The sequence below is a fragment of the Ceratotherium simum genome, chromosome 13, assembly GCF_057802395.1.
Source record: "Ceratotherium simum simum isolate JZ-2026a chromosome 13, ASM5780239v1, whole genome shotgun sequence".
NCBI classification, from domain to species: domain Eukaryota; kingdom Metazoa; phylum Chordata; class Mammalia; order Perissodactyla; family Rhinocerotidae; genus Ceratotherium; species Ceratotherium simum.
Genome location: NC_141912.1, coordinates 13,445,785 through 13,589,963, shown reverse-complemented (window position 1 = coordinate 13,589,963; position 144,179 = coordinate 13,445,785). Strand labels below are relative to the sequence as shown.

Below are 144,179 nucleotides of genomic sequence, written 5' to 3'. Positions count from 1 at the left end.
GGGCGTCTCCCTGGTCCACGTGCCCTGTGAGCTGCTGGCCACCTCATCGCCCACCACCCTTCCTCGTGCCTTCCCTCCAGCCTCTTTACATCTTGTCCTTTTCTGCTCAGGGTTCTGCACTTTCTCTTGCCTTCTCCCATCTTGTCTCTCACACCCACTCTTTCATTCATGCTAATTGATCAGATATCGTCCTAGGTGCTGGAGTTACAGCAGGAACAAACAAAGCCCACAGCCTTATGTCCTTGACACTCCAGCCAGAGAGACAGACAGGAAACAGATACGCATATAATACATGTACTACCAGGTAGAGAATGTGCTGTGAAGAGAAGTAACATGGAAATAGGATAAGACAGATGGGAAAAGAGATCTGAGATAGGGCAGCAGTTCTTAATCAGGGGAGATTTTGCCTCCCGTGGGACATTTCACAATGTCTGGAAATACTTTTTATTGTTACAACTGTGAGAGACCCACTGGCATCTGGTGGGTAGAGGCCAGGGATGCTGCTCAACATCCTACAATTCACAGGACAGCCCCCACAACAAAGAATGATGCGGCCCAAAATGTCACTAGTGCTGAATTTGAGAAACCCTGAGATGGGGCATAGTCCAACAAGGAGGCAAAAGCCACACAGTGTCTTGAGCAGGGAAAGTTAAACATAAAGAATTATTAACAGGGGATCAATAGGGAGGGGGATTGGCTAGTGATTACAGAGAATTCTAAAGAGCAACACCTGTAAGCTGAGCTAGACCACCCAAGGAAGAGCCCACCCCCAGAGCTGAGATCTGGACTTCCTTGGAGAGGCCAGGGCTGTGGCTCACTGCCTGGTAGGGAAGTCACTGCCTGACCTGCTGGAAATCTGCCCCCTGGGGTGCCAGAGGAAGCTGCTGGTGGCTGGGCCCGGCTGCAGAGGGAGCTGGAGGAGCCGAGGGCTGCAGGAGCCCGACGCTGGAGGACGCCATGCCACTGCTGCACGAGTCAACCAGTGGAGAAAGCGTGCTCAGCAGGAGCCCAGCGCTGCAAACAGCCCACAGGATGTGAGGCCCACAGGTGGGTATGCAGAGGGAGTTCAGGAGACAGGACTGCAGCGCTGGCTGGCTGGCTGGCTGGCTGGCTGGCAGGGCAGCGCACAGCCCGGAGTGGGCCGTGTCTGCCTGGGAGTGTGGGGCACAGCGAGATGGTTGCCAGGCCAGGGCCTGGGCCAGGGCTGCGAGCTCACCAAGGATCTGCATGTTCTGCCCCTGCACTGCTGAACACAGTGCGCAGCGGGAGCAAGAAAAAGTAAAACCACATCAGCACCAGAACCAGGAAAAGAAGCCCTCCGGCGCCCTCTACTGGTGAGAGCTGGTGTCATTATTGCAGAGTAGGTACTCAAGGGTGAATTGGGAGTTGAGAGGCAATAAATTGGTAACTGTCACATGGTGGACTTCCGGACACTGGGCGTTGTTAAAAAAAAAGTTAGGGGGTGGGGAGAGGGAATGTGGTCTCTGACTTCAAAAAACTTAAAAATATCTACCCAAAAGAACACTCGTAACACATCTTTCTAGGCTTAGAAGGAAGGAAAATAACCCCACTTTTGTGCCCATTCCATCCACCTCAGTTTCTCATAGCCTCAAAATCGTAGAGATGGGAAAGACCTTAAAGATCGAGTCTAACTCACCCATTTTATAGATGAGGAAAAAGAGGCCCAGAGAGCCTGAGTGAGAGCAGACTCTGTAGGATTCTCTGGCCTGGGGTCTGCCTATTTCTGTTGGGCATAGCGGTGAGAAGAGCTCAAAGGCAGAGGGCTACACTGAGTGGAGAGCTTCCAGAAGGGGGAGAGTTGGAGATAAAGGGGACTGATCAGTTCACCTTCAAGGGCTCAGGGAGATTGACTATGGTAGACTAACCGATAATTTCTTATTTATGTACTTGCTTATTTCTTTTTTCTTTTCCTCTGCCACTAAAATATATGTTTTATGAGCGCAAGCTCTGTGTGTATCTGGTTCATCTCCACAGCCATAGTCCCTAAAACCTTTCCAGGCTCTGAGCAGGAGCTCAGTAAACGCTGGAGACCTCACCACCTCCACAGGCCAGATGCTCCCTCAGTAGCTCAGAGGTCGTGATGAAAACACAACCTCTGCCTCTTAACCTCGGTGCCTCTTATTCAGGTAGAAATCCCCACTACAGGTAAAACACAAATAAAGTTAAACCCAGCAGCTATTTATTTTTATTGTTGCCTTTCTCGGTAACAATATATTTTAAAGGCTATAAAAATCAACAGTAAACAAGGGCTTTCATTTACATCACTGGATTCTTTCCAATGTAGTATCAAACTCTTTTTAAATCATGAACATTCTATTGTTAATCGCCTTGTTAGTCGGGCCTTTTGTCTCATCCCAGAGGGTTGGGCTGAACCTGGTAGAATCAATACCGGAGGGGACAGCACTGGGTTGGGGAGGTCTTGGGACCAAATATACCCAGAATGATGTACCCACAGGTGACCTAAAGGCACAGCCAGGGCAGAGTCAAAGTTGTTATCAAGAGAATCCAAGTTCACAGCCCGAGACCACACAGCACTTCACATCAAATCCAAAAGAAGAAGAAAGGATAGAAATCGGAGAATGAGCAGCAATGTCTTGATTGAGAGAATCCAAATAAGATATCATGATTGAGAACAGGAGAAGGGTTCAGCACAAATTTGTAAAAGTGGAAAAGCAATCTCTCTATTTGGTGCCTGTGCCAAATGTAGGCAGAACGGGAGTTTAAAGGAGCTAACAGACCGGGCCCTGCAGGTCACTGCACCGGCCCTGCGGTGAATGGAACGTGGAAGACATACATTTGATAGAGGATTAAGTCTTATAGGCTCATGTAGGCTTTTTCTCGGAAGGTTTGTCATCACTTGCTTTTAATCCTACAAAGAGCTTTAATGTGGGGTGAGAAGCTGTGTAAACATTCAATGAATGGTGTGTCTTTGCCACTTTTAAATAATTAGACTAAAGCAAAAGCCTTTGACTAGTGTCCTAAATAATTCAGAAAGAAACAAATAACCAGCTGCAGAGAAGGAAGCACATACTGAGCCTAAAGAGGATTGTCCAGTTTTGTTCACTCATTCTTTCATTCAGCAAGCCCTGGTATCTCTCTCAACACCTGTCTTCACTAGATAATTCTATTGCTCTTCTCTATGCTGCTTGTGCAGATACAATCCTTTCTCTCTCCATAGCCAAGAGAACAAGGTTCAACTGCCGGGGTCTGCAGAGGCAGCTGGGCCTTCAGGAATTCCCTCCTCACTTGCTCTTGGCAGCCAGTTTGGGCGAGCGTCCCCAATGCCTTATCAATGCAGCTCAGCAGTCAGGATAAAGTGACTTCACCAGTCCTGGAGAAGAATCGCTAATCAGGATGGTCCCAGAGCATGTCTTCAGATGCTTAATAATAATGCTTCTGTTGGCGGTGCCCTCCCCGATTTTGATGCAGAGAAAGATGATGAAATTAAGGCTCCCATCCTGGTGACAGAATTACTGCCCATGACCCCAGCTATACTCAAGTAATTGGTTTTTACCCAACCCGTTTCAAAGAGGACACATGACAAGTCTCTCAAAGGTCAGTGGAAACAGGCACAATCTGTTTTAAAATCTCAGTAAAGAAAAAAAAACCCACAGAGTAAGAGAACATACAAGATTAATGATCTCCCTACACTGCAGGGAGACATCAACACCAGCTGGGGGACAGATCTGTCAGAGGCAATGAACGCCATGGGCAAAGACTGCTGATAAGTTCATTCAGTGCAGAATTTGAAATATGACTTGTAGATGCACACAGCATACATAGGAGTACCATTCTTTGCAGAGTATAAATACCCCAGAATACTCCTGGTCCAGCTATAGAATGCAAGTTGGGGCGGGGCAGGGGAGTCTTATTTTATCCTGTGCTCTTGTTGCCATACAATTCATAGGGTATAAAGTAGAAAAATTACAAATATTAGTTTTTTTAAAGTAGTAATGAAGGAAATGTGTTTGTAATATGTATTTTCACAATAAAACCATCTCAAAAAGTCAACTTCTTATTTACGAGGACACTTGTTTCCTCAAATATTTTAGAGGTATAAATATACCAAGTATAGGGTCCGGCCCGGTGGCACAAGTGGTTAAGTGTGCGCGTTCCGCTTCGGCGGCCCGGGGTTCACAGGTTCGGATCCCGGGTGCGCACCGACGCACCCCTTGGTAAGCCATGCTGTGGCGGCATCCCATATAAAGTGGAGGAAGATGGCCAAGTATGTTAGCTCAGGGCCACTCTTCCTCAGCGAAAAAAAAAAGGGGGGGGTAGGATTGGCATCAGATGTTAGCTCAGGGCTAGTCCTCTTCACAAAATAAATAAATAAATATACCAAGTATATACGATTTCCATGTAATGCCTAATATACTCATCATATTAAAACTGAAGCTGGTGAGGGATTCCAGTTTAAATTTTGTTGATATTTTGGACGGCACATGTTCCCAGCTTCACCATTGTATGAGGCAGAAGTTTCTATAATGACAGCATGATTACCTGGAAGGAGGAAATAAACTCCAACTATGTTCACATGGTTTAATTCGTATGATGTCAGACTAACGTAACTGATTTTAAAATATTTTTACCAGACATTTCACTAAATTAATTTTAGAATTTAAATCCACAAATAATCTAATAAAACTAGGGTTTGAATTGTAAGTCATCTAAATGTAGACAGAGTTTAACTTCCTTCCCCGAGCCTTTTACCAAAGCACGTCGTACTCGGCCCAATGAATGGCCCCAGCTTTCCCCTGCCCCTGTGCATCCTCAGGATGGCGTCCTCATGACCACAGGCAGTCAAGCAGCAGAGGGGTCATTGCCTAAAAAGAAAGTGAAAGAAAGCAAGAGGACAAAGATTCCCCACATAAAAATAGGGCAGCAGAGGGCCGGTCGGGGTCCTAGAATCTTTGAATATGAGAATGAGATCATCACTTGGAGCTTCCGTGCAGAGCAGCAAAATCACCCGACTGGCTGATGGACTGGAACCAATTGTGGCTAATTCCTCTCCCAAGCTCTCCTGGAAGACGTTGGATTTAAAAACAAAAACAAAACAAACTGTGGATAGGGAGCCTCCAAACCTTGAGTTAGCTCCAGTCCCCACTAAATTTCATGCAGCACAGAGACCATGAATCCAGATGAGTAAAGAGGCTTTTCCAGTAACAATAAGCAAACCTTAAATCTCAAGTTTACGATTTTAGCCTGAAAAGGTTTTAAAAATGGCAAAAAGAGGGAATGATTTTATACAGAAGAAATAAGATGTACCACAGCTCATTTATAGATAGAAGGGGCAGCTAAAAACAGGTAGCCGGGTGTTTTTAACTGGAAATTTTTATCAGAAAATAAGAAAAAGAGGAACTCTCCAGAATACCTGTAGTTTCTAGATTTTTGGGAGAAAGTAAAACAGGTTAGAGAAGTTTCAGATAATATTTTCTTATTGTAAAATATGAGTTGTAGGGGTGTGTGTGTGTGTGTGTGCACGTGCATGCACACACAGAGAGAGAGAGAGATGCTTCCCAGCGGTCACTCCCCTCCCCTATACCACCAAGCCCACTTCAATTTCTCTTAGATGACTATAAACTAGAAAAAAAACAAATTTTTATAATTTATTTTTGCGTTTGAATAATTTTATTTATTTTTTATTTATTTTTTTTTGTGAGGAAGATCAGCCCTGAGCTAACATCCATGCTAATCCTCCTCTTTTTTTTTGCTGAGGAAGACCAGCTCTGAGCTAACATCTATTGCCAATCCTCCTCCTTTTTTTTCCCCAAAGCCCCAGTAGATAGTTGTATGCCATAGTTGCACATCCCTCTAGTTGCTGTATGTGGGACGCGGCCTCAGCATGGCCGGAGAAGCGGTGCGTCGGTGCGAGCCCAGGATCCAAACCCGGGTGGCCAGTAGCGGAGCGTGCGCACTTAACCGCTAAGCCACGGGGCCGGCCCTGTGTTTGAATAATTTTAAAAGAATCTTACCCTCTCTGATGTTTTTTTCTGATGATTTCAGGAGCCCTTCATAGAGATTTTGTTCTCCATGCTCCATTCTGCTAAGAACACATCATGAAACCCTTAGAGTGGGGATGAAATTAACTTCCCTCCCTTAGAGAAGAGAAAAGTAATCAAATGTTGAAACTTCGGTATTTTGTTTATATACATGATGGTTTGATTTCTCCAGAGCTCACTTTCATCTCAAGTCATCCTAACCTTTGAGCGCCCACCGCCTGCACGCTGGCCCTTCAGCTGGAAAGGAAAGACATGCTGAGCTGTCTCCTTGGTGATGATGATGGATGGGTGAGGTATAACAAAAAGCCACTCCCACAAAAGAGAAGCACTGCGATGGGGGAGGGGCTTGCGGGCATAGCTCCATGAAGTGTTATCACCATGCTCTCAGTTTTAACAATCAATCCTGTCCAGAAGTGTGAAGATTTTTTTTACTTCACTTTTCTTGTGTGTGGTCTAGTACATATAACTTTCTCCAAAGCATGTACCTGTCATCAAGTACATGCTTCAAGAATTAGCTTTATAACAATCCAACTAAAAAATGGGCAAAAGATCTGAGCAGACATTTCTCCAAAAAAGATATACAGATGGCCAACAGGCACGTGAAAACATGTTCAACATCACTAACTATCAGGGAAATGCAAATCAAAACTACAATGAGATATCACCTCACCCCCATCAGAATGGCAATAATTAACAAGACAGGAAACAACAAGTGTTGGAGAGGATGTGGAGAGAAGGGAACTCTCATACACTGCTGGTGGGAGTGCAAACTAGTACAGCCACTATGGAAAACAGTATGGAGATTCCTCAAAAAATTAAGAATAGAACTACCATACAATCCAGCTAGTCCACTGCTGGGTATTTATCCAAAGAACATGAAAACACGAACGCATAAAGATACATGCACCCCTATGTTCACTGCAGCATTATTCACAATAGCCAAGAGTTGGAAGCAACCTAGTTGCCCATCAAGGGATGAATGGATAAAGATGTAGTATATATATACAATGGAATACTACTCAGCCATAAGAAACGATGAAATCCGGCCATCTGTGACAACCTGGATGGACCTTGAGGGTATTACGCTAAGCGAAATAAATCAGAGGGAGAAGTCAAATACGGTATGACATCACTCATAAGTAGAAGATAAACACAACAAACAACCACATAGATACAGAAATTGGATTGGTGGTTACCAGAGGGGAAGGGGGTAGGGAGGAGGGCAAAAGAGATGATTAGGCACATGTGTGTGGTGATGGATTATAATTAGTCTTTGGGTGGTGAACATGATGTAATCTATACAGAAATTGAAATATAATGATGTACACCTGAAATTTATATAACGTTATAAACCAATGTTACCTCAATAAAAAAATTAAAAAAAAAGAATGAGCTTTAGAAACTAAACAAACTATATATATATTATATATGCAATATTATATACAAATATATATACAACATTAATATATTGTATAACATTATATATATCAAGTGCATGCTTCAAGAATTAGCTTTAGAAACAAACTATATATATTATATATAATATATTGTATATACAATATTGTATGTGTATTATATGTATATAATATTGTATATATAATATATATTATATATTATATATATATAAATTAGAATATATGTATTCTATTTTCAAAGTATTACAAGGAGAGAATGATGTGCTTTGCCATAGAAAGCTGTGCTGATGTGCGGTCTGTCTTCTCATGACAAGATGAGGCCCCAGTAAGCGTCAATGTAGAAAATCAGCAGAAGAGAGGTTTTAATGATCCTAGAAGGAAACCTTGATCTGACGCTGTATTCATGCATTAGTCAGAATAAAGAACGCTGCAAAAACAACCCCGAATCTCAGTGGCTTGATACAGGATAGGTTTATTCCTTGCTCAAGTCACATCCAAAGCAGGTTAGTGGCTTTCTTCTAAGAGGTGACTCAGGAATCTAAGTTCTTTCCATCTTGTGTAGCCACCATCTTAAACATGTGGCCTTCAAAGCTGTCACAGATGGAGGAGAGAGAACATGGACTGTTCCACACGGGGTTTCATGCCAGTTCTAGAAGCACCTTACATCTCTTCTAGCCACATTCCATTGGCCAAAACCCACTCATATGGCCCAGACTAATTACAAGGGAAGCTGGGAGGTGCATTCTCCCAGAGTGCCAGGAAGAGAAAACAAGATCAATATGTAGCCAATCTCCACCATAGGTGATGTTTTCTTCAGTCTATTAAGTCATTAAACTTTGAGTGTGCTAACTAAGCAAAGGTAAGAAAGAAAAAAGCTGAACAAGAACTTTTGTTAGTCTGATACAATAATTTGGGGATGTGGCGGTCCAGGACCATCCTTGGCAGAGTGGGGAATTCCAGTAGAAAACAAATCACTATGTACCCCACACACACCTGTGCCCCTTGTGTGTTCCCCACCCTAGGGAACGGCACCACCATCCACCCAATTGCCCAAGCCAGACTCTCTCTCTCTCCCACCTTCTGCTTCCAGAGTCCCCACCCTGCTGATTCCATCTCCCGGCTCTTTCTTGAGTTCATCCCACTTTCTTTATCCCAGTCATTGCCTTAGTCCAGGCTTATCATTGCTCCTGGACTTCCGCAACAGCCTCCTACCTGGTCTCCCCACCTGCAGTTAGTCTCACCCCATCCCATCTATGCTACATGCTGCAATCAGAGTACTCTTTCCGAAACATAAAGCTGATCGTGTCAGTCCCCTGCTTAAAATTTTGTAATCATTCCCATTGCCTTCAGAACAAAATTCAGAATCCTTGATGTGACCAATAAGGCCTCACATACTTGGTGTCTTGTTTGGTCCTCTAGCCTCACCCCTCGCCATTGCCCCTTCTCTCTAAGACCCCACTCACATGATACACTCCAGCCAAACATTACCGCTCATGGTTCCACTCAAGGAACCACTCGAGGTACCACTCGAGGAACCCAAGTTCCATCTTCTCCCAAGATGGGCTCATCTCCTCCATCTGCCTCCAACTCGTGCCTCCTCATGTTACTTCCCACTTGCCTCTGATAGGGTGAATATAATGCTCCTCTGTGGTGAAGAAGAAAGGAATTATTTGAACATGGTGCTGCCATTCACTGGGAAGTGAGAATCTGACCAGACTTAACATCATAGCCCTAGGTCATTGTTTGGCAAGGGCTGGGGTCAAAGTATTGCTATTAGGAGGAATGTGCCTTGTCTCATATAGACTAGACTGGGGGGTTCTGTCAGAGTAGCACTCCATAGAGCAACCCCCTAAGTTTTCTTTTATACACCTGGGGAGAACAGCTGGCCCTGGCACAACTGAGACCTCACAGGTCCCCTCCCCTTCCTCCTTTTCATGGATCCAACTCCATCTCAGCCTTCTCTCCTAGAAGTCTTCAGGAGCCAGGAAAAATGGAGACACCACTGACATCCAGCTGAAGTCTGGCACAGCAGAGTTTGCAAGTCTCAAGAAAGTCTTGACACTGGAACTCAGTTATCCCATGGGGAAGCTTGTCATGTCCTGAAAGGGAAGGCATGGGCACCAGGCACTGAGGGCGTAACAGGGGCTGTAGAACAACAATAAGGAGGACGGGAGGGATGAGAGGCTGAAGAAACGAGAACACTCCGAGGGCATAATCAGTGAATCCTCTGCTGACGGCCCAAGGAGGGGACTAAGAGCTGGCCAGTGCACCCACTCTCAACAAAGGGAGCAGCACCATCTATGCGGGATTTCCTAAGAGGGGCCCTCAACCAAGTCTGTGACCTCAAGCTATCATCACCTGCAGGCTATGCAAGTGGGGAGAGAACAATCAGGGAGAAGAGTGGAGGGGAGGATTCCTGGTGTCTGGGGGGCTGTGTGTTCCCTCCCCCTGGCAGGAAAGGGAGAAGGTCTCTCTCCCTTCCCAAAGCTAGGTGAGGGGACTTCAATGGAACTCCTTAAAGAATTTGATGTGACACTGGACTCTGAGGATGTAGATAGAGACTGGCGCCTGACCCCTGCCCGTAGCATTCTGAAAACAAAAAGTCTGACCAGAGGCACCCTTGATGTGACAGCAAGGAGAGAAAGCAGCCTGCTCCCACCGCAGCCTGCTTTCCTAGAGCTTGGAGGAGTGAGCGATATTTCCCATGGACTAGAGTGGACCCTGCAGAAGGTCATGAGGCTTGAGCTGTCTTGAAAGGGACCCTCCCAACAGGTCTGCCTGCAGCAGGAAGTGACTGCAAAAGAAGAGGCTGTGAAGGGTGAACCTTCAGACACAGAAGCCAAGAAGGAAAACCAAAACGACCAGTCCAAAGGGGCACCACCCACACCACTGCACCAGTGAGCCATGAGGTGGGCAGATGACCCCCAAAGGTGGGGGGAGCGGTCCCCAGATGGACATTTTCAAAGAACTCGTAAAAATCAGACCTAGCATTTGGGCATCTGGTTCTCTCAGAGGCATGCAAGGATGATGGCTCCTACGCCCCGTCTCTCCTCTCTTCCTCTACCTCCCCTGGAGGCTGAACCAGTCTAGGGAGTGGGAGATGAGTGTAAGGACGAAGATAAGGAAATCCTGAAGAAGCAGACCCCAATGCTGTTCTCCCCACTGCGGGCTTCCAAGTGAGAAGCTTTAAATTGGAAACACTAAAGCTTCAATATCAGACTCGACTAGACTTTTTAAACCTAAAAGTGAGGCTGCTCATTAAGATCTAAAACTGACCAGGAAAGCTGTGGGATCAGACAGATATGTCAGAAAGTTGGAGAAGGAAAGGTGTGGATGTGAAGGAGGAATCATCAAGTTCTTCCTGCTTAGGCTGCACCAAGCCTAGCTCATTCAATGAACTGGTGACATCAGCTACACTGGGGTAGTATTCCTAATCGTGTACACCTTGGACCTCACATGGATAAGGGGGAGCCTTCTGATGTCTCAGATTGCCACTCACATGGGCTTCAGGTAAGCTGAAATTTTGGCCAGCAGACACTCACCAAAGCTGATCCATAACCTCTAATTCACCTTTCTCAACATTTGGCCTTCCCAAGCAAAGGGGGCCACCCTCGTCTCAACTCTCCTGAAGCCACTAGGGCTGCTTAAGCAGTATTTACGGTTCTCCTCCGAGCACATTCATCAGTTAACACGGAGCCTTGACACCCCACACTGTCTCCAGGAGAGGGAAGGAAAGCCAGAGCCAGGCGGCCAACGGAATTCTGCACTGACATCTGGAGGACTGGTTCAGCCTGCCCAGTGAGGGTTGTTGATTCCAGGCGCAGACCCAAGAACTAGAAAATGTCAGGCTTTGCTCAGCAAGCCCCTTCTGTGAGTGAGAGGAACGGATGAGTCTGGAGGGAATACAAATGGGAAAACTGCTTAAAACAGCTGAGTGAACCCACCAGCCTTTCCCTGACCCTTTAGATGAGCAAAAAGAGAGTAGCAGAGGAGAAATCCCATCCAGTGACCTCTCTCCCAAGAAGGGGTGACATTACTTTTCTGTGCAGGTGAATTTTTCACAACCTAAATTTCAAGAACTGGTGGAGCTACACCTCAGTATTTCTCCCTACTTACAGTTTTCTTTCTGCATTTTTTTTGGCAGAATTGTGTGTGTCTGTGTTGGTGTATGCGTGCATGAGTTTCCTAGGGCTGCTGTAACAAAGTACCACAAACTTGGTGGCTTACAACAACAGAAATTTATTCTCTCGCAGTTCTAGAGGCTAGAAGTCCCATATCAAGGTGTCAGCAGCACCGTTCTCTCTCAGAAGGCTCTAGGGAAGAATCCTTCCTCACCTCTTCCAGCTTCTGGTGGCTCCAAGCGTTCCTTGGCTGTGGCTGCATCACTCCAATCTCTGTCTCTGTCTTCACATGGCCTTCTCTCCTCTGTGTCCATATCTTCTCTTCTGTGTCTTATAAGGTCACTTGTCATTGGATTTAGGGGCCATCTAGATAATCCAGGATGATCTTATCTTGAGATCCTTAACCTAACAACCTCTGAAAAGACTCTTTTTCCAAACAAGTTCACATTCACAGATTCCTCGTTGATGTGTCTTTTGGTGGCGGGAGGAGGGAGAATATCATTCAACGAAGGCAAAAAGACAGGAACAAAATGATAAACTATTTAGGGTCCAGGAATAAGGAACTGGGGTTCGTGGGAAAGTCCTTCCATTTTGGAGATATGAGTCCAGCTCCTCCTTGTCTCCATATGGAAAGTCTCACAGGGGCCCCCACATCCCTGCCTCTCTTAGAATCTCTAGATCTGGATCCGTTGGAGGCACTAGGATCAAGAGGACATAGGGGGCGCTCTCCCCAGAGGCTGTGCACGAAGACCACACCTCTGTTGGGTGGCACACAATGGAAGCGTCGGCGTTTGTAAGGAGATGGAAAGCCTTTCTCTTTCTTGAAGTGGAAAAATCAATCTCCTATAAGGAAACCAAGGCCTATTTCTCCAGGGCCAACTCCTCAAACAGGTACCACTCTCTTGAGAATAATGAATGAAAAGGACTTTGTAAGGGAGGGAGGGGAGGCTGCTTGATCAGTTTACAGCACTTGGTCTTAGAGTATTTTAGTTCTTTGTTTACTCATTTATCTCGCTCATTACAGTAAGCAGCTAAAGAGCCGGAACTGTGACCTAATCAATTGTATATCCCCATGTGCTTAATAGGGCCTAACAGGTGGTCAGTGAAAGCTGGAGGGATGGATGGACGGATGGATGGATGGATGGAAGGAAAGAAGGAAGGAACAGTGTGGATAAAATAATGTATTCAGATATGCAATTGTTTTTTTCCTTCCTTTATGCCATTTGAAGTGAAACTCAATTCCATCAGCCTTTATGCTCTTGTTAGTGATTGTCATGAAATGTCATGTGTGGTGAGAGTATAAAAATTTCCAGGTTGTGGCCAGCCCGGGGGTACAAGCAGTTAAGTGCACACGCTCTGCTGCGGAGGCCTGGGGTTCGCCGGTTCGGATCCCAGGCGTGCACCGACGCACCGCTTGGCAAGCCATGCTGTGGCGGCATCCCATATAAAGTGGAGGAAGATGGGCACAGATGTTAGCCCAGGGCCAGTCTTCCTCGGCAAAAAGAGGAGGATTGGCAGATGTTAGCTCAGGGCCGATCTTCCTCACAAAAAAAATAAAAATAAAAATTTCCAGGTTGCATTTAGGGGCCATGTGTAGTTTACAACCCACCTGTTCTCACCACCAGCATGAGAGTGACTGAGCTGTGAGCCTGTGGATCCTGGAGGAGAAAGCACGTGGAATATTTCTTAACCTTCGATGTCTGACATCTGCCTAAGCTTCTATAGAGTGCAGAGCTCTCTCACACAATGATCGCATTTCGATTCTCACAGCTGCCCTGCGAGGAGTTCACACGAAGTGTCTCCATTTCGCACATGAAGAAACTGAGGGTAACCAAGTTCTGCAAACCATCCAGGGTTGAGCAGCCGGTGCTTCAACCCAGGTTTTCTGACTCTCAGTCCAGGACTTATTCTCTTTCACCATAAGCAGAAATACATTATTGGCTTGTGTCTTCGTGTCATAGAAAACAATGTTCTTTGTTAACGTTTAAAGTCTCGAGAGTCCATATTGCCAAAACGGACACCAGTTCCCGATCTGATGCATCAATAGTGAGAGAATAAGCTGTGTCCTGCTCCCTGGCAATAATTCTACTTAAGCTGTATTTAATAATACCCAACTGAGACCTGAAAAGTGATCAATTCAACTGAAGAATAAAAGCAAAGTGTACTCGTACTGCCAACACTGGAGAGGCCCTTTGAGGACGCCCCTCTGAGCATCAAGCTGGTGGAAGGAAAGACCCCGGGACCAGGTAGCTCGGACCAGCCTTGTGACCCCACCCAGGCCACAGTGACAAGCTCGTGTGTCCTTGGGAGGCTCACTCTGTTAAGGGTGCACGAATGGAAGAGCAAGATGAAAGGAGACTCCTGGAGGTAGTGTGGGGAGGGTGTGTGGGGCCAGGCTGCCAGGATGCACTGGGATAGAATCACAGGCGAGAAAGGGGATGAACGGGCTGCACTGTGCTTGAAGGTACACCATCATATTCAGGCAATGCCATGCCTGCGCACACGTCACCAGGGCACTGGCTTAGGGCAGAGATTTCTGTATACATAGAGGCAGAAGGCTAGAGGAAAGAAACATGGGCTAAAAGCAAATCAGGGTCAATACTCCCCACCTCCAGGCTGCCCACCCCCCACCCTGTGCCCATTGCAGGCGTTCAGGTAGCTTCCTTACTCTCTCGACTGTAAAATCCACTGGCCCCTTAGTATTTGTGAAGAGGCAGCGGGAAGAAGATGACATGGCAGAAAGAGAACAGTTTCTGAGTCACACAAGCTTAGGGAGATGCTGGCTCTGCACACCATCGGCTGTCAATTTAGTTCAGGTTGTACAACTCCTCAGAGCCCTGGTTCCCTCATCTACTTGGGGAGAGACGGGAAAACTCACCCCTGAGAAGTGCAGATCTTCTATGAGGCCTTTGAAGTACGTGAATAAGGTTGAAAGCTTCAGGTACTCATCTAAGGACTCCTTAATTCCTCCAAGGCACGGAGTGCTCACCACCCCAGGTGGTGGTTGTGCCTAACGTGGTAGCAGAGGCCCCACGGTTAAACTATTCCTCATCACGAGGAATAAAAAGAAGTAAGAAATTAAGACATGCAAGATCCAATGGTGATTATTTTCTTTGAAAAATAATATTCCTTAAATAGTGTTACAAATTAGGAATCCAATTTGTAGCAAGATTTTAAAAAATCAAACTCCTACACCCAAAGCTAGCACCTCCTTGCATTAAACTATCAAATGTGACTCAGCTTAATCTTGGCTCACTAGCTTCCATGCTTCCTTTCTTATTATCCGAAACCTTTATGTCTGTAGTTTCTGAGTAGTACCATTACTTTGAGGCTCCACAGGAGCTATGTGTTTGAAACAGAAAGAAAAGAAAGAAAGAAGGAAGGAAAGAAAGACAGAGAGAGAAAGAAAGAAAGAAAAAAGGGAGAGGAGAGGAGAAAAGAAGGAAGGAAGGATGGATGGAAGGAAGGAAAAAGAAAAGAGAAGAGAAAAGCCTCTTGATTTAGCGGGGTGGCATGTTACCTCTGCTTTCCACTTCTACCAATTAACTCCAGCACATGGTTTTTCTCGGCAGCTTTCTGCTTCCCATCACAGATGGTTTGGAAAAGTCTGACTGCTGACTTTCTGGCTCTTCTTTCCTATTTCCTCTCCCCACAGCTAATTTAAGAAAGTCTACATGATACTGGGACAACTGTCAGCCCTGCCTCATTTCCCCTGCCCTTGCCTTCTCCAGCCACCCACAGCCACATCTACCGCTGGTCCCCTCCAGCTCCCCAGCCTGATCTGACAGCAACAGGAAACAATCAGCAGCCTCAGCCTCGTGAGCCGATGTGGTGTGGAATTAAGTTACACCCTGAGATGGGGAGCCGGTGATCCTGAACTTCTAGGCTCCTGCAAGCCCCAACTGCCTCAAGTCTGAGCACTCCTTGCCCTTCCAGTTTGGATCCACTCCATGGAGCGGGGCTACTCCTTGGCCCTGCTTACGCCACCTAGAATGCCAGTCCCTCACTCACCCTAGACAGGGCAGTCCTAAAGTCTGCAGTTCATAAGCCATATCCAGGCCCCTCCCGCCTCACTCTATGGAGGGCCACTCATTTCTCAGTGCCTGTTGGGGAGTAGACAGGATCCAACAGGCCCCAAGTGGACCCATCTATGATTATAGGCCCTGCCCAGGCCAGCATATCTGCCTGGGAGGACTCCCAATCCACAGGCTTGCTTCCTTCACTTAGCTTCCAGAAATGCAATGGTTAACTCCCTAGGGCAGGCAGGGCAGAACAGAACCTTCTGCTGGATGGGAGGGAGCAGGACACAGTCTCAGCAGTTTCTGATGAAGAATGCCCACTCAGAGTCTGTGGGAATGGAAAGAAAGTATCGGCTTTCCCAACATTGCAGATAATGGGACAAAAACTCCTTACCGATGGCTGATGTGACAGGACCCTACTGCTGCCAGGAAGGGCGGGGCACCCTTAGGCTGCTGGGTACCAAAAACTAACAGCTGCAATTGGGCCAGGACTAGAACCCGCTCCTTTAATAAAGGAGTCTTTATTAAATACAGCTCTGACCCATCAATCCACCACTTAATGACTTCTGATGGTTTACTATTGCCCACAAAATACCTTGACCCAAAACTTCCTTTGCAATCGGGATCAATATTGTATTAGAGATATTCCAGAGAAACAGACCAATAGGGTGTGTGTGTGTGTCTATGTGTGTGTGCGCAAGCACATATATATAGAGAGAGAGAGAAAGAGAGAGAGATTTATTTTAAGGAATTGGCTCATGTGATTATGGAGGCTGGCAAGTTCAAAATCTGCACAGTAGGCCAGCAGGCTGGAGACCCAGAGAAGAACTGATGTTGCAGCTCAAGTCCAAAGACAGTCTACTGGCAGAACTCTCTCTTCCTCAGGGAAGGTCAGTCTTTTTTCTATTAAGACCTTCAACTGATTGGACGAGGCCTACCCACATTATGGAGGGTAATCTGCTTTACACCAAGTCCACTGATTTAAATGTTGATCTCATCTAAACAAAAACAATAAAACAAAAAACCTTCACAGAGACTTCTAGAATAATGTTTGATCAAATATCTGGGTATTGTGACCCAGCCAAGTTGACATAAAAAATTAACCATCAAGAATATGGTCTTCCAGCTTCTTTTCCCAACACCCTCCTACATGGGCCCTTCCTCTGGCCATGCGGAGATTGGTGACTGTTCTTGAACATACCAGGAACTTCAGTAGCTCTGGGCCCTTGTCCATCCCTGTGCAGCCCCAGAACCCTGTTCCTGTGTCTTAGCACATTTCATTGTAATTAGGTGTTTACTTGCCTTCTGTCCACCGGAATTTTTACATTCTCAAGATGTGTTTAGTCTCTTATTCATCCCCATAGCCCGTATCTAACACTGTAGCTGGAACTCAAAGGCCTTCAGTGGATGTTTGTGGAACAAAAATTGGTCCAGGAAGCTGAAGACTCACACCAAAGACGAGGGCTGAGGGGATTAACCATGGTCAGAGACGGCCAAGGAGATGAGACTTCAGAAAGTCGTAATGAAGCCCAGAATCACTTCTGTCTTTGGAAATCACAGAAGGCTTTATCAAGGCAATAGCATTTGCATTGTGCCCAGCAGGATAATGCGATTTCAACAGGTAGAGATAGAAGAAGGGCATTCCAGTGGAGGGAATGACTTCAGCAAAAGCACAGAAGTGGGAAGATGCAGAGAATGTTCAGGAAAGAGTGGACTGAGTTTGCCTAGAACATAGGCATAGGCTACATGAAGGTGGGGTGGGGTGCGGAAAGAGACTGGAAAGGTAGCAGGGGCCAGATTATTGCGGCTGCAAAGCCAGGCTCAGCACTCTGTATGTATTCAGAAGTGGTGGTGAACCATCAGAAGCTGTCTACACCGGGCAAGGGTTGGGGAGTGACGTAATGGTTCAGGCTGGGCTGTCACTTCTGCCTCTGCCTGAAAAGTTATTAGAGTGAGGTCGCTAATGTGACAGTCCCGAGGGGTGAGCTCACTGACGCCAGAGTAAATTAAATGCCCGGGGTGGGCGAGGGAAGCCACCTTCCCTGTCATTCATTTGTAAACCCTAGCCAGGGCCATAGATCTGACTGCTTCAGTTTCACTTAGTGGTGTCACTTAGACATGGTCAGAAAGAAGAAGTGAAGAAAAATGTTTCAAATGCTGACAGACCAAAACAATGTCTATGTTTTAGTCCTGGACGCAAATGCAAGCAAACAAAAGGATGGGTGAAATGACACCATCAGGATTGTCCCAAAAGTGGGTGGAAAGGCCAGGCTCAGAGGCTGGGGGCTGCAGTCCACACCTCAGCAGGGTCCAGGGGTCTGGGCTTTAAAGGCCCGCTCTTCCGCAGGCTCAGGATGACCACAGCCTCTCCAACAGCCCCAGGCTGCCTGCCTCTGCACTGCTCCGGTGCCTGCCCACGGTGGCCTCAGGGAGAGGCAGACCAGGCCTCACTCTGCTACCGCAGTCACAGAGAGGCGGGCAGGCGCAAACAGGTGCGGGCTACCTTGTAATCCTAATCCCTCCACTTCCCCACACTCTGTTTTTTCCCCTTAGTTCCGTCTCCAATGTGATTGTAAAGGAGCTCCCCCAAAGCACCTTTTTCAGTGTTTTCTCTTGACCCTCAGCACCCAGGGAAAAGCAAGTCCCCATCACCTGCTCAGCTGCTCCTCTATTTGCGCAGCCTCGCTCCCGACAGTCGCCGGGAATGCGTGTCCCGGGCCTTCTGTTTCCTGCCTGCACCCGCCCTGCGGGCTGAGAGCTCGGGGCCTGCAGGGCTGTGTGGGCTTCTCTTCTCGGCACCTCTCCCCCATCAGCGTGGCCCGCAGGTGCTCTCCCAGCACCTCGGGCACTGGCGGCCCAGTTTTGTGGGCTAGGAGTGCCACAAGTGTGTTGGCACTTGGCATAAAGCTCTGTGTGTAAAACACTCACCACCACCGTTTTGGGGTACATGGCAAAGTTGTGCCCCACCACGTACAACTCCAGGCAGTGAGATGCAGGGCGGGCGCTAGACTCCAGCCCTGTGTTACTACTGCTGTTTTAAAGCCTTGGCCGCAGTGCTTTGATGCAGAGCTTTACGGAGAAGAAAGAAGGGCACAGGACCAAATATCCAGAATATTTCTTCTAGTAAAGTCTTTCAGTGAGGAAAAAATAGACAAAATGATTTTTTCATTTAAAAAAAGAAAAAACCTAGGAGGAGACTAAGAAAAATGAACGGCTTATTAAGCACGGCAGTATTTTGTTTACTTCTTACAGGCTGCATTTCACAATTATGACCTTTCTTCCTTTAACAAAAACCTGGTCAAGTGATAGGATAAATCGTCTGCCTGCAGCCTCATCAAGCTTGACTGTGGCAAAACCTTCTCAAGGAAGATCACGCGGCAGCTTCTCCGAGCTCTGCTTCTTCCAGTAAAACTACAGGCAGCAGGTAATTCCAAGGGCTGCGTCACTCCCCAAAATAAAGTGTGTGGAACATTGCAAATTCCCCCCTCTCCTGCAAGAAAAACAATGAAGACTGAGTAAACAACAACAACAACACCGGACTTTGACCCCTAAGAGCTAAGATGGGAAAAGACTTTGTAAGTAGGAAGGTGCCTCCAGCTCTACAGTTCTGTACTCTGGAGCTCCTGGGACTATGAAAGGCGACAGAACAGTGAGGAGGGCCCTCGCTGGGTGACAGAACAAGATCAGACCCTTCGCTGGCTAGGTCATTCACTGCATTATCTGACTTAATCCTCACTACAGCCCTATGGGTTAAGGAGGTGCTATGATTATCTCCATTGTTTGCATAAGAAAACAGAAGTCCAGAGAGGTTAAGTAACTTGTCCAAGCCACACAGCTAGTAGAATTTGAACTCAGGCCTGTCGAAGCCCAGAACCTGAGACTTTGACCTTTTTTAACTATCTGCCCCATGGGCTGGCCTGAGTGCTGCCATAAGCTCCTCTCTATCCAAGCCCTGCCAATTGGCCATTCAGGAAGGGGGGACCGGGTGGGGCACATAGTTGAGCAGAACAGTCAGAGCCTAAGTACAGGGCAAAAAAACAGGGACAAAGATATAGGCAAACCATACCCCATTCATTCCTCCAGTGATGATCCCAACCTTAAGCCCCTCTCCTCCCAGTATTCCTGGGGATGACCCACCATCCTATGGCTCCAGCTAGCCATAGATAACTGTTTGCCCAAATATTTCCGGTCTTACAAATGTAAAATAAAAACATCAAGCCTAGAAAGATGCACCATAAGATGATCAATTTAACATACATGGCTCTTCCTTTCCCTCCCTTTTAGTCTGCGGTGGCACGTGTAGGGGAACACACAGTATATTTACTAATGGTGGTGTTTTTCTTCACCTTCTCTACTCTCCTCTGTTCAGCTACCTGAAAAGTTAACGGGGTGGGAATTGTCAGGGACAAAATAAATATGGGGGAATGTCATTTTCAAATGTCTAATCATTTTTGAAAAGCAGTTGCAAAAGCTAGTGCATAAATCTGCACCCCTTTGCCACATTGCATGGCCCATTCTGTTCCTCGGAACTCCCCTCAGAGACCTGACAACTACTGCTCTCAATTTGCTGATCTTCCAAATTGCCCCAAGTCAGAGATGTCTTCTCCCACACTGCATGAAATACTCACTGTCGATGGGTGACCAACTGGACACGTAGGATTTGTGTGTAAAATCAGGCTTAAGTAACACAAGGTTTCACACTCAGCATCTGTTTCCCTTAGTTGAGAAAGTCAGGGAATGCAGTTCCCCCATTTGTGTGATTAAATCCTAGCAAGATTTCTTTGTAATCCGGCTGCCGAGTCACTAGTTCTTGCACTGTTATTATTACTTTCCAAAAAGTTTGGAGGAAATGCTCCAAAGAAGCCAAATCTTCAATCGACCGTCTGGAGGGTTGGTTCTGTGACACCTGGCAGCCTTCTTAGAGGCCGGGCGGTGAGAACACAAATAGTGGCTGCTCGTTACTGAGAACCATGGGGTGTCAGGATGGCTCTGCTGCTGGCAGTGCTTCACCCAAAGACCCAAGTCTCAAAAATCACCTTGCCTCTGTATGCCGTTAATCCCTAATGAGAAAACTGCATTTACTTATTCCATGTGGTCTCTGGGGAACACAACAACAGAAAATCTATCACAGAATCTATCACCCAATGCACAGAATCAAAATATCCACTTTTGAACAGTCATCTCTCGTCTTGTAGTGGGTCCAGCTTTATCCTTTCCCAGGGCTGCTCCAGTCCTGCACCCCACCTCTTTCTAGTGGAAACAACTAGGATATAGCTGATGCCTTCTCTCTGCTAGAAATCAAAAAAATTAACATAGCCCCAAAGAAAGGAGAACTTTGGAGAGAATTTATATAAGAGACACACACTCAAATATTGGTCTACTCCCAAGATCTACAGAACCTATATATAAATCAGCAGTTGAATTGCTTGTGAACGCCTTTGCACAAATAAATGCTGACCAGGAACATCAGTCTGCAGTAGAAAAAGATTCTTAAGGGACAAATGATGACCTACAGACAGAAAGACAAAATTCATAGCACTGTTTTCACTAGACAATCCCCTGTGCTGCCTTGAGTGAGTTGGTGACGAAGCAAATTTAAATATCCACTTGTGGTAGACATTGACTTTTGTTTACAATGACTTCCTTTTGGGAAACTCCCTTTCCCACCCCCTGAGATTTCCCAGAGCTTGTCATTCCTGTCATCTTGCCTTCCGTGAACAGGAATGAGCACAGTCTGTGCCCTTGTTGTCTGAAGGAGGCAGCTTCCAAGATGGGCCCCAATCACCTTGCCTCCTTGGGCCCACACTCTTGCATAGCCCCAGCCCAAAGTGTACCAGAGATGGTCTTTGCGACCACTAGAATACAGCAGAAATGAGGGTATGTCACTTCCAGGATTAGGTTATAAAAGGCTGCGGCTTCTCTATTGGGTTGTCCTCCCCTCTCCTCTTCTCTTTCTCTCCTGGATCAGTCACTCTAGGTGAAGCCAGCTGCCATGTGGAAAGGACATTCAGGCAGCCTACGGAGAGGCCATATGGTGAGGTACCCAACAGCCAGCAAGAAACGGAGGCCTGCAAGCAACCACATGGGCGAGCTTGGAAGCGGATCCTCCACTCCCAGGTGAGCCTTGAGAAGACGGCAGCCTTGGCCAACAGCTTGACTGCAACCTTGTGAGAGACTTTGAGCCAGAACCACCCAACTAAGCCGCTCCAAGATTTCTGTTCCATAGAAGTTATTTGAGATAATAAATGTTTAAACCGCTAAGTTTACGGGTAACTTGCCGTGCAACAATAGATAACTAATACATTGGCCCATCAGACTATGCCAAACTCCTGAACACATCGAACACCGTGATTGGTCCAGGGGTGGAAACAATCCAAGCAGAGCCAGTCAGAATCCTTTTCAAGAACCAATATGGAGACCACTGACAGAGAGTCAGGCCATTTTCTCTGGGATCCCAACCAGAGGCCTTACTGCCTCCCTAAGGAGCATTTGGAAGTGTGGGAACACACTTAGTAGTCACAATGGATGGAAGTGCTATTGGCATTTGATGCTGGAAACCAGGGATGCAAACTATCCTACAATGCATAGGACAGTCCCACACAACAAAGAATTATCCATTCCAAATTGTCAATAGCACCCATATTGAGAAACCCTGGGCTAGAACCTTCAGTGGCTTTATTTATTTATTCATTTATTTATTTATTTATGCAATATGAAGAGAGACCTGTTATGAGAATGAAGCAAATGTAGATGACAGAAAAACCAAGATATATTAAAAGGGGAAAGATAGAGTCCTAATAATAGAATTTGAATCCCTGGATCCAGTCATGCCTCAAGCCAGAAGTAGTACCCTTTGATCTTCCAAATTACATGAGCCAACAAATTTTCTTTTATGCTTAAAAGAGGTTGAATTGGGTTATTGATGTTTGCCACCAAAAGAACCACACCTGACTGCTTCATCCTTCAGCCATCCATTCATTCAAATAATATTTATTGAGCCTTTACTCTGTATAAGTCACTGGTTTAGATGCTGGGAATATATAGTTAAAGATATCACATTCCAGAATGACAAGGAGTTAACTAACAATTACAATACAGAGTAATATGAGATATTTATACACACACACTTTTTTTTTAATGCTAAGGAAATACAAAAGAGGTACATCAGCTCAGTCTAATGGTAGGAGTAGGTAGTCAAGGAAGATCTCACTCTGATAGAAAAGGAAGCTGATAACTTATAAAGGACCACCTAGAAATGCCAGCAGAGAAGGCAGAGGAGCCCTGCTTATAAACAAGCGACTCATTGCACAGGCCAAAGCTTTTAATAATCCTAGTCCTGGCTGTGGAGGCTGAGATCACAGTGACTCAAGAATCACTTACAGGCCATTTGGGAAAGCACAGAGTAATAAGACAAAGCAGCATTGATCCAATAAACGGTCCCTTATAAAGCACCCGGGTCATTCTCCTTCTCTACTTCTTTATGATCTCTAGCATTTCATCTTAAGAAATAAATCTCTATTATGAAAGCAACTCTGTTTTTAAAAAGTGATAAAAAGAGAAAGATATTCTTTCCCAACCAGACTCAGGTCAGAGTAGACAGAATCATTTTCCTTATTCCTGACATTTTTACATCTCCTTTCCCCAGTACACAGAATGATGGCAGGGAGCTCCAGGCTAATCGGTGCCACCGCAGTCACTCTATTTCCTAATCCAGAAGGGAAATAAGTAGTGCTGCATGTTAAGGAGGCTCTCAATCTCTTGTGAGCACTCAGACTGGGTCTTGGCTATAAGTAGAGAAAGGAGCAGCCACTGAATTTTTTTCCAGAGACTTCCAAAGATTCCCCAACTAGCGCCCCAACACTGAAATTTCCAGGCCTTCAATCAATCACATTGCAATACCAACTGGGAGTCGCTAAGGACAAGGCATTATTCCAGGCACCATAGGAAACACAGGGAAAGAGATACTGTCCTTGTTTTCAAAGAACTTACAATCCTATTAGGGAGATAATCATGAAATGACAAGAATTAGATGTGACAGAGCTGGCTGAAGTACAAGAGGAGAATAGTTAGGAGGCAGTTCATGGATGTCTGCCTGGGCCTTGAGCCAGGCCTACAGAATGGGTAGAATTTGATCAAGAAGAGAGAAGGAAGAGCATTTTCCTTAAGGCCGGAAAGGTCAGAACCTAGAGGGAGACGTCTGCGCAGCCAAACTGACAGGCCAGAGGATGTGTGCTGGGGAATAGAGTCAGAGAAGCTGTGTGAGCCAGGCTGGGGGAGCAGTCCAAGGCGGGGTCCAGCTATCAGTCTATCACCTCTCAGCCTCAAATCCATGCTTCTTCTCCTGCTCTGTGATAAGGGAACTGTAAGCGTTTCTCTTCTGCAGCAAATGCAGTATCAAACTTTGTCAGCACAGAGCTCTGGATCCATGCAGGAGGTAGGGATTTCTCTTCCTAGCTCTGGTGTGCTGCTGTCTTCTCCCCGCCCTGGGCTGCATGGCTCACAGTGGCTGGCCCCAGCTGTGCACCCAGAGCTCATCACTCAGCCCCAGCCTCTGGTCACCCATGGTGACCACCTGGCCGTGGCACTCCTGATATAGACACCGAGCACACGGTTGTTGCACTGCCCTGCTGAAGAGCAGGCTCCTGACACCCCACTGTCGTCTGTGCACTCTCCTGCCAACCTCAGCCTGCCTTCATCCCAGAGGGGTGTCTCCTCCTTGCCCAGCAACCATGGAGCACCCAGAGAACTTCCCAAACCCAGCAGGCTGTGATCACACCTTCTCCAACCCTGTCTGAACCCCAGCCCAGGAGAGGGGCTCCCTTCCAAGCTTGTCCTCGCATGAGTGTTCTCCATTAGCCTTAGGGTTTTCTTTACATCTTTATAGTTATTCCCCTGTTGTAGTTAATAAATATTTATATTAAACTCCCCACATGCAACTCCCTGTGTGGTTTCTGTTTCCCGATTGGACCCTGACTGACACAGGAGGCAAGCAGAGGAGTCTAGATCATGTGGTAGGGGGCCCAGCAGGTAGGGGTGGAGAACGCGCACGCTGAAAGCAGGAGTGAGGGAGCTGGATTAGGAGAGCAACAGGTACTACTGCTGCTTCATTCCTGTTCTATCTGATCATCTCAGACAGTGGAGAGGAGAGAGAGGAGAAGCAGAGGGGAGGAGAGAAAGAAGAAGTGAGGGGAGGAGAGAAAGGAGAAGCAGAGAGAAGAGAGAGCAGAGGATGGGAGGAGAGCATAAGGAGCATAGTCTTGGAGATCTACTCCATCAGGCTTCCCAGCTATCCATCCATCCACCACAGTCTCCAGGTGAGTGGCCTGGCCCTGCAGATCCAGCCTGAGAGTCAGCACAGTGATGTGTCTGAGAATGAAGAGTCTCAGAACAGCTTGGAGAATGGATTGGAATGGGTGGTGAAGGTAGTAGAGGGAAAAATGCAGAACCTGAGTTGACTGGCTGTGGGACTGGATAGTTTAAAGGAAGAATGGACAGGAATGGTGGCACACTAGGTCTAAGAAACGAAGGATTCTAGGGAGGGGACAGGGAGGAAGCACTAGTTATTTCCAGGAAAACTCCCTTAAGAAAAGAGGGCATGAGGGAAGGAAAGATTGGCCTCTCCCATGTATGCAATGCTTGGGTGAGTCATCAGCCTCTCTCACTCAACTTCCTTGCTTATACAATAGGAATACTAACGCCTACTGTAGAGTATGGTCTTAGGAATGAAATGCAACACACTTGGTACCATGTCTGGAACTTGGAAATGCTCATTATGTTGGAAAGTAGAGAGCAAGGGATGGATGTCCCAATGGGTAAGCTTGGAACCTGGGTGAGGGGAGGGATGTGGAAGGGGCTGCCTGCAAGGACAGGGCTCCTCACACCCTGGAAAAAGAGGGAGCAGCAGGAGGGCACCAGGGGCAGAGAGAAGGGTTCCCTGAGTGAAGAGAAGACGTCAAAAGGAAGGAGGGAGCACAGCACAACTTCTCACAACTTTGCCCAAGTGTGGTGGGCTTTTTCCATTTCAAACTAATCATAGTGACACATTTATTAGATGTTTCTGTTCTTTTCAGCAGGGCAGGGTCATTTTATTGGGTCACTCAAAGTATGTGAATAAATTTTTTTCACGGCAATCTACTGCCTTACATTGGTGAGTCAGAGGTCACCTCTGCTCTGTGGCCATACCCAAAAGTCAGGAGAAAATGCATGTGTTATCTTTGTCAGGGAACTTCCTGCCTCCAATTTTTTTTTTAAACTTATGATCTTAGAAAATTCCCTGAAGGTTAATTAAAAGCTTTACTTTCCAGCCTCTGGTGTATTGTGCTAAATATGTTTGTTGGTCTGGATGTCAACAGCAACTGATATTTGTGACTAGCTTATGCAACCTCAAACAAGTGAGTAAAAGAAGATGAAAATAAACCTCAAATACTATATGCCACAGCTGAATAACTATCTCATCTTCAGTGCTTATCAAAATAATCTAATTCTATAAAAGAAGCAGTTAATTAAAAGGCTTCAGGTAAATAAATATATTCAAACAATGCAAACTTTTAAATTAAATAAAGCATTTCACTATTAACATTTGTATATTAAGATATGACCATACATTGATTGGATCAAGAGTAACTAACAAATACTACGTGACAAAAATTACTATATCTGAAAGTCTTTGATGAAATCTCCCTCCCTCTTTCCCTCTCTCTTTTTCACACACACACACACACACACTACCACCACCAACCCAGATGAGAGGCCAAGAAGACTCATTCATCACACTCCCTTATATACATTAAAAAGAAGAATCAGGGTATTGGTCACGAGTTTCAATCTCTTGAACCAGAATTCTAACCTTTATTCAGATTCTAAATCTGATAATGATGAGGACAATTTTTAAAAGGTTTCAAAACAAAAACAGAAATTTTCAGAAAGATGCACTTTAAAATGATTTTCCCTTTGAAAGATAGCCCTATTCAAACTTACTCTAAAACCAATACCCAATTGCTCAGGAAGAGGTTTATGCTAATTAGAGCTGATTCCCTTGGTTTATCAATAATTAGTTATCATTAAAAACAAATTTCATTAAGTCCTTCTCCAAAGTTCTGAACCCTCTGCTTCTATCAATTACTTAACGATTGTGCAGTGTATTAGGGACCCACTTAGAAACACCAGAAGGAATCTTAGAGTCATTTAGCACTTGCTTTCTTGGCTTCTGCCATTGAGTCCGTATGTAGGGAAAGAGAACTCAGCTTTAGTGGTATCTTTGGGGAAATCAGAGCCCGTCCATCTCCTGCAGGTAACTCTCTTAGCAGACAGCACAATCCCATTGAGTCCACCATTCCTGCCCCATCCCCACTTCAGGCCCTGCAGTCTGCTCTGTCAAATACCATCTGCTATCACCATGTCCTGGGGCTGTGTCCCTCGTTTCCATGCCAGGCTTTGCCCCATGTACTCAGCCTACCCCCTGGCCCACGTGGCAACCACAGCAGGCTGAATACATGCCCAGAAAGCATGCTTGCTTTTGAGCCAGGTAGCTGGATCGGCTAAACCCACATTAGCCATTTCCTGGTCCATGAGTGAATCCGAAGCCCCATAAAAATAAAAAGGGGGGTAATGGAAATCTTCTGGAAAACCAGAAAGAAAGAAAGACATGTGAAGGATCAACTACAAGTGGTGAGAAAGTCACAAGTAATCACAACTGAGCCTTGTCTCTCCAGATTTAGAATCCTAGAATCTCCAGATTGGATGGAACCTTGAAGGTTATTGTATTAAGTAAGGTAATTGCTAGCTGCTAAAACGAAGAAACCCAGGAATCTCAATGACTTAAAAAAATAGAAGTTCAAAACTTCAAGGGAGGTTGGGAAGAGTAGTCTAGGCGATGTCCAGGAAGAAGAGAAAACAGGTTGGTGGGCAACCAGCCAAGCTCTACCCTAGTTCCCTTGGACAATCTTTCATACTTTCCCTTAATCATCTATACAAACGTGGCACATCCGTCTTTGAACACCTCCAGTGAGGGGCACCCGATACCTAGATGGAAACCACGTGGCATCCTCAGGGCCCAATCAAATGAGCAAGTGGAAAATCTGACCACTGGGTGAGTCGTGCCTGTGGCTGGATGGCTCTCCACATCCTGTATCAGAAGAATGATACACCAACTGGGTTTAAATCTGAACTGACGCCAGTATGGTTAGAAATGCAGGCTCTACAGCCATAAGGCAACTGGAAACTTTGATAGCCAGACCAATTTGCTTCTGGAAGGGTTGGAGCAACAGCCAATAGAAATAAAGACCTAGACCATTTATTGAGTATCTAAGGCTGAGTGAATAACAGCAGGTCATTGTTAAAAATCATTGCACAATCAGTTCTTGTCTACTCATTTGTTTACAGGAACATTGGGATGTTTTGTAATGTGTAAGGCTCTAGACACAGGTAAAAAATTGTATTGTTCATTTGTATCAACAGGTATGTATTAATTCAAATTGTTTGCATAATAGGTTTATTAATGAATTCACTATTCCTTGGGAAGACTGAAGAAAAACAATGCAACACACACACCCCTAGAATGTCCTGCCTATTTATTACCACCTCTGTAGACATCGACTTCTGCTCCTCTAGTGTTTCATATGCTGTGCATCAGTCTTGATTCCTCACACAAGTGACCAGAGTTAAATGTGATCCTATTGTGACAGCTGTCACCTTATTGAGAGTCGGACTGATCTGTAGTACAGTATGTGCTAATTCCTGACAACAACTGTCATTATTGGATGCTGCAAACAGTGAAATGCTGTGAAAGAGCACGCAGAGAGATTTTAACTGTCAAAAATTGATTGTGAGTAGCGGGAAATAGAGTAAAGGGCTTTGGGGTACAGAGGGGAGAGTGTACTGGGCGGGACCCACTCTCATAAGATGCTTTTTCCATCCAAAATTAGGGGAAGCCTCTAAACCTCACCCTGGAGGGACCCATTTTCTAGAGGACATTCATAGACAGCCTTCGTTTGTCCGAGGGCAACAGCAATGCTTGTATTTGAGGGGATTCGCATCTCTGACGTCCCTGCATGTTGCAAACACGTGCACGAGCCTAAGAGAGACAGGTATGGTGAGGGCTTTGGAAATACAGCTGACGACATCTGTGCAGTGGAGGCAGCAAACTCACATGAGCACTGGGGTAGGGGAGAGGCTTACAGAAAGGATAGCAGTGGGAGCCATCTGGGGGCTGTGGCCTTTGTGGCAGGAGGGACTGGGCATGCTGCTGGTTTCGGGCTGTGTCTCCTAGAGGCAGCCAGTAGGAATGAAGATAGCTCTGACAGCAGATGCAGAAAAAGATCTGAGGCTGTTATACTCAAAATTTGCCTATGGTATCTCCTGTACTACTTAAATTCAGGTGCCACATTATAGAAAGGTAATGGTCTTAACAGTGTTTTCATTGACGTAACTCACTTCTAATGATATAGACATTTCCATTTGCAGGATGCTACTGATAGATTTTTCTCTCCTTAAAAACAGCAACAACAACAAAACTTGATTCCAACTCATACAGCTCAACAACAAAAAAACAAACAACCCAATCAAAAAATGGGCAGAGGATATGAACAGACATTTTTCCAAAGAAGATATACAGATGGCCAACAGGCGCATGAAAAGATGTTCAACATCACTAATCATTAGGCAAAAGCAAATCAAAATTACAATGAGATATCACCTTACACCTGTTAGAATGGCTACAATTACTAAGACAAAAACAACAAATGTTGGAGAGGATGTGGAGAAAAAGGAACCCTCATACACTGCTGGTGGGAATGCTAACTGGTGCAGCCTCTATGGAAAACAGTATGGAGATTTCTCAAAAAATTAAAGATAGAAATACCATATGACCCAGCTATCCCACTACTGGGTATTTACCCAAAGAACATGAAATCAATAATTCAAAGAGACTTATGCACCCCTGTGTTCACTGCAGCATTATTCACAATAGCCAAGACATGGAAGCAACTCAAGTACCCAACAACTGATGAATGGATAAAGAAGATGAGGTATAATGGAATACTACTCAGCCATAAAAAAAGACAAAATCATCCCATTTGCAACCATATGGACGGAACTTGAGGGTATTATGTTAAGTGAGATAAGCCAGCCAGAGAAAGACAAACACGGTATGATTTCAGTCATATGTGGAAGATAAACAAACACATGGACAAAGAGAACAGAAGAGTAGTCACCAGAGGGAACGGGGTTGAGGGGAGGGCATAAGGGGTAAAGGGGCACATATACATGGTGACTGACAAATAATTATGTACAACTGAAATTTCACAATGTTATAAAATATTATGACCTCGATAAAATAAAATCTAAAATAATCTTGGTTCCAGCATTCATTTCTCTAGCTGGCAATGTGGTATATTCCACGCAACCAGAAACATCTTCAGCGTGCTGTCTGAGGCTGATGGCTGCTTCAAAGAGATTGATAATGCCAGCATTTATTAAATTAATATCGAGTACAAATGTCTAAGGGGAGGCATTTTGTTTTCATCAAGCCCACAAGAACTTGTACAACAGGAAAACAGAAAAAATTCTTTGTTTCTAATGAGCTCAGAGCATTTTAAGGCATTCCGGGTAAACTAATAACAGCTTTATGAGATAGGGGAGGTAAAAATCAATGTGTCCATTTTACAAATGGTGAAAGAGAAACCCAGAAAAGACTTTCTCAAAGCCCTGTGGTACACTGTGCAGAGAAACGGGGTGGCAGGTAGCCCAGGGCCGGCCGCAGACCAGCACCTAACAGATGTTTTCTGGTGAGGACAGGAAATTCAGGCCTCTGAGCCAAGGCTGAGAAACTTGTCGACACCCTAACTTTCTTTATTGACTCTCTAGATTTTGTCTGACTTTTTCTCAGAAAAATGCTTGCAAGTGCAAGAAAGAGCTTGCTATTAAGAAACAAGAGGCATGGAGCAAACAGCCACTTAGAAAGGGGTCTTTATGATTATCTTCCAGGTAGGCAGACTGAGGTAGACATGGCCATGGCTTCCTCTGAACACTGCAGTAGTGTCAGAGCCAGACAAGAACTCAGACGTTCTGACTCCTCCCCCATTGTAGACTCAATGCTGAACCCATCTTTTAAGCCCCCCTTCAATAGAAAACAGATAGGCAAGACTCATCGCTGTTTTGGTAAAGTCTGTAATATCTGATCAAACTCTGCTAGGAAATAATCTCACTGACGTTTTGATTTCCAAAATGTCAAAACACGTAGAGGATCGTGAAGTTAAAATGAAATCCCAGGTGAGTTGGAGAAAATTGTCAGGTTTAAAAAAAGAGGATAGAAAGAAATGAAAAAAAAGCAAAAACCACTTAGTCTCTCTCACATAACAGCAGGAATCACAGGGAGCAGTGTACTGTTCTCAGCGACAAGATCAAGGCAGCCACCAGGAAGGGGCCTCCGCTGGCTTTCCAGCCACCACAAAAGCCTTCAGTGAAGAAAGTTATCAGCAACAGGCTCTGGAAAATGTTTGTAGAGGATGCGGAGAGAGGGCGAGTCCTTGAAATGATATTTGTATACTGGGAAAATTCAAATGAGGGTGTAGGACAAGATGAGAACAACTCTACTGATAGAAACTCATTCCCTCCACCCTAAGGGAGCCACGAATGCTAAGAAGCATTTATTCTTTGGAAGAAAGAAAGAAAGAGAGTGGAGTGGGGAGCGGGGGTGGGAACCGTGTGAATCCTCGTCATTCATATCTGGGAAGAGAGGAATGGAAAAGGAAGAAAAGGGAGGGGAGGGAATTCACCCTAAACTCTAAGATATGCACCCAACGCTGTACTGCAAGGATCTTCCCAAGGTAACTGCCTCACCTGTTTTACTTGTCAGGCCTGGGTCAAGTACAGAGAAAATGTGGTACAAGAATCCCAAAGAACCAATCAGGAAATCTCTCTGTATTCTAAGAAAAACAACAGACCAGCAAAATAAATTTTGACCAACTGTTATCAAGGTGTGAGTCTTAAGCTCTGTTTCTGTGGGGAGCATGACCTTCTCACTTTCAAAGGAGCACAGAAGGCAGATTTCGGTGTGGGATGGCTGATGTCAAGTTGCCGGCTGGACAAGTCCAATGGGGTGACAAATGGGCACGCCTGCCAAAGAGGAGATGAGCACAGGAGGTGCCTCTTCTAAAAACCATGCGCAGGGCAGGTGCTGACTTCCGCTCATCTGAAATTTCCAGGTCAGTTTGCAAATAGAAACGGATTTTTTCCTGTCTGAAAAAAAAATGGTATTTTTGAGTAAAATCTCAACTAAGCACAGAACTTCAGGTATAAAAGGCCCAACGCTAAGATGCAAATTACTCCTCTGCTCTGGGCTTTCATTTATCCGCTGTGGAGTCGCCGTGGGATGAGCCTCTGATCTGGGACAAAGAGCAATTCCTGTGATGTCGTGTTAAGGGAGCCTTGAATTTCCACAGAGGACTCTTTACTGGAGCGATGCAAAAGAAGACCCCAACTTTCTACAGGAAATTCTCCCTCCAATTTAGGGAAGTAGATCGTGGTCCTTATTTTTATGCTACATAAAAGGAAGCATCAGGTGGAACAGGGAGCATGGCTATGTGCCCAGGACCGTTAATGGAAACACCCGAGTCATTCTCAGCGCCATCCTGTGAAGTCACCACTAGAGAGCTCTGGGCTATTCACCCACGCTCATGTTGGAAGGAGCCTGGAGTCCTCTGTTTAGGTCATAAAATGAGAATCTTAATAATAAGATTTCCCATTTCACTGGTATTCAGAACGGTTTACCATGAAGGTAGTCACTGGGGCAAGACAGCAGGTTTTTCTGGGAAAAGTCTGGTAGACTCTTTCTTACAGCTGTCAATGGTTCCTCGTGGTTCATACCTGGGAGGCCCATCTATTTCTGTTGCTATAGAGATTTGCAGTGGGTTGAAAAAGTGCACTGACTTTTGCTTTCACTCTGGAATTTGAAATAAGAATATGTATTCTGATCCAGGCCTCAGCTATCACACATCTCTACAGAAATTAAGTAAGAGAGCAAGTCAGTCAGACGGCTAGGCTTACTCCTCAAATCTCTTTCCATTCATGTTCCCCCAGCTCATTGATTTCCAGCAACAAAATTCACAAGTTTCTTTTATCAAGAAAATTTAGAAGATAGCAGCCTACATAATTGGCCTCCACCACTAGCAGCCAATGGGATAATTTCCGGCCTTCAATCTAAACTCCCATTTTCATCGGAACCTGGGCTCCTGAGCATAACTTCACTAGGACTACAGCGTATGATACGCATTGGAAGTGTAATGGGATAAGAAAATGAGAAAAATGACCAGTCTGCACTATTTCTCATGCAAGACTCCAGAGCCTAAACCATCTTTCTTCTATAGCTATTCAACCAGTACTGAGTGAATGTCTTCAAGTGGCAGAGAACTAAGTCCAACAGGTTATATGATACACAGCACGGCCTGTGAGGAGCAGGAACTTATATTCTTGTGCCTTAACTAACAAAAGAAAGATAAAGGATAAAAGAAACACAGGATATTTGAAAGATATTTGGAAAATACTGGCAAGTATAAAGAAAAAAATCAAAATCACCGGCACTCTATGATCTGCCTATAATTATAGTGAACATCTTACCTTTAGTCACTCCACCTTTTTCTGCTTCCCCCCCCAGGTGGAAATTATATTGAAATATAAATTTATTTCCTGATTATTTTCCTTTCAATATTATAAGAAGAATATTCCTGCTATTACTAGAGAAAGTCCGTGGACAAGATTTTTCCCTAATTAGTTGCTTTTTGTCCTCCTGTGATGGAATCGTATTTTAAATGCTTTTGTTTCAAAGTTTCATCAGGTTCTGGTTAAGTAGGGATTGTCAAGTGATGTTCCAGTGTTGCTGAGTTTTGTGAGTTTGTTTTAAATTTTGAGTGTGAGATGGGTGCTAACGGACCGTTCATACAGACACTCAAGGTTCAAAGGGCAAACGGCTAACGTTGATGGGGAAGAATCCTCCCTCCAGGTCGGAAAGACAGCGCCAGAATTCCAGGCTGGCAAATGCAGAGACAGAGAGAGCAGAGGGATTATTGAGAAAATCAAGTTAACTACTGATCTAAAGCCCAGATTATACTTCTGTTAAGTATAATCAGGTCCAAAAATCTCTGTTAGATGTAAGCAAAGGCAGTAGGGGGTTAGTCCTCTGTGGAGCTAATGAAAGGCAGGAAACTAAAAGGACTTCTGAAAGGAATTCAGGGTTAAGAGAAAGACGTGTTCTCTTTCAGCCCGGACATGGGGAACGCCAGAGTTAGATAAGCAATAACTAAAAAGGGCTAAGAAATAGTGTCAATGGCTATTAATTTTAATTAGGCTTTTATATTTCTTGACTCTGAATCACAGAGTTGGAAGTTGTTATGGGTTGAATTGTGTCCACCTCAAATTCATATGTTGACATCCTAGCCCCCACTACCTCAGACTGTGACTTTACTTGGAAATAGGGGTGTTGCATATGTAATTAGTTAAGATTAGGTTATACTGGAGTGGGGTGGCCCCTAACCAATATGACCGGTGTCCTTAGGAAAAGGGGAAATTTGGACACAGAGACAGAGACACAGGGAGAATGCCATGTGAAGACTGGAGTTATGCTGCCACAAGCCAAAGAACCACCAGAAGCTGAGAGAGAGGCCTGGAACAGACCCTTCCCTACTGCCTTTAGAGGGAGTGTGGCCCTGCTGACACCTTGATCTCAGACTTCCAGCCTCCAGAACTGTAAGACGATAATTTTCTGTTGTTTAAGCCACTCAGTTTGGGGTACTTTGTTACAGCAATCCCAGGAAACCAGGACAGAAGGAATCCGAAAAGCGATTTCATCCAACTTCCTATTGAACGCAGATCTCCTTCCCAATATGGATAGATGTTCAATTCAGCCACCTTCGTGGGACACTTCCGGGGACGGGGCCACTGTTCTTGGGGCAACACATTCAGTTATTGAATAGCTCCAATTATTTCATTGTATGGGTATCATGCTTTTGTAATATAATTATTAGCGAAACTAGCTAATGTTAAGTGTTGCTTTTTATATCTATAAAGCTCTATTTAATATTCAATAACAGGGTGGGGCACAGAAAAGTACGTGTGCATCTACAGCTTAATCCATAAGCAAGGCACCCTCCTTCACTCCAAGACAGCAAAAGTCGTAGGTACTTGGATGAAAATAAACAAGCTCTGAGTTCTGGCCTCACTAACACAAACTAAAAAGCAAGAGCACACTTCACACTCTCCTCTGTGGCTTGCAGAGCCTTCTGCCCGACACAGTGCCCACCAAGAACAAATCCATGCTCACAGGCTGGCCGACTGAGTCATAAGAGGCACAATTCACAATTCCTTTCCTGCTACAAAAGGACAGGGAAGGAAACAAAGCGCTGAGTCATAGAGTAACACTGGTAATGGGAAAATCCCACTGGAGTAGCCAAGGGGATCTGAGAAACGTCTTGTTTAAGTTCCATTGCATTCTTTTTTTCCAACCAGCCATAATTCAGAATGGATTGAGAGCCAGATTGCTGCCCTCTCCCCTTCAGCCCAACTCAATAAGCGTTTGCTGTATATACACTGACCATTTGCCCCAGGGAGGAACAACTAGAGTGATGGGGCTGATTAATCCTTATGAGCCAGCTGTGAGGAGGTACCTGGGGGCTAAAGGACCATGATCAGAGATCAGTGCTTTAGGAAGAGGTGGCAAAGAGATTTCACTTCCAGAATGCGTGGTTCTGGAGACTGGTAAGAAATTCTGTCCCTACTCTGTAATGTGGCCTCCCTCCAACATCCAATGATGAGATGAAGCCATCTCATTGTAGGAGCAGATTCTGTATTTTCTCCCTCCAGGCCTATTAAGGATGTTCCAAGCCCCTTTCCACTGGGTGCACTTAGACTTCTTGTCTCACACATTCACATTCAGTTAAATTCAACAATTGTTCACTTGAGTGGCGTTAACTCCAGGCAAGCGCCAAGCTAGGCGCTGTAGAAGCTACACAAATGAGACCCAATGCCCTGAAGGAGCTCGGGGAGAGAACAAGACACTTACTCTGTCTTCACTTGCTGGCATCAGCTCATAGGCTGACATTTCTATTTCTTTTTCTTATGGGAATCAGAGAGGCCTAAGTTCGTATTCTGGCACCAGTATTTGCTTGCTGTGGAACACTAGGCAAAATCCTAGGAGGGATTTCATAAAATTTGACAAACTGATTTAGAGATTTATAGGAAAGGTAAAGGATCAGGACTAGCTATGACAATTTTAAAGGTGACAACCAAGGTTAGGGGTCTTTCACTGCAAGATTTCAGATTAATAGCTGTGTAGAGCTGTTGTGATTAAAACAATGTGGTATGATAGCAGAACTGAACAAGTACAACAATGGTGCCAAAGAGAAAGCCAGAAACAAACTCACACCAATGTGAAAACTTGGTATGTGAGAGAGGTGGCATTACAACTCAACGAGGAAAGCATGGGCTCTTCCAAAAATGACGTTGAGAGAATTGAATATTTCAATAAAAAATTAAATTCATTCACAAAATACTCCAGTTCTCTCCTCCTTCCGGACCCAGGATGGAGTTGGACTTCCCTGTCTCCTCTGAAGTTAGACATGGTCACGTGACTTGCTTTGGCCCCTGAAATGTGATCAGAAGACATGTGTGTCACCTTCCAGCACAGCCCTGAGCACAAGTGTGTGACTCTCCACGCTCCCCTCCCTGCTTCAGGGACCCTGGCTGCCCCTGTCTAGACAAGCCTCCATCAACCTGAGTCCCTGAGGGACTGTGGTGAGCAGAGACCTTGCACACCCATGGTGGACAACAGTGTAAATGAGACATAAATTTGGGGTTAAACCTCTGAGATTTGGGGTTGGTTCTTCAGTATAACCTAGCCTTTACTAACTCATACAAAAATAAACCCAAAATTAACTCCAGGTGATTAAAGACCTAGATATGGAGATTTTTAAATTTTTAGAAAAGGATACAGGCAGATATTTTTATGACCTCAGAGTACAGCAGGACTTCCTTAAAAAGTTTTTTAAAATTATAAACCATAAAGGAAAAGATCAATGTATTTGACTGCGTTCAATTTAAAGTCTTCTACTTGCCAATAAATACCATAAATTGAACAGATAAGCCACAAACTGGAAAAAATGCTTGCAGTGTGTATAACTGACGAAAGATTAGTGTAGAACATACATAAAAATACCCTAAAGATCAATAAAGAAAAGACAAACAAGCCAAACAAAAAATGGGCAAAAGATATGAAAAGACAATAAACATATGGATAAACTGCTGAAATGATTTAATAACTGGGGGGAATGCACATTAAAGCAATTTAAACCATTTCACACCGATCAGTTTGGTAAACATTTGATAATACCTAAGATTGTCAAGGACATTAAAAAAACAAACTAAACTGAAGAGCAATTTAGCCAAATCTAGTGAAGTTGAGGACATGCATAGCCTTCAACCCAATAATAATTCTTCTTCTCAGCATATTTCCCAGGAACTCCTGCACATTTGCACAAGCAGATGCATAATCAAGACCATTCTTTGCTAGGCTTGTTTTTAATGGCAAACAATTAGAAACAATTCAAATATCCAACATCAGCAGAGTAGATAAGTAATTTGTGGTACATACGATGGAATACTACACAGCCACTTGTGTCAACATGTATAAATCTCAAAAACACAACATTAAACAACAACAAAAACAATCAAGTTGCAGAAAGTCGTGTGGTATTATGTGTCATTTATACAAAGCTTGAAAACATGTACATTTTAATAGATACATACATATGTAGGATACAGTAAGAGCATGAAACTGTGCACGAGAATGATAAACACAACTGGAGAGACAGGCTAATGGGGTCAAGAACACAGGAGGTTTCTAATGAATATGTATTGTTTTAATTATTAGCAAAAACCGAAACTGATATAGCACAACTATCGATTGGATTGAGATTGGATAGAGCTGGGAGGTGGGTTCACAGATGTTCATTATGCTGTTCTCTGTACTTTTCCATTGATGGAATATTTATTTTTCTGTTTTTTTGTTTGTTTCATTTATGACTTCCCAAGGCCTCATTATGAACAAATGGCAAGATAAACTCCACATCAGTGTTTTATTCACAACCCCACATTGATGGTAATAAATTTAAAATTAATAAATCCTAATTCTGACATTTCTGTACCTCTCTCATAAGCCAGCCTCGTAAGGCAGTGGTTTTCAAAGGTGGCAACACATTGGAATCACTGGGTCCCTGGGGCCCAACCCCAGAGATTCTGATTAAATTGATCTGGGATGTGGCCTCGGTGGTAAGAGTGTTTATAGCTTACAGGTGATTTTAATGTGCAGCTAAGGTGAAGAACCACTGCTTTAGGAGAAATGGGGGTGGGGGGCTTGGGGGGTACTCAGGTTTTAGAATCTGTGGGGAACCTCAGGTCTGCCACTGTTTTGTAACCTTGGGCAACTGCACTATCGATTTCTCTATCAGTACAATGGGGATAATAACACCTATTTTGTTGGATTGCTAGAAGAATTAAGTAAGGATAATGTATATAAATTACCCAGTACTGTATCTGGTTTATAGCAGTAAAAAGTGATTTTTCTCCTTAAGATTGACAAATAAAATTCTGATATATTTTATGGAAGGGAAAATGAGTTACTGTCTTGGATGATCTTATGAGAAATGAACACCAAGCAGATTGCTCAGATCCCAGGAGTGGGCTGAGCATCTTAACACCATCCCCCACCCTGTGCCCCAGACTTCCTCTCTCTTCTCCTCCATCCTACTGACTACACTGTGAAACAGCCTATAATCCTGCTGCTCTGTCAGCCTATCTTATTTAAATGCGTGCTTGGAATTTTGGAAAGCCACAATTGCATGTTTACACCCAAAAATACAGCCCTGCAGCCAACGACTTGGTCTGTTGAATTTTCAATATTTCTTCTTAACTAGTATAATTATCTCAACGTGTCAAATAACACTATCAAAACGATGAATGGAAAATGCTTTTTTTTTTTTTTAGTTTTTTACAATAGAGAGAGAGATGCCACAGTACAAAGCCACAGTCTTTTAGACTACCTTGCTCATGAATTAGACTTCTCTTGACTTCAGAATATTGGACTCTATTTTCAAGGTCTACTGTTACTCATTCTGGATATCATGAATTACAAAAACAATTTTATATATTCATCATTTTCAAAACTACTTGTTTTCTCAAATCCTTCTTTTATGTATGTGAGAAGAAGAGAGATGAGGAGTCTCAATATCCAAGAGATAAAGGACTGTAAGTATGTAGTCTATCATGTGATTTTGCTGAGCAGACCCCATTCTGTGCCTCAAACAAATGTTTAGTCTGTATCCATTATATATGAGATGTGTGGGAGATAAAGCAATGCATAAGACATAGCCTCTATTCACAAGACACTGTAAGATATTTTTGCAGAAAAGATATATGCTTGAAAAGATAACTTAAAATACAAGACAGTAAACAATTTAGAACTAATCACATGTAGAGACAGTATCTGTGAGAATTCTGCGGAAAGAGAGACCGTGCTGCTTGGTGTGGCGAGGAGATCGCTGGGGCAGGGAATGGTCCTTGATCTGGACATTAAAGGATGCATAATCTGGCAGACCCCAGGCTTGGCTTCCAGAATCATTCTCTCCCTCCTCATTGATTCTAGATCCCTGATTTTGATTGGACAGCAAGAAATGTGTCCATTTCTGGGAAATAAATCATGTGTTAGAGCAATCCTGCTGTCTTTGCAATCAATGGATCTAGGGATGGCTTTAGGGTCCAGTTTTGCCCACTCAAGTTCTGGGACACATTTTCTTGCCTTTTGCCCCCCTCCCTTTCTTTCTGCTTGCATTCCTGTCCTAGGAAGATAGGATTCTGAAAGCTGAACCAGCCTTCTAGTGAACATTATGGGTGGCATCACCAAGACAATGAAGACAGCAGAATCAAGGATGAACAAGTCTGGGTCACTGGTGACACTGCAGAGCCATTCTGTCAACCCTGGGACTGCTCATCTCCAAACGTTCTGTTATATGAAATAACTATGCCTTTATTATTTAAAATATTTTAGTTAGCTATTTCATTACTGATACAGGTGGGTCAGGCATTCGGAGGAGGACAGTGACAGCTTTTGGCATTTTTAGGCGACGATGAACAGACAAATTTTACTGGGCTAATCTAGAGGGCTTGATAAAGGGAGTAAACACCGAGGTCCAGTGAGAAAAAGCCTGGGATTCAGAACCAGACAGACCTGAGACCCAACCCTGGCTTAGTCGTTTACTATCTATGTGACCATGGCAAGTTATTCTACTTCTCTTTGCATCTGAAGTTCACATCTGTAAAATGGAGATACTCAAATATACTTTGCAGTGTTATTGTGTTAAACACTTGTAAATAGTAGGTGCTCAGTAAATGATAACATCATTATTATTTGAAGAGAAAGCTGAAAAGTTAGGTTGAAGCCATAATATTGCAGCCTTTGACTACCAGGCTAAAGAATTCAAACTCAATTTTATTAATAATAATAAGTCCTTGAAGGTTTACATTCTGCAGCTTTTAATACTCTATATAGTACTATATATATACTCTATATATAGAGTATGTATATTTCTTTTAATTGTTAATTTTAGCCAGATTAACATACATCTTCATACCAAAAACCTCTAAGAAATTATACCAATTCTCTACAATCCCTTCCAGAAAATAGAAGCAGAGGGAATACTTCCTAACTCATTCCATGAGGCCAGCATTAACGTAATACCAAAACCAGATAAAGACATTATAAGAAAGAAAAACCACAGATCAATCTCTCTCACGAACATAGATGCAAAAACCCGCAACAAAATATTAGATCAAATAGAACAATGTATAAAAATCATACACCATGACCAAGTGGGATTTATTCCAAGTATGCAAGGTTGGTTCAACATTTGAAAAATCAATCAGTGTAATCCACCACAAAAATGGGCTAAAGAAGAAAAATCATATGATCACATCAATTTATTCAGAAAAGGCATTTGACAAAATCCAACACCCATTCATGGTAAAAAACTCTCAGCAAACTAGGAAAGAGGGGAATATCCTCAATTTGATGGAGAGCATCTACATAACTCTGCATAGCATCATACCTACTGTTGAAAAACTGAATGATTTCTCCCAGAATTGGAGAACCACAAAGACAGTCAACCCACCTTTAACAAAGGAGCAAAGGCAATTCAATGGAGAAAGGACAGGCTTCAACAAATGGTTCTGAAATAATTGGACATCCATATACAAAAAAATAAACCCATATATAGACCTTAAACTTTTTACAAAAGTTAACTTAAAATGGATCATAGATCTAAATGTAGAACACAAAATTATAAAACTTCTTGAAGAAAACAAAGGAGGAAAATCTAGGTGATCTTGGGTTTGGTGATGAATTGGTAGATATAAACCCAAAATCACAGTCCATGAAACAAAAAATTGATAAATTGGACTTTATTAAAATTAAAAACTTCTCCTATGAAAAAGACTCTGTTAAGAACATGAAAAGAAAAGCCACAGTATGAGAGAAAATATTTGCAAAACACATGTCTGATAAAAGGCATGTATCCACAATATACAAAGAATTAAACCTCAACAATAAGAAAACAACCTAATTTTAAAAAGGGCAAAAGATATGAACAGACACCTCACTAAAGGAGATATATAAATGCAAATAAGCATATGAAAAGATGTTCAACATTATTTGTCATTAGGGAACTACAAATTAAAACCACAAGATACCACTACACACCTACTATACTGGCCCAAATCCAAAAAACTGATAATACCAGTTGCTAGTGAGGATGCAAAGAAACAGGAACTCTCATTCATTGCTGGTGGGAATGCAAAACAGTACAACCACTTTGGAAGACAGTTTGGCAGTTTCTTACAAAGCCAAACACAGTCTTACCATACGATCCAGCAATCATATTCCTATAGATATTTACCCAACTGATTTGAAAACTTATGCCGACACAAAAACTTGCATGTGACTACTTATAACAACTTTATTCATAATCACCAACAACTGGAAGCAACCAAGATATCCCTCAATAGGTGAATAGATAAACAAAATGTGATATATTCATGCAATGTTATCTTATTCAGCAAGAAAAAGAAATGAGCTTTCATGACATGGATGAATCTTAAATGCATATTGCTGAGTAAAAGAAGCCAGTCTGAAAAGAGTACATACTACATGATTTAATTATATGACAAACTGGAAAAGGCAAAACTATACAGATGGTAAAAAGATCAGTGGTTACCAGGAGTTTGGCGGGGAGGGGGAGCATTGAATAGGGGAAGCAATGGGGACATGTTAGGGTGGTAAAACTACTCTGTATGATACTGTAATGGTGGATACATGACATTATGTATTTGTCAAAACTCATACAACTTTACAGCACAAAGAGTAAACCTTAATGTATACAAATCAAAAAATCATTTAGGGCATGGGGGATCCCAGGATGGAATGCAGAATGTGACTAAATAATATAATTGTATTATAAATGTCTGAAACAACCTCACTGAAGAAGGCAGGGGGAAAGATGTTGACATAAGTAACTTAGGAAATGAATGGAGTCTATAAGAATAAAAGCAAAAGGAACTGTACAAAAGCACTGTACTCTAATTGATAAAGTTGTATCCCATGGGGATATGGGTTAACAATTCTGATACTGTTATATATGTACACTGGAATTGAACAATGACATAAATGGATGGTGGAGAGTGGCTTAGAGAGGGATTTTACAGATAAGCAAAGGGAGGGGACTAGAATAATCCATGCGTAATGGATTAGAGTTGGAGACAACTGTATGAACTCAGGTTTAATTTAACATACAGATTGTTACATATAGAAATATTTATAGATTTGTGTCTATACAAAGGTTAGTATACCCACATATATTTCCTTGCTCTGTCAGCTGAGGGGGCCTAGAAGCAACAACATCCCAGTCACAACAGCATACTTAGCGCCTGTTGCTTGGTTTCTAATACCAGTCTCCAATAAAAGGAACCAGGGCTGTCTGGAGAATGGCTGGTTTTAGGACTGGGGCAAGAAATATAAAAGATGAGCCTGGAACATCTGGTAATGCCAGAAAGTAAGAAAGTGCTCAAAAACCAAACCAAAACAAAAATCCACAATGAAGAGGGTACGTCAAAGGGAAACAGGGGCCAACTGAGAGAAGTCCCAACGGCCAAAGAGGGAGCAATTTGAGCAACAAAATAAATAAAGTAGCACTGGATTATAACCCGAAGTATAAAATACATATCTATGAGTGTGTACTGAAATAAATTATTGAATAAATAAATAAATGAGGGATAAGATAAATTTCCCAAAGAGAAAAATTCCAAATCATTGATGTAGATAGTCCAACTCAAGAAGATGGAGCATAATTCCTTGCTCCTAAGTGTGGGCTGCCCATAATGGCTTCCTTCCAAAGAGAACAATACGGAAGAGCGGAAAAAGAGTAACTTTACAGCAGAGAAATCAGACAAACACTACCTCAACCAGGTGATGAAGGCCAATATCAACCGTGATAAGTCATGTTGACAGAGCGGGCCACGACACGATGTGACAAGAATGGCGCTTTACCTCTGTGGTCTTCCTCCCCAAAATCCATAACCCAGTCTAATCCTGAGAAAAACATCAGACAAAGCCTAGTTGAGGGACACAAAATACTAAAACTCTTCAACCTGTCAAAATCTCCTTAAAACTACTCGTCAGTCTCCTTAAAACTGTCAAGGTCATCAAAAACAAGGAGAGTCTGAGAAACTGCCCGAGCCAACAGGCACCTAAGGAGACGTGACAACTAAACGTGAGGGGGTACGCTGGACGGGATCCTGGAGCCGAAAAAGGACACAAGGGCAAAACTAAGGAAATCCAAATAAAGCATAGACTTCAGTTAACAATAATATACTAAAATTGGTTCATTAATTGTAACAAGCACTCCATATTAACATTAGATATTAACAAGAGGGGAAACTGGACATGGAGAATATGGGAACTCTCTCTACTATCGTCTAAATTTTTCTATAAATCTAAAGTTTTCTAAAATAAAAAGTTGACTTAAGAAATATTTACTTAGGGGCCGGCCCAGTGGCCTAGTGGTTAAGTTCGCGCGCTCCGCTTCAGAGGTCTGGGGTTCACAGGCTCAAATCCCTGGCACGGACTTACACACCGCTTCTCAAGCCATGCTGTGGCGGCGTCCCATATAAAGTAGAGGAAGATGGGCATGGATGTTTGCCCAGGGCCGATCTTCCTCAGCAAAAAGAGGAGGATTGGCAACAGATGTTAGGGTCAGGGCTACTCTTCCTCACAAAAAAAAAAAAGAAAGAAAGAAATATTCACTGAATGCTGCTTGGAAGCACGGCATTAGGCCTTCCTCCGAGTCTCCACACTAAAGCAACAGAAAGCTGGAATCTGAGAACCAGAGTTGAGGGAGCCCAGTGAGGCAGCCAGTCGTGAAGAAATGAGTTTGGGGGTTGAAGTGTATTATTTGTTATAAACATAATCAATAGAAAAATTACAAATAGCAGAACTATCAAAACTGGAGAGAAGAGTAAGTGGGAGGTATGTGAGTTACATACTTCCTTTCTCAGAGAGGGGAATCAAGAAGTACTGTGTAAAGTGGATACTTAAAAAAATTTTTTTTTCTAATAGTTAAAAAGGAATTGTAGGGAGTAGGGCTGGGTTTGGAAAAAGGAAACTTTTATTTTTCACCTGGTAGCATCCTGAATTTGACTGAGATAATGCGCTTACAGCAATTCACCCGGAGTGTGGCACACGGTAAGAACTCAGTAAATCCTAGACAGGAGCATCCTTGCCGGGTTTCCATAACTGTATGCTACAAGGAGGGGGGAACAGGGCCTCAGATTCCTGAGGGGTCTTAATTCATAAGCACAAGTGACTTCAGAAGTCCAGGAAACGGCTTTATTGCTCAACAGAGTACATCACTTCAGTTTTAGTACAGCTTAATGTACAGCACGTTATAATTCTGCAGCCCAATGTTAAGTAATAATTGGCTGATATACCAATGTCAGACACTTTTCCAGACAACAGACTCCAGCCTCACATTTACCTGCATAATTGGAAACAAATGATGCCTTACAAATGCTTAATTATTTCTGAATTTCATATTAGAACAATGTCAGCATCTTGCAAAATAGATTTTGATGAATAACGGCCATGGCAAACCTTTTAAAAGAAAAATACTGGCTTTGATGATCCGAGATTTTCAGATTATGAGGTCATTAATCATTGCAAGTGTTATGTCTCATTTCTGCTAGAGAGTTATTTTATACCCCTAGGGCCGTAGCATGTTTATTAGACTTAAGTCAAGAAAGAAAATGATTTCTGCCCAAGGCTATTCAAATTCTATTAAAAATAATTTCTAAACCAGCAACCATTTTTCCATCTCTGCGTTAAATATAGGAAAGAGTAGGCTTTAAAAAAATCAACCAGGCTGCCCTGCACATTTTTCACACCCTAATGTAGTGAGATAACAGCAATACCCATTGATCGAGAATCTTTCTTTTTGGTGAGACTACTACTAGGATGGGTGCCTCTCCTGTAATACTGAACTCCAAGTGAACCCATCCACACTTCAGGTAGATCAGTACATGGCACTGCACGTGCTTTTGGAATTTTTTTTAACCCTCATTGTGTTGTGTACATACTTCAACCACACTATAAGAAAAAGTTCTAAAATTCCCAGAACCCATGGGAGCTCCTTTGGAATCACCACACCTAATAAATACAGTGACCATACATTTTACCAAAAGCTGCCCATAAGTCTGCAGTAGGAGCAGGGCCAGAGGCAGCAAGGAGAAGGGACGTCAAAAAGAAGCAAGTTAATTCATGCAATAGAACCTTGGGAAAGCTCGAGAATTAGAGGCACCAGCTACCTCTGAAGAGGGAGGTATAGAGTGGTTGAGAGTTGGCATAGAGGAAATCAGCCTCCCAGATCCTCTTCTCTCCTCTCCTTGCCCACTGAAGACCGAGGCTTTCTTTCTAGAATGGTTGCATCAGAGAAGGCCTGTCCCCAGAGACACCAGGAGCACTTGAGGGTGGAGGTGAGGAGTCCTACTGAAAACAGAGGTATTAAAGGGCAAGCTATATATTGAAAAGGGAGTCGGACACCCTCCTCCCCTCGCTCAGCTTCCAAAGCACTGGCAGCCAGGATTTCCTCTGTGGAGAAACTCATCAACTTAAAAGAAAGACCTGGATAGAGTGAGAATTGAGCACCCGCCAATAAAACAGGAGAGCCTTCCCCAGAGGCCCATCAGTTGACAAGCCCCAGCCATGCACACAGTTTCCAAACGGCTTGTTTAGCTCCTCACTAATCTGAAAAGACAGCTAAGGATCAGATAGTTGAGGGATGGTTCTCCAAGAAAGACAGAGACCAAAATAAACAAACAAAATTAACTCGGAGGAGACAGACAATGCAGGGAGCAAAAGAACACATAAAAACTCTAGAATTAATATGCTCACTAAGGCAAGAGAAGATACTGTGCTCAGAAAACGAGAAGAGAATATCACCTAAAAAAAAGAAACATTCAGAGAACAAGAAAGCAATCTAAGAAATTAAAAATGATGGCAAATATTATAAAATTAAAGAGAAGGGTTGAAGATAAAATTGAGGAAAATTCTCAGGAATTAGATCAAAAATGAAAGAGATGAGAAATAGGAAAGAAAGGATAAGAAAATCAATCAAGAAGGTTCAAAAGCTGAGCAGCAGGAATTCCATAACCCAGAAGAGAAAAAGTGGAGCGGAGAAGATTTTGTAAAAAATAATACAAGAGCATTTCTAGAACCAAGGGAATGAATTTCCATATGGAAAGGGCCCACTTTTGTGAATACCTAGCACAATAAATGGAAAAAAGCCATATAACAGTTTTTCACCATGAAATTTCAGAACATGGACAAAAAGAAGAACTTAACAGTTCCCAAAATGGAAAAGAAAAAAAAAAAAAAAAAGGAGATCACATACAAGGGATCAGAGATTAGAATGTGATAGAACTTCTCCATGGCAAGCTGGGGGTTACAAGGCAAGAAGCAATGAGGGAGAATGATTTCTAAGCAAATCGTCAATCAAGCCTAAAGCTAGAATAAAGATATTTGCAGACATACAAGGTCTTAAAAATTTTACCTCTTACGTCTCTTTTTTTTTTCTGCAAGCTGCTAGAGAATGTGCCTCATCAAAAAAACGAACAAACCAAGAAAAAGATGGCGTGCGATTCAAGACTAGAGAATTCTCAGGATGAAAGGAAGTCTCTGGATGACAGCTGTGCAGAAAGCAACTAATCTGGATGGGATCGAGACAATGACGGGCTCCAGGAGGGTAAACTAGCAGATTATCTGTCACGTTTGACAGGAAGGAAAGGTTTTTCAGTAGTCGGAGACTCTGGGGATGATTCAGTTATAAGTACAGAGAAAGCGAAGTAAATTTTAAAATGAGGCAATTAATTCTAGGGAGAATTAAAAATTATATAAGAAAGAAAATGGTGGTGGTTACAGGGGCTGAGGGTAGGGGAAATAGGGAGTTGTTCACTGGGCATAAAGTGTCAGTTAGAAAAGATGAGTAAGTTCTGGAAATCTGCTGTACAACACGGTGCCTATAGTTAACAATTCAGTATCCTACACTTAATAATTTGTTAAGAGGGTAGATCACATACTAAGTATTCTTGCCACAAAAAAAGGAGGGGAGACAGGAGGAAACTTTTGGAGGTGATGGATATGTTTATTATCTTGAGTATGGTGATGGTTTCACAGATGTATACATATCCCCAAACTCATCAAATTATACAGATTAAGTATGTCTAGCTTTTTTTGCATATCAGTTATAGCTCAATAAAGCTGTTTTTAGAAAAAGAAAATATTCACAATACATTATAACCTCAGCTATGAACAACACTGCATAGTCATTAACAATCTAAGCACTGGATATTGATTTTACTGAAAATTGTGATATAACTATATTGGGAAGATGTAAAGAGTGGAAGTGTGTGTGTATGTGCGTGTGCGTGTGCATGTGTGTGCTGGAGGGCAGGTAGTAAGAAAACTAAAACCTCATTTTCCACAACAGAAAATACAAAATGACTAAAATTGAAAAAAGGAATTTTCATATAAGTACAGTTTTCAGAAATATGGAAGTAAAGAGGGGAAAAAAAAGATTTTAGAATAGAAAGTGGTCGCCCTTAGAGGACAGGGAGGGATGGGTCAGGGGCATCTGTTTTTCATTAAATGCTCTTGTACTATTTAGCTTTTGACACCATGAACATGTGTGACTTTGATAAAAATAGAAGTTACTTTTTAAAAAAAGTAATCAGACCCTTTGAGAAAGCAGTTTCGTTCCAGTTGTAATAGTAAAAGCCAAATGTGAGCGATTCGAGAGTATGAATGGTGCTAAGAATGTGGGGGAGGAGGGGGGAGGAGGACCAATCACTGGAGTTGAGGTCCAGGCACTGAGGGACCAGTACCTTAGAGGAGCATCTTCCTGGATGTGAGAATGGCATAGAGCATCCCTATACACGATGCAGGTACATTGCCTCAAAGATTACTGCAACTATCCAAGTAAAGGTCTAAATTAGGGTGGTGCACAGACAGACTCTCTCAATGGCCTAACTAATCAGGCTACCGTGAGTTTTCTGCTCAACTAGATCCAAACTTGAGCTTTCCTCTCCGCCCTTGTAGTATCCATTTTTGAGCAAGAATTTTGCTAAGTTAGTTTAGCAAAAATCCCCTACCCTTGCCATCTGACCACCCTTGATATTTTATCACTGTGGCCTCCCTTTAGCAAGAATTCTGTTGAGTCAGTCTAGCAAGAATCCCCCTTACCACTGATGTTTCCTCTTAGTAATTTTCCATCCCCTGACCCCCACCTCTCCTTCACTACAAATCCCTACTTGCACTTGTCTGAGTCGGAGTTGAGTCCAATCTCTCTTCCCTACTGCAAGACCCCACTGCAGTGGTCCCTACACCCATTGCGATGGTTGCCCCTCGAATAAAGTCAGCTTTATCATTTATTAACAAGTGGCATTGAGTAACTTTTTCCTTAATAGTCAGAATAATATTTTTTCTTTAACAATATAGAAAGAAAAGATATGAGAGTCTCCAGATCCTGATAATTTGTCACACATGTACTGACCTCTCAGCTCAACACTCTCTTCCTTTTCCTAACGACTACTCTCTTCCTTTTCCTAACGACTACAGCTATATGCCTGTGTATGATAAAACTCTTAGTGTTTTACATAAGTTGTCAGTACTCAAATGCTTTGTTCTTACTTCTCCAGAACAAAGAAGGATGTTGAATAATTCCGATGACGATTTCATGTCTTCATTACATATTTTTGTGGCTAGACATAACTTCTAGGAATAAAATCATCTCTGTCTAGCAGCATATTCTGTTGTCTATAATTTGATAATCCATGTAGAAAAAAAAAAGTTGACTGATATTGACTAAGTGGCAGGGAAGTGAAGGGTACGAAGCAGACATGGACTTCAAAGAGCTTCCTTAGAACTTGGTTCTAGCACTTGTCATGCAACTGATCATTTCTCGGAGTGTCGGTTTTACTGTCTGTAAAATAAGGCCATTGGACTGTGATCTCTAAAATCTTTCCAGCCCTAACATTCAATGATCAAAAGTTTAAATCTGGTATATGTTTTTCAAAATTTGGAACATTATGTTCCATTCTTTGAGAATTAACTGTGAAAGTTTCATAGGCTCAAAAAAACAATTTGTAACAAATTATTCTGCTTGAGACCTCCTTCTGCATATATTTAGATATTTCCTTGTGTGTAATGTGAAGACTGACGCTGAAGCAGGGGTTAGAGGCAAAGTTGGAATGAGTCTTTCCATAAAACTTTGACAAGAATGTAAATTGTTAAAATTGGAAACGAGAAATTACCAACATTTTACAGTCCCTGCTACAGGCAGCCTGTTCCTTTCCCCCTTTGCCATAAATGGCATTAAAGAAATCAAAGAAAACAGGAAGAAAGGAAGAGTTGACTGCGTTTTTGGGTCAGCACATAACAAAAACAGGTGTTCATTTATTGACTAATGATGTTATTTAGCATTAAAAATAATATTTCAGGGGGCCGTCCTGGCGGCCTAGTGGTTAAGTTCGTGTGCTCCACTTTGGCGACCCAGGGTTCACAGGTTCGGATCCCGGGTGCAGACCTACACACTGCTCATCAAGTCATGCTGTGGCGGCATCCCACATACAAAATAGAGGAAGACTGGCACAGACGTTAGCTCAGAGACAATCTTCCTCAAGCAAAAAGAGGAAGGTTGGCAACAGATGTTAAAAAAAAAAAAAATTTTTTTCATCATAAATGTGTTATTTTAATTCATTTAAAATTCCATGTTAAAAGGTAAGCTCTTATCTATAGATATGAAATTTAAAAGCTTAATTTATTTTAAACTATTTAGAAGGAATTTGAGACATTAAGCGAGCTCTCAGAATTATCTGACCCTAATCCATTATACATTTATTAGCCTAGAGAAAATTCATGATTGGCTCAACCAAATTGGAACTGTATTGCCAAAAATTAGGGGAGACATTAAGCTTAGAATTATACAGCATACACTCTACCTAATAATAATGATTATTAAAAATTTTTTAATATCCAAAGACTATAGAATTTACTATGTGAGCTGACAGAAGCTCTGCACACATTCTATGTGCCACTCAAAGGACTGAAAAATCTAAAAACGGGAGTGCATGTAGACAAACCTCCAGAACAGTATCAAGACTGGGAACATACGATGAACTTTATGGAAGAACCCACTGCCTGGAAGGGATTTTAAGAAGGGAGGGAATGGTCAGACAATAAACCAAAGGTTATGTTGGCCAAACAGGATCACTCTGAAGAATAAACTGAGGAGTGAACTAATTACTAGAATAACAAGAAAACACAGCTGTCTAAGTGAAGAGTTGAAGAAGATCTGACCAAGACTGAGGCAAAGGAGTATGCAGTCTTAAAGGAAATGACAAGTAGTCCAATGTGGTTTGAAAGATAACCAGAGAGCTGGTTAAGCAAGTTAAGCAAGAGAGTAATAATGTGTTTCAGGTGGGTGTTTAAGAAACCCAACAGGTATTCTAAAAGTTTGAGGCTAGAATCAAGCACATCATTTACAGGTTTAAAAAAAATGTTATTTCACGAAAGATTTGGGTTTCTTTCTTCTCTGAGATACACAGAAAGTACCTCAGGAGATAAAAGATTGTTTTCCATTTTGGTTTATTCCTTCAATAATTGGATAACTGTAATCATGCATGCCAACCTTAAGATTTACCAAACTTTAGACAGGTGTAGGCTCCTACGATTCTATCTCCTCCACAATATACCTGCTGAGATGAAACTGGACTACCCTCTCTTGAAAACCTCCAGTGAGGGGGAAGTTAGCTCTCACAGAATAACACATTCCAAATCTTTGGAAAATGAAATAATTGATTCAGGCAAAGATCATCATTGGATGCTAGGACCACCAGGTAAACATTTAGGGAAGATGATATTTTCTAGGTGCCAAAGCATCACCCCACATTTTACTTGCTAATTGCATGGGGAAATGGAGAGACCTGGAGGTCACCACCTTCACTGAGTGATCAGACAGCATTTTGACTGGTAGCGCAACCTTTCATTCATGTCTCCCGATGTGATGCAATACCAAATTCATAGCATCATCTAAGAAAACTTCTTGCCCCAAATCTGAATCCGATCATGCTTCTACACCTAACTCTCAGTACACGGGAAATACAAGGGATAGAAGGAAATACAAGGGATAGAAGTTAAACACCATCACTGGAGACAGCCAGACAAACCCAGAATGTGGGGCATTGTACGAGATAACTGGTGCTTGCTTCAAAAAGTCAGTCATGGGGAAAACAAGGTGGGGTGACGGTTCCAGAATAAAAGAGAATAAAATACCTAACAACCAAATGCAATGTGTGAAGCTTGACTAGATCCTGGCCTGTGTTTTGTGCTTTAAACTATAAAAGATACTTTGGGAACAAAGAGAAAAATTTGAGTAGACTGCATATTAAATATTAGAAAAGTATCTGAATTGTCTTAGATATACTAATGATATTTTAGTAAAATTAGAGGAAGTCTCTTACTATCAGGGGAGAGAGAAAAAACAAATATAGCAAAATGTTAACTGCTGACTCTAAGAGGTAAGTGTAGCAGTGATAATTATACATTTCTCTCAACTTTTCCGTACATTTGAAAACTTTCATGAGAAAAGCTTGGAAAACATTTTTTAATAAACTAATCTGTAATCTGCTTCCGTTTGTGTTCACCTACTTATCCTAATCCTATCTCCTTTCTCTTGGCTGCCACAACCACACACTGTCCAGTTTCCGGTCTTGGGGCTCTGGCTGCTCCAACGCAGTCCCCTGGCTAGCTTCTCCACTGATCACTCAAAGTTACAGCTTCAGAGAGCCAAGCTTGGCCCTCCGCTCTCTCCTGCTCTCCATGTCTCCACTCCCTTAGCTTCAGTTGCTGTTATGCCAACAGCATTTCAATGACTCCCAAGTACGTCTTCAGGCCACACCTCTCCTCTGAAGTAAATGAACCTGAACATAGAAAGAATCTTTCTTACCTAAAGCCTTGCACTTCATGAGAAAATGAAGATCTGAAACAACCTACTAAGCCACAGCACATTCTTTTCTCTTACGAAGTTCCCACCATCTCAGTTTAAAGGGGAAATGTTAATACACTGCAAATCTAATAAACTTCTGATTAATTAAAACGCTTGTAGAGTAACTGTTCCAGGTAATTCAATGTTTTAATCAAAGCAAGTTTCAACCACTTTTAAAAATACATTAGCACATATCCCTACTTAGTATACACAATATTCAGGACGTAATTTAATTTTAGGTTTTTTTCGTCTTAAATTTAAAGCACTTGCATGTCAAAACCCTAAATATCTGTACACTGAATGTACTTAGATTTGGATTATGCCACAGATTTAAATGATATAATGAGCTGAATCTGTATTGCCTCCAGGACTCACTTGGAATTTACTCAGATTTCAACATTTAGTTATCCACATTCTTCTTTTTTTTTTAATCTCTTTTCCACAAAAGTAAATTTGTAAGGGAAGACCCAATACTAAGGCTCTTGTTTCTGACAGAGGAGTAAAAATTCATAAAGGGTTTGAGGCAAAGAGAAGTAAACATCTAACATAGGGGCAGAGATGTGGAAAACACACAAGACTCAAGTTCAAGAGCAAATGGTTCAACTTTTTCAGAGATCTTACTTTAACCAAAACCCTCATTAGTTTTGAGGAAAGCTCTAGAATAATATGTGGTGTTTCTGCAGTGTTTCAAAGAATTAAGGCAAGTATTTGTTTTTTACCAAGAAGAGGGGAAAAAGATGTTTCAAAAAAACGCAGAAACGTAGAACTGTAGCTTGCCTCCACTACACTCTCTCGAGTTCACTCGTTTCCATCTCTTCTGCACCCGGTACACACAGGGCTCTCATTTATAACTGCTCGATCAGTCTGCCTATTTATTTATTTTGTGTGTGTGTGTGTGTGTGTGGGAGGAGATCAGCCCTGTGCTAACATCTGCCAATCCTCTTTTTGCTGAGGAAGACTGGCCCTGGGCTAACATCCGTGCCCATCTTCCTCCACTTTATATGGGACGCCGCCACTGCATGGCTTGCACAAGCAATGTGTCGGTGCGCACCCGGGATCCGAACCAGCAAACCCTGGGCCGCCATAGCGGAGCCTGTGCAACTTAACCGCTTGCGCCACCGGGCTGGACCCCAGTCTGCCTCGCAATACAGGATTCTTTTGGCTTCCAGGTCTACCTGGTGATGTATCAGAAAATTTCTTCAAACTCGGGGAGTCCTTGAAGCCTAGTATCTATCTAAAACTGGCCAAATGCTCATCACCTGACAGTATGTTCACACTCTTAAGTTATGACCATCACAGGTAACTGTTTTTCTTAACTCAATTCTTTCCTCGTTTATGCAGATTTCGGAAGTGAATGAAACCGTTAACCTTGATTAACACATGGTGCCAATTCACTAATTATCATAAGCATATAACTGCTACATATCCCAAATTACTTCTACTTTGCCTAACAATGGTCATATTTCAATATCAGGTAATTTTAAAAATTTGCCCAAATCACACAAGGTTAGTGATTCCCCGACTAAAATGGATTCTATTTGGCTCAGCAGCTAGGCAAATTCTGGAAAACAATCAAACAAATTAAAACCAAAACATTTATCTGTAAAAGATAAAGACAATATTTTTGTTTCATCTTCTCTCATTTTTCCACGCTGCTTTTTTTAAAAAAAAGTATGAAAGCCTTTTAGGAGTGGAATAAGTTAGATTAGCTTTGTTGCAAAGTTCTGAAATCCTCTGCTTATGATAAAGGCATTAGCATAATCAATGTTTCTGAAAGCTCATGTTTGCAGTTATCCAACGTTAATAGAGGTCCAAAAGTAATAATTCAGTCTCAACCACGAGAGAAGTCCAGCTTCTAGTTTAGAAATAATAACAATTTAATGGACAAACAAAACATTATCACAGTGAATAAAACATTGAAGCACTGGCCTTTTTTCACTCAACAGCATGAAGAGTTTTTTGTTGTCATACATTTAAAACTCTTTAAAACCAAATTAACTTACCGGCAACTATAAAAAAGACTATCACAATAAACCCAGAGACACAAATTTAGCACTGCAGACATTATACAAATAAGCAAAATACATAGTACCCATGTCCAGAACTTTCTAGAAATCTCATATAACTCACCAATTTATCTGATGCTACATTTCAGACAAAATGAACATTTTTTAAAAACCTTATAAATATATAAATCCAAACCACAAAACATCTCCTAAACATTATATTTACTCTAAGTACAAATGGATTTTTGGAAATTACATTCACAATGCTATTTAAACTAGATTTTATGAAATCATAAATGTAGTTAGCTGTATCTTGGGGTTTAAATTCATTAGGCCACCTCCCACATATACTTTCCCGTCAGACTCACCTTGGGCATACATATTCTCAAAGTTAATAGTTATATCACTAAAATCAAACCACTATTCTAGAAAAAAGTGTCAATTTTTCCTGAATAAGGAGACTGGAACTGGTCCGCTGTAACTATATCACGCAACAAATGTTTCATCACAGACAAGTTAAAGTAGTCTTAGTAATGCCCCTTTCTAAGAGTTATAAATATTTTAACGTTAATCATTAGTAATGGGTTTTAAAGACTAAAAAGGTTTTTTTTTTTTGCCTCGTTTCTGTGAATATTCTATTCCCTCAAACCTAAAATCTGCTAAACAATGTCTTCTCATAAATATATACATTCAACTTCCCCTACATCATGAAAAGTTCCTTAACTCAAGTCACAATGCTTATGCTTTTATTTGAAATAAATTGTGTAAGAACTTGAATCCATTTTAAAATGGACTTAAAAACAACAGGGATTGCAACACGTAAAGCTGCACTCCGCCACCTTCGTTTTACCTCCTTGAAGGGTCTTTCCAAGCAGGGCATCAGCTTTGTGTGTTTCCTGCCCATCTTTTGGCCCAGCCTACTGCAACACAGTTTTGCATGTAAACCTAAACCACTACGTTTTGGTACAACTCAGTACAGTACAGCAAGATACTCAGGTTCTCAGCACTTCAAACTGTGAACTAGAACATCTCAATAATTGTTCCTGGGTTTCCACTGCCACAATTTGACCAAAATTGTTAGGATTAAGTTAAATAAGTCCATAATAGAATTTAAAATACAACGGGAAAAAATAAAATCCTCATAAACTTATAGCAACTAATTTAAATGGAACCTCATTCAGGATAAGAAATGGAGCTGATTGAACAATGTGGTTAAAAAAAAAAAAACTAAACTAAAATGTTTTAAGGAAAGACTCAAAAGATTTCCGTGAACAATAACTGCTCTGTGAGAATTTCAGAGAAGACTGAGGAGAGAGGAAAACAAATCTGGAGGAAAGTGTGTGTCTCAAAGACAAGTGGCCATATTCTGTCATGAATCTTACTTTGATGTGAATTCCTCAGTGTTTTTAATTCTCTTTAGTAATGTGGCAAAACAGGTATTTAATTGAAACCACACAAGGGAATGTGGCCGAGTTTCCTCTTGGCAAGGGAGCATGTGCAGAGGGAGCTAGCATCTCAACCACAGACAGCGACACTAACTTAAGAGCGAGAGCACCTGAAGAGGATTCAGGGGCGCTCCAACAACGAGGGGTGCACACTTTTCAAACGGATGTGTCTTGGAACAGCTCTCCTCTCGTATCCACCCTCCATCCTAGACTGTCGATGATGATAAGAGCAATCAGTTCATTCCTCACCTTCCACAAAGACCTCTACTGCAGCCTAACACACCTCACTCCTGGTCTCCATCCAGGTGGGCTGAGTGAAATCCTGCTCTTTCTCTGGGAAGACTCATGAGAAGAGCTCCATGAAGGCTTAGCTCATACATTTTTGTTTCTTTGCTAACCCCTAAGTAGAAATGAATATTTTTACTTCCAGCATATAGGAAAACCAACTGAGTCAACATTTTGATGGAAAACAGACCACAGACATATGGATGATGGCTTTGTTAATGTCAGGGACCCTAATCGTAGACAACACAAAAGAAAATAAATGATAAATTACCTAACTTCAAACATGGCAATGTACGTCAAATTTCTTAGTTTGCATATCGATTAAGAAGGTGTCATACAGTCTAGAAATTCATGACAAACACACTGGCAAAAACCATACACCATAAGAATAACAAGGCTTGAAGGGACGAGGCTGACAAAGACGACCCCAAGGGTGACTTTCTTAGATACCAGTAAGTAGATCCCTAGGGGTAAGGAGCTGAAGTACAGCAAACCTAGCAACCAGACTAAGACCCGGATGGATGTCTGAAAGAGCAGGGATGTACAGTTCCACACAGTCCAGTTGTGGGACACAGTGGTGACAGAGTCGAAACTCGCAGGCCTATAAAACTCTACCACAGGAGTGGAGCTCAGAGACGGGGAGCTCTCTCTCTGGACCTCCATGATGGTGATAACCAGGCAGTTGGAGGAGGTGTGAGAAGGACTGACGAGCGAGGCCAGCCTCTTGGGGGTCAGCAGCAGCTCGGTGGGGTTTTCTGGCAGGCACTTCTTGCCTTTGCCTCCACAAGTCAAGTTCACGAGGATGTTGTTGTCGTCGGGCAGGCTACTAACTTCGTCATCCGGCAGGCATGTCTCAAACCTGCAGAAAGGACAGACAATGACGCCTTGTGGGGAGTCCCCGAAGTCTATGATCTTGTAGAGGCATTTGGCACACACCCTGTGACAACACTCCAGCACTTTGGGCTTCCTCTGCTTCAGGTTGTAGCGATTATAACAGATCTTACACTCGAGCTCGTCGGACACCTGAGACTCTGCGGCATCTTCTGGCGGTTGACTGGCCATCTTGAATTAAGGATACAATCTTTGGCCAGGTGTGTCTCGCTGGAGAACGACTTCGATTAAGGCGTCCCTCTGAACATCACATCATCCAAATCAGGCAGAGATGCAAAAAGGCAGGAAAAGGAGTGACAGAAACCAGAAATCTTCCAGGCATTTTCAACTTCTACATATAAGTCTCTGTCTCAAACGCATATTAACAAAGGCCACACGAAGGGTCTGTAAAGGAAAAAGAGATTCTAATGTAGTGAACAGCTCCACTCAAAAGCGCTTTATGGAATTTTCTGAGCCTCAACAATTAGAAGCAGTAAACTTAAAAGGTTAAATGCCTTTCATCTTTTCACGTGTTTCTGCCCCCAGGAGAGGAAAGTGTTATCTCCATGCTTAGCTTTTTCAGCCCACAAATATGATAGTAAAGAAGGAATTAAGAATCTTAACCTTGTAAATACACTCTAGGGCACTGTGAGATTTCTCTCTGCAACTTGTAACAAATTCTGGCCTTTTTGAAAATAGAATGGGACACATATCAGAAATAGACACATTTCCATCAAATTCCATTCAATATAGACTCACTAATTCAGAGTATCATTGGTATATACCAGTGGTCTAAACATCCTCAATAGTGCTTAGGAACACACAAAAGAAGGAAACCTTCAAGATAAATGCTCAAAATGTGTTTTCACAAAGTATGTTGACAGAGATGAGAGCATATTTAAATAAAGCAGACTATTCGCATCTTCCCAGTGTAAAGAAATCTGTTATAAATGCCTTCACCATTTGACTACTCAATTTCAAACTTTTTCTTTGACTACTAGTCTTGAAAATCATAGTTGTATATATACACTCACTCAAGGAAGAATGAAGCATATGACATCTGACATAAGCGTTATAATAAACAAGTCAAGTCTAATTCACAAGAAAGATAGGTAAACACGATAACACACACAGTCATTCCTCCAAACATGAAGAGTCGTGCCTGCATGGCCATCAACTCAAAGTTCACCTACTTGCCTAGTGTATTTCATGTAAACTCTCCTTCTTCAGTGAATAGAAAGTGTAATACCATCAGCAGTCCTCAATGTTGGCCCTTAGTTGCTATTACTGGCTTTGGACAAATGGCTCAAGGTTGATTTCATGTGCATAGTCAGTTTTCAATTAATAGTACAAATGGAAGGGAGCAGTAATATAGGAAATATCCAAATAATTTTTATTTTGCTTTAATATATGTGATTTTTTTGGTCATAGATTTTGTCTTAAACTATGTTTTGCTTGGAAAAATATCAAAATGTATTTAAATTTGAGCATACCTCCAAGCGATAATACCAGAAGACTGCCATAACAGTTCTGGGAAGTAGAGAGCAACTATGCTAGAATTTAAAATTTGCTGTGGATCATACTGCCTTAACAGAGAAGAGGCAGCTAAACTCGGATAATTTTTGAAATCATGAATAATTGGTTTGTGAAAACCTATTATCTTCCTTTTTATTTATGACTTTAGCTAATTTTTTAATTGACTTCATATAATACAATTATAATGGATATCAGTGGCAAGATACTCTTGGTAGGAAAAGGAAGTCAATCAATAAATAGAATCTCTGGTGTCACCCCAAAAATATAGGCAGAATTAAAAAAAATAGAGTTTACTGTATGTGAATGCAGGTATTACAAAATTGCTACCATAAGCCAATTTCTATGTATCCCCTCTTACACACAAAAAAGGATATACAAACACAAACATCAACTCCTCCATCCCTTTTCCCTCCATGTGCCCTAAATATTTTCTTCATTCCTGATCCTGATCCTGTTCAGGTTACAAGTGCCCAAGTCATTGCAAAACGTGACTTCACCTTGCCCACAATTCTACAAAGCTGGCTTTTTATTCTCTTGTAGGATGAACTTCGCCAGGACCAAAATCAAGGAACAAGAAGGTGTTCTCTCCCTGTCACCACTCCTAGTGCTAACTTCCTTCACAGAATGGTCCCGAGCCCTGGGCAGGTCACTGGTGATCTGCTTACTGGACAGCTCCCATTCATTCAGCCCTCCTGGCAGCACACACAGACTTTGCAAAAGGCCCATCCAAACTGAACACGTTATATTCTTTTTGCAGCCCCTTCCCACTCAGCCTCAATACCCTCAAAAATCCAGGCGTACTGAAGCTGATATCAATGGCAGAATTCACAGCAGTGACTGCCTCCATCACCATCAAAAGGACTGATGTATGTGAAGTTGTGTGAAAAAGGAAAAGAAAGTATGTAAACATACACACAAAGACATGGGGAAAAAAGAGAGTAAAATATGCAGTGAGGATAAATAAGCAAAATTACATTTAAAGGCACAGAAAGCCAGAGCATACATATAGAAACACCAACAAAAGGCTTATATGTAATGAAACTAGACCCCTATCTTACACCGCTCACAAAAATTAGCCCCAAACGGATTAAAGACTTAAATGTAAGACTGGAAACAATACAACTCATAGAAGAAAACATAGAAAAAAAACTTCTTGACATGGGTCTTGGCAATGATTTTTTGGATTTGACACCTAAAGCACAAGCAACAAAATCAAAAATAAACAAGTGGGACTACATCAATCTAGCAAGCTTCTGCACAGCAAAAGGAATGATCAGCAACATGAAAAGATAACCTATGAGATGGGGAAAAATATTTGCAAATCATCTATCTGATAAGGGGTTAATGTCCAAAATATATAAAAAACTCATGTAACTCAGAGCACTCCATCCAAAAACAGCTGACTACACATTCTTCTCAAGTGCTCATGGAACACTCTCAAGGATAGACCATATGTTGGGAAACAAAGCAAGCCTCAATAAATTTAAGAAGCTTGAAATCATAACCAGCATCTTTTCAGACCATAATGCTATGAAACTGGAAATGAACCATGAAAAAAAAACTGGGAAAGTGACAAAAACGTGGAGATTAAACAACATGCTACGGAACAACCAATGGATCATTGATGAAATTAAAGGAGAAATCAAAAACTATCTGGAAACAAGCAAAAATGAAAATATGCCATATCAAACCATATGGGATGCAGCAAAAGCGGTCCTGAGAGGGAAACTCATAGCGATACAAGCCCACCTTAACAAACAAGAAAAAGCCCAAATATGCAACCTTAAATTACACCTAACAGAACTAGGAAAAGAAGAACAAAGCCCATAGTCAGCAGAAGGAGAGAAATAATAAAAATCAGAGCAGAAATAAATGAAATTGAGACCAAAAAAACAGTAGAAAGCATTAATGAAACAAAGAGTTGGTTCTTTGAGAAGATAAACAAAACCGACAAACCCTTAGCCAGGCTTACTAAGAAAAAAAGAGAAAAGGCTCAAGTAAATAAAATAAGAAATGAAAGAGGAGAAATTACAATGGATACCACGCAAATACAAAGGATTACAAGAGAATACTATGAGAAATTATATGCCAACAAATTGGACAATCTAGAAGAAATGGATAAATTCTTAGACTCATACAACCTCCCAAAACTGAACCAAGAAGAAATGGAGAATCTGAATAGACCAATCACAAGTAAAGAGATTGAAATAGTAATCAAAAACCTCCCAAAAAATAAAAGTCCAGGACCAGATGGCTTCTCCGGTGAATTTTACCAAACATTCAAGGAAGATTTAATACTCATCCTTCTCAAACTATTCCAAAAAATAGAGGAAGATGGAACACTTCCTAAATCATTCTACGAGGCCAACATCACCCTGATACCAAAGCCAGAAGAAGACAATACAATGAAAGAAAATTACAGGCCAATATCGCTGATGAACATAGACGCAAAAATCCTCAACAAAATTTTGGCAAACCGAATACAGCAATACATTAAAAAGATCATACACCATGATCAAATGGGATTTATAGCAGGGACGCAGGGATGGTTCAACATCCGCAAATCAATCAACGTGATACATCACATCAACAAAACAAAGAATAAAAACCACATGGTCATCTCAATAGATGCAGAGAAGGCATTTGACAAGATACAACATCCATTTACGATAAAAACTCTCAACAAAATGGGAATAGAAGGAAAGTACCTCAACATAATAAAGGCTATTTATGACAAACCCACAGCCAACATCATACTCAAAGGGGAAAGACTGAAAGCCATTCCTCTGAGAACAGGAACGAGGCAGGGCTGCCCACTCTCACCACTCCTATTCAACACAATACTGGAGGTTTTGGCCAGAGCAATTAGGCAAGAAAAAGGAATAAAAGGAATTCAAATAGGTAATGAAGAAGTGAAACTCTCACTATTTGCACATGACATGATTTTATATATAGAAAACCCTAAAGAATCCATTGGAAAACTATTAGAAATAATCAACAACTACAGCAAAGTTGCAGGGTACAAAATCAATCTAGAAAAATCAGTTGTGTTTCTGTATGCTAATAATGAACCAACAGAAAGAGAGCTCAAAAAGATAATACCATTTACAATTGCATCAAAAAGAATAAAATACCTAGGAATAAATCTTACCAAGGAGGTGAATGACCTATACAATGAGAACTACAAGACATTATTGAAAGAAATCGATGATGACATAAAGAAATGGAAAGATATCCCATGCACGTGGATTGGAAGAATAAACATAGTTAAAATGTCTATATTACCTAAAGCAATCTACAGATTCAATGCAATCCCAATCAGAATCCCAATGACGTTCTTCACGGAAATAGAAAAAAGAATACTAAAATTCATATGGGGCAACAAAAGACCCCGAATAGCTAAAGCAATCCTAAGAAAAAAGAACAAAGCAGGAGGCATCACAATCCCTGACTTCAAAAGATACTACAAAGCAATAGTAATCAAAACAGCATGGTACTGGTACAAAAACAGACACACAGATCAATGGAACAGAACTGAAAGCCCAGAAATAAAACCACACATATACAGACAGCTAATTTTTGACAAAGGAGCTAAGAACATACAATGGAGAAAGGAAAGTCTCTTCAATAAACGGTGTTGGGAAAACTGGACAGCCACATGCAAAAGAATGAAAGTGGACCATCTGCTGTCGCCATTCACAAAAATTAACTCAAAATGGATCAAAGATCTGAAGGTGAGACCCGAAACTATAAAACTCATAGAAGAAAATATAGGCAACACACTATTTGACATTGGTCATAAAGGAATCTTTTCAGATGACATGCCTACCAAGACTAGGGAAACTAAAGAAAAAATAAACAAGTGGGACTTTATCAGATTAAAGAGCTTCTACAAGACAAACGAAACCAGAATCAAGATGAACAGACAACCCACCAGCTGGGAGAGAATATCTGCAAAACATACATCTGACACGGAGTTGATCTCCATAATATATAAAGAACTCACACAACTGAACAACAAAAAAACAAAAAAGCCAATCAAAAAATGGGCAGAGGAAATGAACAGACACTTCTCCAAAGATGATATACAGATGGCCAACAGGCACATGAAAAGATGTTCAACATCATTAATCATCAGGGAAATGCAAATCAAAACAACACTAAGATATCACCTCACACCCGTTAGAATGGCTATAATCACCAAGACAAAAAACAACAAATGTTGGAGAGGATGTGGAGAAACAGGAACCCTCACACACAGCTGGTGGGAATGCAAACTGGTGCAGCCTCTATGGAAAATGGTATGGAGATTCCTCAAAGAATTAAAAATAGAGATGCCCTATGATCCAGCTATCCCACTACTGGGAATCTATCCAACGAACCTGAAATCAACAATTCAAAGAGGCTTATGCACCCCTATGGTTCATTGCAGCATTATTCACCATAGCCAAGAAGTGGAAGCAACCTAAGTGTCCCTCGACTGACAATTGGATCAAGAAGATGTGGTATATATATACAATGGAATACTACTCAGCCATAAAAAAAGACAAAATCATCCCATTTGCAACAACATGGATGGGCCTAGAGGGTATTATGTTAAGTGAAGTAAGCCAGAAGGAGAAAGACAAACACTGTATGATCTCACTCATATGTGGAATATAAACCAACACATGGACAGAGAAAACTGTATTGTGGTTACCAGGGGCTATGGGGGTGGGGGGTGGGCACAAGGGGTAAAGGGAGACATATATATGGTGATGGACAAACAAAAATGTACAACCCAAAATTTCACAATGTTAAAACTATTAAAACATCAAAAAAAATATGTTAAAAAAAAACTCATGTAACTCAACAGCAAAAAAACTAATAATCCAACCTAAAAATGGGCAAAGGACCTGAATAGACATTTTTCCAAAGAAGATATATGAAATGGCCAACAGGTACATGAAAAGATGCTCCAAGTCACTAATCACAGGGAAATGCAAATCAAAACTACAATGAGATATCACCTCATACCTGTCAGAATGGCCATCATCAAAAAGAAAAGAAATAACAAATGCTGGAGAGGATGTGGAGGAAAGGGAACCGTTGTGCACTGTTGGTGGGATTGTAAACTGATACAGCCACTATGGAAAACAGTATGGAGGTTGCTCAAAAAATTAACAATACAACTATCATATGGTCCTGCAATTTCACTTCTGAGTATATATCTGAAGGAAATGAAAACACTATGTTGACAAGACATCTGCACCCCCATGTTTACAGCAGCATTAATTACAATAGCAAAGACATGGAAACAACTAGCTGTCCATCGACAGATGAATGGGTAAAGAAGTTGTGCTATATCCATATACAATGGAATATTATTCAGCTACAGAACAGGAAATCTTGCCATTTGTGACAACATGGGTAGACTTTGAAGGGATTATGCTAAGTGACATAAGTCAGACAGAGAAAGACAAATACTGTATAACCTCACTTATATGTGGAATCTAAATAAAAGAAAACCAAATGAATAGAAAAAGAGATCAGATGAGATTTATGGTCACCAGAGGAGGGGGTGAGAGGAAGGGGAATAGGATGAAGGGGGTCAAAACGTACAAACTTCCAGTTATAAGATGAATAAGTACTGACGATAGAATGTAAAACATAATGACTATAGTTAACACTGCTGTATGTTATATATGAAAGTTAAGATAGTAAATCCTAAGAGTATTCACCACAACGAAAAGAACATATTTTTTCTTTTTCTTTTTTTTGCATCTATATGAGATAATGGATGTTAACCAAACTTATGGTGATCATTTCATAATATATGTAAGTCAAGTCATTACACTTGTTAGAAAAGAGACAACAGGTCCAAAATGTAGTCACTTGTGCTAAGTCCACGTCACCAAACAGAAACCTAATACCTAACCTAACTGCAGTTTCAACCTCCCCCAGGAATATAATCTTAACCAGTTTGTCTGGAATTTCCTGGTCAGCAGTAGTGAGGTAACCTGCTTGATAGAACCCTTTCAACCCCCAAAGAAGGATGAGGTAATCCACTTTTTCTTTGTCCCTGCCCCGTTCTGTCTATAAAAGCCTTTCATTCTGTGCAGCTCTTTGAAGCTCCTTTCTATCTGCTAGATAGGATGCTCCCCAATTTGATCTTTAAATTGACTCAGTTGAGTTTTGTTTTTTTAAAAGATTTGGTGGCAGTGGCAGGACAGAAGGAGACTTCTGACGGCTTTGGGGGCAATAAGAAACACAGGCATGGTACCCCATGAACCCTTTGAGTTCACTGTCTTTCTCGCCATTTCCGGAGGCCATGGGTAAGTTCCTCTTGGTTCTGAGCTCTGCTCTCTGTGTGTCAATCTCCTGATCTCTTTGGCTTTCCACTTCAGGGCTTAGCAGGTCAGCTTGAGCCGGCAGACGGTTCTATCCCGAATGTGAGTCCCTAGCCCTTGGTTCAGTCCCCAATTCCCCATTTGATTGGAAACCCCCAGCCCTTGATTCTGTCCCAAGATCCATGTGAGAACTGTTGGCGGCAGTTCACAGTTCCCTAGTTCACAGTCCCCATTTGTTGAGATCTGCTGCTTCAATCCTTTCCTGAGTCCACGGTTCCACAGTGGGAATTGGTGGTGGTACGCACAGGGCCTTCTCTCGGCCAGTCTGCAGTTAACATCTCTTGGTTACTGCTGGTATGTTAAGGCGCACGTGTTAGTTTGTCTTGTTTTGTGCAGATAAAGGCTTTTGGGGATCTTGGAAGCCAAAAAGCCACAAAAATTAGTGGGCATGGGTCAAGAATTTAAAAGCTGTTAGAGCACTCATTACCTAACCCAAAGACTCCTGTGTTAGGATGAGTTGGTCACAGAACAGGTTAGATTGGCACTAGGTCACCTGCTAACCTCAAGAAAATTTCTGTGCAATGAGGTGCACTGTAAAACACCACACAATCTCCCACCCAGTGGCACATCCCTTTTAAGTATTAGTTTGGCTCCAAGAGACCCAAAGCCTTAGCTAAACAAATAAATAATTAATTTAAAAATGGGACCCTTAAATCGCAAGGAGTTGAGCATGCCACCTTCTAGCACACTTATTTACTTTGTATCTAAGAACTATGGTCCCGGAAGCTATATATGTCCACAAAAATGGCAAAATCTTACTGTGTCCTGAGAGTCTGGCTTGGTAACTTGCAGGTTGAGAGCCCCCAAATATAGCTGGACAGAAATGTGGGTTGCACCCCATTTGCAGCTAGATATGGTTGGACAGAAAGTGTGGGTTAAATTGCATTTGCGGTTAGGGTCCTACCAAGCTGTTGCCAGCCCTCAGGGGAATCACAACCTAGAATTACAATGGCCATTGCGAGGGAGGAACGTTCCAATTAGGTGAGATCATCTCAGAAGTGCATTTAAGAGCAAGGGCTGCCAAATTAAACAAACAGAACAGGATACGTATTTTACTTGATAAGCAGAAGCTTCCAAAAGGCTTCAAAATTCCAAAATTTTGGAATAGCTTCCAAAATAGCTTCACTGAAAAATCTGTTGCAAAAGACTAATAAAAAAATTAAAGATATAAGAGATACCTAAAACAAAAGACAATTAGACTGACGTAATTCCTGCTTCTTTCCATCCTCCTTTATTTAAGTACGCATTCTTGTAATTCTTTTGTCTAAATTGCCTTTCCATTTTGAAGAGACTATTAAACAGTTACCTTTAAAATAAGACCACCTAAGGCTACAGACAATCCTCTTCAAATATCTTTCACTCCTTGGTCAAAGGCTGAACAAAGGGCCACACTTAAAGAATTTCTTAACCCCAGAGAAGATCCTCAAAAGTTTTTTTGTAAATGGATTACCTCCTGAGATTAGTGGATAGATAACAAGGCAGAAAATAAGACCGAAGGCCACTGGTCTGACTGAACTTGTGACCATAACTGATATTCAGAGCCTAACAGAAATTTTTTTTAGGCCTCCTCCCCTAAGCTAAAATAAAACTATGGACCCAGAGGAAAAGGAAAACCTTCTGAGGCCTTTGTGAAAGGATTTACTAGAACATTCCAAAGGCAAAGAGCTCTAAATCCAGAACATAGAAATCTTTTGATTTCCATCTTCATTAGAAATCTTCTCCCTGATACAAAAAAACAAAGCATCAGCAGCAAATTAAGGATATTGCAGTTGGATGGGTACATCAACCTATGATGTCATTTAGGCTGCAACTCAATTCTTTGAGGAAATGAGAGCAATTGTCCTTATTTTACACATCTCTGCAAAACTAGAAATGCAGCTCTAGAGGCAATTCAAAGTTCACCTATTCCTTTTTACCAATCCCAAAACCTCCTCTATTTGTCTTAAAAAGCTTGTAATTTGTACTCTTTCCTTGTACCTCTGAGATGTAAATGTTAAAGTACAAACTTCAGGGAGGTAATTCTTATTAGAGGAAAAATGAAAGAGGGAAAGGTCATTTGAAACTAAGACCCGAAACACAACTGAGATCCAACTTCTTTTATAACTAGTGAGTTTTGTATTATTGTACTTGCTTCATGGCAGTAATTTTAAAAATGAAAGATATAAGGTCTCTGTTTGTGTCTGTCTGTATGTTTATGCATGTCTATATATGTGTGTTGTAGATGTATGGTATCTTTCTACTTCCAGATGGTATTGCCATAATTAATTTGTAAAAGAGCTCTATTTAATTGGCTTAAACAAAATTATTGCTTACATAAATTGAATTCTCAGAAATATAACAGAAACTAACCCAAATGAATTTCAGCTTCAAGCGACCTGGGAAAATATTCTGTATTAAAACTAGTTTAAGTTTATTCGTTTAATTAAAACAGGCATGTCTTTAGAGTTATCAGCATTAAATATAACACTTTTACTTTACCTGGGCTTACTAATGGTCAAATGAGTTCATGTAATCTCTTAGAAAATTTGTCAGCAAAAAAAACAGCTTGAGATGATAGCTGACTTTGTCTAGTGTCTCATGAGGTTTTTGTGGGTAGTCTGAACATAATTGCTAAGCACAAGTAAATCAAATAGATGTCAGTAGGAAAAAGATTTTTTAGGTGAACTTTTTAAATAGTTTCCCCAAATCTTTTTGGTAACCTGAAACCTTAAAGTTTTGCTAAGTTAAATTAAATGATAAGTTAATTCATTGAATATTCAGATCATTTCCAAATAAGATAAAATAGTAAAACATTAATTACTGAACAGAGATTTATCCACTTTTGGCTTCCTTTTACAGAAGAACTAAAGATATTTGGGTCTATTAGTAAACATGTTTCGTACGACACTGAAAAAGTTACTATGAGAAAGCATATGGTTTTAGAAATTATAAAATGCATTTATAAATTTACCAAGCCACAGAATGCTAATGTAAAAGAGAGTTCACAATTGTTTATTTCTTTATTTTCACTAAACATTAGGGTTTTTAAGGGTTAAAAATTCTAACGTAATTAAAGCTACTAGAAATAAAAATACAAAAAAAATCTCTGTATGCAAGCAAAGTAGGATATGTGTTTTCAGTAAGAGAAGTTATGAGGAACGGAGATGCATTTTTTGAGGGAAAAGAAAGTAATTTAGTCCTAAAGTGAGGCTGGCTATTTCAAAATGGGAAAGAGGAGAATAAAGGACAAATTAAATAGAAAGTTGGGAAGAGAGAGAGAATTTTACCTTGTGTAATCAACTTGGCTAAAATTGAACGAATTTATTATACAGGTTATAAAATTAAGCTTTAAAATCAGTAATGTACTTATGTAAAACTAGAACTTAATTTTCTTTCATCTGCTAAAAGGACAAAGTTTTCTTGCACTATTGGTTAGCTCCTGACAAGAGACTATGAAAAGTTTTTCTTTACCTTTTAAGTAATCTGCCTAGAAAACAAACATTTTGTGTCTTGTCAAAATAATTTCCAGTGTGATCTTTATGAGGTATTTTGACTATCTAAGAAAGCTGACTCTTCTCTATTAAAAGAGTTCAGTTATTTTTTACAACTATGTAACCTTCCATATTTGCCTGTGAAGTCTCCAGTTGTCTCTATGGTTAAAGGGATAACTAGCTATTGTCTCACAGTGACTTATGATTCTGTTTGACCAAGTGTTTTAAAACCTTTTGATATTTTTGACAAAACTTCCCCAAAGTCAAATTCTAAATGAAGTCTTTTTGACTTCAAACTAACTTTGGGATTTTCCAGAGGACCTCAGGAACATCTCAAAAGATTTGTTTTCTCTCCTTATAAAACGAGAGATGTTAAACTAATTAGGCTAATTTTATATGTTAAATTACATGGGAAACGTCAAATAAGAAGTAAGACTAAGCGTTCTTTATGGTGTATTTGTACAGGTATATGTTATAAGTGTTCCAGAAATTATATGAAATTCCTGGAAATCTGATATGTCCTGGTGTAATGCTGTCAGTCATAATTCTAGTTATTATCTTAAAATGTTGCATGTTACAGAAATAACCAAATTTCCTTGTCAATTCTATTATAATAAACTCTCACCAGATCTGTAACAATGAGCATCTTTAAGTCTTCTCACAGTTATTGTTTTACTCTGATGCGTTTACAAAAGCACTCCTGCACAAGTGCTTCATCTTTAAGGAGATTTCTGAAAAGAACTGTGACAAACACAGGTTTCTGATAACTTTAAGATCATAAAACTGAACTGGGTAACAGTTTCTGAAACTAATGGAAAAACTGGCCTCAAGCAGAACAAGTAATATTTACATGAGATTGAATGAACTGAGGAGAATGATTATAATTTTTATGACTATTTGTTTGAAACATTGCTGATTCTTTAATGTTTTGTTCTTCCAGATATAAGGAAACCTTTTCCCTTAAGCTATCTATGACTTACAACAATTTGGTAAAGTATACCTTTGTAAACAAAGATAAAACACATACTTTTTCTCCCCACCCTATCCCTCCAGGATTCAGAAAATCTTGAGTATTATTTTCATGTCAATATGCATAGTTATTTACATAAATTGAATAAGAATCTGTTCTCCCTGTAACAAGACACAACTGGAAAAATATTGGCTGTATTACCAAGGCTTTGACTAAATTTTCATATTTGAAAGATGTGCATAGACTCAGATATGACCATACAGTTTTAAGGAACTAAGGTTGACTTCACGGAATCAATAAAGCCCCTGGGAAAAATCGGCCTGGTACAAGGTTCCAACAAAGCCATCTTAAAACAAGTTTATATGGCAATCACTCTTCTGGCTGCACTTATATAAATAATCAGGCCAAGTTTAATGCAAACAAATTGGTTTTACTGTGATTATCTTTGGTGAAGAATGGGAGTGATTATAGAGAGAAAAATTATGTTTGCACCTTTGTAGATATTAGATTCTGATCCTGTTAGCTATCTTGAGGTTTTGCTATGTACCTGTAAACTGGACTGAATCCTGAATTCTTTTAGTTTCCTCAAATATCTGGACTCTCCAAACTAACATTTCCAATTTCTCCCAACCTTCTAATTCAGAATTACTAATAACAAAGACTGCCTTTGAATCTCTTTGGAAGGGACTATACCAGGTCCTCCTCACTATTTACATGGCAGCCAAACTTCAGGGACTGAACCTTGGATACACATCTCACAGCTGAAGAAGGCTCCACCTGATATCCGGTCCCCTATAAATGCTGGGGACCTCCAAATCAAAGTGACTGGGAAGAGAAGTAGCCAACCTCAGGGTAAACTGCTTCATCCCAAGATATGGGATCAGGACCTTATACTTTAACTAAACACGGAAGCCTCTCTTCTTCTCTTTCTTTCCTTTACCCTGGCATTGGCCTGGAATGATAATGCCATCATCTGTATCTCCTGCACCACTGCTAAGGGGGGGTACCTTTCAGACTGCTGGATTTTGTCATTAAAAAACTTTGATCTGTCCATGATGCTAGAGACCTCCTGATTCATTTCCTTGTCCCTGGCTGACAATCCCAAACTTGGAGAACTTTGCATCCAGGCTCTATGCAAAGAAAGAGACACAAGGCAAGGGTAACCAGAATAAAACTGCCTGTGTGGTCTACAGACCATTAAAATTTTACTGGCCTCCATGGCTGTCACCTTTCCAGTCCTGAGCTACAGATGCAAACGGGAATTACCAGGAGGCATTCATGACCCAAGATTTGCTTCCTTTGGCAGGGCCCTACTTTTAGGAGTAAAGGTAAATGAGGCTATGACCAGGAATCTCTCCTTATCTCTTGAAAGTATTCTGGAATTCACTGTTAAAGCAATAGGTGCTCAACAAAAATCCTTAGACTCTCTGGCCAAAGTTGTTCTTGGTAACAGGATAGCCCTTGATTATCATTTAGCTGAGCAAGGAGGTGTCTGTGCTGTGGCCACCACCACCTGCTGCACCTGGATTAACACTTCTGGGAAAGTTGAAACTCAGTTACATAAGACCACTGAGCAAGCCACCTGGTGACTCCTTCAGCGGGCTCTTTCTTTGACTTACTAGATTTTAATTGGTTTGGGTCTTGGGGACCATAGCTCCAAAGTGTACTTCAGATACGGGAAACCATCCTGCTTATAATAATCATAGCGGTTCCCCTGGCGTGCTTTATTCTCTCAAAAGCTTTAAATGCATGATTGGAGCCACTCACCACCAAGCAAACAATCTCCCTAGGACTGGAATGTCAGAAAAGGAACAAAGAGATCAACCAACTTAAAAATTACGACTGAAGTCGTGGCCTGTGAATATCACAGAGATTAAGCAAAAAACGCCATAACCTGTGAACACGACATGGAGGATCAACGAAAACTTCGAGAACTTCAGAGCGGTAGCTGGGAGTGGTGCTAATGCCTTAAATTCTGATTACATCTCTCAGTCAAGCTGAGAGTCTGATCAGGGGGGCATTATTAAAAAAGAGACGACAGGCCCAAAATGGAGTCACTTGTGCTAAGCCCACATCACCAAACCAAGACCTAATACCTAACCTAATTGCAGTTTTAACCCCCCCAGGAATGTAATCTTAACTGGTCAATCTGGAATTTCCTGGTCAGCATCTGACAATCCACTTTTTCCTTGTCCCTGCTCCCTTCTGTCTATAAAAGCCTTTCATTCTGTGCAGCTCTTTGGAGCTCCTTTCTGTTTGCTAGGCGGATGCTGCCTGATTCGTCAGTCATTGAATAAAACCAATTTGATCTTTAAATTTACCCAGTTGAATTTTGTTTTTTAACATGCTGCACACGTTAAATTTATACAGTGTTGTCAATTATATCTCAGTAAAACAGGGAGGAAAATGAACATTTAAAAAAGGCTTATGTGTATGTGAGAATATATTACATTGTCAGCATTGGACAATCAGCTGGTCACGTTAATACTTTCTGTACCAAGCTTCCAGCCATTGGAAGAGTAGCAGCAATGTTCTATGTTGGGCCAGTCACAATTTCTAGTTTATAATTCTGTGAACACAAATTATTTGCTTAGACAATATTGAGCTATTGTCACCCGGAGAAGCCCCTAAACCATTTTCCATGTCTAATGCTTTGTTTTTACATTGTGCCTGCTTACAGGAACCAAGGCAGAACATTGCCAGATGGCCAAATTGCAGAACTGGTCCAAAGCAGAAAGGTCCAAGATGGCGATGGGGTGCCATGTGCAAAATGAAACGTGTGCAAAGGTGCCGTGTGCAAGAAGGGAAGCTCTGCACATGCCCCAAATGCCCCTGCCCAGAGTGATGACATGGAGTCCCCTCCCCCTTCACATCCCATAAGAACCCTGCTCACATTCCCTCCACGGAGAAGGTGTTTTAGAGCATGAGCTCTGCCTCCTCCATTCACTGATCAGCGAGTCAAGTTTCTGCTCTGTTATTCCAAACTAGGTCTCATTCTACTGGCACCAGCGGCTCCAGGCAAAAGAACCCACTTGCGAGTCACCGGTCCCTTAGGGCTCGGTAACACTATTATTTGAAACAATACTTTCCTTTGTCACAGAAACAAAGTTCTATCAGAACTTTGAACATGTTAAGATATAGTGTTATATGACCATAATGTTCATATTTATAAAAATTCATATGGGGGCTTCTTGGTAACACACAAATACTAAATGTTCAAATATACAATCAAAAAGATACCTACTATAATTCTAAGGCCAATTCTAGCAAACCCACTCCATCAGCTTGAAACATTTCATCAAGTCCTGCCTCTGAGAGTGGCACTTCTGGGCAGGACTCACCGAGAGCCTTGAGCCCTGGTAGCATCCCTGGAAATGCAGCCAGCACACATGCTTCTCCCTGGAATGGCACAAAACAGCACGGTGATTGTTCCTCTTGGGAAGCTGGGTACCAACTGCTGGAGTTCTTAATAAATACTTCATCTGTCTCATTATGACTCTAAGGTCCTTCAAAGAACTCAAATAATAACCTAAAATCTATAACTTGATAGGGTTATGATTAGTCGGAATTGTTACCTGGTCCTCTAGAAGATATGCATTCCAGCCCATTCCCACCCTGCCTTCATTCCATAATTATGGACAATTATGATGTTGAGTGAAAGAAACCAGACACCAAAGAGCACATCTTGTATGATTCCATTTCTAGAAAGCTCAAAAAACAGGCAAAACTAAGCTGTAGAAGGGATGCAAGTTTAGATAGTGCAACTAATAAGAAAAGCCAGGAAGTGATTAGCATAAAGGTCAGGCTAGAGATGCCTTTGAGGGGACTGAGTGGTGGGGAACGGCATAGAGCGGCTGCTGAGAGGCTGACAAGGTTCTACTTCCTGACCTGGGTGGTACTTACGAGTGTTCACTTTGAGCTACACCATCAGGTGGTACATTTTTCTGTACTGGTGTTACCTTTCACAGCAAAAAGTACCAAAAAAAATCCGTGGCTAAATAATTTAGCTATTTTGATAGGCCTATTTTCCACATCCATTTTCTGACAACGGATATTTTGGATCAGTTTACCATTTTTTCCTCTACGATCTGTAAGTTCATTAATTTTTTTCACAAAATTGAAATGTCAGTCATTCACTTATCACCAAAATATACAGGCATTACTATAAATCAATATTAAAAGAGATAGAATCTTTAAGATGAGCGAGTCTGGAGCATTCCTTGATGAGAACAACTGCTACAAGTATGTCTCACCAGGCACAGGGGAAAGAACCTGGCCTACTATAATTGCCTTAAAAATAACTACATGTAGGGGCCAGCACGGTGGCGCAGCGGTTAAGTGCACGCGCTCCACTTCGGCAGCCCAGGGGTTCACAGGTTCAGATCCGCGGTGCGCACTGACACACCGCTTGTCAAGCCATGCTGTGGCGGCATCTCATATAAAGTGGAGGAAGATGGGCATGGACGTTAGCCCAGGGCCAATCTTCCTCAGCAAAAAGAGGAAGATTGGCATCAGATGTTGGCTCAGGGCTGATCTTCCTCACCAAAAAAAAATAATAAACTACAGTAACAACATGAGGTGATGGATGTGTTAACTAATCTTACTGTGGTAATTATTTCACAATCTATACATGTGAAATACGTGTATCAATTCATCATGTTGTACACCTTAAACTTACATAATGTTATGTGTCAATTATATCTCAACAAAGCCGGGAAAAAAATAAATACACAAGGTTTCCTTTTCCTAGAAAAATATATATTCAAATATATGAAGCCGGTATTTCTTATTAAATCACTTTTGTCTTTAATCCTTTTATAAATCATCTGAGGTAAGAATATACAAATAGATAATTAACTACTAATTCTTATAAATCAACTCGAGCTACTGGACAAATGACTATTTTCACTGCCCTAAATGTATAGTACCTACTATTCTACTCAAACCCTCTTCCTCCACTACTCAATTCCTTTGATACTGAAGATGCAAACTTGGCTTGTATTTTGAAGCAAGGTCCCTCCAGTGGACACCCGTTGTTCTGTCTACCTAGGACCTTTTTTTCTCCTGTAGACCACACCGCTCCCTTCCCAACTGCCACAGCTTCTTCGGGGAGATGTTCTCCACTCACTCAAATGACGTGATTGCAGTCGGGCTGCGTGCACCAGTCGCAGTACCTCCCTTCTCTCCAAAGGTGTGGATCTGTGACCCAGGCCTGGCTAATCACAGTACTCCATTATCCCCCTGCTCACAGGGATTAGTCTGCATGGGCACGAGACTCAAAGCTCCTTCCTAGGATTTTTTTTATCTGAAGCTAGGGGAAGAGGGAACATGCCAGGGGCCAGGGGAGGGAGCACAGAACCATAAAACGATGTATCAAGGAACTGTCATGCCATCAAGAGGAAGAATAAGAGAGAATAAAGCCAAAAGTAAAAAGAGAAGTGAAAGAAAGCAGGAGGCAGACATATAGACAAAGGCAAAAGACAGATGTACACCTGATGAGAGCTGAACTGAGTTTCTGGATCTAACTATGTGTGAAGGCTTCTGTGAGCCGATAAATCCCTTTTTTGCTTATGCTAGTTTTTTGGTTGGATTTCTGCTACTTACAACACAAGGAGCCATGATAAAATTACCACGCTGTATTTGACTTTGAGAACTTATTGTTTTTAGATCTAGGTTCCTACTTATTACTACAGAAATTATAAATAATTGGATAAAACAACCCAGAGCCAATAGGAATTCTTTTAAAATTTCATTTCCACGTGTGTGCACACACATGAACGCACGCACACATATACATACAAATTTATATACACAAATATACAAATGTCATCATACATATTGTTTGTTTATTAGTGGTCTGTGTGTGTATGTGTGTTCTTTTTTATCTGGTTAATTTCTCCTCTTCACTTCCCTCTACCCATATCAGCCTAAATGCTACCCCCTTACCCCTAGTAACCCATATTAACTACCTGGTATGTTTTCTTCCATATATATTCCATGTACATATATTTATCCATGTACATATACTTGTAAAGACACACATAAGCACAATTTTTTCCATTGTTTTTTTCTAACTACTATATAATACCCAGTTTTCTGCATCTTGCTTTTCCCATTCAATACTGGAAAATCTCTCAGTTCAACTGATAAAGCCCTAAATTCCTTTTTTAATGGCTGCATAATATTTCACCATTCAAATGTATTATAATATAGCCGACCATCCCTCTCTTGGTAAGTATTCATTTATCTCCATTTTTCCCCAACACAAACATTACTGCAGAACACAACCTCGTAATATACATCCTTACATACAGGTGTTTTTATTTCTTTAAGAGATCAAAGAGTGGAATTTCTGGATCAAACAGATATTACTTCTAACATATGATGCCAGATTGCTTCCCAAAAAGACTGTAACACATACTTCAACCAGTAACAGGAGTACTCTTTTCCCCTAACAGCAACAGATGTTATTGAGCTTTTAAGTTTTGGCCAGTGTGAGGGTGATAAATCATAATCTGAGTTTGAGTGTCTTCTCATTTGTTGGCCTTCTGCATTTGCTCCTCTCTGAACTAAGTCTCCATATTTTTTGTTTACTTTTCTATTGGGTTGTTGGTTGGGTCTTTCTAGTCAATTTGGAAATGCTCTTTGTCACTGCAGGTACTCTTTCCCCTGTATTGCGAACATGTCCCCTAAATTCACTATTTATTGGCTTTGCTTAATATCCTTCGAAACACAAAATATTTCACTCTTTGTACAGTTACATGTTTATCTTTTCTCTTGTAGCTTCTGAGTCTCCAATCTTAGTAAATACTGCTCCTAATAACATGTCGTTATTTTCTTACAAAATTTGTCTTGCTTCATTCTAAACTTTTTTTCATTTTTATTGTGGTATAAAATAGGATCCTAATTTTATTTTCTTCCAGGTCAACGGCCATCTGTGTCAATCCCGTTTGTTAAATAATCCATTATTTTCTGATTAACTGAAATATAATCTCTGTCATATATTAAATTTTCATGCTTTCTGAAATCTATGTCTGATTTTCTACTGTATTCCATTGATCTAGCCATCTGCCTCAACCATAATAATTTGAATACCATGCCTTTTGAGTATAGTCTGATACCTGGTAAATTAACTCTCCCCTCAGTAGTCTTTTTTATTAATTCATTCAACTATTTATTAAGGGTCTACTACATTCCAGACACAGTTATAGGTGCTGAGGATTCAACAGGGAGCAAATCCCTTCCCTCATGGAGCTTATGTTCTAGTGGTTTGGAGGGAGGTGGCAGAGGAATTCTTCTCTTGGCTATCGCGGCACTTGACCTTCTGTTACAAACTTGCAGATCATTTTATCAAATTGAAAAACAAATTTTGGGGATTGGAATTGGAATCGCATCACATGTATACTTCAATATTAAGACAATCCAAGAACACGGCATGTCTCTCATTTGTTCAAATCTTGCTTTACGTTCTTTGATGAGACATTTTCATTTTCTCTCTGTTTCATGCCTTTCTTTTAAACTTATTCTTTAGTATTTTTTTGTTTTTTTCACTATTCTAATTTTTTTCCATTTTTCATTTCTAAGAACCTATTGCTCTTATGGGGGAAGGGGCCCTTGATTTTGTTTATTTATTTTGAATCCAGCCACTTAAAAATTCTCTTATTCATTCTAATAGGTTTTATTGAGAGTCTCCTGGATTTGCCAGCTATACGATCATATCATTAGGAAAAAGAGATAGTTTCAGCTTGTCTTTTCCAATATTTATTCAGTTATTTCATTTCCCTTGTTTTAATGAATTCACTAGAAACTCCAAGTTAACTAATAATTCCGACAAGAATGTAAGCTCCACAAGTCAAGGCCTTTTGCCTTCCTTATTCATTCCTCGTATCACAGAAAAATAGCCTGGTTCAAAATAGGTGCTGAAAAGATATTTGTTAAATGAATGAGTGCAGAGTGACAGCAAGGCTGTTTAGTTCCTAATATTAATTGTAATTCCTGTGTGTTTTGCTGTTTAGAATGATACTCACTGTTGCTTTTGGTAAATGGTCTATTATATTAGTTTCTTTCCATTCCTTCTGTTCTTAATTTATACTTTTTATTACTAAAGTTTATGCATTTTATTAAATGCTTTTTCAGCATGTATTGATGTGATCACATGGTTTTCTATCTTTAATTTGATCACGTGAGGGATTGCACTGATAGATTTCCACTCGTATTTTTGGAATAAACTCTACCTAAGTCATAGTGGGGGGTCTCAAATACACTGATGGGTTCTATCTGCTAATATTTTATTTAGAATTTTTGCATCTATATTCAACATTACATTTGTCCCTAGACTTGTTTTTGTACTGTACCGGGTTTTGTAATTAAATGTATGCTTATTTTACAAATTAATTAGGAGCTTTTCATCATCTCCTGGAATCGTTTAAATAAGGATAAAATTATTTGTTTTTTAAAGGTTACATAAAACTCAGCTGTAACTCCATATGATCCCAATGCCTTTTTAAACAATAGACCTTTAATCACTTTTCCAATCTCTTTTATGGCATAGTCTTATTCAAATTTTTCACTTCTTCTGGAGTCAAATTTGGACATTTACATTTGGCAAGGAAATAATTCAATTTTTCTGGTTTTTCTAAGTTGTTGCCGTAAGTTAAATGCGGTTATCTTTGTTATTTTCTTTGAATCATTCCTGCATCCCTGATTATGTCCTTTTTCTCATTTCTAGTAACTTTTTTACTCTTCATTAATTTCCTAATCAGAGATATAAATCTTTATATCTATTTTATTATTTCAAAGAGCTATTATATGTATTTATCCTTCCTATTATTTTTTATTTTATTACTTCAGCTTTTATTATGCTCTCTTTCTAATTTATTTTAGTTTGTCATTCCTTTTTCTCAATTCATAATAAGAGTACACTTTGTCTTCATTCTTAAATAATGAAAACATCTAAAGGCTGTAAAATTTCCACGGGCTACAGCCTTCACTCTATCCCACAGCTTCTGGAATAAATCATGCTCCTTTTATTAATTTCTAGATACCTTATAAACTGACTTTTGTTTTCTCCTTTGAATCAAAGGTTATAAAGAGTATTTTTAAATTTCCAAATAGCAAAGTTTCCTTTTTATTACCTTCTGTTAGTTATTTCTAATATTATTGCATTATAATCTGAGAACAAGATCTATAAAAATCTCTTTTCCCTTGAATTCGTTAAGGTCTTCTTTGTGGTAAAGCATATGATTGAGTTTTCTAAGTAATCCAGAAAAGAATATTCTGTATTCAAGGGATGTAAGGTTCCAGCACATCTGTTAAATATAACTTTTTTATTTATTCAATTTCTCTCTCTTAGGAGTCTGTACACGGTTAACGCAGGTTGGGACAAGTGAGAAAGGTTTATTAAAATGTCTCACCATAACTATATTTGCATTTCTAATATTTCTGCTTTACAGATTTAGTGGCTATGTTATTTAACATATACAGGTTTATTTATCTTCTTCATAAACTGTGCCTTTTTAAAATCATTATATAATGTCTTTCCATATCTTATTTATGCCTTTCACTTAAATACCACCTGTCTAAACCTAATGTTGCTAGTTCTTCTGACTCTGTATTTGCCTGGGATCTTTGTCCATCCTTTTGTTTTCAACTTCTCTCACTTTGTTTCAAGCATTTCTTACAAACACTATATAACTGGTTTTTGCTTTTTAATTCAGTCTAATAATATTAAAGTTTTAACAGGAAAATGCAGTTCATTCGCATCTAATGTAAAGACTGTTATATTTGAACTTACTCTTTCCTTCTCACTTAACTGATTTAGAAAACTTTCCTCTGCTATTTTCTCTCTTCATCTTGAGGTGTTTCTGATTAACTGTTTGATACTATTTTCTTGAGTATTTTTGTTAGAAAATGCGTGACGATACCTTTGAATTCTTACATAGGAGGTTTCTTTCACCCTGACAGGGAAACGGCACCTTACTATGTATGTGATTTTCAGGCTGCCAGCTTTTCGTCTCCATGGTCTACAGAAGTTAATCCACTATCTCTAGCTTCCTGTGTCATAGACGAGAAATCTGCTGCTAGTCTGATACGTCTTAATGGCAGGTAATTTGTTCTCTCTGCCTGGAAGCTTCTAAGATTTTGCTTTTTATTCTTAACGAGTTCAAGAACTTCTCCAATATATACAGAGATGTCTTTTTTCATAAATCTTGCTGGGAACTTGATGAGCCATTTGAATTTACAGACTCATGTCTTGATCTTTAAGCTCAGAAAATTTGTTTCTTCCAGTTATTTAACTACATATTGCCTTTCCTCCATCTGTTCCTTTTTTTCCTTCTGGCTCTCCTGTTACTTACATGTTATATTTCCTATATATATTTTCTTTTTTTTTTTTTTAAGTTTATTTATTTTTCCCCCAAAGCCCCAGTAGATAGTTGTATGTCATAGCTGCACATCCTTCTAGTTGCTGTATGTGGGACGCGGCCTCAGCATGGCCGGAGAAGCGGTGTGTCGGTGCGCGCCCGGGATCCAAACCCAGGCCGCTAGTAGCGGAGCGCACGCACTTAACCGCTAAGCCACAGGGCCGGCCCTCCTAGATCTATTTTCTCTTGTGATTTCCGTCGCTTTATATTTTTGTTCTATGCTTGTAGATTCTGCCACTTGACTGACCAGGCTACATCTCCTTCACTCATCTACTAAAATGTTTGATTCGAAAATCGTGCATTTCATCTCTAGGAAGTCCTTTGGTGCTGCATTTAAATCTCCTTATGTGCTCTTACTATTTTTTGTCCGGTCGTCATCCGTCTCCAGCTGCCGCTCTATGACATTACCACGTGTTCTATGTGTTCTCATGGACTGTCTTCTCTTTGGCTCTGGTGCATTTTTTCTGTTATATCACTGGAGTTCAGGTCTGACTGTTGGAGGACTCACGTGACTGCACTTCTGTGAGTGGTGGGAGTACAGTGGTCTCTACTCCTGTGGTCTAGCAGTATGACAGCAGGCAGGCGCCAGGGCCCTGCCAAGGCACCAGGGAGGAAGACTTTCTGCTTCGAAGTCTCCTCACACTCTCCCAGCCTCCAAAGGACTCACCCCAAGTGTTCATTTCTCCTTGGTCTCTTGTGGGACACACACACACACTCATGCATATAGAATGGGGTGAGGGCAATTTCAATTTTCCTCCCAGGAGTCCCCCAACCTCTGCAGGTCAAGCTCTTTATAGTATCCCATGCATTCTGATCCTCCCCTAGGACTCATCAGATGCCAGTCTTCAGTGCCAGCCCAGCCAAGGAAGAAAGCCCCCACCTGTTCCCCCTCACCTTCAACTTCCACAGAGCTCAGGACTCTGCTGGCTCCAGGAGTGGTTTGGGTCAGAAGAGGCAGACAGTGTAGAATTGAGAATGGCAGCACAGTGAGCCACTTTACCTTGCTATCTTGCCAGAATCCTTGTCAACTGTAATTCTTGGATTTCTTTTTTCAAACATTTATCCAGATGGGAAACACAGCAATTTGTGATAAAAGTTTAATTTGAGGAGAACATCGGCAGTCCTAATCATGTTCAGTGAATATTACATAAAAAAAGTATCAAACTGATATTCATCCCTAAGTTCATAACTATTCTTGAAATTCACTTTTTAAAAAACTCTCCCTTTTACACATTCTTCTGTTTCCCTTCTACAGCAAACTGTCTATCTTTTCTAAATAGCACCTTTCAAGTTCTACATCTTATTTCAGAAAGTTGTATTAGCACACACCAATTATATCAAAAAGCCATTAGATAAAAATTATTCATATTTTTCTATTTCAAAAACATTCATATATACTTTTAAAAACTTAGATGTTTGGGGTCTTTGCTGTTTGAATCTTAGTCTGTTTGGGGTCTTCTTCCCCAGTTTTTCAGAATATAACTCTTCTATTTCAATTTTAAATTTATTAGTAGACCATTTTATCTACATATCCTTTGCCCTTCCGTATCATGTGTAGTAGTACTGTCTGCAGATGTGGCTGTAATAACTATCCACAGCCCTGCAAGAACTTTGCAGTGTGACTTTCTGTTCATCCCATCAACAGGTAGAGGAATCTGCTTCCCCACCCCTCAAATCTAGGCTGGCCCTGGGACTCCTTTGACTAACAAAATAAAGCTGAAGTGACTTTGTGAGAGTTCTGAACCCTGACCTCAGGGTGCCCAGCAGCTTCTGCTCTTGCCCTCTTGCAACCCAGGCTCGTCTCCCTGAAGATGAGAAATCAGACAGCGAGAGAGAAGCCCAGACAAAAGCCAGCACCAACACCAGTCACGTGAGTGACACCGTCATAGACCCACTGGCCTCAGTTGAACCACCGGTGACTACAGCCAACTGAATGAACGACCCCAAGAGAGACCAGCAAGATTCATCCCTACAGAGCCCAGTAGAAAATGCTGATCCACGGAATCATGAGCAAATAAACAGCTGTTGTTTTAGGCCACCAAGTTTTAAGGTGGTTTGTTTTGTAACGATAGATAACCAACACATCCCCTTTCCAAACTAATCCAAAGCTAATCTCTGTCCAAAGAAATTATTTTCCTCATTTATCAATGGTCATCATTCCTACCTAGAAGACTTGCTTATGTGCTTTGAAGCTTTCTAACCCTGTAGTTCTTGCAATTTTTGTTCATGTTAGGAAATTCTTGGTCAAAAGACAATTTCTGTATATTCTTCTGTATATAAACTTTTATAATTTTTATTATAATAACTTCTGTTAACAGTCTCTCTAAGAAGCTCAAAAATTTTAGAAACATTGCATAACCTTCACAATAGTGAAGGGCAAGTATAATTCCCATTTAGTAGATGTGTAAAAGCCCAAAGAAGGTAAGCATTTTTTCCAAAATTACATGAAAAATCAGGACAAAGGAGGTTCAAAAAATATGCTGTCACTGTGATCCTATTTTTTGCCTGTTCAGGGCTCTATCTTGTGTATCACTCCACTGTCCATATGAATTAATTTTATACACCTCAGGGGGAGTTTAGGTTCTCTCAAGTATTTCTCATTCAGGTTTCAGTTAGCCTGCATCATGCTCAGAGTCCATCAACCATTTTAATTTGGCATTAACAGGACAGGCTACATTTTTCTCCTTATGAAACAGTAACAACTGCCAAGTTTCAACTCTCATTTCCTGGATCCTCCTCCCAGCCTGGAAAATAAACAATATTAACATTGCTCTCTACATGACAAGCAATATATTTTAAAGGGCTCGCCAACAAAAAAACTGATATAAATTAAGAAATTGTCATTCCCATTATCTCTAGTTTCTGTTGTGAGAGATGGTGGGTGCTAAAGCCTTGCTTCTATCTTTAATTTCTTTTTATGCAAAATGGAACATCACTCTTCAAACATTTTCATTTCATGATCATCAGTTTTTATGACAGCCTAAATTCTTTGACTAATAATTTTATCCCCCAAAATATACGAGAGATGCTGGCATTGTAGCAGCATTCTTCTTCGTGAATAATCAAGGCAGGACACTGGTTTTTAAGCTCAGCTATTGATAAACGACACACACTTGCCATCTCTCAAATGCCAAATCTCTCATTCACAAAACCCCATGCTCCAAATCTTAGTATTCATGGCACTTGAGTCTCAAATTAGGCTTAAACCACACATGTGGCATCTACTCTCAAGAAAGTCCAGCTTTTCCATCCGGAGATTCATTAAGTTGGCTTCCAGTTAGAGTTTGCAAGATTCATATTCCTGTTAATAATTACTAATCACCAATAATATCCTAGTCTCAGTCCCAATTATCATAGTTCTTCCTTAGGGAACATTAATAATGTTTGAAATTTTGTATAGCATGAGACTATCAGAATTGAGGTTTTTTTTCTATGTCTTTTCATTAAAAACAATCCCTCTTGCTATAATAAAAGGCTCTGACTTAGAAAACCCTAAAAGAATAGGCTCAACAGATGCCGAGCACTCATTCTTGAAGGATCAACAGCTGACTCTAAATCAATTTAACCTGCAACACCGATAACCCTTAATGGTTGCTTGGCAGCATACTGAGCACTTCTAGAAAACTTCCCTCAAAGATTAAAACTCTTTTAATCCTCCAAGACCAAGCAATTTAATTTGATGGATAATCATAATCTATTTATTAGAATACAGTCAAGTTAATGATCTAGAATTCTAGGCTATTAATTTTGGATGAGAGGCCACTATTTACACATATGAAGGAGGGATTTATGATGCATCGTTTGCAAGTGGTTTTAAACCAATGAATGTCCAGCAACAAGGGATAAAAAACAGGTACCCCTCACTCCACATTGCTGCAACCTCAGGACCCTGGATGTGCAGGCAGGCGCATGACCATCACTTGCAGGCAGTCTGAAATGGAAGCACTTAGGATCTGGAATAAGGGGATCTAGATTTGGGACCTGGCTCCGACACTGACTGGTCATATGATCTTGCACTAAGAGATAACACCTACCTCACAAGGCTGTTATGAGGATCCAATGAAATCAAATAGGTATAAATATTTTGCATAAATAAGCACTATACGAATGTGATCAGAAATTCAGAAACAACGTATCCATTGATAATTTTAAAGTACTTCAGCACTCGAAACTGAAAGTAGATATAAGAATGTGCATTGAACACGGTATCAAAAGGTACACAGGTTTTCTGTCTATAGATAGAGCACCCAGCAAGTAAAACATAATCTACCAATTTTGCAATATTGTTAATAATCTCAACTACCTGATGAGTTGAGAGGAAATTTCATTATTTTTGGTCTTGCTTATTCTATCTAAATGGGGCACTAACAGATAATGTATAAGTCTTATAAGTTTAAATCGTTTGCTTGGTGCCTTACTCTTTACTTGGAAGAGGCAAACAAAGATATAATTTAAAAAGATCACGGGTTAATAGGAATACAGGCTGCAAATTACATTATCAAAAGTGACTAAGTCCTTTCCCATGAGACAAATCTCTTTACTGTTAATTCCTTCCTCCATAATTTCCCTTGGCCAAAGTTTCATAAAACTCTCTAATCGTATCAAGAAAGAACAAAATGTCTACAGAAACTGACGTAGGTGACTGCACCGTTTCTGCAATTTCAAACTTAAGGAGAAGTGGGTTAATTATTTTGATGCTGATTTCACTAAATGAAACTAATACTACAACACAGAAACTCAAGTGTTCTCTCTTCTTCAGATAGAGAAGAGAGAACATTGTAACTGTTCTCTCTTGAGAACAGTTGTAACAGCCTTTCTTTTGGAAGACAGAGGTAATAGACTTACCAGTCAAAAAAGTATATGATTATACTCCTGAAGCCATGGCTGAAAATCACAGACTTGCAATATATTTTTATCGATATATTAGCAATTGATAGGAAAGTCATCTTGAACTGCTATAGAAACTCACTTAAAAGAGCAACAGTTTGATCTTAATCCTTGATAGACTGACGATGTAGGCCTCTTTTGATGCTATCTCTTTCATTTAGTCATTCAACAAGTGTTAATGCCTACTTCTACCAGGCTATGTGCTAGATGCTGGGGATGCAAAGACAAATAAGATGAGATTTCTGAAGGCAGAAGTTGATTATAAAGATAAATGGATCCTTTTCTGCCCTCATCTTGTTTCACATCTCAAGACCTGTCTACCCAATGACCACACCCTTCTCCCTGAAACCCTCTCATCGTTTCTATGATGTCACACTTCTTTTCCTGCCCACGCTTTCTCAATGTTCTCTGCCAGCTCCTCTTCCATCAAATCTCTAAATGTTGGAGCACCCTTGCACTTGGTCTTGAGCCATTGTTCCTTCTCTATCTGCCCTCTTTCCCTTGGATTGTCTCATCTACTCCAACACGTGCAAATACCACCTGACAACACCCCCAATTTTGTGTCTGCAACTCATACCTTTCCTCTGAATTCCAGACTGCCTACTGGACACCTCCACTTGTACTCTTACAAACATTTCAAATTTAACTTAAATCTAAGACAAGTCTTAATCGTCAACTCTAACCCCCACCCAACATAGCCTCCCCATCATAATAAATGGCACTACCATTCTCTCAGTTTTTCAGGCCAAAAACTAGGAGTCATCTTTGATTCTACACTGTATCTCACTCCTCACATCCAATCCATTGGCAAGTCAAGTCAATTCTACCTCCAAAGGATGTCTCCAATCTTCCAACTTCATCCAGTCTTTGACCTTGTCCATTACAAAACAGTCTCCTAACTGACCTTCCTGCTTCTAATCTTGCCCCACTACAAACGATTTTCTTTGCAACAGCCAAAAGTGAGCTTCTAAAATTATAAATTAGATTATATCTATTCTCTGTTCAACAGTTTTCCATTACATAGAGATTAAAATCCAAATTCCATACAGCAAGGTACCGTAGTCCCCTCTTATCCACAGGGGATATGTTCTAAGACCCCCAGTGGATGCCAGAAAACCCAGATGGTACCGAACTCGAAATATACTATGTTTTTTCCTATACATACATACAAACCTATGATAAAGTTTAATTTATAAATTAGGCATGGTAAGAGATTAACAAGAACTAATAATAAAATAGAACAATTACAACAATATAATAATAAAAGTTATGTGAAATGTGCTCTCTTTCTCTCTCAAAATATTTATTGTAGGGGCCCGCCTGGTGGCATAGTGATTAAGTTTGTGCACTCTGCTTCTGTGGCCCAGGGTTTGCAGATGTGGAACCCAGGCGGACCTACACACCACTCATCAAGCCATGCTGTGGTGGCATTCCACATACAAAAATAGAGGAAGATTGGCACAGATGTTAGCTCAGGGCCAATCTTCCTCACCAAAAAACAAAACAAAACAAAAAAGCACTGAAAATATTTTATTGTACTGTACTCACCCTTCTTCTTGTGATGATGTGAGATGATACAATGCCTACGTGATGAGATGAAGTGAGATGAACGACATACGCATTGTGATGTAACGTTAGGCTACTATTGACTATGTATCCTCAGAAGGAGGATCATCAAGCTATGATGATGTAGATGGCTGGGGATCCAACAAAGGGACGATTCACATCCCGGGCAGGATGGAGCAAAATGGCAGGAGATTTCATCATGCTACTCAGAACAGCACACAATTTAAAACTTACGAATTGTTTATTTCTGGAATTTTCCATTTAATATTTTCAGACCGCGGTTGACTGCGCCTAACTGAAACTGCAGAAAGTGAAACTGCAAATAAGGGGGGACTACTGTACTGTAGTCCCTGCCGTCCCTCCAGTCCATCTTGAACTACTGTCCACATTGCCTTCCTGTCACAGAGGCCTTTGTTAAGTTCCATGAACAGTCCGAGTCCATAAGTTCAGTCCATAAGAGTCCATGAACTCTTTCCTGCTTTAGGCTGTTTCCTCCATGTGAAATGTCCTTACTGAGCTCTTTCCTTCTAATTGATCTCAACTTCAATATAAAGTCCTCAAAGAGGTCCTCCTAATTACTTTGTGTTAGAAATCCCTTACCCTTTGTTTTCTATTACAGCACCCTGTTTACTTTCTTCAAAAAACTTACAAAAGACCAATTTAACTAATTAATTTGTTTGCTCTCAATTTCCACTACTAGAATGTAAATTCTAAGAACACAAGAGCCATTGATATGTTGTTTACTATTGTAGCACAAGCACCTATCATAAGCCAGCACAGAGTAAATACTCAACAAATACTTGTCATATACATAAATATATTGAACCGTCTCCAGATCCTCCTATCTCCCCCAATCTGTGATGGTACACCCTACCCTTCTAAGTGTGGTGGAGTCAGTACTTTGTCTTTACAAATATTCTTGAATACTATAAATTTCTAATCTAGATTTTTAAATTATAAATCCAATATCCCATAATTTCCATAAAAAAAAATCGAATCTGATCAGCTGAACTTCCCAAGAAATCTTTAACCATAAAATAAAATATGTAAAAAGATTTGTAAATCATAGCATCTAGGAAGCCCTCAATATACGCTGAACAAATGAATGAATTCCTTCTTTATCTTCATCACTGAAAATCCTCAGTTTTCATAAACATTTGTCCACATTCAGCTTCAGGCTTAGGCTCATCAAAGATACCTATTAATGAAATTCATAGAATACAATTCCTATAGGATTGTTTCTCTATAAATGTCCAGTCATCAACCTGAAGAGGTATACTTTGTCCTTAAGGCTTGTAAATTTTCTCTAAATGTTTCCTTATATACTAAGCAAAACAGTTATCACTACTCTATCTCAATACTCACAGCTTTCTCAAAATTATAAATACAGTAAAAGCTAGAAAGACGTCATCTTTATAATATTATTCTAAAATAAAAACAAAGTCACAAAAATATTTTTCCCTTTTATCTCTCCCGAAAGTGTTTTGCTCACGTCCCATAATTCTAGAGAATACCTTCTCTCTTCTCCAGTATTAATCAAAATAGCTATATCTCCTGAAATGAAGTATATTTATACTTACCAAAGTCCAACTGTGCTCTGACTCAGCAAAACGTGACCAATCCAATTAATGAAATGCTTCAATTAATAATGGGCAAAAAGAATTCTAAAGGAAAAATAAATCACTTTCTAAATTCTACTACATTTACTATATGTCTTCATCCATGCTTGGCAAGAAGAAACAGAAATATAGATTAAATTTTATCGAATTGATTGGCCTTGAATGGCTTTTCTCAATAGGCCTTTTCAGACTCAATCTTAATGAATGTGTCACTCTGTAACGCAGCTATATAATATGGCATTATCGATTGATATATACTCAGCTATGAAGATCAGGATAAAGTAAAAAGCCGCAATTTTTTTAATGAGATAAAAATGGTATTTGTATAAGAAAAGCAGCACACTGTTAGGAAAGATAGCTCTATCTTTATTACATACTATGGATAAGTGATTTTGTCATGTGACACATACTAAACATTCGCATCCTCTAAAGGCAAGCCCAGAAGAGCATTGCTTCCTTTTTTATCAGCCCAGAAAATAATGAGTGTGGGGAAGCTTTTAAACTATGAAAAAAATTCCTCCTAATTTCAGGGTTGGGAGAAAAAGAGCTCAGCAGCTGGTATCCCTGAAGATAGTCAGAATTAGTCTGGAAAACCTTCATGGAAAAAAGAAAAACTTGTAGTGGGACAAGATATATTAAATAGAGAAAGAATGTGATAGAGTAGTCTAAAGCAGAGGACAGCCAGCAGAACGGGCCAAAGCAGAGACAGGACGCAGCAGAAGATGAAAATAGACAGCTATGGGGAGACAACTTTCAGAAGGTTTAAACCCAATCTTTTCATTGATCAACTAGCAACCAGAGGCTCCATGAGTGACATGAATACATTTAAAGGGTACCTCAAGAACACGGTGGACTCTCTTCTCTTGGATTTTATTTTCCATTGTTTAAAGTCAAAGTTTAAACAACTTATACTTGACAATAAATACAGAAATAGAAGCTCAGACTTAGAGACAGAGTTCTCAAAGTCTATATGGTGTGGGAGATCAAAATTTGGCCACCCTGAAATATATCTCTTTACCTTGATTGTTTTCTCTGAGGGACATTTGACCTTCCCCACTAACTGCCTGAAGAATTTGACATGGTGGCTCCTTCCTGGAACAGATCTTCTATCATGATGGCTATAAAGATAATGTAAAATAGATGTTACAATGGGAGGGGCACCAAGCCCCTTTTATCAAAAACTCTGTCTCTCCCTGACCACATTATCTATAGATGACCCCGAAAAGAATTGTCCTCCTGCCCTCTGAAGTCCCAGGCCACTACCCACCCCCAACACGCTCCTCGCCTTTAGCTGCAATACTTAAGCAAGCAGCTTAGACAGAGGGACGAGTTGCTCATTTCTGAGTTTCTCCCATGTATACATGTTATTAAACTTGGTATTATTTTCTCCTGCTAACCTGTCTTGTTAATTATTTGGCCAGCCATAAGAACCTTAAGGAAAAGGGCAGAGGGAGATTCTCCCTCTTCCCCCGACAATGGGAATACCTGAAATCATGGAAATAAGACTGGCAAACTGTGAACTTCCCAAAGAAGTCAGAGAAACAGAAAGTGAGAAATGCTGAGGATATCTAAAACAAGAACATTGTGAATGAGTTGGGAAAAGAGACGAGAGAAAAGAAATCGAGAAGAGGATGAGAAGAAAAAAGAAAGGTCATCCCTAAAGCCAAAGAAGGAAAGGGTGACAAGGAGGTGTCAAAAGCAGTAAGTAGGTCAATGACACAAACACGTCAAGGAGACCACACGTGACCACAAACATCTCAGAGGAAGACAGACTACAATGTGTTTAGGGTGAAAATCTGGCCGTGGCAGAGAGAAAATGCAGAAGATGAATTTGGACAGCTAAAATAACAGAGAAAAGAAGCAAGGAGGAACATTAGAACAGTCAACTGACTTCAGTGAAATATGGATGATAAATCAGGAGAGCCTTTTGATAGGCACGATAATGTTAAATTTGAGCTCTTTAAATGTCTATTTTTTTCCAACTTGGCACTAATGAAAAACCAGAGTATTAAATCAAATTTCAGATTGTAGGCTAACTAAATAACATTGCATGATGAACAAATGTCAGTTTTGCTTAACAACAGTGACCTAGTCATGACAAAAACAAGTATGTTAACATAGATAAAAATTATATAAAACTTCGAGAAAGAATCTAATTTCTGAATTTGAAAAACATTAAATGTTTTTCTTACCTAACAAAAAGGAAAACCCTAGCATCGTGGATTTTACAGCTGCAGAGAGAGACCACTGATTCATTTTATAATAACAGTACAACTGAGACATTCTGCCGTGAAGCTAAGGACACCTCCGAAGTGCCACAGACACCAGCCCCAGGGCTTGTATCTACAGGGCCTAAGGCTAAGAAGCCTGAAACATCAAATATGTGAAAACATGCATAATTTCATGATGATACTTAAAAAAACAAAGTGATCACCTTTGGAAGAGGCTAGGAAACCAACTCCTTATTCCGAAAAGGGGTAATAAATAAAGGGCAAGACTCAAGCATTCATCCTGCCTTTCCTTTACCAACAGCTCCTTAGAGTAACCAAATAACCGATGAGGCAAAATTCTTCTTTATATTTCAACTAACGGACAAAGGAAGAATGATAGAATTACAATATTATTTTGCAACCCCTAATGAAATAATTGATGTAGGTCATGCATTGGCAAACACAGGCCAGTGGGCCAAATCTAGTCTGGTAAATAGTTTTATAGGAACACAGCCAGGCCCCTTCATTTACATACTGCCTAAGGCAGCTGTTGCATTACAATGACATATGGCCCGTAAAACCTAAAATATTCACTATCTAGCCCTTTAGAGAAAAAGTTTGCCAACTCCTGATCTAGATGACAATTATCAATGGTTGCTAAAACCACTAAAAAACTCACAAAGAAGGGGACCAGGTATTAAGCGCCCTTGATGTCCTGCAATAGGAAATACATACCTCACCTCTGAAGACTTCTTGCCAAAAAATGGAAAGTCTGATTGAACCTCTGGTTCTAACCACCAGTTCACAGGAAATATAGGGGACAGAAAAACAAATTAAACCACACCATAGGAACACAATTAGTAAAAATTCACACTGGGGGAAACTCTACAGGCAAAGGATCTGGTGTCTTCAACAAATAAATTGCAAGGGAGAAAAAAGGGCAAACCTATAGATAAAAAGAGGCCTAAGAGATTTATCACCTAAATGCATGTGTACTCCTTATCTGGATTCTGATTCCAACACACCAACTGGAAAAAAAGTTTACAAGACAATCAGGGAAATTTGAATACTGAACTGATACTTGATGACAGTAAGGAATTACTGTGCTGTTTTCTGGTGTGCTAATAGTGTTGTGGTGATATTTTTTAAAAAGGCAAGTCTCTTTATTGTTTTAAAGACACATCCTAACGCATTCACAGATGAAATAATACGACATCTGGCTTTGTTTAAAATAATCCACTGGAGAAGAGGCAGATAAATGAAGCAAGATTGGCCATATGTTGATCATGGTTAAGGCCAACTGATTAGTAAAAAGGGACTCATTCTACCATTTTCTCTACTTTTGAATATGTGTAAAGTTTTTCCATAATAAAAAGATAAAAATAAAAACCATTAGCAAAGCTTTCTGTCCCTACTTTCCAATATTTGTGTTCACGGATGTTTGTTTCTCCCCCTGCCCATCCAAGACGTAGCTCTGTTCATAAACCAAATATTTATTGAACACTTACTGTACCGTGGACCTTGTGCTAGGTGCTGGCGATGATCTGACCTTCAAGGCACCTACAGTCTAGAGGGGAAGCCAGGAAGCCACTCAGCTCCTACAGCACTTGGTGGCACACGCTACAAGAGCAGGATCCAAAGCATGCAAGGGAATGCAGAGAAGGGGCAGCTACACCTCCTGTGTTCCCCGTTCCCACCCTTTAATATACACATATATACACAATAGAATACCATTCAGCCATAAAAAGAAGTGCCATTTTCCACAACAGGAATGAACCTTGAGGACATTATGCTAAGCGAAATAAGCCAGTCACAGAGAGACAGATACTCCATGATTCCGCTTACACAAAGTATCTAAAGTAGTCAAATTCATAGACTCAAAGAGTGGAACAGTGGTTGTCAGGGGGGAGGGGGAAATGAGGAGTTGCTAACCAACAGGCATAAAGTTTCAGTTAAGAAGATGAATAAGTTCTAGAGATCTGCTGAACAACAGTCAGCAACAATATGGTATTGTGCACTTAAAACTTTGTTAACAGGGTAAATCTCATGTTAAGTGTTCTTACCACAATTTTTTAAAATGGGTTATTTTACTACTAAAAAAAAAAAGAGGAAAACTATCAACATAAAATTCAAGCATAAAAATAATAGAAGGAAAACAACAACATTAAAAAAAAAGCTTACTGTTTAACACCCAAAACAGCATAAACTAACAGGTTTTGACACAAGTAACAGACGCGTTATACTTCAATCTTTGAAATTTTTAAAACACAGTAGTGGTCACATTTAGTCAAAAACTTGTAAAAGGTTTGTTTATTTTTTTAGTTCTGTGTAGTGTTTTGTTGTTACTTTATTTTTGCCTAAACTGTAGTGTGGGGGTCACTCACAAGAGATCTGACAGATTCAGACAGAAGGTTCTGACACAGAGCGCCCTGCTAAATCCCGATGGGGCCACCAGGGACACTGCTGAGTCACTGTCATCTCCACCTAGGGGCAATTTCACCTTTTCAGGTTATTTTCTAAAAGAATGTAGTGGTAACTTGTGGAGGTTTGACATTTGATAGGTACATTCTGTGATAACGACATCTGAGGGTAAATCTCCACAGTGGGCCACAGTCATTCTTGGTTAGACCAGTCTCAGCTTTCTCTGATGAGCAGGCTCTGGGATCCTGAGTAAATATCTTGGGGAAAGCACTTAACCTTTCTGGGTCATGGCTCTTTCATCTGAGAAATTAGGATTCTGGACTTGGTGGCTACAGACCTTCCTGTTCCAACAGTACAGGGACCTATAACTAGGAGCAGCCTTTCCATACATATTGGGGTGTGAGCAGTAACTCAAACAACAGCTGAGAACATCTACATCCTGACAAGGCAGAGCACTAGTAACACTCTTACTTCCTCACTACTCAGAGTTCATTAAGCCTCGCTAAATTTTCTCCTAAGGACATGGCACATAGCAAGCAGCGTATCTATGTTAACTGTGATTAATGTAAATTACTTCTGAGGAAAGCAAATTGCTACACTGTTGTTAGTGTCACTGAGTGGATTCTGACTCCTGGCGCCCCTGTGTCCAGCAGAACGGAACCCTGCCCCGTCTTTTTGCGCCATCCTCTCACCTCCCCGCGCTCTATCAGACAATGCTCTGCTGCTATGCATAGGGTTTTCACGACCAGTTTTTCCAGAAGTGGGTGGCCAGGTCCTTCTTCCTAGTCTGTCTTAGTCTGGAAGCTCTGCTGAAGCCTGTCCACCATGGGTGACCCTGCTGGTATTTGAAATACCGGTGGTAGAGCTTTCAGCATCACAGCAACACGCAGCCACCGCAGTATGACAACCGACAGATGGGTGGTGTGGTTCCCTGACTGGCAAACGAACCCAGGCCTCGGCAGGGAGAGCACTGAATCTTAACCACTAGACCACCAGAGCTGGCTAAATTGCTAAATTTAACAATATTAAAATACACATTAATGATCAGAGGACGGCACTTTGAAGTAAAAAATATCTAGGTTTGAACCCAACTCCACCAACCACTAACTATATGATCTTCGTCTGGGCCTCTGCGTCTGGATTGAATATGGAGATAATTCTGACCTTACAGGGTTGTTACAAGGATTAAGTAAAAATAACAGATGTAACGTGGCCGGTTAAACAAATATTAGTTCCTTCTCTCCTAGCCAGTTCTGGATATTAAATTCTTCTAGGTATCCCTGATCTCCACTTCATTTCTGCTCTCATCCTGGATTTCCAATCACAAAATACTCTTGCTTGCTGCCTGTGTTACTGACAAAGACTCTCTCCTTGGCCAAACTTGACTCAGGCTCCTCTGAGCCCTCCGCTCAACTAGGCCTCAACGTCAGCCTATAAAAACTGTAACTTTCAGCACAAATGATTTCATCCACCTCCCACACTAAGAGACTTAAACAAACACTAGCACAGTTTCTATCAGCTCAAGGTCGTGTTCCTAGAAGGATGACCCCAGCTCCCCAAAATGCCTGCCTGAGAAAGTTCAAGGCTGCCAAAAGAATTTATACAGTGTGCTCCAGCTAAAACCTGACTATAGGCCACTCAGCTCCCTTTTCTGAGAGCATTTACTTTAAAAAGCTTGCAATTATAAATCCTTTGCCTGCCCCTTTGAGATGTAAATCTTCTACCACCCAGAAATGTCTCCTCAAGGACCTGGGAGCCACTCCTTTGAAATGCAAACATCCAGGGACATAGCTCTCCTGTCTCCCAGTCCCTGTGGGAGAGCAAGAGCCTAATTTCATGGGGCTCCAGGCTCCAATGTGCAAAACTTCTTCCTGTCCTAAAGATTGAGAAGTTGGTTCCTCCTCCAGACAAGTGTCAATGAACAAACTCAGAATGCCTAACCATGCAGACCAACTCCCCTTAAGGACCTTTAGTACCCTTCCTTTAGCACACTGCAGAATTTAAGAGGCTTCCCATCTTTTGTTTTCGGTGGCTTTGAGCTCAGTTTCCACGAAGTCTCTCTCCCCCTACAACAGTAGTACTGAATAAATCTGTCCCAGTTTTTTACCAGAGTCTGGTGCAAAATTTTTCTTTAACATTATTCACTTAGCCAACTTTTACTGAATACCTCCCACGTGCTAGGTACCATATATCCAACAACGAGCAAGATGCTGTCACCTTCCTCACAGAGCTCATAGTCTAGTGACAGGAACAGGCATATTTGCAAAATACAGCAGTCACAGGCAGTAAGATAAGTGATGGTGGCACACAGTTCTACCGGCATCTCAATATTCACATGTCCAGTAGTATAACTTATTGTAAAAAGTCCTATATCTATATCTCCCTCAAAAAAACGTGGACTGGAAGGCAGAAACAAGCTCCACGGGCCTAGTAATGAGGCTGTACATATGCAGCATTTTGTAATTTTATCAAAGGTTTTGATACACATCCTGTTATTGGACATACTTTCTTATTTGGATGAATGAAATTACATAGCACTTTGTAATTCAGAAACACTTTCACTATTCAGACATCTATAAGGTAGCCATTAGTGTCCCCTATGTGCAATCAAATATGTATAATCCTATCAAGACTTATTTTTTATCTACTAATCTACCAAATAAGAATTTCGGAAAAAGACAAGAAACAGGGAAAGGTTTTCTTTCATACGTTCCTAGAAAGTCACTGATTTCCCTTTTTTTTATTTTTCAGTGTACTATAAATCCTCATAAACTTAATACCTTGAACAACAAAAATGCACTTTAAGATGTTATAGGTTCAACTTTTGGGCTTATATTAATTCAAAATCAATGCCTATCAAAAATACACACTTGAGGGGCTGGTCCCGTGGCGTAGTGGTTAAGTTCACGCACTCTGCTTCAGCAGCCTGGGGTTCCCAGGTTCGTTTCCCGTGTGTGGACCTACATACTGCTTGTCAGGCCATGCTGTGGTTGCAACCCATAAAGAGTAGAGGAGGATGGGCACGGATGTTAGCCCAGGGCCAATCTTCCTCGGCAAGGAGAGGAGGATTGGCAATAGATGTTAGCTCAGGGCTCATCTTCCTCACAAAAAAAAAAAAAAAAAAAAAAACCACACACTTAAGAGCCGGCCCAGTGGCATGGTGGTTAAGTTCACGTGCTCTGCTTCAGCAGCCTGGGGTTCACGGGTTCGGATTCCAGGCACAGACCTATGCACCGCTCATCAAGCCATGCTGTGGCAGCATCCCACATACAAAATAGAGGAAGATTGGCACAGATGTTAGCTCAGGGTGAATCTTCCTCAAGCAAAAGGAGGAAGACTGGCAATAGATGTTAGCTCAGGGCAAATCTTCCTCACCAAAAAAAAAAAACAAAAAACAACAAAAAAATCCACATACTTAAGGTCATTATAGTTCATCATAATATTGTTTACTACAGGGGTATATAGAAAAACAGCACCTAACATATTTAGGTTAAAAATTTAGGGATAATAATTAAGAAGTTGCTCCAGCAATATATCAGGGTAACACTGGTGTATCAGGGTAGATAAATTTTATTTCTGTGGATCTAATAATTTTTTTGAAGACTTTATTTTTCTAGAACACTTTAAGATTCACAGCAAAACTGAGAGGAAGATACAGAAATTTTCCATATACTCCCCACCCCTAAACATGCATAGCCCCCTACATTATCAACATCACTCACCAGGGTGGTACATTTGTTACAACTGATGAATCTTACCAAATAATTTTTAAAGGCTATTTTTAAGATTGATTTTTACTTTCTATATTATAATGAAAAGGATTAAACTGTAAAGAAACTAGCATAAAAAATTAAGCATTCTGGGTCATTTCACTAATAAACTAAGAAAATAATTTGACATTAATGAGTTGTTACATATTTGTGTTTTCCTAATAATAAACTCAAATGAAGTTGGTTTTAATATACTACAAATTACAAATAAATATCTACACTAAAAGTCATTATCAAATTTTTATAAAGTTTCCTCATATATTTAATTGATTTTACTGTAATAAATAATAAACAACTAACTGGTTCAAAAGAAAGTATTCAAAGACCAATACTGTAATTACACTGCAGGTCAGTTTATCCTTTTATACAAAACAGTTTTATCTCTTAGCTATTGATGTATATTGAGTAGAATTTCTCTAGTTCAAATTTTGCAGGATAGTTTTTTAACCTTTTCTGTCTAGTCATTGTATCTTGAAGATTATTCCAAGAAAAGACCCTAAGCTCAAGAAAAAAAATTGCATGATCACATATTTTTTTGTCAACTTAGGTCAAATCAAGTACTGACTTTAAAAAAGGCTTTTGGAGTTCCACTTCAAGAAGACTGAAGTAGTTTGTATCAGACCAACCCTCACATGAAGAAAAGCTGGATAAAATTTACAAAAGCAAAAAACTGTTTAAGGCCTTAGACAGCAACCAAAGCAACCAGGACTTGAGAGACCAAGACCCTGGAGAGAAGGGAAGTACACTGAAGTGAACCTGACATTCTCTGCTATTTTGTTTGTCGAGGCATTTGCCAGTTTCTGTGGGCCAAGAAGAAAGCAGCAGCTCAAATTTTCAGCTCACTGCACTATGTGCAAAGCAGACAGGACCGGAAGAGCCAAGATCCCAAAGAAAAGAGAAGTGCAGAGAAACAGGACCAATACTCTACGTAACATTCCCCTTCAAGATTTCTAAGTCTCAACATGAGAAGCCAGAAAACTAAAAGGAAGGTGGCATATATGAAGTTAAAATACTAAGCAGAGCTTTTGGTAAATTTGTGGGGCTCAGGAAAAAGAAAGTGGAGTTCAGGCTCATCAAGGAGGAAGGCCCCTGTAAACACCTCAGGTCTTCACTTGGGATCTCTAAAAGGCTATGCCCTAGGAATAAAGAAAAACCAAAAGTAAAATATTCCTCAAAAAGAATGAAAGTCAGAATCAAATTTTTCAATCCTTGACTGAATCAAAATAGGCTGCCCCTACTCTGTTTTCCAGAAGAAAATTAAGTGCATGCTGAAGAAAGATAACACGATCCAGAGCTTCTACAATTTTTGCAAAAACACTGTCTGACATTCTATCAAAAATACCACACATGCTAGGGAACAAGACCAAAGGACTAAAATTCAAGGTGGGGGAGGAGGGTTAGACAAGAGAAACTGACCCACAGGTAATCCAAATACTGAAGTTATCAGACATGGACATTAGAAGAACTAGGATTAACATGTTCAAGACAACAGATGATAAGTGAAGAATTTCACTAGAGAATTGGAATCTGTTTTTTTAAAAAAAGGAAGAATCAAATAAAGATTGTAAATCTCAAAAATACAATAACTAGAACAGATTTGCTTCAGCATGATGGAGTGAGGAGGTTGGCAAATCCTCTCCCCACAAAGCAACTACAAAGCTGGTCAAAACTGGCAAAAACAATCACTTCAGCACTCGGGAAATTTCAGAATACAACAAACTGAGCAGCATTTACTCATGAAAATGACTGAACTTTGGGTGAGATTAACATAAGTACTGTAGTACTCTTGCCTGGGGCTGCTCCCATCACCCTGTGCTCCTCCTTCAGCATAGCAGTTCAACCAGAGCATAACCAACTACTAGAATTAGCAGCTTCGCTACCACTGTCAAGGAAGTTCATTTGATATGAAACGTTGTTTAAAGCGGTGATCTCAATCCCAAGCTAAAAGGGACAGACAGCAAGCAGCTCCACTAGCACAAGATAACAATTCTGTTTGGGGAAAGCCATAGTCTGGCAGACTAGCCAGATATAGTGTTCTAAAGTTAAGACAGCCAAAGGAGGCTTAAAAAACTTTCCAAATAGCCTAAGTTGACCAGAGGCTGAGCACATACATAGTAGAGACTAAAGTCTAACACACTAACACATTCATGGCCAACAGAGCCCGAATACATGCATAGAAAAGACATAAGAGCATCCAATGGAAGTAAAAACTAGGGCAGACTTGAAAACAGCCTGAACTTTGAATGGATTCCCCATCCCACCTGCAGATCCACCTGTAGAGAGTAAAAACCTTACTGGTTTGAGATATCTGAGCACAACCTCTGACTAATCTGTGGCTGAATCTTCAGCTATGCAGACACAGGAAAGATCCCTAGGAAGCCAAGCTTAGAAAATAAAAGATGACAAAAAGAACTGGGCAGACACATCAGCTGCACATTATTGAAAGACAGACTTCACAAATTTAGGCCAGTTAAGTTAATAATCACAAATGAAATAAAACAGCAACCACCATCCTAGGGAAATTAAATCACAATCCACATTGCTATGATATATTATTCAAAGTTCAGTAGTCAACAAAAAAATTTTAAGGTATGCAAAGAAACAAAAGAGTGTGACCCATACTCAGGAAAAAAAGTAGTCAAGAAAAACTGTCTCTGAATGACTCAAGATGTTAGATTTAGCAAAGATCTCATGCTGCTATTATAAATACATTTACAGAAATTTTTTAAAAAATTGAAAGAACTGGAGGAAAATGTGGGACAACAATTACTCAACAAATAGAGAATTTCAATAAAGAGATATTATTTTACAAGAACCAAACAGAAACTCAAGAGTTAAAAATTACAATAACTGAAATGAAAAATTCAACAGAAGGGCTCAATGGTACATTTGAGATGGCAGAGGAAAGAATCAGTAATATTAAGAAAGATAAAAAGATATCCAATCTGAAGAACAGAGAGAAAAAAGTTCAAAGAAAAGTAAACAGAGCCCCAGAGACCTGTGGGACAGCATCAAGTATACCAATATACATGTAATGGGAGACTCAGATGGAAAGGAGAGAGAGAAAGAGGCTGGAAAAAATATTTGAAGATATACTGGCCAAAAAAATTCCCAAATTTGATGTAAAAAATCAATCTACAAATCTAAAAGCTCAATAAACCTCAAGTAAGATAAACACAAAGATCCACACAAAGACACACAGTCAAGCTGGTGCAAGACAAAGAGAAAGAAAATCTTTAAAGCAGCAAGAGAAAAACCACTCATCACCTACAAAGGAATAATGAGATTCACAATTGTCTCAAGAGAGATAACAGAGGCCAGAAGTCAGTGGATGACATATTCAAAGTGTGGGGAAAACCGTCAACCAATTGTGCAAAACTATCCCTCAAAAATGAAAGTGAAAAAACATATTCCCAGAAAAACAAAGACTGAGAAAACTTGTTCCTAGTAGACCTGCCTTATAAGAAATACTAAAGGAAGTCCCTCAAGCTGAAAAAGAATGACATCAGACATTAACTTGAATTGACAGGAAGAAATGAAAAGTGTTCCAAATGCTAAATATGTACATAAATACAAAATAGTCTATAAATAAATAAATTTTCCTCATTTCTTCTATCTTCTTTAAAACATATAAAATTGTATAAAGCAATAATTATAACATTGTTGGTTTTGAAATATTTAGAGAGGCGATTGTTTAGTTTCTAATATATGTAGATGTAATATGTGTGACAATAAGAACCCAAAGGAAGGGGAAGGAAAAAAGGATTTAATGGAACAAAGTTTCTGTATTTTACTGGATTTAGGCTACTATTAATCTGAAGTACAGCTATAAATTAAGACACATGTTGTAATCCCTAGAGCAACTACTAAGAAAATAATAACAACAACAACAAAAGCATATCTAAAAATCAACAGACAAAACAGCCCACTAAAAACTAGTTAACACAGGGGCCAGCCCAGTGGCACAAGCGGTTAAGTGTGCATGCTCCACTGCGGCGGCCCGGGATTCGCCGGTTTGGATCCCAGCCGCACACCGACGCACCGCTTGTCGAGCCATGCTGTGGTGGCATCCCACATAAAGTAGAGGAAGATAGGCACGGATGTTAGCTCAGGGCCAGTCTGCCTCAGAAAAAAGAGGAGGATTGGCATCAGATGTTAGCTCAGGGCTGATGTTCCTCACAAAAAAAAAAAAAAAAAACACTAGTTAACACAAAAGAAGGAAGTCAAAGAGGAAGAGAGGTATGAAATAAGAGATATATAGGACACGTATAACAGAATGGCAGACATAAAACCACATCAATAATTACATTAAATGTAAATGGACTAAATATTCCACCCAAAAAGCAGAGACTGTCTGACTTGATTAAAAAAGCACAACTGAATTAGATGCTATCTACAAGAGACACACCCCAGGTTCTAACATACAAATAGACTGGAAGTCAAAGTAGAGACAGATATATCATATTAACAGTAAATGTAAGTGAGCTGAAATGGCTATATTAATATCAAATAAAACAGATTCTAATGCAAAAAATATTACTAGAGATAAAGAGGGACATTTCATGATGATAAACCTGTTATTACATCAGGAAGACATAATTATAAATGTATATGCAACTAATAATAGAACCCCAAAACTTGGACAGCAAAATATGATAGTCATGAGAGGAGAAATAGACAATTCAACAACAGTGAAAGATTTCAATAACCCACTCTCAATAATTGGTAGAACGTCTAGACCAAAAATCAGCAATAATAGCCAACACTTAAACAAAACTATCAACCAACTTGACCTAACTGATTTTAGCAGAAAACTCTACTCAGTGACTACAGAATATACATTATTTCAAGCACAGATAGGACATTATCCAGGATAAAACATACATTGGGCCACAAAATAAGTCTCAATAAATTAAAGATTAGACTCAAAAAAGCATATTCTCTGATTACAATGGAACTATATTAGAAATTCACAACAAAAAGAAATCTGGGAAAATCCCAAATATTTGGAAATTAACACATTTTTTAAAACCTTCAAGGATCAAAAAAGAAATCAAAAGAGAACTTTAAAAATATGTTGAACCTGAATGAAAATGAAGCCACAACATATCAAAACAGATGGGAGAGACTAGCAATGCTTAGATGAAATTTTATAGCTATAAATGCCCATATAAAAAAAGAAAAGTCTTAAATCAATAATCTAAGCTTCCACCTTAAGAAACTAGACAAAGATGAATAAACTAAACCCAAAGCAAGTGGAAGGAAATAATAAAGATTAGAAAGAAAATCAATGAACCAGAAAATAATAGAAAAAATCACTGAAACTAAAAGTTGGTTTTTAAAGGAAAAATCAACAAAATTGACAAACCAACTAAGTTAGTTAAATTTCCCCTAGTAAAACAGAGAACATAAATTATCAAATTACAAAATATATAAAAAGAGGACATCACTTGTGACTCTACAGAAATTAAAGGGCTTATAAAGGAATATCACAAACAACTTTATCTCCACAAATTGGACAACTCAGATGAAATGGACAAATTAAAAAGAAAGAAAAAAAAAACACCCAAACTACCAAAACAGACTCAAAAGAAGTAGAAAATCTGAATAGACCTATACAAGGAAGAAAATTGAACTGGTAAATAAAAATCTTCCCACAAAGAAAAGCCCAAGCCCAGATGGCTTCACTGGTGAACTCTATCAACAATGTAAAGAACAAATAAAGCCCATTGTTCACAAACTCTTTCAGAAAATAAAACTCATTCCATGAGGCCAGTATTGCCTTGATTCAAAAGCCAGATAAAGATATCACAAGAAAACTACAGAGCAATGCTCCTCATGCATACAGACACAAAAATCTTCTTTAAAAGTACTAGCAGGCTGAACTCAGCAATACAGGAAAAGAATTATACAGCTGGGACAAGTGAGATTTAACCCTGGAAAAGAAGGTTGGTTTAAACTTCAAAAACCAATTAATGTAATACACTATATTAGCAAATATTATAATAAAGGGGAAATTAATAAATATAATAAAGGGGGAAAAAACACATGATCATCTCAATACATGTAGAAAAATATTTAACAAAATCCAACACCCACTGATAATTTTTTTTTTTCTTGAGGAAGATTGGCCCTGCACTAACATCTGTTGCCAATCTTCCTCTTTTTCTTTTTTTCTCCCCAAAGCCCCAATACACAGTTGTGTATCATAGTTGTCGAGTCGTAGCCCTTCTATGTGGGATGCCACCTCAGCATGGCTTTGATGAGCAGTGAGCAGGTCTGCACCCAGGATCCAAACCAGCGAACCCCGGGCCACCGAAGTGGAATGCACAAACTTAACCGCTACGCCACTGGGCCTGCCCCTCCACTGATAATTTTTAAAACTCTCAAACTAAGTATAGAAAAGGTCTTCCTCAACCTAACAAAAGGGAATCTATGAAAAAAACTACAGCTAACATCATAAATGTTGAAAGACCAAATGCTTTTACCCCTAAATTCAAGAACAAAGCAAGGAATATATTTCTATGTCTCTTATTTCATACCTCTCTTCCTCCTTGACTTCCTTCTTTTATGTTAAGTTAGTTTTTAGTGGGCTGTTTTGTCTGTTGATTTTTAAATATGCTTTTGTTGTTGTTGTTATTTTCTTAGTGGTTGCTCTAGGGATTACAGTATGTGTCTTAATTTATAGTTGTACTTCAGATTAATAGTAGCCTAAATCCAGTAAAATACAGAAACTTTGTTCCACTAAATCTCTTTTTCCTTCCCCTTCCTTTGGGTTCTTATTGTCACACATATTACATCTACATATATTAGAAACTAAACAATCGCCTCTCTAAATATTTCAAAACCAACGTTATAATTATTGCTTTATACAATTTTATACATTTTAAAGAAGACAGGAAAAGAAATGAGGAAAATATGTTTATTTATAGACTATTTTGTATTTACGTACATATTTAGCATTCCATTTCTTCCTGTCAATTCAAGTTAATGTCTGATGTCATTCTTTTTCAGCTTGAGGGACTTCCTTTAGTATCTCTTCCTTTAGTATTCCTTCTGCCACTAAACAAGGCAAGGTTGTCCACTTTTATTCAACATTGTAGTGGCAGTTTTGTCTACTGCAAGAAGAAAGGAAGAAGGAAGTAAGTAAGGGAGGGAGGAAAGAAAGAAAGGTATTTACATTTGAAAGGAAGAAATCTAACTTTTTTTATTTGCAGATTAGCTGATACTATATGTAGAATATAATATGGAATCCACAAGCGATGCCTAGAACTAATAAAAGAATTTAGAAAGCTTGCGAGACACAGGAACAAACACAAGAATCCCTTGTATTCTTTCATATCAGCTATAAAAACTAGCTACTATGCTACATATTAGCAACAAACAACCTAAAAACGAAATTAACAAAACAATTCCATTCATAATAGCATCAAAAAAGAATAATCGGGAGGTGGTCAAAATGGGTGAAGGGAGTAAAAAGGTATAAACTTCCAGTAAAATAAATAAGTCATGGGGATGTAATGTACAGCATAGCAACTATGGTTAGTAATACCATATTACATATTTGAAAGTTCCTAAGAGAGATCTTAAAAGTTCTTATAACAAGAAAAAACATTCTGTAACTACATATGGTGACGGACATTAACTAGACTTATTGTGGTGATCATTTTGCAATGTACACAAATATTAAATCATGTTGTACACCTGAAAATAATATAATGTTGTATGTCAATTATACCTCAACAAAAAAAAGAATAAAATACTTAATAAGTTTAACAAAAGAAGTGCAAGACTTACACACTGAAAACCACAAAATATTACTGAAGGAAATTAAAGATCTAAATAACTAGAGATAGTCCATATTCAAAAATTGGAAATGTTATTAAAATGGTGATTCTCCCCAAACTGAGCTACAGATTTTTTTTTGTAGAAACTGGCACAGTTGTCTTAAAATTTATATGGAAATGTGCAGGACTTAGAATAACCAAAACAATTTTGTAAAAGAACAAAGTTAGAAAATTTACACTACTTGATTTCAAAATTTAATATAAGGCTACAGTGTGATACAAGGTAAGGACAGATAGATGGATAGATAGATACACAGAAAGACAGATCAAACAAACAGAATTGAAATTGAAAAATAAATTCTTACAATAAACTTATTGTCAATTGATTTTTAACAAAGATGCTAATTCACTGAGGTAATTATAGTCTTTTCAGCAAATGGCGTCATAAGTGATTAGATACCCATATGCAAATAAACAGATAAATAAATAAACAGACCTTTATCTCATGCCATATGCAAAAATTAATTCAAAATGGATCACAGACCTAAATTTAATAGTTAAAATTATAACTCATAAAAAAATATAGAAAATCACTATATCTCATGAAAATGCAAAAAATTTCAGATTAGGCAACAAGTTTTTAAGTACAGCAACAAAAGTATGCCATAGAAGACAAGATTAATAAATTGGATTTCATCAAAATTAAAATCTTTTGCATTTCAAAGAAGACACCATTAAGAAAACGACAACACAATGGAGCTGGCCTGGTGGCACAAGCGGTTAAGTGCACATGCTCCGCTTTGGCGGCCCAGGGTTCGCAGGTTCAGATCCCAGGCAAGCACCGACGCACCACTTGGTAAGCCATGCTGCGGCGGTGTCCCATATAAAGTGGAGGAAGATGGGCACAGATGTTAGCTTAGGGCCACTCCTTCTCAAGAAAAAAGGGGAGGATTGGCATTGGATGTTAGCCCAGGGCCAGTTCTCCTCACAAAAAAGAAAACAACAACACTGGCCACAGATTTGGCGAAAATATTTGCAAATCATATTTCTGATAAAGGGCCTGTCCAGAATATATAAATATATAAAATACTCTTATAAATCAATAAGAAGACAACCCAACTAAAAAAACAAACAGATCTTGTTTGAGATTTTGTTCACCAAACAAAACATACAAATCTTGTCAGAGATGGTTTATTTACCAAAAAAAACATACAAGTGGCTAGTAAGCACATAAAAAGGTGCTCAACATCATTAATTACTATGAAAACGCAAATTAAATCACAAATTAAACTCTACACACCCGCTAGAATGGCTGGAATCAATAACCGTTGATGAGGATGGGAGGAAACTCAAACCTTCATACATTGCTCTGTGGGAAGAGAAAATGTTACAGCCACTTTGGAAAATAGTTCGGTAGCTTCTTAAAAAGTTAAACATGGGGGCCTGCCCAGTGGCGCAGCGGTTAAGTGCATGCGCTCCACTGTGGCAGCCCAGGGTTCGCAGGTTCGGATCCTGGGCACGCACCAACACACCGCTTGTTAAGCTATGCTGTGGCAGTGTCCCATATAAAGTGGAGGAAGATGGGCACGGATGTTAGCCCAGGGCCAGTCTTCCTCAGCAAAAAAATAAATAAATAAATAAAAATAAAAGCAGATGAAATACTAAGAAGAGAGCATTAGTGAACTGGAAGATAGATCATTAGAAAATTTCCAAACTAAAGCAAAAAGGAAAAAAGACAACAAACATTACAGAAAAGAGTTTAAGAGTTAAATAGGACACAGTGAAAAAGTCTAACATATGTAAAATTGTACTATCAGGAGGAGAGGAGAGAGATTGGACCAGAAAAAGTAATATCTGATGAAATAATTGCCAAGAATATTCTAAAACTGATTCAAGAAGCTCTAATATCCCCAAGCAAGATAAATAGTAAGGAAAATGTGCCTCGGTATTTTATAATAAAACGCCTCAATATCCAAGACAAAGAAAAAAAATTTTAAAGCAGGGAAAAAAGGCACATCATCTTCAAAGGACCAACGATGAGACTGACAGCTGACTTCTTACACAAAAACACAATGGGCGCTCCTTACCCTCAGGTTCTGCATCCACGCATTCAACCAACTGCAGATCAAAAGACATACGATGGTTGCATCTGTACTGAACACGTACAAACTTTTTTTTCCTGTCATCAGTATTACAACTGTGTACATAGCTTTATGTTGTTTTAGGTATTATAAGTAATCGGGAGATGATTTAAAGTATACAGGAGGATGTGCATAGGTTATATGCAAATACTATGCCATTTTATATAAAGGACTTGAGCATCCTTGGATTTTGGTATTTGCGGGGGTTCTGGAACCAACAGGGAGGGAAGGCTGTAATAGAAGACAGAGGATGATGAAATTACATCTTTAAAGCACTGAAAGAAACTGACAATCTAGAATTCTACATGCAGCAAAAATACACTTCAAGAATTAAGAAAAAATAAAGTTTCAAACAAAAATACAAAGAGGACTAAAGGGAGTTCTTCCAGCAGAAGGAAAATAATCCCAGAGGGTAAACACAGACTTAAATGAAGGAATGAAGAAAAATGGTAAATACAAATAAATACTAATTGCATACAACAGCAATAATAGTATATCATGTGGTTTTATTCATAGGTGAAATTAAAATAAATCACAGAACAGTACAAAAGGCAGGGCCTTTTACAGAGTTAAAGTCTTCTCAGAATCACACATTTTGAAGGAAGTGGTAAAACACTAATTTAGAGTAAATTCGTAAGTGAAGGATGGATGTTATAATCTCTACGACAATGGCTAAAAGAATAACAAGATATATAATTAACAAGCCAACAGAGAAGAAAATTGAATGTTAAATACTTGATTAATCAAAAAAAGAAGGAGAAAAAGGAAACAAAGAACAGATGGGATCATTAGAAAACAAATAATAAAATGGTAAATTTAAACCCAAGTATGTTACCAATTATTTTCCATGTAAATGGACTATTAGATGCTCCAAAGATCATCAGGTGAGATAAGTAAGCAAAACCCAACTATATGCTGCTTATAAAAGAAACAACTCAAAAATAAGAGTCTGAAAAGTTGCAGTATAGAAAAAGATACGCCATGCAAACACCCACCAAAGGAAAGCTTGTACATACTAACATCAGACAAGGAGACTGTAGGTCAAGAAGCATTACTAGGGCTGAAGGGAGGCATTTAATAACAATAAAAGGGTCCAATGCAACAAAAAGATATAACAATTATAAATTTGCATGTATCTAATAACATATCCTCAAAATATATTTGAAAAAACTGACAGAATTAAAAAGAGACAAAAATTTATCACCAAAGTGAGAGATTTGGCTTTCAATAACTGACAGAGTTAAGCAGACAAAAAAATCTTTAGATAGAAAGTTTGATCAACACAATAAATTAGATCCAATCTACATGTATAGAATACTGCACCAATAACTACAGAATACACTGTACAGTCTATTCAAGTGTACCTGTATCATTTACCAAAAGTGACCATATTCAGGCCATAAAACAAGTCTCAAAAGTATCAAAAGACTAAAATCTTAACAGCATATTATTTGATAATAATGGGATTAAGCCAGAAATTAATAAAAAAGATCATTAGAATATCCTAAATAATTGGAAATTAAACAATAATGACTAAATAACCAATAAATCAAAGAAAAAAGTACAGTGGCCACTTTAAAATATCTTGAGCAGAAAAATAAAAATATAACAGCAAAACTTGTAGGATGCTACTAAAACCATGGCTTCAAGGAAAATGCAGAGCTTTGAATACATATATTAGAAAAGCAGGCTGAAAATCAATAATCTAAGTGTTGTTCTCACAAAGTTAGAAAAAGAACAGCTAACTAAAGCCAAAAAATATTAGGAAGGAAATAATGACAAGAACAGAAATTAATGAATTAGAAAATAAGCAAACAACAGCAAAAAACCAACAAAGTCAAAATAGGCTCATTGAAAGAATAATAAATTTGACAAAACCCAGGCAAGACTGATCAAGAACAAAAAGAAAGAAAGCACAAATTGCCAATATGAGGAATGGAGAGGGGAACACTACTCAGATTCTACAAACACTAAAAAAGTTAAGAGGATTTTATTATCAACTTTTACTTGTAAATTTGAAAATTTAGATTAAATAACCAAATTCCTTGAAAAACACAACCTACCAAACTTGATGCAAGAAGAAAGGGAAAATTTCCAAAATTTAAAACTTTCCGACAAAGAAAACTCCAGCCTCAGATGGCTTTACTGATAAATTTTCTATCAGACATTTAAGGAACAATGAATACCAATCTCTTCCAGAAAATTGGACAAAAAGGGGGAACACTTCCCAATTGAGTTTATAAGACCAGCATATCCTTGATACCAAAACAAGACAAGTTCATTACGCAAAAAGGAAAATTACAAGCTAACCTCCCCTAAACACAGACACAAAATTCTTAAACAAAATATTAGCAAACTGAATCCAAAAAACACAAAAATGATAGCACATCTGTTGATTTATGACAGGAATACAAGATTGTTTTAAAAACTTTTTTTAATGTGATTACCACATTGACAAAATAAAGGAGAAACAAGTCATATGATAATCTCCATAGATGCAGAAAAAGCATTTCATAAAATTCAACACATCTTCATGATTAAAATGCCTATCAAATTAGAAATAAGAGAATTTTCTTAATCTGATAAAAAGGTTTCAATGACACTCGGAAGTAAATGCCATACTTCCCCCCTAGAATTGGGAATGAGAATGAGACAAATACGTGATGTCATTACAACTATTCAAAATTATACCCGAGGTCTTAGCTAGTGCAATGAAGCAATAAAAAAAAATATGAATGGTATAAGAATTAGACAAGAAAAAATAAAACTCTTATCCATCACATAAAATGATTATGCACATACACAATCCAAATGATTCTACAGATAAACCATTAAGACTAAGAAGTGAATGTAGCAAAATCTTTGGAATCGAGGTCAATATACCAAAATCTATTGTATTTATATATACAGGCAACAAAAAATTAGCAGTTGAAACTTTAAAAGATGTCGTTTGCAATAACAACAAAAAGAATCAACCTAATGAAAGATGTGCAAGAATGCTACAGAGAGAACTTGAAAATATTACTTAGAGAAATTAACGACAATCTAGAGAGCTATATTGTGTTCATTGATAATATTGTGAAGATGCCAACTCTCCCAAACTGATCTACAGATTCAATGCAACCTCAATCAAAATCTCAGCTGGTTTTTTTTGTGGAAATTGATAGGGTATATTAGAATTTATACGTAAACGCTAAATACCAAGAAAAGGCCAAAAGAAATCGGAAGAAAAACAAAAGTGAAAGACTTACACAATCAGATATCAGGACTATAATAATTTAAGGCATTTTATTAGACAAATAGCCCAATAAGACAGAATACGGAGAGTCCAGAAACAGATTCAAAAACAATACGATAACTTGATTTATGAAAAAGCTGCCATTGCAGTTCAGAAGAAAGGATGATCTTTACAAAAAATAATGCTGGGTCAACAGGATATTTACACAGATAAAAATAATCTTGACCCCTCCCTCACAACATACACAAAATTCAATTCCAGGAGGGATATAGAGCTAAACGGGAAAGGTAAAACAGTAAGACTTCTTGGTAGCACAGGAGAATATCGTCATGACCTTGAGGCAAGTAAAAATTTCTTAAACAAGACACAAAAAGCACTAACCTCAAGGAAAGATTTATAAATTGGAATTCATTTAAATCAAAATTTTCTGTTCATCAAAGAAACAACATTACAAGATCAAAAAGCAAGCCACAGTGTAGGAGAAGATATCTGCGATACATATGTCTGACAAAGGACTTGTATCTGAAAAATATAAAGAACTCCACAAAAATCAGTAAGAAAAAGAGAAACAATACTTTTTTTAACGGGCAAAAAAACTTGAACCAGCATCTCACAGAAGAGGCTAACCAAAGGGCCAATAAAACATATGAAAAGTGCTCAACATCACTTATTGGCAAAGTACAAATAAAAACCACAATGAGATATCACTTTTCATCCACCACTAGACCGACAATACCAAGTGCGAGTAAGACTGAGAAACAACTGGAACTTTCACACACTCACATTGGGAGTATAAACTGGTACAGCCACTTGGGGCACCTGTTTGGCACTGTCAAGGTAAATCATACACATAACCTATGACCCATTCCAACCCTAGGTACACACTCAACAGAAATGTTGCCCACATATACATGTATAAGCACTACTTGTAATAGAGAAAACCTGGAAATAACCCAAATATCTATGAACAGTAAATGGATAAAAAATAAAAGTATACACAACAAGGAAATATCAAGATGTGGGGGAAGAAAGACCAAACTATTACTCTATCCAGCAGCATGGATGAATACGACAGGAAATGGTTAGTGACAAAAAAAGTACACATTGTATGAGCCCATGTGTATAAAGTTTTAAAACAGGCAAAACTAATCAATAGTGATAGAATTCAGATGAGTGTTCACCTTTTAGGAGCGGGTAATGACTGAAAGAAGGCAACAGACGGATTCTAGGGTGATAATATTTTATTCTTCGATGCGGGTGGTGGCTACAAAGGTGGCTTACTTTGTGAAAATGCATAGAGCTATAAACTTATGACTTGGGCACTTTTCTGTATGTGTGTTAACGTTCGATGACAAAGTTTACTTTAAAATAAAAGTAATGCTTCCTTATGTCTATACATGATGCACATAACACAAAACAGGTACAAGAATGCTGTGAAATTTGAAAAGTCTACACACACCACCCAGAGAGATTTTATAGAACTCAAATCTGGTCATTTACTCCCCTGCTGAAGTATTTTAACATCTTCCTCATCTGGCCTCTGCCTTCCTCACCAGCCCCATCTCTTACCACTCCCTCCTCCTCCTCGACCTCAGTCCAGCCCTCCCCGACTCTACCTTCTCTGCAAAAGAAGCCACGTTCTCTCTAGAATAGAGTCTAGCTTTTAGTAGGCTAAGTTCCCTGTTCCTAGCTCTTTTATCTGCTCTTACCACTCTAACCAGTCCCATACCTGTCCCCGGGCCTGGGCCATCCTTCCTTGAGCACAGATATTAATCATTCCCAAATCTTGTCTGAGTGCCTCTCCCATGTGCTTCCACAGGCATCATATGCCCCTCACGTCACAGTCCAGTGTAACGACCAGTCACTACACTGTCAGCTCCAGGAAGGTGTTCGTCTTTGGGTCATCAGTGCCCAGCCCAGAGCCTTCCACACAGTGGGTATTCAATAAGTACTTACCGATTAAATAAAGCAATCAAGTCAGCAGAATCCTTAAAGGCATTTACCTCAGAAATGTCCTTTCTACAATGCAAGATTTTTACGAGCTGTCTGAGTTTTCTTTTTTTAAGCTGACTTTCTCTGGCAGAAAAACCTATCATTTATTGACCTGTTGACCATGACCTAGAGGTTAATAATCAAACCATTTAGATTTACTGCAGACCAAAGAATAATTGCATCTCTGCCCAGATATAATTTTGAGCTCTAAAATACTTTAAGCTGCTCCTAATTATGTGTCCCACTGTTGGAGCAAAACTGTTTAAAGGTTTCAAACTCTTCCATCATTGTCTATAAAGACAAAGAAAAGGAAAACACTAAATTTGTTATGTTGCTAGTTCCATACCAAAACTGTATAAATCAACATCATGACACATTTCTGATGCCCCAACACAGTCAGTAAGGTCTATCTTAAATGAATCACAGTCTGTTGCCTTATTTGTAAAAATTAAACGTTTTAAAACATCTTTTGCACATATGCCGTGTAAGACACACTGAGTAACTTTTCTCCCCATACATTACCACGATTAAGAGATCCTGACAATCTCAGCAGTTTCAGTGACATCATATGGTTATAACTCACGCACTACCCTTTTTGATTATCAAGTGTTCTGACAGATTACCTGTGAAAATACCTTCCACTTATTAATGTGTGGCTTGTAGGGCTTCCACTGTCAGAATAAAAGGGAAGGACTTGCAATTCTACTGTGACTATTGGAATAAAGGCCTTGACATTATGACCTCAAGAATTTTTACCTGCTAGCTATAATTTCTTTGACTATGACACATACACCTATTTCTATGTGTGATATAAGGAAAACACTGAATGGATGGTTAAATCAACATATATGCACCACATCTTATTCATCATTGTTTCTCACAAGTGAGTGACTTATCTAATCACTCAAGTGCTAGGTAACTAAGTGCCCATATGGTGCCAGGCTCTGGACTACACACTGGAAACACAACTTTAAGCAAAAAAAGACACTGTCTCTGCCCTCATGGAGCTTACAGTCCATTGAGGGCAATATCAATCAAATAATCTCATAAATAAATATACAATTACACTTGTAATAAGTACACCATCTCTCACCCGGTCGACTGCAACAGGCTCCTAACAATTCTCCTTGCTACCACTCTTGCTCTCATGATCCAATCTCTACACAGACGAATATTTCTAAAATGCAACCCAAATTATTCCCATTTCCCCAACCCCCACCTCCACAAAAAGCCCTCCAATGGCTTCCCATTGCATACAGAATAAAACCCAAGTCCTCACCTTGAATTACAAAGCCTTGAACAATCTGGCAACTCTTTCCCTTTCTAACCTTATCTTATACCACTCTCCTACCTGCTCTCTGCCTCGGGGCCTTTGCACTTACTCCTTCTGTCTGAAATGCTCTGCTCCTGATCAAGGCTCCCCTTGTCACTCAGAGCTCAGCTTAAATGTTACCTTCCCTCTTAATCTAAGGTAGCCATCCACTCACTTGCCTTATTTTAATTATCTGCATTTTATTTGTGTCTGCTAGTTTTCTTGTTTATTTGGAACTTGTTTGTTTGTTTTGGGGTATCTCCTCACTGGAATGCAAGCATCACAGAAAAGGAATCTTGTCTGTTTATACTTCCAGAGCTTAGAACTCTACCTGGCTCACTGTAGCTACTCAAAAAATATTTGTTGAATAAGTAGTGGTGTCTGACCTGGTCAGGAATGCAATGGAAGATTTCTCTAAGGAAGTAACAACCGAGCTGAAATCTGAAAAATGAGCAGGAGTTACTGAGTGAAGAGAGAAGGGAAGAATAGCCACAAAGCAGGAACAGACAGTGCAAAGGCCCAGGGGCAGCAGGAAGCATTGCACAAATGAGGGATTAAAAAAAGACCCCTGAGACTGGGGCTCAGAGTATAAAAAGTATAGCTGAGAAAGACATTAGGAGGGCCGGCCCGGTGCTGCAAGCGGTTAAGTGCAAGCGCTCTGCTGCAGCGGCCCAGGATTCGCCAGTTCGGATCCTGGGGGGCACAGATGCACCGCTTGGCAAGCCATGCTGTGGTGGCGTCCCATATAAAGTGGGGGAAGATGGGCACAGATGTTAGCCCAGGGCCAGTCTTCCTCAGCAAAAAAAAAAAAGAGGAAGATCGGCAGATGTTAGCACAGGGCTAATCTTCCTCACACACACATACAAAAAAGACATTAGGAGAGATCTGTCAGCTGTCTGAAGGATACAAAGGCAAATACTACACAATGAAATTAATATGCTTGTCAGGTTTGAGCAAAAAACAAGAGCTATATGTAAAAAAAAAATCACTACAGAATTATTTCATAGTAATAAAACCAAATCAGGCATAAAAAACAAGATAAAAATGTATCCTATTAGTAATATTTTTAGAACAGGAGCTGCTACAACATATTTAATCTAAATCCCACAATTTAACCATATCTCGTCTTATTTTTCTGTCCTGATTTCAACAGACTGCTACATCTAAAAAAAACAAAAACTGCTACATGAAAAATATTTCAATTGATGAAAATTTATTTGTAGATTTAGCTTAATAAGAAACCCTGATTCTACTGAGATATTATTGACACTATAGTATGTCTGACATTTTAATATGTTATCCTATTAAATGCTTTTTTTTTAAGTAGACTCATAATGTAGTTTTTTGTGGGGTTTTTTTTTTTTTTTTTGGTGAGGAAGATTGGCCCTGAGCTAACATCCATGCCCATCTTCCTCTATTTTTTGTATGTGGGACACCACCACAGCATAGCTTGATGAGCCATGCATAGGTCCGCACCCGGGATCTGAGCCTATGAACCCTGGGCCGCCAAAGCAGAGCACACAAACTTAACCACTACACCACCAGGCTGGCCCCTCACAACATAGTTTTTAATTGACATAGGACTCTACATTTGAAGGGAGGTGTAAAGAACTTTGTAACCAAAAAATAAACACAGACCTTGAAAAAAATAAAAAGATAACATGCCAGAATTATTTTTTGTAAGCAATGGTTAAAAATGATCTTCAAGTATATGTCTTCATCTCTTAGGAGGAAAAGGCAGAAATGAGAGGTCATGTGACGAGGAAAAAGTTGCCGAATAACAGAGGGCTACCGTTTATTAGAGCTTCGCATCCGTTATAAGTGTTGTATACTTTACATGCCTCCATCCATCCATCCGTCCCTCGTCCTCACAACCACCCTCTGAGGCGATGGCATTACACTCATTCTACAGTTCACTGCCCATCAACTCCTGCTCTCTTCTTGTATGTGTGCCATTTATTCTACCTGTGTAAATATACTATGTAAATGAGAGCTTTACCAGAAAGAGTTGTTTACCCTGCTCTTTAAAATCTCCTACCATCATCATTTGTCAGTAGGAAGACCTTCCTACCTTATCCTAACAGATTTGTTCCCAACATTCCCCAAATTACTCAATCTGAGCCGTCTCTTCAGAGGTAGAGCTAAATCTACTTCCTTCCCACCTACAGACCGATATCAGTCACAAGAACACGCACTCTAATTCTGGTGCATCTTAACCCCAACGAAACTGCCATCACTTACGAGGGAGCCAAATGACAAAACACCTTTAAATCAACACCAATCAATTCCCACCACTAGAAAAGTTTATGTCCAAGACGGTTATATGATCTTTCCATACAAAAATGTAATCACTACTATTCAGGGCTATTATAACCTCCCCAAGCTAATCATGTTGTATAGCTAATAAGAAACATAATAAATAAGCTGATAATAAATAATAATACATATACTACCTCATTTAATCCTTTACCCCTCCAGACACTCACTACGATAGGTACCATTAGTAAAGTGAAGGGAACTTGCCCTAGGTCAGCAATTTACTAAGTGGCAAAGCCAGGATTTGAATCCGGATCTGACTACTGGGAAGCCCACGCTCTTCACGTCCATGCAATAGAGGCACAGTGAACCAGCAAGTCAGACCACACACCGGTGTGCAACTCTTGATCTCATTTCCATCTTTCAGCACTAAAGAGTAAGAGCTGATTTACTCTCAATCACTTTATGAGCTGATTTACTAATCTTCAGTAAGTCTGTTCACTTTCTCAGGAGACATGGACACAAGCTCAAAAAGAAAAAGTTTATAAATGACACATATGCATCGATGCAACGAACAGCAGAATTTTTTAAAAAATCATAGGCTGGGGCTGGCCTGGTGGCGTAGTGGTTAAGTTCATGCACTCCGCTTCTGCAGGAGCCCTGGGTTCGCGGGTTCAGATCCTGGGCACAGGCCTGCACACCACTTATCAAGCCACGCTGTGGCAGGCATCCCACATATAACAGTAGAGGAAGATGGGCACGGATGTTAGCCCAGGGCCAGTCTTCCTCAGCAAAAAGAGGAGGATTGGCAACAGATGTTAGCTCAGGGCTCATCTTCCTTACCAAAAAATAAATAAATAAATAAAAAATCATGGGCTGGGATTGGGAGTATATTTTGCATTTTCTACAATCCTGCCAATATTTCAATGATTAAGAAGTCATTAAAAGCTTTGCTAAAGCAAAGTTTCCAACCCTTCCTTCCCAAAAATACATTTACTTCATAGAACTATTAGACTTACTTGACTTTGCCACCTTTAGCTCTTGGCACACCATGTTTTTTAAAGCGCTTGTTATTATCATTAGTACTCAAATATCTGCAAGTAAACTGCTAATTAAAGCTTATAGACAAGTGGGTTTTAGGTGTTTTCCTTTTATTTCTTAGCCCTATAATTACATGTAAGAAATTCTATTTCGTATTAACATTAGCCAGGTTTCAAAAATTATCTTCAAATGGTTTATACCCATTTTTACTAAGCCTTGAAAAGAGAAGGGAACTATACAGTATCTTCTTTTAAGACTTCAACAAAACTGTTAAAATATAAAGGTATTATTAAAAGCCCTCCACCCATGTGAAAAAGTCTCTGCCACGGACATGCTCGCGTCTCAGTGATTACAGCTGCCTCAAGTTTTACCAAATAAGTCATTCTGACCTGTTGACCACCATAGAGGACGGCATTTTCCGCGCTCTTCTGTGGGATCATCTGAGAAGCACAGAGACAACCACTCAACAACACCAAGCAGAGTCTTGACTATGGAAATCTAAAACTCTTCTATAATATTCTGGAGTTTTCCTAAGACTGATCCCCTGTACTGGAAACAGGCATCACATAAAACTATTTTATTCATGCAAGAAATATTATGAAGCACTGACTATGTTCCAGGCATGGTTCTAGAGGCTGAGAATACAGTAGCAAAAAAAATAGAGCCCCTGTCTTTGACGATTTTACACAGAGAAGAAAGAGGAAGACAAACAGATCCACTCTCTGTGTTTGTTGACATGATGTGCCGCGTGGTAAAGTGCTATGAAAAAAAACAGGTAAGGGGGATAGAGAGCACGGGAGACAAAAAGACTACAATTTTGTACAGAGCGCGTAGGGAGGGCCACTCTGATAACGTTCAAGTACAGATCTGAAAGAAACAAGAGAGTAGGTCACACAAATATTTGGAGAAAAAACAGTCCCAGCAAAGGGGACAGGAGAGCTAAGGTCCGGAGGCCAGCGCAGGCTTGGTGTGTTCTAAGGACAGCCAGCCTGGAGCGCATGAGCCAGGGGAGAAGGGCAGAGGAGGCCAGGGGCTAGCGGGGCCAGAGCACGTAGCGCCTCGTAGGCCCCTGAACCGACCTCGCCTTTTATTCTGAGTGAGGAGGGCACCAGTGGAGGGGTTTTATTTTGTTTTCTTTTGGCACTGCAGTCTTAGGAGCAGGGAAGTGACAGGATCTGATTTAAAGTTCAAACGGATTATTCTCACTGCTACACAGGAAATAGACTGTAAGGATCAAGGGTAAAGGCTGGGAGACCAGTTAGAACGTACCTGCAATAAAACAAAAGAGAAATGGTAGCAGATTGTACTAGGGTGGTAGCGGTGGAGGTACTGAGAAATGATCATATTGGAATGCAGAGTCAACGAATTTGCTAATGGATTCGATTTAAAGCATGAAGGGAAAAAGGGGGAAGTCAAGGATGACTCCAAAGTTACGGCCCAGGCAACTAAAAGAATGAAGATGCCATTTACTAAACTGGGGAAAACTATGGGAGGAACAGGTTGGGAGGGTATTGTGCAGAAAATCAGGAGTTCATTTTTGGACATGCTGAGTTTGAGATGCCTATTTAGCCATCCAAATGGAAAAGTCGAGTGGATATATGAGTGTGGAATTAAGGGAAGAATTTTTTTTTTTTTTTTTTTTTTTTTTAAAGATTTTATTTATTTTATTTTTTCCCCCCAAAGCCCCAGTGGATAGTTGTATGTTGTAGCTGCACATCCTTCTAGCTGCTGTATGCGGGACTCGGCCTCAGGATGAACGGAGAAGTGGTGCCCTGATGCACACCCGGGATCCGAACCCGGGCCACCAGCATCGCAGCGCATGCACTTAACCACCAAGCCACAGGGCCGGCCCTAAGGGAAGAATTTTTGACTGGAGATGTGAATTTGAGATTCATCAGTGGGTAGGATGATCTTAAAGCCATGAGACAAGATGAAGTACCTAAGAAATGGGGGCAAACAAAGAAAGGAAAGAATCCCAAGACTGGACTCTAAGGCGCTGCAATGTTTGGAGAGATCTGCAGAAGCAATCAAAGGATACTGAGCAGGAAAGCCAGTGAGACAGGCAGAGAAGCAAGAAAGAAAGGTGTCCTGGAGGCCACATGCGATGCGCAGGATTACTGTTCAGCAAATATTCACTCCCCTTCCCTTCCCAGTTGTGGATGGAGCATGCTTTCCTGCCCTATTGATGTTAGGCCTGGCTATGCGAATTTCTTTGGCCAATGGGAATGTGAGTCAGCAGATGAAAGAAGAGGCCAGTGTGCTCAGTGGCTTGACTTTACTCTTGGACCCCAATAATCTGCCATGACAAGAGCATACCCTGGGTAGTCCTTTCCACATAAGTCCCAGAAATAATATACAAGGAGCAGGTCTGAACCCACTCCACAGCCTGGAGCAGGGCCACCCAACTCAGCCCATCCTGGATCAGCTGAAATGCAGCCAACCTATGAGACCCATGAACAGGAGATTAACTGTGAGCTACTGAGTTTTAGTGTAACTTGTAATGCAGCATTACTAAGCAACAGCTAATGTATACACCAAGCACAGAGAGTCTTTTAAGAAGAAGGGGTTGATTGACTATCAAATGTTACTGATAGGTTGGGTTGGGTAAGATGAAGATTGGGAACTGATCCTGGATTGGGCAAGGTCACTCTGAAGCACTTTCAGCAGAGTAGTGGGTACGAACGCCTAACTGGGACAGGTTCAAGAGCGGGAGGAGAGAAGTAGGAAAGAGCAGCACAGACAACACTTGCAGGGAGTTTTGCTATAAAGGAGGGCAGAGAGATGGTGCAAAAGCTGAAGAAAAACGCAGGGGTTAAGAAAGTATTGAGTTGTGTTTGTGTTTTTTTTTTTAAGATGAGCAATATTACAGCTTGTAGTATTACAGTATATAAACTGATGGAAATGATCCAATAGTGGGGAAAACTGATGATAAAGACCATTATCCGTGAGCAGGCAAGAGAGGAAGGTTCACAATGCACAACTGAAGGAGGTGGCTTTAGAGAGGAGCTCAGCCACTCTGGGCCCATGGGAGATAGCAGTGCACATGGGCTCAGAAGCAGGTGAGGCCCTGCTTGGTGGGGAAGTGGTGGAAGCCTGTGGAAGTTCTCTAGACACAAGGCCATCTGCAGACACTAAGGGGGCAGGGGTGCAGGTTTCAGGGGAGAAGAGAAGAGAAGAAATGGTTGTCCACAATAACAAGATAATGAGCAGACTAGGAAAAAGAAGAGTGGCCAGCCAGCATCTAAGCTCACACGGATTACATTTAAGTCTTAATATTCCTATCTAAATGGCAAACTACTTATGATGAAACACAGATGGCATGAGCTTACGCCACTGTACCTCCTTTGAAAATACTCCTACTGTTGTAAACAAACAAATAAAAAAAATTGTCTGAGAAACCACTCAGGAAAATAGACAAAAGTATGGAATATCTGGATTTAATGAAATGACATTAAAATGCCTTTCGAACCAATCAGATGTCATTAAAATTACTGTGAGCTAGAGAAAAGAAGAAGCCAACTGAGCGAAAGAAGACACCTGAAACCATAGTAGGGCACAGCCTAAAGCCGATAAAAGAATCAGGTGAGGCGTAAATCTGAACCCAGAGTCTAGGGCTGCATTATTCACTATGGGAGCCACTGGCCACACTGGCTACTAAGCATTTGAAATGTGGTTAGTGCAACTAAGGAATGGAAATTTTAATTTTAATTTTAAATTTTAAATTAATTTTAATTAATTTAAATTTAGAAACTGAAGCAATATAAAATATTTTTCCATCAAATACAACTTGACTATTTTGGCAAGACTATATTTCATTTTAACTGCTGAAAATTTAGCATCCAAATTGAGATGTTTAAGTGTAAAATACATACCAGATTTCAAAGACTTCATGCGAAAAAAAAAGAATGTCAAATATCTCATTCATAACTTTTATATTGATTATAAGTTGAAATTATGATGATATTTCAGATATATTGCGTTAAATAAAATCTATTATTAAAAATACTTTTACTTTTTGAATATGGCTATCCGAAACTTAAAATTACATATTGGACAGCGCTGGTCTAAGGTTAAAACACCAATACTATCGGAAACGCATGGTCGGGAGTCACTTATTGGTGACTATAAGGAGGGCCAAGCCTGTCCATCGACGTCACAGGAAGAATTATCTAGGACGTATGCAGCCCAGGTGCAGCATCTAAGCCTTACATCTGTGATCAGTAAGGAACCATATTTTAATGACAAATGGTCTCGCAGTAACGTGACATCAATACGGAATGGATGGTAACTAAAGCTCACCTGGAAGGGTACCTCCAGCTTACCTGAGATAATAAACTTCCTTCTAGCGGGTACATGAGTTTCCAATCTAGAGAAGGTTTAGAATTAAATGTAAAGATGATGAAGAAAATCAGACTCACATTAATACTTTTTAGAAAAGTTTAGAAATATGTTTTATATTCATTGGAACAGTTTGTGCATGATTGCTGTTTTTAAAGTTTAAAAGAATCTGACATAAACTGAGAGATTAGCCTTGTGATTCTAGTTTAAAACGCATGATAGATTTAGACATATGATTTATTTAGACTGAAAGGTTTAAGAGGATTAGACTATGTCTATAAAATATTCATTTTGTAAATGATAGAATAGTCAAAGGAACCTGAGCTGTATATGGAAAGGTTTTACTTATTTGGGTCATAAATTTGCCCAATAAGCATCTGATTTGCTTAAACAGAAAATCAAAGATATTAAATTTATAGGCAATTGAAAACATTTAAGGGTTCAAATTTTTCTTTTTGAATGATAAGAGTTTTTATTTAGCATTACTAGTTGATTTTTTTTTTTTTGGTGAGGAAGATTGGGCTTGAGCTAACATCCATTGCCAATCTTCCTCTTTTTGCTAGAGGAAGATTATCCCTGAGCTAACATTCGTGACAATCCTCCTCTATTTTGTATGTGGGATGCCACCGCAGCCTGGCTTAACGAGCAGTGTGTAGGTCCATTCCCGGGATCCGAACCCGCAAACCCTGACCAGCGAAGCAGAGCACACGAACTTAACTACTACGCCACCGGGCTGGCCCTCAAAGGGTTTAAATTTAACTAAGTTTATAAATGAGACTGATAGTTAAAGGAATTCAATCTGTTCAATTTGAATTAAAGAAAAAGTGAAGGTGATTGCTCATATTAACCAGATTTATAAGCACAGTAATAAGATAAGTTCAACTTAACGGCCTAAAGAAAACCGATTCTTCTTTTTACCTGTAAAAAGTCAAATATTAGTTGTCCTTCCTATACACAAATCTTACGTTTAATAGCTAACAATTAAGTAATTTGCAAACATTAATTCGTTTAACCCTGACAACAACCCAGTGAAGTAAGAAATATCATTCTCCCCATCTGACAGGTAATGAAATGAAGGTACAGGGAGATTAAGTGGCTGCCCCAAGGTCATACATCTAGAAGGGGCAGAGCCAGGATTCAGATCCAGGCTATCCGGCTTCAAAATTCTCTTAACTACCATGCTTTACTGACTCTCACAGTGCCCTTGAACAGGAAAAAAAGCTCACATTGACAAAATAACTAGCTGTTCAAAAATCGAGCCTTTACAGGCTGTTACGATTTTAACTAAAAGTCTCTTGTTCCTCTTTTTTCCCAGTAGCTCTCAAAAAAGGTCTGTACTAGGAATTCCAGGAAAAACCAAATGAGAACAGTTTTCAAGGCTTCTGACATCATCCTGACCCTGTACCCCGGCCTGCAGTACCCTAAGACAAGGACCTCATCCACTGTAACAAGGAACATGCTGCTCTGAGCCTCGGAGAAGTCCAGCCCGGAAAAGTCCAGCCCGGAGTATGTGACCTTTACTGAGTTACTTTTCATTTCACTTCTTTCCATCCCACATCATCTCATACGGCCCTTGTCTGCGTTAATTCTCAATCCACAGTATAAAACAAAACAAAATAAATTCAGGAGATAGAAGATAACTCCGTTTAATTTTGTTTTTAATTCTAAAAACAGATCGAGAGCAAGAGTCCTCCCCCATCCTTCTACTCCAAAACCCCACCTGGAGGCTGCAGCAACAAGCGTAAACAAGGATATATTTTCTTGGTTTTCTCCTGAGAACCAGGTCCTCCCTCTAAATTGACCAAACCTACTGTTCTGAATCTGCCCCATCAGGCCGTCCTCAACTGCCCCTCTTTCCAAAGCATACATAATTAAAAAGCATCTTCATGTGGTAGGAAGCCTTCTTTGTCTGCTGGAAATTAACAAAGCAATCATAGTAAACTTCAGACTGTGATTTATCCACACAAATCGTGTTTGTAAATTTACGAACTCTGTGTGATCTTGGATAAGCTATTTACTAGCATTTTATAGATGAGGAAATGAGTTATTGTGAAGATCAACAGACACAGCTTGTGTCACACCCTTAATAGAGTACCTGGCACCAAGTAAGTGCTCAATAAATGGTAGCTACTGGAATATTTATTGTAAGAACCTACAGAACTATGCTTCGTTACTTGCTTTTATGGACACCTGTCTCTTATTTAACCTTACTTTTCATAGCTTAAATAGAAAAGCCCCCCTGAAATTAAAATGCTTAATCACTCTTCTACAGAGACAATGAGAACATGTGTTTATAAGGGGGTGGGGGAGGGGTGACAGGAGGTAAAACACTAAAATTATTATAAAGATAAACGTAAATGATTTTCAAAGATCCATTTTTTTTGCTCTCTTTGACTAGAATAATCAAAAGCTTCTTCATAACTGCTAGTATAAAATTAAGCTGGCTAGTATTTTTTATGCTTTTTATATACAACTTTTTAAGATATGAACATCAGAAATCCAAATAAATTGGAACAGAATTATGATATTTGATTTCTAATGTTGTATTTCAAATAACTAAAAGCTCAAATTAAATTTGTAGTTCCCTAACGATACATTTTGAAACTCAGATAACTGAAGTAACACTACTAAAAAAAACTTGGGTCCGTTTCCTAAGGCCCTAAAATTGACTTTTTCAAGGTCCTCAGTACTGACTTTGGAACTAGATTAAAACATAATAATTTCATATCACATAAAAAATCTTTTAAATATTCAATTAAGTATACTTGTACCTACCTTATCTTTGGAAATGAGTAAGACATAGTTCTTGTTCTTGAAAGGTTTACAGTCTAGCACAAAAAACAGATATATATATTTTTCAACATGACATGCTAAATTGTTTAAAAAAAGAAGAAGTACACACAGAGTTCTCTTGGAAGAGAGTGAGAAAGGAGGATCACTTAGTCCTCAGGACAGGTGAGAGGTAGCTAAGGAAAGAAGAGGTGAGCCTCTTCTTTGAGATTGACGACAGCCCACATAAGGCAATGCAAAATAGACAGTCAAAAGACATATTTACATGTCTATAGCAAGCTAATACCATAGAAAATATGTATTCTTTTAATATTGAATACAAATAATAAGTGAAAGAATAACTACCATCAGAAATTATCTTTTTTGGAAATTTATCTAGTTTCTACGTACAGAAAAGAATCCTGGTACATGTCACAATATGCTATGAAGAAATGCTTCTTGTTTTATGACTTTAGGTTTTGTTTCTTTTTATTAAAATAATTAAAAAAAAAATCCAAGTGCCAGAACAATTAGTGTCATTATTTCTACACTTAACATATATCAATGGACTGAAAAGCAAAGCTTGCTGGCATTCCTTGACTAAAGAAGCCAGGATTCTGGTATGTTTTGTGTACCTTTGGGTTAATACAACAGAGAGATCATATCAGCTTCCTCCTTCTCAAATTGGGGATCATGATAGTACCTACCTCATAGGGTTCTTGTGAGGATTAAATAAGTTAATAATGGTGAAGTGCTTCGAACAGTGCCTGGCCCATAGGAAGCACTAGTAAGAGTTCAATTGATTGATAGAAAGACGATGGAACTGCAATCAAACTAAACAGGGTCGGGCCAGCCCCGTGGCTTAGCGGTTAAGTGCGCGCGCTCCGCTACTGGCGGCCCCGGTTCAGATCCCGGGCGCGCACCCACGCACCGCTTCTCCGGCCATGCTGAGGCCGTGTCCCACATACAGCAACTAGAAGGATGTGCAACTATGACATACAACTATCTACTGGGGCTTTGGGGGAAAAAAAGGAGGAGGATTGGCAATAGATGTTAGCTCAGAGCCGGTCTTCCTCAGCAAAAACGAGGAGGATTAGCACGGATATTAGCTCAGGGCTGATCTTCCTCACAAAAAATAAATAAATAAAAACTAAACAGGGTCTGAGGAAACCATCTGTAACCAAAGGAGGTGCCAGATAAGACCACACAGAAACCTTTCATTGTAGATTACAGCGCAAGAGTTTGAGTACCCATCTGTCCTTCTCTATAACTATGCCTGACACGTCGTGCAGTGATCAAATTGTGTAAAATGCCGTGTCTGCCTTGAATGACTATGGTTATAAGAGAGAGAAGACAGTTCTTAATGGGCTGACACTCAGAAACACAATTTCTCATTCAAACACATCAAATATGTTAGACAAACACATAGTTCCATTACTGTCTTGATTATCTAACTAGGTCTACCCGACAATTAGATTACATAATATACCCAAGCGGAAAACTTTTACTCTTGTGCCCTGATTTGTAATTTATAATATTCAAAGTGCCCTTACGCCACAATTCCAGGCAGTCACTTTTTAGTTAGCCAGGAGAAAAAGCAGCAGTCAAGACCAGGACCAGCATCTCTGTTGTAGCAGTGGCCAGGCTCCGGAGACCACTGAACCAGCCCTGGGACAACTGCTTCAGGAGTTGGAGCATAAGGTGTGAAAAGAGATCATTAGTGCCATCAGGGTCTTCTTTCCTTCCCTCCCCTTGACCACCAAGCCCGGCAAGCATCTCAGTACGTATGAAACTCTCTTTTGAACGCTGAAGCCTCCACCTCGTGGTCCTTGGGCTTTCACTTCTACTGATTATAAGGTCAAGAAGCAGTGATCTAATTCACGACAGGGAAATGAGCAATCAATCACCTAACAGGATCTCAAATTTTCCTATACACCAATTGTTAGTGCCATCTAGCTGATTCTGACTCTCAGTGACCCTGTGGACCGCAGAGCAGCACCCTGCCCAGTCTTTTGCGCCATCCTCTCACCTTCTGGCGCTATATCAGACAATGCTCCGCTGCTATTCACAAGGATTTTTCAAGGCCAATCTTTTCAGAAGTGGGTAGCCAGGTCCTTGTTCCTAGTTTGTCTCAGTCTAGAAGCTCCGCTGTCCACCGTGGGTGACCCTGCTGGTATTTGAAATGCCGATGGCATAGCTTTCAGCATCACAGCAACACGCAGCCGCCACAGTATGACAACCGACAGACGGTGTGTCTCCCTGACTGGAAGTGAACCCAGGCCACAGTGGTGACACCACCAAACCTTAACCACTAGACCACCAGGGCTAGCTCCAATCTACCCTACAACCTCTGTAAATGTCCAAAACCTGAAATAAAGGACTATAACAGGTGTGTGTTTTTTTTTCAATGCACACCATTATAAACTTAGTTTCTAATATTCTTGTGGTTGAATAACAAATTAACCAAATCATATTTTTTTAAAGCCTTGAGGATATAAAATTATTTACAAAGCATTAAGGAATTAACTGGTAACTATTCCCCATAAGAAAAGGAAGGCTGAAAACTAGGCCAAAGGAGAATATTTGGGCATCATACATAATAAGTTATACATAAAATAAAAGAAATTATCATAATAGTGGGAAACAAGTAATTCCTCAACCATAAGAGCTCAGATGACTTTCATCACACAATATGGAATATAAAGAAGGAAACACTTGATCAACATTTGTCGACTGATGTCCAAAACCATACTACATAACTGCTACAAATAACTGGTATGTAAGGAAATCAATCACTAACCTTGAACTATATTTATAACACTCCAATTATGTGCCAGACAGTATAAATGTATACATTTTTCCCCAAGCACTTGTGGTTTACAAAATGGCTTAAGACATCTCATCTTACTTTAATTGAGAGCACAAAAAATTAAACACATGCCCACAAAAGTTTTTCAACCTCCATCAATCACTATTAATAATCCATGTCACAAAACACCACTTCCTGTCACCACCGCCATGTGTCTCCGATGCCTTTTCTCAGCACAGCAGTAATAATCAATACCCACCACGCACAGCAGGTTAGTTAACAATACCTTATATTTATAGCATTTTGCCTCAAGGTCTCAGGGCTACATTATTCTCCCCAGCCACAAATCCTAACCTAAGTGTTTCGGTAATGAAGAAATCATTAAGAAACCATCAACCTTCACAAATGTGCTTTTATAAATGCTACAACACATTGTACTAGACGCTAAATTACCTACCAGTCCTCATGTTATCACAGTGCAACTAGAAATTGCAAAAGAACGTTGACCCAGAAACAGCCAATAAAGGCTTCAGTGGCCTTACGCCGCCCGTGCCCTGTGCAGGCTCATAGGGTTACAAACAACTGATTTTCAACAGCACAAGTACAATGTCAATCTTAAGAACATTTCTTGGCTCCTTTTATATCTTTGAACATGCTTGATAAGTTAAGTTACAGAATTCTTTAGGTAGAACAATTGCTGGGGTTACAATTATCAGACCATATTTTACAACTTATACGAAAAATTAGGACCAGTTTTTCTTCATGAAATTAAAGACTCTGAAGCCTAGAAATGTAGAAGATTCATACTCCTGTGAACTAGTGAGAGAGACAAGTAGTATTTTACACCTGAGGATGCGCTGTGCTGTTTCCTTCTTCCACCAGGTGGCTAATCTAAATTGTGGACATAAAGCACACTTTCCATTTGCATTTCCTGAGGAGATACTGTGGAGATCACAGTATTTTTTTCTTTCACTATCTGGTTATGCACATACTTCAGAACGCTAGTAACTTACACGAACATGCCAAATTACTGTTTTTCACTGCGCCGACAAAAGCTTCATTTCATGCTTCAGAGCTTGTGTAAATAAACCACTCCAACAAAGCAGAGCTTGCAATACATGACTGTTTGTTTCTGATGTTTACTGACTCTTTTCTTGGCAGAAAGCAATACAGCTTTAAAGATGCCAAACTATATTGAATCTTGTGCCCTCTGTGAGCCAGCAGCAAAGGCAAAACATGAGTCCTTATGGTACTGAATTAACATTGGTTATCTCCGTTCTTCAGAATAGAAACTAAGGGCCACAGTGTAAATGTTTAGGCTAGAACCCATAGTGAGAGTCCCGACCGGCTGAAAAGCAGGTCCAGATCCTTGCCCTTGAATGTTGGATTTGCTAACAAAGACCTGAATAAAGCCGTACTCTTGGTACCTCAGAAAGAACACAAAAATAATTATTTTTAGTACAAAATGTGAAACTACCCTATGCCTACATAATATGCCTAGGCTTTAATATTCTGATTGCCTTTCATGCTTAAATGAGAAATACTTATTTTCTCTCCTGGTTATCTTCTCAAAACAGATCTACATACTTCATTTTAATCAATGTACCATTTCATTACCATCATCAAAGAGTATTTAGCAGAGCATCTGTAAATCACTCTACAGGTAAAATTCGGTTTAAAAACAAACCCTATTGTGAAATAATCTGCAGACTGTTGCTGCAACTTAATCCTTTAGTTTCCAATATAATCTTCTAATGAAGTGACATTACTTAAAATTGCCAGCAAATATGAACAGACTTAGAAACCTAGTAATCAGCAGGCTGACAGGGATTTTGAAATCCCAAAAGAGGGAAGAGGACTATTACATAATCACTTTATGTCTAACACCTCAAGTAGCTTTAATATCCATAATTCTAATCAACTTAACTGCAATTCAAAACGATCAGTGTCATTGGTTTCTTTTCATTAGCTACCTTTTAGCAAAAGTATAATTTCTTGCATTCCATATAGTGTTCTCCAATAGACCTCTTCCAACTTATAAATTATTTTACCAAGTTAGGTATACAATTGAATCAACTGAATCATTTCCCAGTTATCAATGTGATATCTCTCCCCAATTAAAATAGATAATATTAACAAACATATTTCCTTCCGAATTGATCGGCTATATTCCTGAAAATACTGTTTTCCGTCTTTCACATTATTACACATAAGATGATATCTAAATAGCCAAAAAACAGTCTTCACAATCATACTTTTAATTCATTTTTTGTGTCTGCAACAAACTAAATATCATGAAATGATGGCAAGGCTTGGGGCTGTTTAGAAAGGGGGGAGGCACCCATAACTTGAGCAATTCCCCATCTAGTACCCGTGTGCCCTTGGCAACGGCATCGTAACCCTCTCATCACACTCATAAACACGGATGCAAAAAGCGCCCAGCTACCTGCCTCAGAGGTGCTTCCGATTGCTTCCTGACACAAAAACGCAAGGCATTTTCCAGTTCCTTAAAGGATGAACACAATACCTTCCAGAAACAACAGCAGTGGCATCGTTCACTGCCAAGTATCTTCTCATCTACAAAGTATTGGTCCTGCGATTAAACTCTGGTATTGCTACATGGGAAAACACCTTCCCAAGATAAAGGTCGTTACGTTCAAAATCCAAACAAACTTCAGAAGCACCTCAAAAGGCTTCCGTCACTGCCATATAAGACTGGGCTCACTTTTCAGAGATTATCAAAATGTCTCGGTTGTTCCCCTTACAATCCTCCCATCCGGTCCTCAAAGAGAATAAACTATGAAACATGAAAGTCCAAAGGTAAATATTTCCACATCTTTTTTTTTTTCTAAAAGCCTCGATAACACACCAAAAAAGAAAGAAAGAGAGAAGGACAGATAATATAGGCAGGCACCACCCACCGCCTCTCTGCAAAATCGCATCCCCCAAGCGCACGGCCGCTGCTCCGGGGAAGCCTGCGCCGCACCGCCCGTCGAGCGGTGCCGGGACGGCGGCCCGGGCCGTCGTGCCCCGAGGAGGCTCAGCCGCCTCGGCCGCCGCCGCTGCCCGCGAAGTTTGCCGCCCGCCGCCGCCGCCGCCCCCGGCCTCGGGGCGCTGACCGCCGGGCGCCGTCCGAGGCTGCGGGGCGGCCGGGCGGGCGGCTCCCGGGCGCGGGAGAGGCCGCGGCGGCGTCGGGACGCGCCCCTCGGAGACTCGGCTGCAGCCGGCCCCGGCGCCCGCTCCCGCGGCGGCGGCCCCACCCCGGGCGCCCCGCCCGGCCCTCCCGGCCGCGGGCGCGCTCGCCTTACCTGGCCCGCGGCGGCGGCGGCGGCCGGCGCGGGGTCGGAGCGGCTCGGGCGGCGGCGGCGGCGCTGGGAGGGGAGGGAGGCGCCCGCGGAGGAGGAGCTCGGGCGCCGAGCGAGCGGGCGGGCAGGCGGGCGGCTTTGTTTCCACTGCGCCGAGTCGCCGACCCTGCGTCACCATGGCAACCGCCGGGGGCCCGGGGCCCAGTGGGGACCCCCGGGTACCCAGGGTCCGGGACCCGCCGGCCTAACGCCACCGGCCCCCGAACCCCCGCCCCTCTCCTCAGCAGTCTGGCTGCTCCGAGGGGACGAGGACCCCCAAGAAGCCGCCACCACCACAAACACACCCCTCTCTGTCTCCCTCACCAAATCATTTGTCTCGCCCCAGCAAGCAAGGGAAGGGGAAAGAGGGGAGCAAGCCCAGGGCCAATTCTTATTTCCATCCTTGTAGGCACTCCCTTTGGTGTCCCACACTGGGCCTTCCAAAGTCCCCCACCACACCTTTCCTCTGTGGAGCTGCGCCCTTCAAATGGAAATTCACTGAAGAGAGGAGAAAGAGCAGTGCAAACTGATAAAGTGTTGAGCAACTGGTACTCGGTGCTCCTGTTGCCACTGCCGCAGCATGTGCGGAGCTGCCAAGGGACACTGTACCTCTGCTCCTCCTCCTTCTTCTACCAAGCTTCGCCTCAGCTGGGTCTCACTCCACCCAAATCGGGTGTCAGTCTTGTTGAGGTCTCCGGTAGGAGAGAGGGGGAAGCAGGCTTTAATTTTTTTACTGTAAACAGAGGATGCACTTGTAACCTCACAGGCTAAGACAACTTTCAGGCTGCATTGTGAATCGCAGCTGCTGCCACTGCTCAGCTACTGGCTGTGACTGCTAAGCATCTACCGTGAGCGTTGTCTTACTCTGTGCCAAGAACTAGCCATGCGCTGCAGGCCATGGCATTCTGGAGAAGAGAAGGGCAAAGCTAAGCTTTGCGCATGCTAGGCATCCTCTCCTAGGGAAATTCTTGAAGAGGGAGGGAAAAGTACTAGCAGACCACAGTAACGCTTCCTCTGAAGGACAGAGGTGGAGGACAGCCCCATGGGGTGAGTGAGTCATCACCCCATCCTATATTTTCTTGAAAGATCAGTTACTGAATCCAAAACCTACAGTGTCTTCGTTTAGACCCTGGGGAGTATGGCATTTGTTTTCTGGCATTTGTGAATCACCAAAGGAATGTCAATAACGTACAATAAAACCCCAGGGTAGCTGATGTTTTCTGGGTTTGCTACCTATCTGAGAAGCCATAAAGCAGAACAATGTTATTACCAGTTGAAGCCACACATATTAATTAATGAAAATATAAGATCCATTTTATGGTGGAGAATGGAAACGTCTTGTTCCTCAGAAAGGTTGGCCACTTTCCTGTAATGGGAACATTAGTACTTCCAGACAAAGTCAAGAGACAAGGTCTTTTCCACAGGCTGTTAAGCAGTTTGGCAGTATTTGTCAAAATTTAAAATGTACACACTTTCACCCGCCTATCTTAATTGTTAGAAATCTGTCGTGCTGCAAAACTCCTGCTGTATTGCAGCAGTTTTGTAATAGCAAAAGTTTGAAATAACTTCTATGTCCATCATTAGTGATGTGGCTAAAAAATTTGGCACATTCATACCATATAATACTATGCAGCCATTAAAAAGAATAAAATATATAAAATACATAGAAAGATATTGATTTCTTATTAAAGAAAAAAGAGGGGCTGCAGGAGAATATGTATAGGGTGATCCCATATCTGTACAAAAAAGTTTCTAGATAGATAGATAGAAACATAGACATAAACATATAGATCAAAGTCTGGAAGAATACACACCTAATTGTTAACAGTGGTTTCTCTGAAACCAGAGTAAGACTTGAAGGGACTATTACTTGTTACTATATACAATTCCGTATTGTTTGGTTTGATTTTTTTTTTTCCAATGAGCATGCATTAGTAATTTTTCAATGAAGGATCAAAAACAAAGATCCTTAATAAATGTTTATTGACCTATACATTACTGCCTGGTGGAGAACTGAATACAGAACAGCAAAAGGCTATTGAGTTGGCCATCCCTGCCCTCAGGTGCTGAAGGCTTGGAAAAGTCCACTATGGGTTCACACTTAGTCAATTCCTTAGTGACCTGGTTCTGCCTTATTCTGTGAGATATTCTTGTAGACATTCACTTTTCCCAAGGAGATTTAGTTTTATCTCCTATCTTGAGGAAAAATCACTGCAATTTAAACAACAGATATCTATTTGGGCAATTAGAATTGCAATTCAGGAGACACAGATTTAGGCAGAAACCCAAAATGTGCTCTGGAGAAGACAAGGAAAGCAAGAGTTTATGAAAACAAAAAGAGATAAGTCACACAGGTGGTTTTATAAGACCCGTGATTGGTGTTGGCAACAACTGTTATTCCTTGGCTTCACATGATAGGTTGCTAAGGCCATCTCCAAGGCAAAAAATTCTTATCTATGGGAGTAAGCCTTTTTCTACGGGAGTAAGCTTTTTTGTTTTCTTGAAGGAAGGTCAAGATAACAACAGTGAGGCACAATTCAAAAAGTCACATTCCATCTGGGCAGAGATGTGGATAAGCTTCACTTCCTTAAGGGTCTCCCAGCTCCATTTTAGAAGCCCTGACATATGTTACTCTATTTCGATATTGCTGCCCACCTTCCCCCCTTTTAATCAAGATCTTTCCGCAGAAACCATCATGGATCAACTGTTTGAAATATATAAGTATTGATATTTTTGTTGTTGCCAAGAAGGCTCATTTCTGGGAAGTCATGTCCCACGTAGGAGGGAAAGTGAGATGCTCGACCATCAGCAAGAGTAACGCAGTGAGCAAGAGTAATGCAGATTGACCACATCTGAGCAATAAGGAGGCGGTCAGGAGATGAGTCTTAGGCATAGTCTGTCTGGAAAAGGAATCAAGTCCTTTGTTTGTTCCAAGTTCCAAGATTGGTCGATCATCTCAAGTCATTGAGCAATCATCACTAAGGGTTTAGATGGGGAAGATATAAGATTAGAAATACAAGCATGGTCCTGTGTCTTGGGATTTACAGTCTTCATCAGATGTCGTCTGCTTCTTGTCCAAGTGGTTGTTGTTTTGGGGCAATTTTTGATAACTTTAATTTAAGATCACCAACAGGTTGAGAAGTCTGGTCAGGGGTCGTAGATCTGGGAGCCTTTTTAAAATGAGAAACATGAATCCATGAGTCAATACCTTTTAACTTTGCAGCGCAAGGATTAATCAGCAATATTTGATATGGTCCCTTCCAACAAGGCTGGAGGGAGTCCTTTTGGAGGTGTCTTTTCCAGTAAACCATATCTCTACTGGTAGGCTGTGGTGTTAGATGTCTTCATCTCCCGGAAGCATGGGGTAAAAACATTGTTCCACCAGTCTCTCGTTTGTTTGGAGGGCTTGGATTAAGCCTTTACAATAGGTCATTATGTCACCTCTGAGTAGATTAGGTTTATGGGCCCCGTAGTTCAGTCTCATTGGCCTCCCAGTAATAATTCCAAAAGGCAAAAGTTTATGTTTCCCAAAAAAGTGGATCTGAGATTTAACAGTACTAGTGGGAGAGACTTGGGCCATGGCAGATGGAAAGATTCCATAAGTTTTGCCAGTTGGGTTCTTATGATGCCATTGGTTTGTTCCCCAAGGCCAGAAGATTGAATATGATAGGCACAGTGAAAATGGGTGCATTGTTTGCCAAATGTGACAAATAAATTTACTGCATTTTGTTATGGATGTCCACAGCTCCATTCTAGCTCTTGGAAAAAATTACGAGATTGTAAGAAAACCATCATTCTAAAATTTGCCTCCTTGCCCACTAGGGAATATCATTTGAACAGGTTAAGTGGCAGCTGTTAATGCAATTGGTTAAATTGGAAATGAAGGTACTAGAGCTCAGAAATTATTGTATGGATGCTTGAATGGCCTTTCTTATTCTCACCATTTTTGAAAAATGTAAAATAATGAACTGACTTTCCCGAAAATATCTACTGGAGCTGCACTATCCAATTCAGTAGCCACTAGCCACATGTGGCTATGGAGCATTTGAAATGGGGCCAGTCCAAACTGACATGTTAAATAAGTGCAAAATACACACAGATTTCAAAGACTTGGAACAATAACCCAAAAACGTATAATATCTTATTAATAATGTTTATATTGATTACATGTTGAAATAATATTTTTAATACATTGGCTTAAATAAAATATATTATTAAAATTATTACATTTGTTTCTTTTCCCTTTAACATGGTTACTAGAAAATTTAAAATTATATATGTGACATATCAAACAGCTCTGTTTTAGAATTAGTGTCTATGGTAAAATATCATCAAGAAATCCAAAATTAGCTATTCTTCTTAACCTTTAGTTAAAACAGAATCTAATTACCTCATTAATGCTTCCCAAGTCATAGATGTGTCATAATACAGCAATTTATGTTAAATAATTTCAACTTATTAAAAAATTGTTATATACAAACATTAGTTCACTTGCTTATATTTTAGAAAGATTTTACTACAGATACTGAAGTCAGATTACCTGGGCCTAAATCCCAGCTCTACTGTTTGTCAGCTAGATGACCTAGGCAAGTAGTTTAGTACATCTGTTCCTCAGTTTCCACATCTGTCAAGGTGGTACTTATCTCCCTGAGTTGTGAGAATGACATAAATGAATGCATGAAAAACTCTAATTAGATGCCTGATTATATACAATGCTGAATAAATTTTAGCTATTATTATTATACTTTGTCAGATCTGTCACCGTCTACTAACCTTCAATTCAGGTGAGTCTGTATATATAACAAATCTTTCATCTTCCTTGAAATAGGCTGATTGGAACTGTGACTGAGCCATCAAAATTTAATTCTCTTCACTTCTGAACTGGTTATAAAATTATTATCAAAATCAAAGAGCTATTTTCATCCATTTTAAGTTTGCAAAATAAACAAAAATTTTCAATTACCAGATCAGCATTCATAATAATTTTATTTTGATAAATATTAAAATTTTCAGGTTTAACAAAATGCAACAAATATTCTCAAGTGGTTTACATTCTGTTTATTATCATCACATCTGTAATGTGTAAAGTAAATAAGATATCCCTGCCGAAGCATTTGTATAAAAATTGTCCTGTTCTGTAACTTGGAATTTATCTACCCAAATTTGTATTTTTTTCTCAATTATAAATCATAGTACTAGCTATTATTTATTACACCCTGTGTCCCAGGTCACACAGTTATTTAGTAGCAGAGTTACTAGGCTCTTAACCACTACACACTAAGAAATATCTTAAAACTATTTGAGAGCTTGATGTCAAATATGTTTGATCCCATTAAGCCATGAGTTTGGGAATAGGCAGAGAAAAAAAGCAAACTTCAATGTTCTCATTACAACATCATTAAACAACAACTCCTTCGACCCCTGCCTTTTAGCCATGTTCTGACATTGTTTAATGAGGTGATATCAACGTATTCAAAATACATGAAAAAAATACTTCTGTTGTCTATGTCATAAAATTAGTTTTCTCCACGGATCGTTTTAATTTTCTGTTGGAAAAACCCAGCTCTGGCCATTCAGAAGGCTTGAAAAAGAAAAACAAACACCCTGCTGAGTCTAGAGAAGCTGAAAATTCAGATCTCACAAATTCCTCTCCTCCCAACAGCCCCCCTGGGGCACTAGGCAAATCTGTTCTAAAAGGCAAATATTGACTATCATATCCCTGTAAGCGGAGAAAAATGCACTCCTTTATACACTGCTCCTAAGCGGTGTGGACATCCTTGCTCAAAGAAGGTATATTGGTCCCTTGGACTAAGAAAACTGTGGCCTTACAGGAGAGTTTAAATCATATTTGTTTCAAAGGCTCCAAGAGATGCACAATGAATGTTCTCAATTCCTGCATCGTAGTGAATCTCTTAGAGAAACAGAAGATTCAGCCAAATGACAAGAATTTCAACTAACTTGAAGTGAGCTCTGTGCATAATGTGTTGGTTGACAAAAGACTGCAGACTACCCTGCTGGCTTTAATAGTAAAGAAATAAGAAGACATCCAGCTTTCTTATCAATGCCAAACAGTTCTAGAATTGCTTATAGAACTGAAGGAGACTAACTTCCCTCTGCAATCCATTCCATCAAGATAAGGTGAATTTTGAAATTACCTTACTACGCAACCAGGTATTGTGAAAAATATTGTCAGTAATTGGTAGTGGCGATATATTTAACCACTGAGCTATCTGACATATCAGTATCAGTGTGAGAAAAGTTGCTGCTTATCAGAGAAATGCGTTCTCTAGGAATCCTGGAGAATATAGCCAAAAGTAGATAGGGTTGAGAAGCACTGTCTTATTCATCATTTCTTATCCCCTTGAGTTTATTGTGCAGCCCATTTAAAAATATTCACATATTATTTGTCAATGGGGAAAATGTCAGGGAAACAGAAAATTAAAGAAACAGATACATCACAGGTCTTTGCCAAGAGCTCCCTATATGGAGCTCATAATATCTCAGCCAAAAATATAATTTGATATCGATCAGATCACATTAAAGTTCATTTTTGATATGCTTTAATTGGGTTAAAATAAATATCATTTTAAATAAATTAAATTTTGGCTACATTCAAAAATGTTGAATTCAGAGAATTGGTGTAAGGACGTTGCTTCCCTTCCTTGGGTCATTAAGTAGAGGCTCATATCTCTCTTCAGAGCTCCCTGGCATCAGACCTTCTCCACACTCACAGCTTATCTCATTTCAGTGGCAAAAATGTGTCAGGATATAAACCAGTTCCAATATTACCTGTTTTAAATTCATAGTTCATTTACTTATTGATCCCTGACACAGCTGCAAATTAGCTCTTAGCAGCATGGAAATGATTTGTTTCTAGTTTCATCAACTATAAAGTGAGGGTATTGAGGCCTGCCCTTATCTCCGGTAAAGGATTTCCTAAGTTTGATTAGAGCGTTCAGTAAAGCTCATTGATCAAAGGTTCTATGAGACTAATGCTATAATACTGTTGGAGTGAGAGGCTAGAAGAAGTATCAAAGGGAAGCTGTGCTGTACACATCATTATAATAGTAAAACTATTTTAAAGGCCCCCTTTGTGACTAGATCTTTTGAACATTGTACATGAAGAATTCTACGCCATCAAAGGCAAGCCAAGGGTGTTGTGACCAGACAGGCTCTTGTGGATGAGGTACGCAACATGTCAAAGGAAAGATGCACGGCAGCGTTTCCCCTGATGCCTCACCATCACTTTGAGAGCATAGCTTGCTTTGCTAGATAGGCACAGATCACAGGAAATACCCAGACGTAGGCTTGTTAACTATAGTCAGATGCGGCAAATGAGACAGGAGTGCAGACGGGAACAAGCTCTGCTCAGTAGGGTGGGGAGGACTCTAGGCAAAGGGCATGGTAGAGTGGCCATATAAAATACATGATGTGCAATATTTGGGACATATGGATGCTAAAACATTTATCTTTTTTTGTTTATCTGAAATTCAAATTCAACTGGGTGTCCCCTATTTTTATTTGCTAAATCAGGCAGCCCTAGGCAGAAAGCACAGGTAGGATTTCAACAGGTACAGATGCAGTTCCTGGGAAGAACCTATTCTAGTGAGCAGGACAAGACCTCTAGTCAATACGATCATAGGCAATGGCTAATAATGGTAGTGCAGGTAAGTGGTTGATGAAGGAATTGGGGGCAAATGTGGGAGGTTCCAGGAGAGGAAGAGCACAGTTATTAGGAAGGGCACAAGATCAAGGCCACACTAACAAGAGCGAGCTGATGCTGAGACCCAAAACGTTGGGCTAAGAGGTGGTTCTCGATGTTTCTGTCTCCATACCATTCACAAAACCAAATCCTTCAGTCAGTAATACCTCACTTTATATTTCCCCAGAGGCATAACAAATTTCCCAACAAAGAGATAGGGTCTGAAAAACCTACCCCTAAGCTTCTAACATGCACCACCACCACAAATGAGGCTATCTTCCCAATTAGCAATTTTTTGAAGATCACTCTAGTTTGTGGAGAATGGATTTTGTGATGAGCAAGGTGGAAACAGGGAGACTCAGGAGCCCACTAGTTCAGCAGATTAGGTGAGAGACGGTTTTGAGGTGGACTGGGTGGGTGGTAGCAGTGGAGATGGAGAGAACTGAGAAGATTAAAGAGGCATTTTGGAGGAAGAATGGAGAAGTCTTAGTAAGGGGTTTCCTCCAGGACATGAGAGCGAGGAGAGTGCCAAGAATGCCTCTTAGGTTGTCGGCCTGCCATGAAGGATTCTGTGCTGAGGGAGAAGACCTGGGCCAATTAGATTCTCTCTCCTGAAGGAAGAGACTGAGCCCGGTTGGTGGCAGTGGATATAGCTGAGACGACACAATGGACGGCTAGGGCTAACTTCTGTGCTGCTCCCGGGGCAAGAGGAAGATGAGCAACTGCAGAGAGAAACAGAGACAAGAGTTCTCTGGCCCCTAAGAAGCCTAAAGGGCAGCCTCACAGGCTTTCTTTCTGTTCTTTGACACATCAAGTGCATTCCTGTCTGTTCTCTAACTTGGAATGCCCCCCCCACAGATCTAGCTCCCTTGTGTCTTTCAGCTACCCACTAAATGTCACCCACTCAGAGAGAACTTTCCCGACCACCCAATCTGAAATAGCACCCAGTTTCTTATGATCACATTACCCTCTTTTATTGTTTTCAAAATATCATCTTCTGAAATTGTCATTCATTTACATGTGTATTATCCACCAGCCCACCCTCTGGAATGCAAGCTACCAGGCCAAAGGGACTTGCCTATCCCTTTCATGCTGACTCCTCAGCCCCTAGAAGAGCACCTGGTCAATAAACACCTGGTGAAGGGGTTCTGAACAGCTGGCTTCCTGGTTCCAGGTTCTAGATCACAGGGAGCTGGCCATAGTTTGTTTTCTGCCCCTGGATGCTGTAAAATAGCCATGTCCTTATAATAACCTTTTCTTTTCCTTGATTTTGTTTGAGTGGCTTCTTTTCCTTACCAACAAAAGGGCTTTACCAGAACATACATAGAAATCTCAATCAGCAGAGGGGCTGGAAGAAGGCCAGCAGATATGACAAATATGTCAGTCTCTAATAAGGAGAAAAGCCACAGATTTTTTAAAACTAGAACAGATATATCAAGAGAACAATAATCTACTGAGTAAGATACTAGCCTACTACCTGTTGATGAACATTAGCCAATTCAAAGCTTTTATTCTTTTGTGTTGCCTCCCTGCCATGTGCAATCTCTGGGCTAGGCCAGAGATCTCGAGATGAAGAAGGAGCAGCCCAGCCATGAGGGAAGGCAGTCTGCAGAAGGCAGATAAGGGTGACAGTCAGTGGCAGCACAGGTAGTAAGCGCTCTCTAGAAGTCTGCAGGTCATGCTTCAGGCCTGAGGGCCACCAACGAGGTAATTTTCCCACTGGCTGTTGAAGCAACAAAGGAAGGCAGGTCATTTCAGGTAGAGGAAACAACAGATGCCAGGCGCTGAGGTGCTGAGCCAGCATATCAAGTTATGAGATCTTGATGGTGTGTGGCCAGAACTCAGGCGTTTATGGGCTAGTGGCAGGAAATAGTGTTGGGACGGTAGCAAGGACCAGGTGTGTATGGACCTGTGTAAGGAAAAATCATTTTCTTTAGTAAAATTAAAACCCAGGATAGTAAAATCAAGCCCTGGAAAAATACTTTCCCAGTGAACAGGACCTCACAGAGCCTAAGTCTGTTCCCTCTTGGATTTTCCTGCCCCGGGTAACTCTCAGTACTAACAGCCTCAGGGGACCCTTGTCCTTCCAGCTGAGAAGGTGGGATTTTATCCTCCAGGTGACCACACACACAGACATCCTTTCTTGAATGCTCTTGGACATTCTCTATGAGATTGCCTTTAAAAGTGCTTAGCAAATATTAAAGCTGAATGCGATTAATAATGAAGTGTTTTGGAAGTTAAGAGGCCTGCTGGTCCCAGTCCAGGTTCCCGTGGATGGATATCCAGTGTCGCCAAGACCAGCGCCAGTGTTAGCCTCATCAATGACAGCTTGCCGGAGAAAGGCAGCGAGCCAGGAATCCTCCAAAGCTGCCTGTTGTGTAGGCTGATGGAGACCGTAGATCACAAGGGGCTTCAGTTAACTCATTTAACAGGAAAGACATTCATCAGAACAGTTTGATTTTAATGAAAACAAAACCTGTAAGCTGGGAGTGTACTCTGTCCTTTCAGAAACTCGCATTATAGAGGAAAGCCTGGGTGAAATTTTTTTCTCTGCATTCTGGCCATGTGCCACATTCTATCAACTCCATCTTTATATTTGTTTCAAACCCACTCTCCTGCTCACTTTCAGTTCCATAACCCTAGTAAGGACTTTACTATATTTTATCTGAAATATCATAATAGCTTCTGAACTGGTCATGTGGTCTTCAGTGTCCCCCACCTGTAGTCATCTCACTCATTGCTGCTGGCTTGATCTTCCTAAAGCACAGCTTTGAACATGCCATGGCCTGCTCCTGAACACTCTGTAACTCCCCATTGCCTATAAGATGACAACCTTCCCCAACTCTTGCTCTCTATGATCTGGCGCTAACTTACTGTTCCCGTTGTAATGCTTACTACATTGTCTTCATACCACAGCTAAATTAAAACATAGCGTCCTTCTGTGGTGACAGGTTTATTCTGCTTGGAGTGACCTTTTCTCCAAGTCTCCCAGGTTCAAAATTACCCACCCATCAAAGCTCACTTCAGATGCCCACACTTCCATGAAGCAATCTCTCATCCTTTTGGTGGGATGGAATCTCTCCCACCTGGTACCTCCCATAGCACATGACCTTGCATCTCTCTTGTAGAACTTGCTACCTTGCATTTTGTGCTAGAGGGGTATTTGCATATGTCAGGAATAAAAACTCCTAAACCACAAAGTTTGATGTCTTCTCGCTGAATCCACATAGCCCCTAGCATGCCTTCTTTCCTCCTAGCATGGTGTCTTGTCCTCTGTTGGCATTTTGTTTGTGGAATTAATTAGTTAAGTATTTCATTCCACTTGGAACTCCCAGCCCAGGTGTCACTTCCTTCGGGGTCTTTGCTGTGGCATTTTGTTTAGCTGTCAAAGGAGAGCGCACACCAAGGGTTTGTGTTGTCTTTCTGTTTTGTATGGGAGGTGGCGTTGGGTGTTTGGGATTTTTGGGTGAAGGCAGACTGAAGAAGTGCCAATTTGTAAAATGTGGCCTGGACGTTAACTTGTCTCGTTGCTCTGAAGGCGCTTTTATTGGCACAAAAGCTCAGCTTTGGAGTTGCAATCTGAGCTTCCTTTCCTGCGTCCCTAATCACTCATGTGGGCTTCTTTTGTTGGAGGTTTTTTTCCTTTCTTGGACTTTTGCCCTGCTTAACAGCTCTGAACACCCTAGCGCTAGGGACACATTTGTTTCATCAGCTTTTACTCCAAAAGGATTTCATAGGATCGATTTGTTTAAGCAAACTTTTAATTTGGTTTGTTTTCTCTTCAGAGACTTTATTTGTAAAACTGGAACGTGTGTGCACAAAATCAGATGATTAAAGTGATTGAAATGCCAGAGAACAGAAAGATAGCTCAGCCTCGGGGGACACTGGGAGAAACTAATGGTGGGTATCCCAGATGGCTGTGTTGACTGTTTTCACGTTTGTAGCAGCAAAGTGTTAAATTATGAAAGTACCTGTGTCTTAGTCCATTCGGGCAGCCATAACAAAAATGCCATATCCTGAGTGGCTTTATTTCTCACAGTTCTGGAGGCTAAGAAGTCCAAGATGAAGGTGCTGGCAGATTCCTCTGGGTGAGGGCCCACTTTATAGTGCATAGACAGCCATCTCTTTGCCATAACCTCACACGGTGGAAGGGGAAGAGATCCCCCTGGGGTCTCTTTTATAAGAGCACTAATCCCATTCATGAAGGTTCCACCCTCATGACCCCTACACCTCCCAAAAGTCCCATCTCCTAATACCATCACATTAAGCATTAGGTTTCAACATATGAATTTTGGGGGGACACCAACATTCAGACCTTAGCAACCTGTATCAGGTAGAATGCTTTCAACTACAAGGAAGGAAATAACTAACTGAAAGTGGTCCAAAGGTGTTTATTTCACAAAACAAGATGTCTAGAGGAAGGAATTCTCAAACTATCAGCAGAGGATGGGTTCTTGCTATCTCTCTGCTCTCCTCTCCCAGTAAGTTGGCAGTAGCTCCTCTTATAATCACCAAATGGCTGGCATGGCTGCAAACTTCATGTCTTCAGACAACGACATCCAAAAAGGAAGAAATGTGATGTGACAAAGGCCTTTCTCATCATGCTACTCCCTTTAATCAGGGAGGAATGTTTTTCCCAGATCTCCTCAGCAGCTTAAGGCTTGGTGGACTGAATTGGGTCACATGCTCATCCCTGGGCCAATCATTGTTAAAGGGAAATTCTAAAGCCATGATTGGCGTAGGCCAATGACACCATTCCCTGGATCTGAGCACATTGCCAGGTGTAAAAAGAAATGGGGTTCTGAGAGTAAGAAGAAGGGGAAATGGTTTTTAGGCAGGCAGCCCTCTGTAGCTGCCAAGTGCTATATACTGCTCTCCATCTGGTTCAATACTGAGAAGGTACTTTATAAGCAGTAAATCAGTGCTGATAGGAGTGAATGAAGGACTTTCCATATAGATTAATCCAAACCTGATCGAATAATAATAATAACCTACTGTTATTGTTGTTATTATCATCCTCATCCTCCTCCTCATCAAAAAGGATACTAATGAAGGGATGAATCTAACAGACCAAGACTGTCTACCTGATTTAAGCTGTAGCTTGTTTTATTGTCCTGGATATTTTTATACACAGTGACTGCAAACATCTATCTTATGTTTATTTAAATTAAGCTGAAAGGCTATCACGATTCATTCTTTTCATATTGACTGCTAAATTAAATAGTGGCTTATGTTTAACTCTGGGCCTGGAAGCTTATCCTGACTTGTGGGAAAATTCCTCTCAATCTGTCCATTGCCATGAGCTTTCATTCAAACTGAGTCACCCAACCTTTGTCACTCCCTGCTAGCCTGACCACAGCTGTCATTTATCTTTTATCACTGCTTCACAGTTTGCTTCCTTGCATCCTTACTTCTTTTGTTGTTCTTTCTCACCTCAAATTTATTTTATTTACTTTTGCTTGGGTTGCTCTTCCCCTCGAGTCTTGCATTCACAAGTGTGCTGCCATGTTCTTTTGAACATGTTGCAACCTAACATTGCTCACAGATACATAAATTCCCCCTTGGGAAACCTTCAAGGTTACAAATCAAGTGTTAAGACTACAAATATCAGAGTGCTCTTTGAAGCTGTGCTCCATTTGAGCCATTAGAGAGACCGCGGTGGGAATAAACAGGGCAATTGAGCAATTCAAGAAGGATGACTAAGATGCCAGGAAAAAGAAAGACAGTTCAGGCTCAAAGAAAACTCAGAAGATCTTGGGCCAAACTGACTGCCAATATTGTAAAGAGACAGGAGGATCACAAAAGCTGTCAGAGGCCTCTTATAGAAGGCCAGTTCAGGTCAATAAGAGAAGGATGCATGAAATACAGCTACGAGGAGGAACAATGATGGGGAAATTGATCATATGCTAATTCAGAAGGCTTTCTTGGATGCTCTATGACTTGAAGTCACTTTAATAGAACGTCAACATTTGTTTCTGCTTTCCCATCTTTCTCCATTGCCTGCTGCTATCCAGCCACTGCCTCACTGGATTCAATAGTGAAGCAGAAGTGGAATACGGCATACCTGATAGCTTCTCATATAAAAAAGAATCACTCTAACTTCAGGCAAGATCTTTCTGCAAATTCAGTTCCCTTGAAATCTTCTGATAATACATAATGAAGAATGAAACAGGCACTATTTCATGGACATGCTGGCACATTACTTCATTTTACCTCTCATCAATTCCCAAATCCCCAACCAATTTTATTGCCTGCTCCTTCATTTTCTTCTTTTTAACACTTCTCCATCACCATCTATGCATTTTGACCTACCTCTCTTCCCAGATTCAAAAATAATAATATAAAGTTTAAGAAAAAACTGTCTTTCTGTGTATGCGATGGCTCAGACTTTGTCCTTTCTAACCCTTTCGCACTTGAGGGATATGATACAATGGAGAGTCGCAGACAGGGAGCCGTAGACCGGGCTTCTATGCCAGCTCCACCCTAAATTTGCCCTTTTTCCCCATAGATCAAACAAGGAAGGGTTTAATTAGGTGATCCCACACAAAGACTTCCTGTCTTACAGGCAGTATCGTCTATGGTGAAGAGTAGGGATTCAGAGCCCTCCTAGTTCTACCCAAGAGATTCTAACGCGGCCTCTTGCAAGCTAAGTAACCTTAGGCAAGATCCTTCATCCTCCTTGTCTACAGTTAGGTTTCCCTAACGGTAAAGCAGGGAAGATTAAAGTACCTACCTCCTGAGATTGTTGCCCAGAATAAGAGTTAACATATGCAACGTGCTTAGAACAGTCCTTGGCAAATAAGTTCTATGTAAGCAGCTGCACCAGACTATGGATTCTTTTTTTTTTCACGGCTTTATTGAGATACAATTCAGATACACACAATTCACTCATTTCAAATGTATAATTCAGTATAGTTACAGAGTTGTGCAACCATCACTACAACCAATTCTAGAACATTTTTATCACTCCCAAAGAAACCTAGTACCCTTTTTATCTATCATCCTCCTAATCTGCCACACCCCACTCCCAGCCCTGGGCAACCGCTAACCTACTTCCTGTCTCTACAGATTTGCCTACTCTGCATCTCTCATACAAATGGAATCATACAATATATGGTCTTTTATGACTGGTTTCTTTCACTTAGCATAGTGTTTTAAAGGTTCATCTATGTTGTTACATGTATCAGTACTTCATTCCTTATTATTGCTGAATAATATTCCATTGTGTGGAATAATATTCCGTTGTATGGCTATACCCATTCATTAATTAATGGACATTTGGGTTGTTTCCACATTTTGGCTATTATGAACCATACTGCTATAAACA

The 144,179-nt window shown here is 40.3% G+C and overlaps 1 protein-coding gene across 8 annotated transcripts; it reads right to left on the bottom strand.

Moving 5' to 3' along the window:
• Window positions 1–54,105: 54,105 nt before the first annotated feature.
• RNF182 (ring finger protein 182) lies at window positions 54,106–129,305 on the bottom strand. Of its 8 annotated transcripts, XM_087438025.1 has the most exons (5): window positions 105,211–105,315; window positions 103,076–103,241; window positions 87,684–87,767; window positions 72,474–72,628; window positions 54,106–57,269 (listed from the first exon to the last, which is right to left on the bottom strand). In XM_087438025.1, exon 5 carries the CDS (start codon window positions 57,054–57,056, stop codon window positions 56,316–56,318), a length of 741 nt encoding a protein of 246 aa, XP_087294151.1. In that variant the 5' UTR covers window positions 57,057–57,269; window positions 72,474–72,628; window positions 87,684–87,767; window positions 103,076–103,241; window positions 105,211–105,315; the 3' UTR covers window positions 54,106–56,315. The 8 variants fall into 8 exon arrangements, with proteins under 8 accessions (XP_087294151.1, XP_087294155.1, XP_087294152.1 ...); XM_087438029.1 differs by lacking the exon at window positions 72,474–72,628; XM_087438026.1 differs by lacking the exons at window positions 103,076–103,241; window positions 105,211–105,315 and adding an exon at window positions 88,741–89,023.
• Window positions 129,306–144,179: the final 14,874 nt, after the last annotated feature.

What these genes read in the sequence shown, in the direction of transcription:
- RNF182 (XM_087438027.1), bottom strand. Translation starts at nt 57,056, where the DNA reads ATGGCCAGTCAACCGCCAGAAGATGCCGCAGAGTCTCAGGTGTCCGAC.